This window comes from Ahaetulla prasina, chromosome 2 (assembly GCF_028640845.1).
Source record: "Ahaetulla prasina isolate Xishuangbanna chromosome 2, ASM2864084v1, whole genome shotgun sequence".
NCBI lineage: Eukaryota > Metazoa > Chordata > Lepidosauria > Squamata > Colubridae > Ahaetulla > Ahaetulla prasina.
This window is the reverse complement of record NC_080540.1, coordinates 128,143,848-128,288,026: the sequence shown is the minus strand read 5'-3', so window position 1 is coordinate 128,288,026 and position 144,179 is coordinate 128,143,848. Positions and strand designations below refer to the sequence as shown.

General features: G+C 39.4%; 1 protein-coding gene and 2 long non-coding RNA genes across 4 annotated transcripts in view; 1 reads left to right on the top strand and 2 right to left on the bottom strand.

Annotated features, from left to right (window-relative positions):
• CYGB (cytoglobin) overlaps positions 1-54,915 on the bottom strand; it is an 85,508-nt gene extending 30,593 nt beyond the window's left edge. The window contains exons 1-4 of the mRNA XM_058168932.1: positions 54,900-54,915; positions 39,807-39,968; positions 8,974-9,205; positions 3,825-3,956 (exon numbers count right to left, since the gene is read on the bottom strand). Coding sequence (XP_058024915.1) covers positions 3,825-3,956; positions 8,974-9,205; positions 39,807-39,949 — 507 coding nt within the window. The 5' untranslated portion in view covers positions 39,950-39,968; positions 54,900-54,915. The remainder of the gene's footprint in view (positions 1-3,824; positions 3,957-8,973; positions 9,206-39,806; positions 39,969-54,899) is intronic.
• An 8,839-nt stretch (positions 54,916-63,754) lies between these two features.
• LOC131191125 (uncharacterized) lies at positions 63,755-93,329 on the bottom strand. Its single transcript, XR_009153431.1, has 4 exons — positions 93,239-93,329; positions 86,905-87,049; positions 82,411-82,469; positions 63,755-63,906 (listed from the first exon to the last, which is right to left on the bottom strand). It is a non-coding gene; the product is annotated as an uncharacterized LOC131191125 (long non-coding RNA).
• Positions 93,330-98,483: 5,154 nt separating this feature from the next.
• Positions 98,484-107,899, top strand: LOC131191124 (uncharacterized). 2 transcript variants are annotated; one of them, XR_009153430.1, is made up of 4 exons: positions 98,484-98,762; positions 100,788-100,835; positions 101,195-101,311; positions 107,658-107,899. It is a non-coding gene; the product is annotated as an uncharacterized LOC131191124 (long non-coding RNA). The 2 variants fall into 2 exon arrangements; XR_009153429.1 differs by having other exon boundaries at positions 107,655-107,899.
• Positions 107,900-144,179: the final 36,280 nt, after the last annotated feature.

Sequence of the window (144,179 nt, the reverse complement as noted above, 5' to 3'; positions counted from 1 at the left end):
ATATCCTTATTTAAACCTTACCCCCATGCAAAGTTGCACAGCTATCAGTTGCATTTCAGAATAGACACAACGGTGTGCCAAGCATTGTAATTCTAGATTTGGGGGCAGAAAAATACAAAGGTATTCTCTCCCCCCCCCCCCGGACAGTTTCTCTGTAGGTGGGCTGAAGGAAGACATCTGGTTTTAAAAAGCTAAGAACTCCCCAGTTGAACACAGTCAAGGAGAATCAGGACATTCACCTTGACGGCCGTCATCTTGTCAGAAGTATTTTTCACTGGAGAATCCTTGTGACAAAAAGAAAAGTGTGTGTGTTTTTGTGTGTGATCTGTTGGAGGAAGGTTTGCATTATTTTCCCTCCTAATCCGTAAGAGCTCCCATCTGAATTCTGAGTCAGGATTTTTGTTTTTTTGCTCATGCTCTGTTCCTGAACATAATCCTCAGCTTCTTCTGATATTTTAAAGCATACGGCCATTCAATTTCCACGGCTTTCTTCATGACACAGTCATTTTAATTTAAAAATAATCAGAGAAATGTAATTTTCTTTTTAAAAATTGGTCCGATGGCACACACAAATGAGTTGAAGGCAACCTTCTGTCTATCTATCCTTGCTTGAACTGGGAGAGGCAAAATATAAACTGAAAAAAATTACTGTTTGAAATCAGACATTGTGTGTTTGTGTGTGTGTGTGTTTAGTGGTGTTAAGAATTTCTGGCTGTCTGATTCAAAGAGTAGTATGTAATTCCATTTATCTTAGACATACATTTCGTTCTGCCCTGAAGTAAACACCCAATTTTAATTGAACATTCTTCAGCTGGCTAAAATATTTTATGAATTTAGCCTGGACTTTTAATGTGTTTATCACACTAAGAATACAAAGTTCTTCTCCCTGCCAATCTTCATCTCTCGAACTGACCAATACTGTGTTAAGCTACCCTAGGTTAAATAAATTGCTTCTTTCATTTTCTCATAGTAAAAGCTGCAGCTTGTCCCAACCATCCCAATGTTACCTGGAATGTTAAGCTTCATTATTAGCATTTTAAAAGAGTCTAGGCCTCTTTTTTTAACTTTAGGGAAACATATTTTTTTCTCCTTAGCTAAGGCCATTTTTTTCGGTATGGGAGAACTTGTCTTTTCAGCACTAAAGAATAGAGAGCATATTCTTGAATCCACTTGCAAGTCTAAAGAAAGATGCAAACCCAGTTGGGAAAGAATAAAGTAATTTATAAATTTGTCAGTTGTAGAATGTTATCTAGAATCAATGTTTTCTATTGTTGAAGTCTCACATGTCTTTATTGCTTGATCACTTACTTTCTGATGTATCGCATATACCAAATAATATGTATCATTTGTTTCTGTATCTTATAAAAAGAATGCTTTTTGCTTTCTGAATTACTTGATAATTCATATTTTTGGGTGGACAGAGAAGCCCCTTTGCAAGGGTAAAAAGTATGTCTCTCCAATTCCACAAAATTTGGGGTGCCTGAGTTTTGAGGCAAAGTTGTTGCGAAGTGAAACATCTGTTAAGTGAGCTTTGCCCCATTTTATGACCTTTCTTACCACAGTTGCTAAGCGAGTCACTGCAGTTGTTAAATTACTAACACGGTTATTAAGTGAATCCAGCTTCCCCATTGACTTTGCCTGTCAGAAAGTTACAAAAGTTGATTGCGTGACCCCAGGACACTGCAATGGTCTTAAATATGAGTCAGCTCCCAGGTGTATGAATTTTGTTCATGTGACCATGAGAATGCTACACTGGTCATAAGTGTGAAAAATGGCCATAAATTCATTTTTTTCAGTGCTGTTGTAATTTTGAACCGTCACTAAATGAACTGTTGTAAGTTGAAGACTACCTGTATCATTCTCAGTAGGGTAAAACTATTACATCCCTTCATTTTTATGTCAGGCTGGAGATGACTAAAACAGAATCCAAATGGGCAAACTATCAATAGTATTGAGTGAAAGAATCTTTCCTTCTAATTCTTAGTACTTGTTTCTCCGAAAATACCATAAGACTGGGTCTTATATTAATTTTTGCTCCAAAAATGTTTCCAGTTAGATCTTATTTTTGGAGAAATACGGTACTAAATGCATCTGTCTGGCTGATTATCTTAACTGGGGCTTATTTTGGGGGTAGGGCTCATTAGCATCCTGAAAAATCATGCTGGGGCTTATTTTCCAGTTGGGTGTTTTTTTGGGGGGAAGCATGGTAATATGGAAAAGATGCAGCTGAGCTGAAATCTTGCAGCCAGGTGCTACCTCTTGAAATCCGATCTGAAGCACTAGCCACCCTAGTTAGCAGTGATCCTTCCAAGCAGGGGACAGTGTACCTGTACGTATATATAGCAAGCTTATTTTATCCAGTTAAACTAGATTTTTCAGGAAGAGTCAAACAATATCACACCCTCATTATATCTCCCTTGTTTCCCTTCCAGTTACTGCTTTCCGTATGTGCCACTTTAAAGACTGAACTGCCTACATGTGCTGATTCATTGTGGAGGCAGCATTGCCTGTGGGAGACCATCCAGAGCCTTGGCAGTTTCCTTTCTATATCAGCCTAGCTGACTAATTCTTTGCTCTGTCTAACCCAGTATGAATCAATAACGGAAGGGGAATCCCAGTGCACTCATCTAATATCTCTGAAAATAGGCCAAAACTGACATGCTTTGCCACCTAAGTAGATCACTGAGGTGAATCACAGCTTTCAAAAACTGTAAACGAACCAGCATCGGTGAAGGAATAAAAATATAACTGAGTTTGGAGAGAGATGAAGCGGGATGATTCAGTGGGCAGAGATCACCTGATTTCTTATTATTTATAATCTGGGGGGATTTAATTTTGAGCTAGGGATTGCTCTAAGAAAGATTAAGCTATTTTATAATCCCACTAAGTATGAATTGAATGTCCTGGGCTGTAGAAAGACTGCAGACGAGTCATGTGTGTGGTAGCGAACATTACCAGCCTGATAAGACATCATGCCCATCCATCAGTGGAAGATTTGCAGAATTACACTTTTTTCTTGATGGATTGTGAATTAAATACCTCTATTAACATCAAGCTGAAATAAGTAAATCTGAAATAAATACATTCTGAAAGCTATTACCATAAACTAATAGCTTTTAGAATGGTAACTGGCTTCTGCTGAAGCAAATAAAGACTCTTGCAATACTTTAAAAGAAAAGATTTATTGCATCATTTGTAGATCATTGTCCACTTTACCTGATGAAAAGGACTCAGATCCACAAAGGTTTATACAATTACCAACTACTGTTAAAAGGTGCTACAAGATTCTTAACAAGATCCATATAGCATGGTTTCATACATCCTAGCACCGTATTATTAACAAATCTGGTAATTCTAAAAGTCACAACTGAACGCCTTCCATCTTCTTTATGCTGGCTTTCCATTCTAACACGATTACTAATGCTAATACAGTACAGCAGGAGGTCCCCAATGCCTGGGCCATGGAAGCAGCGGGCCTGTGCACGCACGAGGCTCCAGTTGTGTGAGTGGGGGGCGCACGTGCCTCCTGCTGGCACAAATGGAGCCACATGTGTCCACCCACTGCTCATGCAGAACCATCCCCTCTTCCCCCTGCCAGTCTGCAAAGCCAAAAAGATTGGGGATCACTGCAGTACAGTACAGACAATTGCCTATCTCTCTAAAAGGCCAAGCACTGGACTTCTTAAATACCCACAGAGTTATGCCTATGAGCCTATTACAGAGTGAAGGGTCATGAGAATCAGGGTGAAACTGTGCAGGAATCCCACGCCTGCCCTGCCACATTACACTCCCATTATTGAGTTTGGAAAGTGCATCCAGCCCACCTCCTTGTATGCAGCCGTCACATGAGTGTAGATGAGGCTCCTCATCTTGGCCCAGGCTCTCTGAACCTCTGGAACACTGAACTCATTGGTGTATTGTTCTGCAAGCACTTCCAGTATGACGCCAGTCAGAATCTGGGAGAAGAACGAAGATGAAAAGTTAGGAGAACAGAATTTCTGTGTCCTCCATAGTTTCAAAACAAGGCATGACCATTAGCCCCCCTTTTTAAAACTGCTATCGCTTTGGCTGTGTGTTGCCAGAATGGAAGTTTATTCTTAATTGCTGTACAATACTCAGTAGATGAAGGCGATAAATAATAACGTAAAAGCAGCCTTCCTTAATATTGGGCTTCCCTGGGATTATAGACTATAGCTCTTTCATTCCTTAACAGGCTGTTTTGGTCTAAGGAGTGTACCTCAATAATTTTAGGCCTTGGGATATAAAGGTCTTAATTTCCTGATCTTTCCTAATCATCTTAGATGACTAGGTTATTTCAATTCAGAGGCGTGAAACTAGACGTTCTCCTTTACTTCATAGATATTTTATGCTTCACAATTGCTTGTCCTTGATGCTCTGAGCATGTGTAGTAAGACTATGCACCCTTTGAAAATGACACAGAAGAAACACTTCAGACATAAGGCAGACTGATTTTTTTTAAAAAAAATCAGGTTAATATGATAAAAAGTTGTGAATGTTTTGCGAGTTACTCATTTTAATGATTCAACGCTTACAACGTGAAAAATAAGCATTTAGTTATATTAAAATTGGGCTTATTTACTGTTTTCCTCATCATCTGACAGGTCCTACGTGGCCATTTCAGCAGCCTGTGGGACACTGAATTTCAGCTTGTGCTGAGGGAACTGTAAAGCAGACTATTTGGATGGTAACACAATGTAATTCCAAAATCAAATCAATAGAACAAAATCTGTGATAAAATTAGATGACCAAATACTTAATAAAAGAAAAGGAGTTAGAATTTTTTTACCTTGATGTTAGAAAAACACCAATCTATGTGCCAAGAGAATTCTGCAAGCAGGAGCCCCAAAAGCTATCCCCAACAGATAATGTTATTAAGAAAACAGCCCCTTTAGTCATAAAGAGTTATGGGACAGCTCATCTAGAAGCAGATTTCCCCCCTCAGTAGCTACCTTAAGATTAAGTATTTGCATTGAGACTGGACGGAGACTATTTTCTGCACAATTGAGATTCATTTCAATTACTAGTTCTAATTAGTACTTTAGCAGCTGCATTTTGTGCTAACCCCTTGAACTGAAAAATGATTCGGCAAGTGCTTCAGACTTCAAGTGAGTGGAGTATTTTATTTTATTTTGCTATCTATGAAAAAAGCTTTTTTCCAGGCTTCTTCACAAGCTTAAGAAAATACATTTTTCTTTAACGAATCAAAAGAAATCTGATTCTTAAGCAATGAGCTCGTACAGAAGCCTGAAAAAAAAAGACGGGTGTGTTTGAATAAACGGCAGAGAAGTGCTGCATACACACCATGTCTAAAGCACTTCTGAATTACTGCCAAATATGCACAACCTCCCACCTGCTACTCTTGGTCTGTCTTCAGAGATAGTTCACTTGTGGTTCACTACAGCAATCCTGGCTGAAGATTCCTATTGCGTGAATAACTCTTAACCAAAATATTTCTATCCAGGAGAGGCTGCGAGCGGTTCCCCAGTTTGCTATAGATTAAAAGTAATAGAACCTCAGCATAAAAGAGATGAAAAATAAAATATTTGAAAGCATCCATAATATAACTTACAGCTGGTGCCGCCAGCTTCATGTTTGTGTCTGAAAGTCTAATTAGAAGTTTCAAACATCACAGTCACAAAAGGCATCAATCTTGTCAGAACAGTGGGCAGATCTGATATTTTAAAACTATGTGGCAAATATTCATTATTCATTGCAAAAGGTTAAGAACTGTTTCATCTTTTTTCAGTTTACCTTTTAACTTTTTTCTGGATTGGGACACACTTTAGAAAAACAAACAAGCCAAAATCTGGCATTTAGCCACCACCTCATTGCTAAAAAATAACCAGTGACAGTTTTTAAAAGAAAAGAAAATGCTTTGTGCCATGCCAGCTAAGCTTTTTGGTTTGGTTTTTTTTTTTAATCACTAGAGGTAATTCCTGGGTTATGAGCATTCCTGTAGTGAACATTGGAAGTTATACGATCAACTCCCCCTATCATTTCCAAATGAGGCCCGAAACTACAAATTTTGCAGCACCATGGCAATTGTTTGCCCTTGCTGTCCAAAATGGAGCTGGGGGTTGGATGGGCCGGGGGAGGCCTGCAGAGGGCCAAACGGAGCCTCGGAGAGCTGACTATGGCTCCCGGAAGGTCCATTTCGATGTGCAATGGGCTGGGGGAAGCCCACGGAGGGACGAACAGAACTGTGGTGGGGTGTAGGGGCTGGAGAGGAGACTGCTTGCTAATCTTCACAAGGTATTTCAGTGGGTCAAGGGTTTGTTCCCAACATTTAATGTTTTTGGTCATTAGGTACATATTATGCATTTCTCTACGATAAATCAATATCAAACCTTTTCGATACTGAACTTCCTTAAAAAAAGCATGTGACTCGTAATGACTGTGGAAACCATTAACAAAGTATTATCTGTCCTGCAATATCGTTACAATTTTTAGAATTCTTAGTGGAACTTCAGTCAAGTCAGTTTCTTGGTATGGTTATGTCAGATTCAAGGGGAGCTGCTTTGTGCAGGGACTTTTAATGTCTCTTGAGAGATTGTAGGAGAACATTTTTATTTGAATCCTCTTTTTTATCACCAGATCCTACTGCAATGTAACATATTACCCATTGTGATTCTCCATCAAGTGTACAGGTAAATTCAAAACACTGAAATAATACTTGCGATACTAATCAGTCTATTTCAGTTCTTCATAATTATTGAAGGGCATAGGGTTTAAGGAGGAAGCTGTATAATCTATCAACTATCAAAATTATGATGTGTCCAAATGTGTTGGTAACTCACACATGGTGCTCTTTGCTCTGTAGTGCACGTTCCCTCTATTTTGGGCACACTTTTAACTAAATTTATATGTATTTATAAAAACTAGTGGGTGACATAAAATTTTTGTCTATACTGAAGGACAAACATGGTATCATCCATCAGTCATCAACTAGAACCAATGAGAGATCTAGAGTTCAAAATCAATAGAAACAGAACTGCAGTAAGGTGAAGTTATTCCAAGTGCTCTATTTACGACAAAGTCAATAGCTTAGATCAGTGATCACTAACCTTTTGGACCTCGGGGACCACTAAATTCATAATTTTAAATCCTGCGGGCCACTAATATGATTTGCCTAATGACCGGCTGGATGGGCGTGGCTAGGCAGTCATGTGACTGGGTGGGCATGGCCAACTCAATGTCACTCACATTGAAGGGCGCCTCACCGGCCTCTACTTGCCCATCCCTCCCAGCCACTCCTCGCCTGCCCTCCCGGGCTCCTTAGGGCCCCAACAGGAAGCAGTTGTTGGAGCTAAGCAGCCAGCACGAGAAAGAGTTGGCAAAACAGCTCAGTTCAAACTGGATCTGACTGAGAAGGAGGCACACCAGAAGTATCTCACTGAGGACTAGGAGCATAGGCTTTCCAAGCAGAGGGAAGACCTGCAGGAGTGCAAGACCAGGTACAGGTGCCTGGAGGCTCAGCGGGCTGAGATGGTCAGCCAGTTCCAGACCATGAGGCAGTCCCACTAGAACAAGGCCCTCGGGCTCTTCACCACCAGCAGCACTTCCCTCCAGCCTTTGCCCAAAGCCCTGCAGTAGAAGGCCAAAGCAGATCCCAAGTCAGAATTTCTGTCCCCCTTTGACACAAAAAGACCCCAAAGTGGGAGGCTCTCTGCAGCAACACAAATGTTCATTGCATGTACAGTATTTAGCCCGGGGGCACAGTTTGAGGACCCCTGATTTAGTGTAATATAAAAAGTGCAAATAACTTTTCTGCGGACCACTAAAATTTTCTCGCGGACCACCAGTGGTCCACGGACCACCAGTTGGTGACCGCTGGCTTAGATTGCGGATGGCAAACTTGCTGTGTCACGTTGCAGTCACATGACGTTTTGCGATGTTTTTCCCATTTGTGGAGCTGGGGTGGGTGTGGCCTGTGCATGATGCATCTGGCCCATCAGCTGCCAGTTTGACCCCCTTGTCTTAGATCAAAGAGCACGAGCAAATAAGGGCTTGTTGGCTTGAGATTCTTTAGCAGAAAGACTATAGTTCCCTAGAACTGACAGAGGAAATCTATCCTGGAAAAAGACACAAAATAATAATCTCTAGAGAGCAGCATATATAACTGTATTATTTTCCATTATTAGTAAAAGGCCTCTGAAGGACAGAAAGACACTCTAGTCTTCTCAATCTAAAAATGACAATCTGAGTAACTTTTCAAATAGCTCTTAACCCACTATTTTTAAAAAAATGTTTTGGGAAAACAGCGATTAATTCAAGTCTGAATTTGATGCCTCCCTGTAGAGCAGGGGTCTCCAACCTTGGCAACTTTAAGAGTTGTGGACCAACTCCCAGAATTCAAAGCTGGCTGAGGAATTCTGGGAGTTGAAGTCCACAAGTCTTAAAGTTGCCAAGGTTGGAGACCTCTGTTATAGAGTGAATAATGGAAAAAATGTATATGTATTTGTTGGTCTCTGCCCTTCCCTTATAAGTACTCTTAGGATATTGCAACTCAATCCTCAAACTCAGCTCAATCCTCATGCTAAAACAAATGGGAATGATTGTGAACAAAAGACTTTAATATTCACATTTAATTGTTCATGGATCTCACAAGTAAACTAAATATTGATGACCGCACAACAAAATGATGTATAGATTCTGTTATTAGAATTAGATCAGGGGTGTCAAACTGGTGGCCCACGGGCTGGATGTATCATGCACAGGCTACGCCCACCCCAACTCCATGAATGGGAAAAACATCGCAAAACAACACGTGATGGCAAAGTGACGCCGCAGGTTTGACACCCATGAACTACATCACTTAAATATTTTGATATAATAAAGCACCAAATTGAAAATTGCAAGGACCTACTAGCCAGTCAATATTACTCTTTTATGTCTACTTTATTTGGTTTGGGGTTTTCTTATCAATGTTCAAGGACATGATTTTGCCCTTACCTTAAAGTAGACAGGGTCGACTTTGTGCTTGACAGCATGTGCCTTGCCCACCAGAGCTAGCACAGAGGAGACCTTTTCCGAATCGTATATGTTTTCCACCACACTATTAATAGCCCCCATGACCCTCCCGGCATGTTTACGCAGCTGCAGGCTCCTTTCCATCTCTAGTGGATCTTCCATGTGCTTGAATTGGCTGAAGTACTGCTTGGCAGATGGGAAGTTGACAAAAAACCTGCAAAATACCAAAAAGAGAAGAGGGCCGAGTTAGTTTGGAAAACAATATATCACAATGTGTTTTGGGGTGGGTGGGAAAGAGAGAGTAGTGGAAGTGAAGTGAAATCCTTAAAGTAAGGATTTCAAGAGGGGGAGCCGGACGCCATTTTTCCTCACATCATTAGGGCAGCTTCTACCACAATGTTGGCTTTCAGATGAATTGTAAACATACCAACAGAAAAGTCAATCGTTTTAAAGGAATTTTGGGGAGCCAATGAGGCAATATTTCATATCAGAGCATTTTAAAACTGGAAGAAGCCTGAACTTCACGTGATTTTACTGTGGAAGTAAAAAGTAAAAGTAAATCTAATTTTATCTGGACGAGTTGTTAGGGTGAATGCATATCTCCCATATTTATCATTTCCTTTCACTGAGTATCATCAAGAAAAATCTCCCTCTCTATTGCAGCAAGTTTAAACCAAGCCTACTGCTTTTATTTCAGCCAATATATTCCCCAGGATGATACTTTAAGTTTCTGTAGAGATGATTATCCCTTTAGCTCATTTTTAAGTCAATGCATAAAACTCTACCAAGCATTCATTTGTTCACTTATTTTATTGGATGTGTTGTTAAATTTTCATATTAGCCTCGCGGTAACTTACAATAAAAACAGTGTAAGCGATAAAAATGGTATAAACAATATAAATGATTAAGTCATCCAGTCTGAGGACAAGGGCAGTGGGCCAATATATCACAATTTAATGATGAAAACATTTGGTTCATGCAAAACTGTGGTTTGTGGGGGGAAAAAAACCCAACCCTTTGTTCTGTTTGTTTCCAATTTTTTTCAGCGATGTGTGTATAGGAGCTGTAGTACCATTGAACTGGTTGAAGCACTAGTCTAGTTCACTTTCTTAATGAACTATTGGGGGTTTAGATGTTTTTTTTCCTTTCCCAATGGGACCAGTCTATCAGGATAACTTGGTCTACCCAATTATGGGACGGAGCATATTGCTTCCATTTTCGCCTTTCAGCCCCAATCTAGGAGCCTTTGCAGGCTGTTGCTTTCGCAACAAACTATTTTTGTGTTAAATTTATGTTTTCCCGACAAAGAAATAAAGGGAGACTAGTATAGATCTATTTCAAGCAATTTACCTCTCATCAAGCTATTTAGCTATTTAACCCTGGTTCGAATCCCAGAATGGTATGACTAGCTGATGAGAACTAAATTGCTTGAAATAGATCTATACTCGTCTCCCTTTATTTCTTTGTTGGGAAAACATAAACTTAACACAAATATTGGGGGTTTATGTACTAATTGCACTCATATTCTGCCTCCCCCCCCAGAAACTCAAACTGGGGTGGGGGCTAAACAGGACATTTCTATCCTTCCCAACAATTCTGCAGAGATAGGATAACGACTACAGTTACCTAGAGACTTAATTGCTGAAAATTTGGGAAAAGATTAGCATGTGAATGAATGAGAATTTCAGTCAAGCTCTTCTCCCAAATGGATCTTGTCCTCAGAAAGGTTTAAAAGCCTTGAACCATGTGGCATAGAATGGCAGCCTGAGGTATATTTGCCATGGCTTTGAGAGTTGCTTCCTGATGCTTGCACAGTTTGCTCTTCAAGCTAATTCCTAGTAGGCCAATTTCACTCCAGAGACAGGTGGAGTGGGGAGGGGGAAACAAAACCACCTGGCTGTTTTTGATCCTGACTGTTTCCTTAACCCACACACCATGACAGTGCAGCCGACTCTTTTGGTTCCACTTGATTAGGTCGTTCCCACTTGGACGGTCTCACACAAGAGGTTGTCAGGGAAGCCGTGTGAAGCCGCAAATGGAATAAGTGTATCTCCTGCTGCCTTCCATTAGACATCTGGGATTCATCAGCCTGCCTAAAATAAGTTCTGAAGTGTGAAGAGTGCGTGGAAAGCAAGAGGTTGGGAAAGATGAGAGACAGAGGGCGAGAGGGGGCAGGGAAGGGGAGGATTAAGTGCTTTATTTTGTCTTTTAAATATTCTTTCAATTTCTTTCTGATCCAGTCCAAATGCCTTGTCTTTCCAGTTGATTTTGATGGAAGTATTGCTTTTGATAGAAGGAGAAGCAGCAACTTGGAATTAAGGAGAAACTTCCCAATAGTGAGGACACTTAACCAGTGGAACCGTTTGTCTTCAGAAGTTGTGGGTGCTTCATCACGAGAGGGCTTTCAAGAGACCGGACAGTCACTTGTCTGAAATGGTGTAGGGTGTCCTGCTTGAGCAGGTGGGTGGACTAGAAGACCTCCAAGGTCCCTTCCAGCTCTATTCTGATTGAAATGTGTGTCAAGGCTGCTGTTAACTTAGTCTCACTCTCAGGTTTCTCTGCAAAATACTCAGGTACAGGCCTGTCCAATGCTTATTTCTGTCAGCAACAATAGATTCCGCCCATATATTTTTTTCAGGGTCAAAAAGCAGCTGTCTGATAGATGGTCTCAAAGCAGCCTGCCCATTTCTGGAAAAAGCGGTAGCCAAGCAAGTGAGACAAAGTGGATACCAGATTGATATCTTAGTACAGGGGTCTGCAAACTTGGCTCTTTTAAGACTTGTGGACTTCAACTCCCAGAGTTCCTCAGCCAGCTTTGCTGGTTGAGGAACTCTGAGAGTTGAAGTCCACAAGTCTTAAAAGAGCCAAGCCTGCAGACCCGTCTTAGTAGAATAACTGTTACGTTGCAAAAGAGGAAAGAAGGCAGATCAGGAATCAAAGCCAAAGGATTGTGGCTAATATCTTAATTAGGATGAGCCAAAATGGCAGGAAAAATATGAAATCTTTGGAAAAGCTTTGCAAGCAAGATGTTGCAAAAAGCAAGCTGCTTAGATTAATTTACTCCTCACTAGAGATACAGAATTCAGCTGGGTTATTAAATTGCAAAAGTAACTTTGCAACCTATCCTTGCATTTCTGACCCTTGCAGATATGTAAAGCAGAGGAAAGCTGTACAGGGCTGTCTTAACAGCATTATGGGCCCCAGGCAAAGCAGTGTACTGGGACCCCTACGACAACTACTCACAGGAACAAAAATGGTCGATAAAATTAAACATATATTTATTTTATTGGCACTTCCAACAAAATTGGTGTTGAAACATTAAAAACATACTGTGCAGCAACAAGTAATCAACATGATAAACGTTTGAACAACACACAAGGCTTGAAAAACACAATAATACTCAGTAAGCTATACAGTTGCTGTACTTATATGATACAAGGTGCTTTGAAGGGTTAATCTACACAGATTAGTATGGGGCCCTATGGTCGTGGGGCCCAGGGGCAAGTGCCCATCAGGCCCATGCGTTAAGACAGGCCTGAGTAGCTGCAGTAAGATCATTAGCACAATTAAGTCAGCAACTATTTTGCTTAATAACCAACTTGCCAGTCCCAAATGTAGTTGCTAAGTGAGGATTATAATATATTATATTATATATATATAATTATCATATATATTATAATATATATAATACACATACGCACATATATAAAATATATTTGTCCCTGTTGTAACTTCTTTGCTATCAGATTTCTTGTCTCAGGACAGCAAATCTAACATATATTTTCACTTCTGTCTATACCAGGGGTCTTCAACCTTGGCAACTTTAAGACTTGTGGACTTCAACTCCCAGAATTCCTCAGCCAGCACTGGCTGAGGAACTCTGGGAGTTGAAGTCTACAAATATTAAAGTTGCCAAGGTTGGAGACCCCTGGTCTATACATTGCAGAAATGATGTGTTGAATTTCGCTAAATGCATCCTCTCTTTGAAGGTGTTTTCTGTCTGAATGAGTGTGCAATGTAAGTCTATTTAAAAGGCCTTGAAAAAAAAAAGGGGAGAATGAGGAGCTCTGCAACTGACACTCAACAATTATGATCTGGACAAATCAGGCACACACAGGTCACCTAGCCATTTGATAAGAGCTGTGCTTTTTCTTCTGTAAATTATGGCTATTATTTAATACCCGCTTCTGTACATGTATTAGAAGAAATAAATTTTATATAAATCCTTATTGATTATGGTTTCCTAACTGGTCGTGCTGATTTATATGAATGCATCCATATAAATCAGAGCTTCATTTGTTCCTTGTCTGATGCCATATTGGAGTGTTGGTGTTAAAGAGTTTTAAAAAGAAGGCAGAGGACACAGTGAAAGAAGCTGAAAGCCGAGTTAAATGACCCTGAATGTGATTTAGTATTGTTTTATAGAACGTTGCCCCGCCTCCCAAAAGCATGTAATATAAAACTAAATAAGTTACGTTGAGTTATTGCTATCTGCTCTTTAAATAATACGTTCTTTACGAAACCAGCCCAGCACATACCGATTGTGAGGAATGCATACAGATATATAAAAGTACATAAAAGTAGGAGCTGCAACAACATTTTGCAGTTCTGTATTGAGCATTTTAGATTCTAATGCTCTGTTATGTTTTTCTCCGTTATATATTTCTGCAAAGAAAAAGGTGTGCTTTCTGACATTCCCTCCTAAGTATGAAGTATGGTATTTTGACTATACAAGCAAGTACACTCAAAGCCTGGTTTGTCAGAGTTAAGGTCTGACACAGCCCTTCAAAATACATTCTGCAGGTGTGCTTTATTAATCTGCTCCATGTTTTGTTTCCCATGGATTTCAGCTGTTTGCTACAAACCTCCAAGAATCATTAGAGATGAGTGGTAAAGGAATACATGCTTTTTAATTAATTTTTTAATTAACCCTCAGCCTTTTGAATAATAGCTGGGAATGAGGATCAAATTGCAACTATCTTTCAGCTTGGCTTACGCATGGATTTCCCCATGGGAAAAAAAATCACAACAAGATGGGAGAAAACAACTGTGTGAATCCAAAGCTTGGTGATAACAACAAATATTATTGTATGTTACCGGAAAGCTTTGCAGATCTAACACTTGCTATTGCACAACATGGACAAATAAATCTGATAAAAGGCAGCTGTCAAAGTATGAATTCTGTGGAATATTTTATGAATTTCTTTTAAGCATCTTCTGTTGTCTTTTGAGACAGACGGCTGATAAGATGTGTGTCAGCATTCCAGAAAACCCCTCTTCAAGTAAAGATGTAAAGTACAAGATGTCTTTTGAAAAAGATCTCTTTTTCCTTGGCCTTTTGAAGACATAGGTTTTGTTTCTGAGATTATAATCTCAAGAGTGCAATTCTATGGCTAATGGAAGGATCTATGACAATTTGCTATGGCCAACTTGTCACGGCCAACTTACCATAGGACAATTCGCTGTAGGATAAGAGTTACACTAATATCGAAGAAATGGTGGAAAAGGATCATTTAAAAAAGGATGCAAAAGGAGGGACAGAATGAGTTGTGAATGACAAAAATTAAAATAATTTTTAAAATTTATTTTAAATAATTAAATTGAATTGTTAAATTGTCCCATGGTAAATTGATTCAAGCCTTCCTGAATCAAAAATATGAGTGTGCTCAAAATTGGAAAGCACTTCTAAATCAGATCGGCTTCTTAAGAACTGTGAGTGGGGCAAACAAAATATTATTCTGTTCATGAATTTGGTTAATTTGTTTCAGGACCCAAATTATTATTATTTGGGTGTATCTATTGGGAAATCCAGACCAAAAGAAATAGGACCCAAGATAAGAACTGTGCTGTTGGAAAAGGAGGTATTTCTGAGGAAAGATATCTTAAATTTATGGATTGTTATGTCCTTGCTTAACAGTATAATTTGAGAAATGGTTGTATTCAGAGGAAAGATTTCTAGTAGGGCTGAAAATATGTTTTCAGTTTGTATGTCTTTCAAATATGAAATCTCTTCAGGATGCTGGAAAAGTGATCTCAATATTAAACAATGTGATATATATTTATTATCCTTGTAATCTTTTCAATATTACTTATGAAATATATTTGCCATGTGAGATTCTTGGTTCTCTCTGAGCTTGGTGGTCTTCTTGCAGACATTTCATTATCAAACTAGGTAACATAATCAGCGCTAGGAGGGAGTGGGGTTTGCTCTTATTTTTGCATATCAGTGGTTTGCCCTGTCAGTGTTGGTGGGCATGTTCTTGGTGGTTCATTAATACATTTGAGGAAAGAGTTGTCTTTCATTTGTTTGCTTATTTGTTAATAAAACAGGGTCTCTGTTTCCAAAGTTACGTCAATTAAGAGACAGCGGGAGAATTTTTCTATGAGGTCAAAATATTATCCACAACTAGGTTGTTCTGGTTGAACCTTATGCAATTGTTGGCTTTTATAATTAAAAGAAAATAATTTTCCTCATAAATGACTAATGGTCTGAGAACAACACACGGCTCCAACTATTCAGTAACTGTGATGCTTAGTATTTTATTTAAATGTGGGCAGTGGATACCGTCCAGCATAATAACAAATAAATTTCTCAGAAAATATACACGCCACTTAGTTTGTATTAATGGAATGTTGCCGGATTGTGCCTGTTCTTTAAATAAATACTGTAAAACTCCACAATTACAGAATTGTAGAACAGCCGCTATTTTTATTACCAGCTACATTTCTGATCAGGAAAATAAGTAAAGGAAGCTTTAGGGACGATATAACTTGACAAGAGTTAGTAAGCCCTATTTGAAATTTAATCATTCCTTAAGATAGCAATATTAAAAAAAAAATCACACCCAGTAGAGGCTCCCAGTGTTCTTAAACCATAGGTATGCTTGGGATTTTGAGAACCTTTGATCAGTTATTTCACAAAATGGCTATTAGTCAGGAGGACTGTTCTCCAAAATGTAATATGTATTTTGCCAAAGAACAAAATGGTGCAGTTTTCCTCACTATTCCTGCCCCCTCAGCTTACTTTTATATTTTGGGATGGAGAAAATGGGAAGGATGAGCATATTTCTGGGAAAAGGACTTGGCTATCAGAAGCCAATTTTTTTTAAAAAATTATTCAGAAATGTCTATGCCAAGACAAAGGCATTTTTGGGATGGGTGGGGGTGGAGATTGCTACCCAGTAGCTTTATATTTATCTATTTTTTTAAGGAAAATATTTAAAAATAAAATCAGGCAGACATAAAACAAGCCTAGGGTAAATTAAGGAAAAGTATTGCTGATCAGATTAATCTAGTGATAGAGTGAATTGTTTTCAGTGATTGTATAAACTATTTTTCAGGTATTTTAAGCCTTGGACTTGGGTATTAATCTTCCCTGTCAGGGTACAAAGGAGGAATGTGAAGATTTTTACTTCCATAAGTTCCATGAATTTCAAGATGAGATCTAACCTGATTAACTGTTTTTAATCCAGTGTTCTAATTTATAGGAGTTTCTTATATAGAAATTAACAGGAAAAAATAATATTCAAGCCACCAAGGCCCTCCAAGATGCCATAACAAAGGCATCCACAGGATTCTCCTCTTACAAAGTATTGTAAGATCTGCCCTTTTATACATGTATGTGACATCATGATACATTATAAAAATGTGGAACCTGCATTGCACTGATGTGAAGCTTTATCATCTGCCTCCCCACCACCTGTCCCATAGATGTCAGTATAATCCAATGAAGCAGAAGTGATGGATGATAATATAACACATGTGGCTTTTCATTCTGGAGTCCTTTCCCATTTTCCACTGCCTCATTGATTAGTTGGCTGATTTCTAATTCTATATGTGACAGAAAAGTTTGATCAGAAGACAAGTAAAAATTCTCAGTCTCTAGAATTGTATAAAGGAGGAAAACAGTTAATATGTTTAGATCTGATGCTCATTTTCTAAGCCATATTTTATTTGATAATCTGGACTGGATCATACTCCCTAACACGATGCAATGTGCATACCCAAAATGCGGAAATGTTGGTTTTCCAATGTTTGATTATCAGAACTGTAATGATATGGTTTCCAGTAATGAGTAACTGATAAATAAATCACAGTGAAACTTCTTAGTTAGGTGTCTGAACAAACCAAAGATTAACATTGCATTATAAGTGGCAGTGGAAATCCAACTTACTAGGCCTTAGCCGATTGTAAATACCATGGTTAATATTATTGCCCCAGAAAAAGACATCTCAGGTCCTTTGGGTTCAATCTCTAGTGAACAAACTAGCCAATTTTGGGGAGCACTGGACTAATATTGAGAAAACCTATTGATTTTGGAAAACTGGTGAAAGCTAAACACATAGCGTCTCTTGTTTTTCCATGTAATCTGTTGACAAGATCTATAGCGCTATTATCTTGTTGACAAATTAAAATATGTATTACTCTTATTTGATCTACTAGCCTCTCTAGACATACAAGAAAAAATGATATAGATTCTCTCTTTCCTTCCATTGCTCCTCTTCCTTCTCCTCCTCCCCCCTACATTCTTATGCCAGCCTCCAAATGGTAGAGAAAACATGGACAATCTAGCTACAGATGGACTGCTGTTTCTATTTTTGTCTGAGTACTAAGCCCTTGCTCTTGACCTTATGTAGGCAACTGCTTGTCCTTTCCGTAACTCTGTTATCTTGATTTTAGCAGCCCTGGTTTGATTGATCAAAAGCTTTCAGAGATATTCACCTCAAAGAGCTCTGAAGTAATTACCAATCTTACAGAATCTTGTGCTCAATAGTCCTCTAACTATCATAGGCAATCTATTCCATGAAACCCAGGCAATGGCCATCAGATTCATTCTGTCTTCATTATTCCTGTGGCTATGGCCAGAAATTGAAATATCCATTGTTTCATAAATCTGACTTTTCATTCTGTTATTTCAGAAGCCACTCTTTAGCTTCAATAGATATGTATAGTGTGAGATACATCATACCATTTATTCTAGACCAGGAAACAATAAGGAAATAGTATAATTTGTTTGATTATTACATCTTTCTTCCAACATCCCTCATTTTATCTTTATCTCAACCATCATGTGATTTTTCTTCTTCTGTGCCTTCCAGTAATTGTTGATTCCTGGCAACTGCCTAGATAAGTCCCTGCAGTTTTCTTGGCAAGGTTTTTCAGAAGTGGTTTGCCATTGCCTTCTTCCTAAGGCTGAGAGAAAGTGATTGGCCAAGGTCACCCAGCGGCTGTGTGCTTAAGGCAAGATATGTACTCACGGTCTCCCAGTTTCTAGCCTAGTGTCTTAACCACTACATCGAAGTGGTTCTTTATGTGAATTTGTTTGAACGAAAAGTGACTGCCCCCAAATTACTCAGTGAGAATTACTGCCAAGTGAGATCTTTCTATTGGCATATTAATAGCATAACCATTATACAGTACTGCATTAATTTATAGGACTTCCCAGATATTGTAAAGACATTAAAGTGAATAAGATAAGAAAAAGTGGATAAGATACACCCAAGGATACAAATTAATTATTCAAAAAGAATTTCAGTTTTCCTTCTGCTCTTTGCCCCCTTGCACAAATTCCTTTATTTATTTTTATTTATTTATTTTATTTGCTGAGTACGTACTAGATAATATATATAAGTATAAGCATGAATTGAATACATAAAATGAATAGAATTAAAGAGAACATTACGACAGGGACAGGAGGCACACTGGTGCTCTTATGCACGCCCCTTTATGTAAGCATTTGGCTTCTGAAGCCTGGAGTCACATGTCTCTCATATTTACTGAATATAAATCAGCTTTGATCTGTGAAAAACTGATCTAAAGCCAGTCTGGGTTTTGGGAATGTTAGACTGGTTGAGAGGCCATTCTGATGGTTAGATATTTACATCTTTAAAATATTAGTTCATTCCTTTCCTTTCATTTACCAGTGACTTGTTTTCTAAAAGGTTACAGTTACGGCAAAGAAAACCTCATAATAAATATGAAATTAAGCCAAAAAGAGAGAGAGAAAATTAGAAGCTTATCATATTCCAACATTACTGCAACTGCCTGGTATTTAAACACACAGGGTTTACATAATCTAAAACTACTGGGTCCAAAATATTTAACCTTCTATGAAACAATTATTCTATATGATGTTTCTTAGTTATCAATGCATACAATTATCTGCCGTGCTGACTGGAAAAATAATTCTTCCATCATTATTCATTGAAGAGTTACATGGGGCATTTTAGGCTGTGGTTTATGATAATCAGAATTTATGCCACATCAATTGTTTCTTACAACTAAAGGTTTGTAGAGATTCTCAGTCATCCAGGTCATAGTTGTCCCAAAGGTGTTTTTTCAGGAGGCAACTGGACTTTCTTGATTTCTCTTTGAAGATGTTTCACTTCTCATCCAAGAAGCTTCTTCAGTTCTGACAGCTCTGACATTCCCCACTATCCTGTGAGAGCTGAAGAATCTTCTTGAATGAGAAGCGAAATATCTTCAAAGAAAAAACAAGAAAGTCCAGTTGCTTCCTGAAAAAGCATCTTTGGGATTTTCTTACAAAAATTTTAAGAAACTAAAATCAATCCAGAATAACAGAAATACTAACCCTTATAATCTGCTGAGTAACAGCATTATGAGCTGGAAGAGAAATTTCTACTAGCAGAGAAAATCTGTTGCACTAGGCTAATGTCCTCACTGAAAGCACCAGTTGTATTTGTGAAAAGCTCCACCAGCATTAATTTTGCTACTAGTTGCATTCCTACCAGTGGGCTCAAAACTGAGGGGGACTAGCTTTGGATCCACTGGTTTCAAAGCTTGTCCATTCCCCCAAGAGGTCAGAAGATGTGATAATTGGTGAGTCACTCTAAATGGAATAGGATGACTTGCCATGGCCAACTTGCCATGGGCAGGCATGTTGAATTCTTCTGGTTTTCAATGGGAGAATTTTGTTTATTGGTTTGTTTGTTTTAATCATTACAAAAATAAGACAAAATGTGCCTTGTATGCTACCTCATTTGATAAATTGGCAGGATTTTGGAAGTAGCAGACGATCTACTGCTTAATTTCCACATAGTGAGGAATATTCTTAACACTACAGGAAATTACAGTAGGTTCCATTTATATCAGGGGGAGAACCTAACCATGAGTAATAGCCCGATGATTTTAATTAGACTAAAGTGTGACTTAGTCTGCCTCCAAGTCAGCTGCATATGCTTGCCTTAAAAATATTTACACTAAGACAACAACAAAGACAAGAACTGTCTATTTCTTATTAGGTAAACGAGCACTCCCTAATACTAAATTTCCTGTAATAGTTAAAATCAAACAGCTTTGTTGCTATTTTTAATGACAAATTCTAATCAAACATCAATTATGGAAGTTAGCAATCCCTTGCTTTCCTTGTCAGTGACATCAACCTTTGAACAGATTGCCAAATATGAGGCTGGCCCGTTTTGTCACTGTTTTAGTGAAAGAAAACAATGTAAATCAAGCATTTCCCCACAGGAGGAGATATTCTGTTTCTCATGAAGATTTCTCCTACAAAAGAAAGTTATCACTTATTCAGATCTTGCTCATTTTGCCAGAAATGTTATTTATTCTTTGCCAGTATATCTTTCCACATATCTATTAAATGTGTCTCTTGCTATTCTACTGAGCTCAGACTAATTAATAACTTCTTTGAAGGCGTTATCAGAAAAATACCTCCTCCCCCCCCCCCCGCCAATCAGCTGTATGGCTGAATAGATCCAGCCGAAATCTCAGTTTCAGTATCAGGAATAGAGGGATGTGGATTGGAAAACGTCTGGATGCAGCTGCCAACCATTCTGTCTTGAATCCAATGAAATCTCTTAACCATCTTGGAGAGCTTGAAAGAGATGAGTAATAGGAAGCTTGCCTCATGCAGCTCCTGTCCCTTGGATGATCAGGGATAGCATAATTTCCACAACAGGTCAATGCCATTGTTCCAGAAGGGAATCGCTGGGCTTCATTCTTGATGAAAGATAGAAAAAAAAGAGTGTGGAAAGTGAGCACTTACTGGGTCTATCTAATGCTGCCATTTTCATTTTGGCTCCAGTATAGCAGAAGTACACCCACACCCAGTTGGATTGTGCAGGATTTGGGTGGCATCTCATATTTGAAATATGAACCTCAGAAGTATTAGGGTATGTTTTGGGTTTCATCCCCCCACCCAGAAAAAAATAGGGGAAAATTGTCTTTTGTAGTCCAATTTACTTTGGAAAGGTTCTGTGGGCTATAAAGGGAATGCTGTTTGGTTGCTTTTGGCTTCCAGCCTGTAGTTTTCAGAAGTCAAATAAAATTTGAGTGTCTTTCTGGATATCTACTCAAATCCCAAACTCGCACTGCACAAGGATCTTGCTTTCAGATTATCTATATTTTCCATATTATTTCAGGATTATTGTTCAGGAGTCAGGCTGTGTAATCAGTAGAGACTTATTAGGGGGAAATAGGCAAATTTTACTTAGTCACAAAGCTGAGAAAATCTACAGTTCTATTTAATCTGCGTACAGGTTGCTTATCAACTCATTGATGGAAGTCCTCCATGCAAGACAATAATGATTCTGGTTAAGGCCTGGACTAGCAGTTTCCACTTAGAGCCTTTGAGTTTAATCTACCCTTTTCTCCAGAGTGAAGTGTTCTTAATGAAGGAGTAGACTCAATGGCAAAACATGTCTCTCTTTCCTAGAACAGTTAAACCCGAGCCTCTCGGATGTCGCCATATTTGAAACATCTCTTACTGCAACAGACAAAAATGAGGACTATCTAGTTGAAACTTGGTGGAAGAAAATGCATGAAGAGGTAAATCAAGTTGGACATTTATCTCTTTCACATACTTATAATTATCTCTTTTCCCCACTGGTCATTTGGGACATTTAAAAGAATTCTGATAAAAACAACAACAAAACATTAGATTATTAAAGGCTTAATTATACATTGTGATAAGAATGCAGAACATTTGCCACAGGCATCCTTTGAGGCAGTGGGGGAGTATAAAGGAATGCTGTTTGGTTGCTTTTGGCTTCCAGCCTGTAGTTTTCAGAAGTCAAATAAAATTTGAGTGTCTTTCTGGATATCTACTCAAATCCCAAACTCGCACTGCACAAGGATCTTGCTTTCAGATTATCTATATTTTCCATATTATTTCAGGATTATTGTTCAGGAGTCAGGCTGTGTAATCAGTAGAGACTTATTAGGGGGAAATAGGCAAATTTTACTTAGTCACAAAGCTGAGAAAATCTACAGTTCTATTTAATCTGCGTACAGGTTGCTTATCAACTCATTGATGGAAGTCCTCCATGCAAGACAATAATGATTCTGGTTAAGGCCTGGACTAGCAGTTTCCACTTAGAGCCTTTGAGTTTAATCTACCCTTTTCTCCAGAGTGAAGTGTTCTTAATGAAGGAGTAGACTCAATGGCAAAACATGTCTCTCTTTCCTAGAACAGTTAAACCCGAGCCTCTCGGATGTCGCCATATTTGAAACATCTCTTACTGCAACAGACAAAAATGAGGACTATCTAGTTGAAACTTGGTGGAAGAAAATGCATGAAGAGGTAAATCAAGTTGGACATTTATCTCTTTCACATACTTATAATTATCTCTTTTCCCCACTGGTCATTTGGGACATTTAAAAGAATTCTGATAAAAACAACAACAAAACATTAGATTATTAAAGGCTTAATTATACATTGTGATAAGAATGCAGAACATTTGCCACAGGCATCCTTTGAGGCAGTGGGGGAGTATAAAGGAATGTAGAGCTGATCTCAAGGAAGGAAGAAACAAGCTTAAAATCTCAATGGAACGGTATAGTCTTTGCAGCCTGAGCATAATAATTGAGGGTTATTAAGACCGTCCTTCCTAGAAAGAGAGCTCCTTACTTAAGATGCTGTTATTAAAAAAAACCAACGCATTTCAAACTATGTTTCTAGATCAGGGGTCAGCAATCTGTGGCTCTGGAGCCACATGTGGCTCTTTCACCCCTCTGCTGCGGCTCCCTGTCACTCAAAATATGTGTCACAACCACCAATGTGCAACACCCGCCGGCATGCAATTTATTGAGCTTTTCAACCCCTGGTAAGCCAACCATGGATAAATCCAAGAAAATAAAAGTTTCAGAAGAAAACAGAAAGTTTAATTCAACTACATATGTTAGTTTTGTGGCCGCTCAAGAAATAGTCAGGCACGGCATCTAGATCCTAAAAAATTATCGTGTATGTATCCAGAAATGCAAGCAAAATGTTGGAGATGTAATTGTGATGACGCTACATATTTTCACATTTGGTGGACTTGTAAGGACATAAAGGCCTTTTGGATAAAAATTTGGTGGATTTTACAAAATGTTCTGAAAAAGAAGATAAAGTTCCTGCCGCAATTTTTCTTGTTGGGAATTATTACGGATTGTACAGTAATTGAGACTAAATTGATTTTAAATCTAATAACTGCAGCAAGATTACTAATAGGACAATATTGGAAGAAAAAAGAAGTACCAACAATACAAGAATGGATATTGAAAGTTGCCAATTTGGCTGAGATGGCGAAGATATCAGCCTTTTTGAAAGACAATACGCAAGAAAGATACTTAAAGGAATGGAAAAAATGGATTGACTATATTCAACGTAGATATCAGACTAAGAGTTATCAGACTGTTTTTGAATGATTATGATGTATTATTTTTGATTGCTTTTGGGAGAAGTTAGGAATTGATGATTGTAGGGGTATAATTAAGTTGGGACGAAAACTTTTTAGCATATGTTTGTTTTACTTTTAACTATACCTTGTGCTCGTTCCGGGAAGTCGGGGGGGGGGAGGGGGGTTGCGAAGGGAGGGGGGAGGAGGGGGGGAAAGGGGAAAAAAAAATTTTGTAAAACTTTTTGAATAAAAAAAAAAAAAAGAAAAAAAAAAGAAATAGTCAGGCACGGGAAGGGTTTTGTGGCTCCCGGTGTTTTCTTTTCTGTGGGAAACGGGTTCAAATGGCTCTTTGAGTGTTGAAGGTTGCAGACCCCTGTTCTAGATCATGGGAGATGTAACTAGGGATGTCATTTGCAAACTACAAGTCTTTGAGCATGGTAAGAGGCATTTTTCAGATGTCCTAGTCTAGGAGTGTCAAACTCACATCGTCACAATGGCACGACATGACGTATTGGGACTTCCTCCCCTTTGCTAAACCAGCTAGCGCGTGACGCATCTGGCCCATGGGCCGCATGTTTGACAGCCCTGTTCTGGTCTATGGGCATCTGCACAGAAGAAAAGAGGAGGCAAATGACATCATGCACATATGATATGGATTATGTAATGGAGGCAAACCTTATAACTTACATTGTGTGATGGCATCACAATGATGTGATGTCATTTTGTTTCGGACCTGGACACAAACCATTTAGGGCTCTACACAGAAGACCCATGATGAATTAGAAAGCTGACTGGAAACTGATCCAATATCAGTACTACCGGTATGTGGCCTTAAAGGATATTGTCAAATAAATGTTCTTTTCTCTATCCAATTTTCCATATAAATCTTTCACCAAATTGACCTCAGCTATTCTGATTACAAAACCAAGGTCTGAAAGCAGATTGGAAAGGATCCAAATAATCAGCTTCATTCAAGAAATCTCATAGATGCCACTGCCCACTGGAGCACTTTATTTAGAAAAAGAAGCTTGAAAATTGAATAATAATTATCAAGGGTCTTACAGCTGTTTCCTTTAGAAGAGATAAAATAAGTATTCGCCAAGGAAACGTTCATGGTTTCTAATACCCATTTAGTCAATTCCCCTCTGGCAGTTTTCCAAAACCAGAATGGAAATGGGTTTAAAGATCATGTTATTGGCCTCCACCCTTCAAACGATTTGTTCCTGTATTTGGATGGAGCAAATTGAAACACCTCCATCAAAGCTGCCTTGATAGCTTGATTTTCCTAGTGAAGGCAAAGTCCAAAAGGGCACAAATATTTTGCAAGCTTGTTTCAATAAATTGTAGGAAATTCTTCCTCGCTATATTGCAGGATGAAACCGTACTTGTATAACAAAGGCAGGGATGGCCCCTATGACAGTGTTTCTTAACCATGGCGACTTGAAGTGGTGTGGACTTCAACCCTCAGAATTTCAGCCAGCCATGCTGGTTGGGGAATTCTGAGAGTTAAAGTCCACACCTCTTCAAGTCACCAAGGTTAAGAAACACTGCCCTACGGAATAGGTCTTATTAAATTTGCTTAGATTCAGCTTTCTGTTTTTCCTAACATTTTGTAGCCAATATGCCTGAGCTGTGTACCAAGCAGAGGATTTAAGGAGAGGCTGTGAGCTGCCTGGGTCACTTCCCCCACAATCCATCAACAAGACTGAGGTCTGTAAGGGGTGTGCATAAGAGCACAAAGGTGCCTACCGTTCCTGTCCTATTATTCCCTTTCATTATATCTAATTAATATAGTTATTACATACTTATGCTCATATATATGCTTATATATTATATAGTTGTTACATGTCAATGCTTATATATACTGTTGTGACAAAATAATTAAATAAATAAATCTTGTGTGTACAGAATCCCTTGCAAATTACTCCCTGAAGTTACTCCGCTTATAAATTCCCCACTATTGTAAAAACATAAAAGCACAAAAATTCTAAACGTTATTAGATAATATTCTCTCCATGACTGCGGGATATTTGGATCTTTATCCTTTATCCAGAATAGCAAAAACCTCTTTATCCATATGCCCTGCTATACATATAAGTCCCAAAATGAACTGAGAGAAGCCTATGGTTGCCATGGAAGCCATACATTGCTGAGCTGCGTCTGTTAAGGAATGCTGAAATTCCCTGACATGATCAAAATCCTTTGATACTCTAAAACAGGGTCTCCAACCCTGACAACTTTAAGACTTGTGGACTTCAACTCCCAGAATCCCTCAACCAGCAAAGCTGGCTGAGGAATTCTGGGAGTTGAAGTCCACAAGTCTTAAAGTTGCCAAGGTTGGAGACCCCTGTTCTAAAAAGTTTCTTAAACATGACATAATGTATAGATAACCAGAATGAGCTGTCTTTTTTGTATTTGAGCATCGACAAATAAATGACAGCTTTAAGTTTTAGCAGTACAGTTCACATAGCCTTACGGTTGGGTTTTTAGTGAATGGGTGGCACGTATTCAAACTTTTCCATTCTCATTCTAAGTTTCAAATCTTCTCAAGGAGCTCTTTTCAGCACTGAATTGCTATTACAGTAATAGTACATAAACCAGATTTGGAATTAGGGTACCAATGATTTTCCTGCTGCATAAATATAAATCTATCTCCTTTTAAATTTAAACTAGTTGCTTGAAATGCCTGGTCCAACAAAGGACAAACAGTTGTTTCCTCTCTGATTTCAAATAGTAAATGTTTTCCTGGGGATGACAAAATGCAAATTGCACTGAACTAGCCCCAGGACTGTCAGCCCCAGATGGAAGAATTCGTTCCATCCTCCTGGGGCTGATGATCCCTTAAATGGATTATTTTCATTAATTCTCCCACATACTTTGAAGACAGTCTTCTGTTCTCTCTTAATTACTCAAGAGCTCTGTAGTAACATGGGGAAAATAATGCAAGGGTCTGCAAAGAGAAAAGGAGAGGTGGGGAGAGGGAGGGAGGGAGGGAGAGAAGGAGGATCTAATTCATTACCACTTTGTTCGACATAGTTGTATTTTCCCTGCGGCATGATAACTTCTAATAATCATTCCTGAGAGCTGCATCCTTACTGGGTTAATGTATTTGCAACCAGATATAGAGCAGCAAATAGAAAATTGGTGTGAGAAGGGGGAATACTGGACCAGGGATGAAATGCTACTGGTTCAGACCGGTTTGGCTGAACCAATAGCGGTGGCAGCACGTGGTTCAGAGAACCGGTAGCGGCGGCAGCATGAAGCTCCACCCTTCCATGAAGCGCAAAGCTCTGTTCACCCTCCCGGACATCGTTACTTATAGTAGTACGTAGTAATCTGTTTTTGACCTTCTGAGCATGTGCAGAGGGTCCAAGCACGCACATCCAAGTGTGCACTTCCGAACCGGTAGGGAAGGTAAGTAGTTGGGGTCCAGACCCCTCAACCATAAAGCATGTGGGAGTATAGCAGCTGATCAAATATCTTAGCTAGTCTAGTCTATTTGCCAGAGGGATAGTTTCTATTTTTGAATACTTGTTCCTATTCTGCCCTTATATTTTGATAGGTTGAGACATTGTTATTGTGATTTGCCAGCATTGCCATTTTTCCTATTTCCATTCCTGCCCCAGATGCATCCCCAGAAATAAAATCTCTTAGCAGATGCATATGTAGATAAAACTATGTGCTTGAAGACCAAGTTGTTGTGCAGTAGACAGCCTGCCTTTCTACAAACCTACACCTACTGAGAATATTTTGAACTAGAAGTAACAACTATTTTTAGTATATCTTTCCCAAAGAAATTGTGATGGGGTTTTTTAAATAATAAGAGGACAGAGTGCTGTGCAATAATTGCTTATAATATCTGACTGGGAAGAACTTTCAAAGATATCTGAAAAATAGGAGTGCTGAAATCCAGGTTGGACTTCAAGCTGGGTAGAAGTCTATGGCTTCTTTCAGCAGAATGAACAAGAGGACCTCTAAGTGTTCAAGGCTGCCTTTTCATCTGCAAAAACTAATACACATGCTTCTCTGAATAAAAAGGTTCATGGAACAGAAGTCAATTGAAACAGATCCTAAACAACTACTGAATCGTACTATTAAAAAGTGAAGCATTTGGCTGAGAGAAGGCTCCTTATAAATCGGTATTTTTGTCTATAAATATTAAAAGAGTATGACAAGTTTGTCATCAAATTAAATGGGGAAAGAAAGACTGCATCTTAAAATCCTTAAAGGATAGGAAAATAAAAAAGTAATAAAATTTGGGATGCCAAGAGAGAATATGGACCTTTAAAACATGCTTTTTTAAAAGAAAAGTTTATAACTCTAGGATATGACCAGAACATTTCAATATGCAAACACTTCCACAAGGTAGTTAGATGAATCTCATAAACTCTACTGCTCTCAACTTTTACAGATTTTGAACTGATCGTTTTGATTTTGGCAGATTGTTGACAGAAACAGATTCCTGAGAGTTTCCTCTACTAAAGGCAATCATATACTAAGAAGTGTGTTAGAAGCATGATAATTTTTCAAGTATTTATTATCAAAATAACCAAATTATCACATTTTCCTACTATCTTATCTGTAGCTTAACATGTGTCAATTCTGCAGCGGAGAGTGAACAACAATATATAACATGTACCCTTTTCATTAGTTCCCAGTTCACTTTGTTGATGATAGAGGGCTTCTGTAATGGCCAACCGCGGCACGTGCACTTCCGAACTGGTAGGGAACATAAGTAGATTTCACCACTGGGCTTTGCTTGTTTGTATGACCCAATTTCTGGGTCACAAGGCTCGGTGCCTGTCCATGGATGAGGGGTTGGGGACCCCTGATTTTGAACATTTGTGCTAATTATATCACGGCATATCACTTGCTTGTATTTGTAATAATGATAACATTATCTATATAAAGATATTCAAGTCCCATTGGTCTGTTTCATGGTAACTTTGCAATATATGAAGAATGTGGCTAATAATATTTTGGGATTTCCAAACACCGACTGATAAAGTCTTGGCTCATAACCACACCAGATGGGGTTGAAAAGAAAAAAGTATGGATAATTGATGTGGCAAAACCAGGAGATAACAGAAGATAAGGAATTGGAAAAGATCATAAAATATCATGATTTGAAAATCAGATTGAAAGGTTATGGCATAAATCAGCCATCATGATCCCAGGGGCTATCAAAATGCTGGGTGCATACCAAAAAATCTTGAATGGCACTTAGAAAATCTGTCCATTGAAAAACTTTTCATTTATTATTTACAAAAGATCACATTGCTTCCACACATATACTATGTTGATAAATCACAACATCTGAGCTTGGGAAGAACTTATGTATATGAAGGCCAGCACTAGCTAAAGAACTGACAGCTGTGATTTCACACAACACATACACACACACACACGTATACATATATAAAATAGCAATAGCACGACAAAGTAGCAACAAGATCTGAAAATAGGGTTAGAATGACTGGGGCAAAAGAAAGCAAATGTAATCGCAATAGTAATAGGTGCCTGGTATGCAATCCCTAAAAATCTGGAGCACCACCTGAACACATAAGCATTGATAAAATCACCATCTATCAATTGCAAAATGCAGTTTTACTTGGAACTGCTTACACCCTGCAACAATGCCTTTAGTATTACTACTGCAACATCTGTTTATCCTAGACCTTCAGGAAGGACTCACTAGGTGAGCAAAAATGCCAAATCCAGTCCAAACATTTGGCTGATTTTACAGCCAACCATGATAATAATATGCTCCATAAAGTTCCAATTCACAATCTCCATGGATTTTTTTATTCATATTTTATTATTACCATGCTATTTTACCCATTCTCATCAAAGCTGCCCCATCTCTCTTTTAAACTAGTGGGTGTCTAAATGGGAAATAGTATAGCTGTCGATGTGATTTTGTGAGTGTGGCATAGAAGCTAAGTCCAAAATCTTGATTTCAGAAATGCCTGCTACTGAATCATAATTTTTCAACAATAAGATTGGAATTCTGTTTTAGATTCTTCTAAAAGGCACCCAACATTCCTTTTGACATTCATCCAGAGGTGGCCTTTCTTTCCCTAGTTTCTGTTACAAGAGCTGGACTGTTATGTTCAGGCTCCATTTTCTGGAAAAGGAAGTGGGCCTGACAAACAGGATTTTGATAGGTTGCACCCAATATAAGATTTGGGCAGTGGGGTTCACACGGCTTCTTGGCAGGTCATTTTTGGCTCTCAGAAATATGAAATGATTTAGTAATAGAGACAAAAATATTCCCAAAAATTGTAGGAATGGGGTTTCTCGATCATTTAGAGACGCAAGTTCTGCAAAGGCAGGCTAGATGCAATTTGGAGTGCTTTTCCTCTCAATAGGCCTCCCAATAGTTTCTTCAAATGACCTAGTTCTCCAGGATGGAGTGATGATCTATTATCCAGCTGTGAAATACAGGGAGGGGGCCAGCTGCGTAAGAGCTGTGATCACAGGTACTGTTCGTTTTAAACCACAACTGCTGTAATATGAGGGTGTGGAGACATTTGCTAGAGTAGATTCAAAGTGCTACTCAGCAAAGGGAGTGATAAAAGGGTCTTTCTAATTAAAATGCCTTTGTGTGCTTTTCCCTTTCCTCCTAATGTTTCTCTATCATCATCCCATCAGCCTGTTCTTATCAGATTGTAATACTGTTATATTATTTCATATTAATGTGCAAAGTAGCCATTTATGCCAATCTCAGCTCTCTGTAAAGAGGGTAAGAGATAGATAAGTACATGGTGCATGTAGTTAATGGTGGGTTATGAGCATGACGGTAGATTATGAGAGTACCAATGAACAGCCAAGAAAACCAACACATTATTGAATAAATCAACCCAGAGTTCTCACTTGAAGCACAAATGACCAAGCTCAATTTATCCTACTTCAAACACATTATGTAAGGACCTAGCTCTCTGGAGAAGGCTATAATGCACAGGTATCAAACTCGTGGGATCATGTTGCCATCAAGTGACGTATCGTGACGTTTTTTCCCTTTACGGAGCTGGAGTGGGCATGGCCTGTGTGTGACGCATCCAGCCCGCAGGATGGGTTGGGGTGAGTTGGGTTGGCCGCCAGGGTGACACCCCTGCTACAATGCTATGAAAGGTAGAAGGAGTGAGAAGACGACAATCTGCAGCAAGGTGGATGAAGTCACAGTTGCAATGAGCACACCACTGGAAGAGCTGAAAGACCAGGTGAGGGACAAATTGCCATGGAGAGAATCTGTCTATGTAGTTGCTTTGACACTGATACACACAAAATTGACACTGGCTTGATGGCACATAATTAATCAAATGAGCAAAAAAGAGCCTAAACTGTTCAGACCCAAAGGCCAATCCGCTCTGCCATTTTTTCCCCAATAGGGAACAACTGCTTGTAGAAAGCAAAAAGGAGAAGGAAAAGGAGAAGTAATAAAGATCAGGTTATGAGGTTCACAGCCATCTCCCAATACCTGATGTTTAAAAATATCCTACACAGGAATGCAGACCTTCCATTTAACTCTATGCTTCGTTAATTTACTTTATGATTCATATAATACATTAAGACATACTGAGTTTGGTTTCGATGTGTGAATTGAAATTATTCTGGTTCAATTAAATAATGGGTTAATAAACTATGAGTTAGTGTGCTATATGAACCCTTTTATAGGTAATGTAAGTCTTGAAGTGAATGTAAAATTAAGGTAGGGTTAGACTGAAATCCAAAATTAAAGGAAAAGAAAGTTAGAGAAGCTACACTCAAGATTTTAAAGGTCATTTAGAGAAACTATATTTTTTCTTCTGCAAAGTGTGTTCTTTCATACATTTAATATTTCCATATGTTTAATCATGCTTTCTACCAATCTAGTTGGGAACAGTGATTTGTTTGATAGATCTGTAATGTCCTGGATATAGTCCTGATTTACTTCTTATTGTAATTATTAATGTAATATTGGTTTGTCCTTCCTTCTTTAACATATGGTTATACTTTAACATATGGAAACCATCCAGTTTAATTTTCAGTAGATAATATGGAGCTAGAACTCTTTATTTGGCCAGATCTCTCTCCCTCACATATGCACGTGCGCAAGCATACGCGCACACACACATACACACACACACACACACACACTGTGTGCTAATGTTTTACTTCTGTTAATAAAATCCTATTCAGCAAGGTCTCTGAATCCAACCGTTGTTCAAAGTCTGCTACTATTCATGTAGTTGACAGCAAAAGTCCATTTGTACAACAACAGCAGCAGGAATGAAACTTCTGGCAAGATTTGCAGAATCAATACAACTCAAGGCTTCTTTCTGTGATGTCAACACTGTGGCTGATCCTATAATCTACATCATGGGTCTCAAACTCGATTGCATCACGTGACATTTTGTGATGTATCGTGATGTTTTGTGCCTTTGTGGAGCCGGTGTGAGCATGGCCTGCATGTGACGCGTCTGGCCCGCAGGCCGCCAGTTTGACAGGCCTTATCCACAGAGTAAAATGTGAAGAATCACCTGCATGTTTGTTGATCATACTTGGCATTATTTGGGGAAGTTGCGCTCTGATCTGGGTCGAACTGGGATTTTCTAGTAACTATTCCTTCCAAGTTCGATTTACTTTACTGTTGAAAAAGGTCCTAGTTATGGAAATATGTCTGGGAGCAGATATGAAGAAACGGGTTAAAAGAGAAGAAGCTTTTGGTTTTGATGTTTTAATACAATGGCAACTTTGAATAAAGAAATAAAAAATCAAGCACTACAAAACTGTCCTAAGTTTAGCCACTTTAGTAACCAAAAGAAAATGTCTATGGATATTATGTGCTTTCAAACATTTCGTATTTCACACTGTTACTAATGGCTGTGGGGTCAAAAGGCTTCTGTTTGATATGAAGAGATATGACATGAGAGCAGTGTTCCAATATCTCAGGGGCTGCCATGAAGAAGAGGGAGTCAAGCTATTCTCCAAAGCACCTGAAGGCAGGACATGAAGCAATGGATGGAAACTAATCAAGGAGAGAAGCAACCTAGAATTAAGGAAAAATTTCCTGACAGTTAGAACAATTAATCAGTGGAATGGCTTGCTTTCAGAGTTGTGGGTGCTCCATCATTGGAGGCTTTAAAGAAGAGATAGGACAACCATTTGTCTGAAATGTATAGGGTCTCCTGCTGTCTAGCAAAAGGTTGGACTAGAAGGCCTCCAAGGTTCCTCCCAACTCTGTTAATAATGTGGAAAGCTTTACAAGCTTTGCCTTTCTTGTAGAAAATTCACTAGCACCCTGTTGACATGTTTAAGTTTCTATCTGTATCTCAGTGCTTATTGCAATACACCCAATTAAAACACTAACACTAACACCCCATTACTACCATCTTTTATATATCACGAAGCAGTCTTCCACAGCCAGCTATCTGTATTAGACTTCAATAACAAGAATTCTTATGAATGATAGAAGTCCAACTTCAGCATATCTAGAAGGCACCGGCTTAGGAGAAGCTCATAGATAAATTACTGGTTCAAGCACTGCAGATATAAGCAGTATTCCTTTGAAAACAATTTGAATACAAAGGTAAGGTGATTTATACATGGATTACACTGATCAACAGCTCAATACATTTTTGGAAGCTATTATAATCTCTCTGTTGAGTTGGCTCCTATCCTTGGTGTTCTTCCTGCTTCAATGTAATTTGCTTCTATACTCAGTGTAGCCCAAAGACATTATTAAAATATTTGTAACAGGAGGTAATTACTAAATTTTCAGTTTGTGAAATATCATTCTATTTTTTTAAAAAAAAATATTGTAAACTTTATATGTGAGAATGAGGATGCATAACATTCTCTTCAGGATTCATCAGGAAAAGTTCAACAAAAACCCGTCTCTGATTTTCTAAAGAAAGGTTGGCAGGCAAATTCTTGTTACTGAATTTATTCCAAAGTATTTATGCTGCTGAAGAAAATCAAGAGCCAAAATCCATTCTTTGAAATTAGTGTTCATCCCCCATCTCTCCTGACTGCTAGAACACAAGGATTTGTTCTAGCAGTCAAAGCACAAACTGCATTGGATTTAATTAAACAAGTAATTCCTAAACTAGTTTAGCCATCTAAAGCCCATTAGAAAGGCAGTTAGACATAGCTAAAGTCAAGAGCTCTCATGAATACAATGCAAGTAGAAAAATTACAGTTAAAACTTTTCAGTTTTTTAAATTCATTACATCTTCTCTCAAGCTATTAGCAATATGTTCTAGAGATGATTGTTTAAAGACAGATATTTTTCTTTAACTATCCAACAATTATTTAAAAGTTACTTGATGAGACAACAATTTTTCACATATTTTCATTATCTGACTGCAGAGTTTAAACAAATAATTGCAAACTATGTGGTCACTGAAGAGTAGAATAAAGTTTGGAATTTACCTCAGAGCAATTAACCTTATGTCTTCTTCCAAAACATTACTTTGTTAAGATTATCTGGTCTGAAATATACTTAATATTCTTGTGAAAGAGACATGAAGAAAGGAAAACATGAAAATTGCTACACAGCTAAATACAGTAATACCTCGGTATTCGTAGTTAATTGGTTCATGGAGATGTGACGAGTACCAAAAACCAAACAAAATTTTTCCATACGGAATAATGTAGTCAGTCACAAGGCAGTTGACACCAACAAGTTATAGCTTGTGTGTTGAGTACCAGACAAACAAACGATGAATACTGGGATGAAATTTTCATGTCAAAATGCATTGAGTACCAAATTCGATCAGTTTCAAAGTAGTGGAATACCAAGGTACCACTGTAGTTGTTTTGCCCAGTACCACATCAACATATTGGATCAACACCTTCTCTGCTAAAGGCAATCTTTTTTAAAACAAAACAAAACTCTTATCCAGAAACAATTTCTGCCTTCCTCTGTTTGCCCTCCTTCCCTCAAGGTTTCTTCTCTGTTCAGCACAGCAACACTATCTATTTGCCCAGATGATGTTTTGGAGATGGAATTCCTGCCTTTTAGGTATTACAGATTTAATAGCAAACTTTCATTGATAATTGGTTTCAGACTTGTCTCTCTTTCTCTCCCCCCACCCCTATTCATTACATAGTTGAACTTGGATTGTTAATCATCCACTATATATTGCTTTTTTCATATTTATCTTCAGATATCATATGTACATATCCACATAATATACAGCCAGTGTGGAACAGCATATTATTCTGAAATGGCTAACTGCAAAAACCTACTCTTATGATTGATAAAATGGTTGTGAGAAGCATACATATTTTAATTCCTTGGGATTTTATCCTTCAGCTATTGTTGACTCTTATTTTGAACAACTGTATTTGGAATTGGGATTAGCTAAACTTCTCTGTTTGAACAAAGATAAGGTTTATTATTCACAGTAGCATTTCAGCCTTCAGACCACTGCAAAATCTTATCCTGTTTTCTTCTCACAACAAGCCTGTGAGATAAACCTAATGATAAAACAAATTGTGGTTCAAATTGTGGCTGAGCAAGAAGTTGAATGAAAGGCCAAAATATTGATCTTATTTTGTCATATTGCTCCTACACCCCCCTCCCACCTCCGAACCAGAATATTCTTTTGAATACTTTATACTTTCTTCAGGACTGAAATCTGGTTAGCAACTGTTTTTTTGTTGGCACCAAGAACCAGAGATAGCATGGCTAACTTTCAAAATTATTTTTAGTGTGTTTGCATGCATGTGTTTGTGTGTGAGGTAAAAGGTAAAGATACCATTGAGCTGCTTGACTCCTATGGATGTGTTTGTGTGTGAGGGAAGATTTATTTTTTAAAATGTCTAATTTATATTTCAGAAATCTAAACGAAGGGCAGCTTATTCAGATTCAGTTTTTCGTCTTTCCCTCCCACCTTTCCCTGCTTATCCGTCATGCTTAGATCTGGTGAGCAAAATCCAAACAGCATTTATCTTTCCAGGCTACTCTGGAGCCCTGCTTGAAAATTAATTTCAGCATGGCTTGCAGGCTGTAAGAAACAGGGTAATCTCTGGTGTTTTTCTATGTACTGGCTTCTTTGCTTCTCCTGGAGTGATTCTATCATTTCCCCTCCTGCCTGCCCTTGACATCCTTCACTGAGTAATGACTTTGCAGTCACTGTGTACATGCACAGAATGAATTCAGGGCCAGTTCTTCATAACTGTGCACTGTAATCTATCCATATATTCTATTGTGTTGGCTTGGCTTGGCAGACAAATCATGTCACTGATGCCACAGACGTTTGCCAGGTTATTTTTTTTTAATCAAGATATTTTTTAGCTGCTGGAATGGATACATATTCCAATCCAAATATTCTTTATATCAGTTTTCAGGTGAGAGTGGATGGGGTGGGGAGATAAGTAGAAGCCAGATTAAGGTACAAAGTGTTGTTCAAGAGAAGTCAAAAGAGAAGGAATAAAAACCAAAGCCAATTAGGGGTTTGAATACAGATATTCATCTCTGCATTAGTCCCAGTGAGGTTTTGTTTTACTGATGCACAAATAGCTCAGTTTGTCCAATGTATCTACACGTGATCAGAATTGAATTGGGCCATATATGGGCAAAGCCTAATACACATCACAAACAAATAAATAAATTTCTTCTGAGCTATAATTGGCACTTTCCAGAACAAACTAGGTGCATGTACTTGGTGAAATAACTTTGCTCTTCTTCCCCTTCTCCAAATGAGCTTATATTTCACACCAAGGCAGCAAAATTGAATGGCAATAGTGGTACAGGCAGAATATTGGCATGAATATTTGCATATGTAAAGGGTTGACACACACGTGTTACCCCAGTCATTTGCAGAAAAAATGTTTGTGTATGTATATGTGTTTGTGTGTGTGTGTTTGTGTTAATGCAAGAGACTTCTGTGAGGGCAAAAATAATTCAGAAAAGCAAAGAGATTTCTGATCCCCTGCGGACATTTTTCTTGACATCTGCTTTCCCATACCAAGGGAAAACAGAAAAGTCTGAAAACAGAAAGACAGGTTTCCTACTTTTGTTGTGTTCTTCCCACTATTCATTTAGAATATAAATGTCTGTCTGTCTGAGGAATTATGGGAGTTTTAAGTCTACAAGTTTTAAAGTTGCTCAGGTTGGACAGCCCTGATTTAGAACCATCAGGCCATGTTAACAGAACAGCAAACTTCATCCTCTCTTATTGTTCAAGATACATAGCAAAGAAGTAATCTGAATAAATGCTTTGCTTATACCCATCTCCAGAGAGCATTTTGTTTAGTTTAGTTTTATTCATTTTCCTCTCTCTTTAACTTCAGCCTGTCATTCCATAAAGTGAAGCTGACCTGCCAGATCCATTTTGTATAATCAGTGTTGATCTTTGGTTCAGTGGAAACCAAATGTTTGACAGAAATATAGAAATCAGAAATCTGGTACTTTATGGATCAAAAGATCATCATGGGACAAAGTCATGTTCTATGAAATAAAAAAAAATAGATAACTGTACAAGTTATCTTTGTAATTTTTCTGTAATTATGAGGTATAACTCTGTAAGAAGGTTAATTTTGTTCCAGCTTCCTAAAATTGATATTTTATAAAGAAAGGTATCACATAACATCCTGGATCTTTATACTTTTGTTTTTTTGACTACTTCTACCTGGTAAATACATTGTCAGCTTCTCTCTCTCTCTCTCTCTCTCTCTCTCTCTCTCTCTCTCTCACACACACACACACACACACACACACACACACACACACACACACACACACACACACACACACACACACACACACACACACACACACACGTTTATGCAGTATACTAGCTAAGTACATCACCAAATAAAAATAAAACGATTATTATAAAAAGAATCATTTAGAAAATCAGAGGTTATTGAGGAACATAGAAGATAAATGGAAAAATGTACAGTTTTGTACATTCAAGTCAAGAATGGAACCATGATCTGAAATTTAGGGCCATACTGAGGGAAAAGTTATGCCCTTGCATGATCTTCATCATTCAGCATGGGGGAATTAAAATTAAAATCACTACAAAATTATCCTGATAGATGATTTACCCCAATTTTTTACTCAAGAATAAAATAAGGAAAGTTCCATTCAAATGGGGGGAAAAAGTCATTTGGTGTGAATTCAAGAGGTTCATTTGTAGGTCTATGGGCTGTTGCTTCCTTTTCTGAGTATTCTGATCAGCTGCTTAAAGTTTGAGGGATACCCTGGAATACATATGCCTTACCTTGCCTTGGTTAAGATTGCAAATCTTAGCACTATCACAAGGGATGTTCAATATGTTTTGTGGAATGAATACAAGAAGCGTTTTAAAAAAGGAATAGGTCTCCCCCTCCCCAAAGAACATGTTTTAAAATAATTACAAATGAAACGTCTTAGATTTAGGTTAACTTCCTCAGAAAGCAGAAGATCTGTAAGAAAATGTATTCTTCCAATCCCACCCACCCAGAAAGGATCTGAAAGCATATCTAAAGATGCGACTGACAATCCTGCTGTTGTCCCAATGGGACAATGCGATTTGCATTAAACAGCTTTCAAACAATTAGTTCTTGAAAATTTCTGAAAAACAAAACCAGTATAATTTTCCACAGAAAAACTGATGGGAAACTTGAAGAAAAACTGGGAAGATACCACCATAGTACATTTGTGGATGTCCTCATTGCTGCAAAATCTAAAACCTTCTCTACTCTCTAGTCAAATTGGATGTTCTTGGATTGCAAGGTATTTTTCCTCCTTCAGAACTCTGAGAAGTTGCTATAAACTGACCTAACAGTTTGTTGGAGAATATGCTTGTTAAAAATGAAAGAATCTTACTTCTTTTTCAATGCCAGTTTACATAGTCTCTAAGTCAAACTTTGTATAATAGCTGAAAGCTACGACTGGAGTTCCTAAGGTTTATTTAAACTTAAAAATGGGAATTGGGGGGTTGGATTAAATTGGAGCAATAACATTGGAAATGTGTTTTTCCTGTCCAAATCCCACTCCACCAAACCAAACCTAATTTATAGTTGGGAATAGTTTCAAGTCCAGATCAGTTCAGTGACTATTTCTTTCAAGCCTGGTTTTTATCTCTTTGCATAAGTCTTTTTACCCTGATAAGGAGGGAAAAAAAGGAGGGAAAACCCCCCTCCTTTTTCCAATGCAAAAAGAGCCCCTTCCACACATCTCCAGAAGAGTCTGCAGGAGTTAACATGAAACAAGGTCAGATTTTGAAATGATTCTCAAGGTAATTTTGACAGGGGCATGGCCATTGTACACAAGATTCTTCAAAGGGCTATTTGTAGTGTGTGGAGCCCAGTAAAATACCTAGGATCAGTAGGCTATAGAAAAATAAATTAGCCTGGAAAATTATCCTACTCATAGGCCATCTCAGTTTAAACTAGCTTTCTATTTCACTTATCTGGTGACATATAAATACACAGGTTACATTCACATATCACAATAATCCATGGTTTGAATCATGATTTTTTAAAGCAAGCCTTGCAACATGCGAAGTCAGAAATCATGGGTTTCAAGCCACAAAGACTGGGTTTATACTCCGAACTATGCCAAAGCGAAACAAGCCACATTATTGCTCAGTGCCATGTGTAAACTTAGTCACCTGGCTTCTTTCTTAAGATTCCTATTACCTTCCCCACCCACTGCCCTCTGGCAATTTTGCCAAGAGCTTTCCAGCAGAGTGAAGCATCCAATTATCTTTTATCTGTCACCGTTTGCCTCCCTTACACCAACCCCCTGGCTATTAACCTTCACGGCAGACTCAAGAGACAACTTCAGCTTCATATTTTACATTGATACAGCCACCCAGCTGAGGAGCAGATGGTGCCGACAAGCTTCAGCAGCCCTGTTTGGATTTATCTTGGCTCATAAGTTGCAGTGTTTCCAACCCAGGAGTATGATGTATATCTTTTTCTATCAGCAAAGAGCTAAGCCAAAACCATCCCTTCCTGCTAAATCCCCCAGTTGTACACAAAGAATGAGATGACCTTTCTGGCTGAAATATCAATTGCCACCAACTAAGCTAAAATACAGAGCGTATTTTCTCCTCTCTTTGCTACTCAAACTGTTGAAAATTGAAATGCAATGCAATAATTCCCAATCACAGCTAATCCGCTGAAGGAAACAGTTATAGCTTCCCACCCTGTCCCTTGAACCAAAATTTGGCTTCTTGTGGCCATTGTAAATACCTGATCAGAACGGAGACCCCAACATCCTCGCAGTTCACATAGACTCTGCTCCACGTCTCTTGAATCACCTTCCTTTCGGCATCTGACAGCTCTTCGCTTCTTTCCCATCTCTCAATCTCCATTTCTCCTTGGACTTTCTCCATGAAAAACAGCCAGCAAAATCTTCCAAGGAAGCCAAGAGAATAAAAAGATGTGTGAATCTGTTGCTCTGGTGGGTTTTGTCTCTCTCTCTCTCTCTCTCTCTCTCTCTGTGTGTGTGTGTGTGTGTGTGTGTGTGTCCAGCAAGAAGAGATAAGGTGCTCTGTTGGGTTGTGATGGGGTGGCTGATATAGCCCTTGCCTTCTTCCCTGGGTCTGGGTGGATTCCTATATAGACAGACCGAGATATGTAATAGAGGTAATTAGGGAGGGAGATGGTGTGTGATCAGATTTCAGATCTTCTAGAGCAGTCCATTGCTGTGGTTTCCTTCAGCTCAGCATGTATGTGTCTGCATGACTCGGAAGAGAAACTGGCAAAAAGTAGAATATTCAAAGGCACTGCAAGACCAGCCTCTTTACCAATGTGAGAATGTGAGCTCACTTTTCGCTCTCCTCCCCTCCCTCCTCCTCCTCCTCCTCCTGTGTGTGTGTGTGTGTGTATTTGTGGGTGAGTGAGTGAGAGGGAGAGAGGGGAAAAATGAGTGTCAAAAGCTCCTGCTTTGACTATTTTATGCCTTGTGTGTTTTCTCTGTTTTCTGCATCTGCAAATGGCTTGGAGAAAATGCAGCATCTGAAGTGAGCAGTTAAACTTATCCCAACAGCTGGCTTAGCTGAGATGATCTTTTTTTATGGCTTCCCACCCCCCAACATCTGCTTAGATCGTTTTTATCAACAGCAGCAAAAAAAAAATCCTTATCTCTCAGGTCCCCCCCCTTTTATTTTTGAGGGAGGGAGAACTGGGTGGAAAAAGACACTCTTGAATCAATGTTTATCTTTTGCACCATCTGAATTATATCTTTCCACTGAAGGAATGTTTCTAATTATACAAGGCTTGGTTGTGTTTCTTTTTTTTTTACTTCCTCCTTATCTGTGAATCAGATATTAGAGGAATAATCTGGTTGAAAGCACTTGTGAAAGAATCCTATTAGTTATAAACTCTCCTTTGGGTTTTTAGATTGGAGATAAGATACCTTTTTTCAGTCAAGAATGAAGGAATAGATTAGAAGCAAATATTGCTGCTTTGTGGGAATACTAGTAGATTTTTGGCTGGCTCAATGTGTTTGTTTGTTATTTTAACTTGGATTAAAAATACTGCCATTTAATTCATTTCTCTCTCTCTCTCTCTCTCTCTCTCCCTCCCTCCCTCCCTCCCTCCCTCCCTCTCTTTCTCTCCTTTTGTGTAAGCACATGAAGACTTAGTTTTCCAAGAATTGATGCCTTCTAGGTTTTGGAATTATAACTCTCAGAACTCCATGCCAGCATTACCAAAACTTGCGTCTGGCTAGGACCAACAAATATGTTCTGTATTTATAAATGCTAGGCTATAGTAGTTTGTTACTGTCCTGGCCAAATCATCTGGGAATGGTGGCGGACCCCAAAACTAGATCAAAAGGAGTTGGAAAATGTTAATCCTGCCCAAGAATTCTACCACTTCAGCAGATGCTACCTTTGAAACTTACTTTCAAAGGAAATAATGTTCTGGATCAGAGCCATTGTGTCAAGCTGGGAAGGAACAACACTTGCTTAGTTGGAATCAAGCCCTTATAGTTGGAATCAAGCCCTTATAAAATTAATTTCCCCAATCAGCTTCCTGCTGGACAGCTCCCCTTCTAACCTGAAAGTAATTATTTTTGACTTCTAGGGCTGCTCCTGGTTAAGTGTCTAGGCAGCAAGAGTGACAGTAATGACATATATTGTTCTTCAAAGAGGACAGGCATGGGTGAACTATCTCTTTCTAAACTGCAGACATGATTATTCCAAAGAAGCACCAATATTTCTCATCAATACTCTGGCAAGTTCCATCCTCCTTGGAAGTCATTGAAATGTCTACCCATGCCGAAACACAAATCCTACGTATTACTGTGAAAACTACAAGAAAGTTTACCTCAGTGAATATTATGTGCTGCTGTATTTAAATGAAGTATGCAACTTTTTCAATATATATTATGGTTATATTGTGGATTACATGTAAAAATTCTGGTTAAGATTTTGTTATAGTTTCTTTTCTCAAAACATTGAAAGCATTTTCCACCCACCAACCCTCTTAAAGAAGGATGAGCTTGTGGCTTAGGGTGGATTTTGGCTCCTAAGAAAATTCTTACCCATTTACCAATCTTCTGGGAGAAACAGGCTAGTGGACTAGGAGGGCCACTTAATGTGGTCTTAATAAAGAATTGCATCACTATGCTCCAATATGCTCCAACACTGGAAGTTCTAAAGAAGATGTTGGATAACTATTTGTCTGAAGTGGTGTAGGGTTTCCTGCCTAAGCAGGGGGTTGGACTAGAAGACCTCCAAGATCCCTTCCAACTCTATTATTCTATTCTATTCACTAAAATTCAGCTACCCCAAAGGGTTTAAATAGTGAACCATTTTTTTAAAAAAAATTCAGCCCAAACTAGCAGAAAAGATGATACAGATCTGTATCATATATCTAATTCAGGTGTTTCAATCTTCTTTAACAACACAACATGTTTTACAGGAAATTGGGCAAACAAGAGTGATTGAAGGGGCAAGTTGAAAAGAAATAACTATTTACTCAATGAGTTTGAACCTCCAGGGCTAGATGAATAGCATCCAAGGGTATTGGAACAACAAAGTGATAGGATGGCTATGAAAATAACAATGATGATCATCACAAATAACCACAAATTTAAAGGGGGAAAAGAAAGACCTGAGGAAATATTGCCAGTTAATCTGATACCAATATTTGGAAAGATTCTAGATGTAACAGTAGAGATTTGTCTGGGGACTTGAAAATACAGTAACTATTAGGTCAGCATAGATTTGTTACCAGACTAATTTCGCCTCATATTTTGACTGGGTAATGCTTTAATAAAAAAAAAATCAAATGAATTTCCCCCCCAAATCAGCTGACTTTAATGAATAACTGTAATGGGGGAAGGAATAACCTTGATGAACCGAAGGAAGAGCCACTACAACAGTCAGGTGAAAGAAAATGGAGTCATGGTTAGAACTTTAATCTGCATAAACATCTCAGGCAAGACTCTCCCTATTTCTCAGGAAAATAAAGGGAGGGAAGGGGAAGTACATAATTTCAGACTGTTGCTATAACAGAGGTAATAAAAGTAGTATTAGCATTCGTACCATCTTGAAAAGCTGCCAATAACATAGACCTGAAAAGCTGCCAATAATTGAACTCATGTGAATATTTTGCTCTTAGCATTAGCAGGGAATATTGGATGTGGTGCAGATGCAGGTGAGGCTGATAATGTAGTCTATATCCCCTCCACATTACTGAAAAACATTACCTGAAAGTTTGATTGACCAAAGCTATGGTGGAAGGTGAGAGGTCTCCAAAATCTATAGAGCTGTCTCTGGAGATAACCATGGAATGTGGGAGAGTGTGACTTAGAATGTACAAAGGAGTAAAGAAGAAGTGAGGAAAAAATCAGAGTGTTGTATGAAAAGGTATTAATAGTAATAGCACTTAGACTTATAAACTGCTTTACAGTGCTTTACAGCCCTCTCTAAGTGGTTTTACAGAGTCAGCATATTGCCCCCAACAATTTGGGTCCTTATTTTACCCACCTTGGAAGGATGGAAGGCTGAGTCAACCTTGAGCCTGGTAGGATTTGAACTGCAGGCAGCCGGCAATCAGTAGAAGTAGCCTGCAGTACTGCACTCTAACCACTGCACCACGGAGGCTCTCAAGTTAATCTCTCAATGGAATGAATAGAAAATAGAGGTAGGGAAAGAAAATGTGGGAGCTGCAAGGAACACTTATGGGACACAATGTCACTAAGTAATATGAAAATATGAGAAAGAAATATTTGGTAGAATAGTAAACCAATATATAGAAACTTAATCCATTATTTGGATGACAAAAATAACAGAATTGCAAGGGATGTTGGAGGTCTTCTAGTCCAACCCCATGCTCAGGTAGGAAACCTTATACCATTTCAAATCGTTGTCCAATCACTTATTAAAAACCTCCAATGCTGGAGCACCAACAATTTCTGGAGGCAAGTTGTTCCATTGATTAATTGTTCTAACTATAAGGCATTTTCTCCTTATTTCTAGGTTGCTTCTCCCCTTGGTTAGTTTCCATTAGGTGCTTCTTGACTTCCCTTTAGGGAAGAATAGGTTTGGAGAATAGGTTGACCCCCTTCTTCTTTGTGGCAGCCCCTTAAATATTGGAATACTGCTATTATGTTACCCCTAGTCCCTTATTTCACTTCACTAGATATACCCAATTCCAGCAACTGTTATATGTTTCAGCCTCCAGCCCCTAATCATCTTTGTTGCTCTTCTTTGCACTCTTTCTAAAGTCTCAACATCTTTTTATATTGTGGCAACCATATAAAAAAGATACATATAAAATGCATATTAAAGAGACACTGTTATGAAATATTGGATGAGAGAAAGAGATTGTATAATTATCCATAAAGGAAAGGATAGATGCAAAGAATGTAGTTAACACAGAACTGTTAAAAGAGGAGAAAATTTGATTTTAATTAATATTTTTTTTAAATGTTTTTGAAATAGATGAAGTGGGCTCAGTAGAATGACTAGAATTAAGAACAAAGGCATGGAAATGATTTGGGATGAAAAGTGAGAGAATGCTAGAGGAGTTTTGAGATATTTGCATGGGAATATAGTGGTATCTCAAAGAATGGAGCTGGAAGTATCCATGAAAAAGTGATCTAAAGGAAGTGAAACATGTTTTCAGAATGTTGAAAAATTGTTAGATGTAAATTGTGTAATTAGCAAAAGGTTAAAATATTAGTGTTGTTTTCTTATGACATGCCTATGTGATTTATTTAATGCATAGAGCAGGGGCGTCAAACTCGCATCATCATGGCGGCATCATGTGATATATTGCGACTTTCCCCCCCTTTGCTAAATTGGCCATTGGCGTGGCCAGTGCGTGATACATCTGGCCTGCGGGTCGTGAGTTTGGCAGCCCTGACATAGAGAGACTGATTTTGTCCCTGACAACTAGAAGATGCAGTTTTTCCAAAGAGACAAGTGCTTGTAGTAAGAATAAATGCAAAAACTACAGGTAGATTAGTTAGCACAGGGAAGGCATTTGGCAGAATAGTGACTGAAAGGCTATGAAATGGGACAGGAAAATTTAGGAAGCACTGTACACATTTATGCCAGCAGAGGACTCAAATCAGACTTTATTTCATTAGCAAATCACTGAGAAATGTATGAATGTGATAAAGAAATTTCATCTTTAGCGTTAGAATCACCCAACTAGCAGCTCATTCCAGAATGTTCTGGACCCCCTGAAGGATCAGCTCCAGGTTTGAAGCCTTAAAGACAAAATAAACTCAATCCAGAAAGCAGAGCAGGTATAGGCCCAACTTCTTAAGACATATTGCACAATTAACAAACAAGAGTCTCTGTGAGCAAATCAAAGGTGGGTTTCAGCAAGTTCTTATCAGTTCTAGAGAACCAGTAGCGGAAATTGTGAGTAGTTCGGAGAACCGGTAAATACCACCTCTGACTGGCCCCGCCCCATCTATTCCCGAGTCCCAGCTGATCAGGAGGAAATGGGGATCTTGCAGTATCCTTCCCCTGGAGTGGGGAAGACTGGAGATTTTACAGTATCCTTCCCCTGCCACGCCCACCAAGCCATGCCACGCCCACCAAGCCACGCCCACAGAACCGGTAGTAAAAAAATTTAATCCCACCACTGGAGCAAATCCTTACACAAAATGAGGGTGTTACCAGTAAAAAGGAACTGTGGATAGATGATCTGGTGCCCAATAATGAAGGCTCAAAAATGGCTTCAACAGTTTTCAACTTTTAGCAGCTACTGGTAGAATATTACTTGTCCATTGGGTTCAGTCCTTGCTCCTTGACTAGTCTGATCTCTCTTGTATCTGGTGTTTTTTTTAAGAAATTGCCTTGAATTCCACTTTTGTTTTTTGTTTTGCCTTTGTTGTTAAATCCAAATCACAGGCTGCTTTCTGACCTGGCTTATAATTGACTTTGGATGCTTGGCTTATCTGAGACCCCTCCCCATCCTGCTTTGTTTCTGATTGAGAGCTCTTTTGTTCTGCAGCATAGACAGTCCTGAAGAAGGGTAATGAGGCTTCTCATTACCCTTCTAAGAAACTTTCTTAGAGTATCTCCTTTGCATAGCAAGATGGTTTGATGAAGACATAAGCAGCCTCTTTCAGACTGAGTAGGGCTGCTCTTAGCTTTTGAGTGATGTGCTAAGACTGCATTCCAAAGTCAACAAGTAAATAAGATAAGGCCATGATAAAAAACTGCAGGATAAAAGCTGGGTCTGATTAAATATAATTAAAATTAAATATGGTTGATATGGTTACTTCCTATGTATTTAATCATCTAACCCTTCAAGATTAGTATTTGCTTTTTGGCCTCTCGGCTCAAGACTTGTTGGCGGGGGCAGCTGTGCACTCTTAAGTCAAGCTTATGTACAATTTCCAAGTGGGATGTAATCCAGGACTCTCATACTTGTATGATTTTAACAACTCTATGAGTGTCCAGAAAAAAATCCAAATGGTCTGGATGATTTCCAATCTGGAACTGATCCAGTCCAAGCATTTCTAGGAAAAATAGTTTTATGTTAAGTATTATTTTTAATCCTTAAATAATACTGAAATCAAAATAAAGGTTTACAGGGTGGTTTAAGGACCAGCATTGCATTTCTCTCTGACGTTCAGATCTGAGAGTCTATACAGAAGGAAGGGCTGCATTTCCAGATACCAAATAAGTTATCAAGAGGTGTGTTGCTTGAGTTTTTTTTTTATTTAATTTTGTCATAACAGTATACATAAACATTGTCATAAGTAAAAAACATATCATGAATATATATATATATATATATATATATATATATATATATATATATATATATATATATATATATATATATATATATATATATATATGTCTTTGGTTGTTCAGGTTTTCTCCCGTGTAAAATTGTAAGTGTCTTGGCGACGTTTCGACGAAGTCTCATTCGTCATCTTCAGGCTTCAACCGTGCTTCTGGGAGCAATGTGTGATCGCAGCTGTTTCTTCCTTTTAACTGCTAGTGGGGGTTTGAACTGATTGGGTGGGAGCTTGGCTGTGCTCTGATTGGATGGGGTTTTTCTGTGCTCTGATTGGCTGGGGGTGTGTCCTGTGTTGGTGGGGGCTTGGTTGTGCTCAGTCTAGTCTGTGCTGCAGGGGGATTTGAGCTGGTGAGCTGCATAGCTGTTGTTTGGCTTTGTGGTCGTGCTACATCTTCATAGTGGGTGTCAGTCTGCTGCATGAATGGATTGGAGGGGTTTGAAATGGCTAATGTTGCAGCTGCGGTCTGGCTTCTGGTCCTTGGTCGTGCTTCATGATCAGTGTGGGTTTGGGTCTGCTTTCTGGGTGGATGTGCGGTGGTGACATCCTGTGTGGACCTTGTGAGTGTGGGTCTGGTGTCATTCCTCGTGTTAGGGACTCGTTTGTCAATAAGGGCGGGTTTCAAATGGCTGGTAGGCGGAGGTGTCATCTCGTTTGTTCATGCTGTGTGGGCGTTTTCTATCTCAATGGCTTCTCTGATTATTCTGTTGTTAAAGTGTTCAGTTTTGGCGATAGTTCTGGTCTTTTTAAAGTCAATATCATGTCCTGTGACTTTAAAGTGTTGGACCAGGGAAGAAGTTGGTTCCTCTTTTTTGAATGAGTTCTTGTGTTCTTCAATGAGTGCACTTATTCTTCTGTTGGTTTGTCCAATGTATGTGGTGGGGCAGGCGGTGCATGGGATTTCATATACTCCTTGATTTTCTAACTCAATTTTGTCTTTGGGGTTTCTTAGGATGGTGGATATTTTTCTGTTTGTGCAGAATGCTGTCTTGATGTTGTGTTTGTGGAGGATCTTGCTGATTCTGTCTGTGGTGCCTTTTATATATGGGAGGAGGGCTGTGCCATTTTCTTGTTCTCTGTCTTGGATTTTAGTGGGGGGTTCTTTTTGGATTAGTTTGGTAATCTTATTTCTTTGGAATCCATTGGATGTTAGTACGTTAGTGAGAGTGTCTAGTTCGGTTTTTAGGTGTTGTTCATCAGCTAAGCATTTTGTTCTGGAGATGAGTGTCTTGGCTACGGAGTTGATCTGTGCTGGGTGGTGGTGTGAGAGTGCGTGCAGATAGCGGTTTGTGTGTGTTTTCTTCTGGTAGATGGTGTGTCCTAGGGAGCCATTGGGTTTCCTGTAGATTAAGACATCTAGGAAGGGAAGTTGGTTGTTAGCCTCTGTTTCCATGGTGAACTGTATTTTGGGGTGTAGGCTATTGAGGTGTGTGAGGAAGTTGTCAAGTTTTTCTTTCCCGTGTGGCCAGATTATGAAGGTGTCGTCTACATATCTGAGCCAGAGTTTGGGTTTGTGATCAGATTTTTCTAGAGCTTGGGTTTCAAAGTGTTCCATGTAGAGATTGGCAATGACAGGTGAGAGGGGTGATCCCATGGGTGCTCCTTCTACTTGTTTGTATTTTTGTCCATTATAGATGAAGTATGTGTTGGATAGGCAGTGGTTGGTCAGATCTAGGATGTGCTTGGGGGGGTTATATTTGTTTTGGATAGCTGTCAAGGCTTCTTTGATTGGCACTTGGGTGAAGAGGGATATGACATCAAAGCTCACGGTAGGTCGCTGGGCTGTAAGTTTTGTTTCTTTATGATCTCTATGAACTGGAATGAGTTTTTACGTGAGGTGATGGATTCTGCATAGGGCTGTAGTTGTTTGGCGAGAAATTTGGCTAGGTTTTGTAGAGGTGAGCCTATGGAGCTGACTATGGGTCTGAGTGGGGTTCCTTCTTTGTGTATCTTGGGGAGGCCATAGAGCTTAGGGCATCTGGATGATTTCTCTCTGGGAATGATTCTTTGTTGGATTTCTTCGCTGATGGGGAGGCTTTTATTTTGGATCTAGTGGTTTTTCGAGGTAGGTGGTGGGGTCTGTGTTTAGGGGCTTGTATGCAGGGTCTTGGAGTAGGTTGGTTAATTTGGTTTGGTAGTCAGATGTGTTCATAACCACCGTGGCGTTGCCCTTGTCTGCTGGTAGGATTATTATGCTGGTATCTTTTTTCAGGTTAAGTAGTGCTGTCTGTTCCTCTTTGGGTAAGTTGCTTTTGGGTGGCTTGCTGGTGCAGAGGATGTTGGAGATCTCGAGTCTGATTTTGTTAGCGTCATCGGGGTTGATTTTGGTCAGGCTGGTTTCAACTCCGCATATAATGGTCTCAGTGGGGATGTATTTGGGAGTGACTGCAAAGTTGAATCCTTTGGAAAGGACATCGGTTTCAGCTTTGGTGAGGATCCTATCTGAGATGTTATGCACTGTTTGTTTCATGTGTTGCTGTGAGGGTGGAGGGGTTTGTTTCTGGCGTTCTTGTAGTCTTCGGAGTTTGTTGGTGTGCGTGTCTGTCTTGAGGGTGGTCTGTGTTTCGGCCCTCCAGACGGCAAGTTGTTTGGATTTGTCCCAAAGTGCAGGGTGCATCTTGTTGCTGAGTTTGAGGTGAAGTGTGAGGAGATCTTTGTTGATTTGATCTAGGAGGAATCTTTTTGTGTGAAGTTCATTTCTGATTAAGGCCAATTCTGTTCTTTTTAGGATGCTTGGTGGCTGCAGAGTTGGAGTGGAATTTCAATTGGAAGCATTTGGGGATTAAATTTTGATCGCGGCAGTTTCATAGGAATGCGAGGTCACATAAAATGGAAGCTCTTTGGACTTCTAGTTTTCATAGGTCCTGGTCAGATGGTGGATTTCTCCCGTAGAGGTGCAATATTTGTTTTCTGAGGTTTTCACGGTGTTTGTATATAGGTCTTTGGTTGTTGGGTTTTCTCCGTGTAAAATTGGAAGTGTCTTGGCGACGTTTCGACGAAGTCTCATTCGTCATCTTCAGGCTTCAACCGTGCTTCTGGGAGCAATGTGTGATCGCAGCTGTTTCTTCCTTTTAACTGCTAGTGGGGTTTGAACTGATTGGGTGGGAGCTTGGCTGTGCTCTGATTGGATGGGGTTTTTCTGTGCTCTGATTGGCTGGGGTGTGTCCTGTGTTGATGGGGGCTTGGTTGTGCTCAGTCTAGTCTGTGCTGCAGGGGATTTGAGCTGGTGAGCTGCATAGCTGTTGTTTGGCTTTGTGGTCGTGCTACATCTTCATAGTGGGTGTCAGTCTGCTGCATGAATGGATTGGAGGGGTTTGTTTCATGTGTTGCTGTGAGGATGGAGGGGTTTGTTTCTGGCGTTTTTGTAGTCTTCGGAGTTTGTTGGTGTGCGTGTCTGTCTTGAGGGTGGTCTGTGTTTCGGCTCTCCAGACGGCAAGTTGTTTGGATTTGTCCCAAAGTGCAGGGTGCATCTTGTTGCTGAGTTTGAGGTGAAGTGTGAGGAGATCTTTGTTGATTTGATCTAGGAGGAATCTTTTGTGTGAAGTTCATTTCTGATTAAGGCCAATTCTGTTCTTTTTAGGATGCTTGGTGGCTGCAGAGTTGGAGTGGAATTTCAATTGGAAGCATTTGGGGATTAAATTTTGATCGCGGCAGTTTCATAGGAATGCGAGGTCACATAAAATGGAAGCTCTTTGGACTTCTAGTTTTCATAGGTCCTGGTCAGATGGTGGATTTCTCCCGTAGAGGTGCAATATTTGTTTTCTGAGGTTTTCACGGTGTTTGTATATAGGTCTTTGGTTGTTCGGGTTTTCTCCCGTAGAGGTGCAATATTTGTTTTCTGAGGTTTTCACGGTGTTTGTATATAGGTCTTTGGTTGTTCGGGTTTTTCTGTGCTCTGATTGGCTGGGGTGTGTCCTGTGTTGATGGGGGCTTGGTTGTGCTCAGTCTAGTCTGTGCTGCAGGGGATTTGAGCTGGTGAGCTGCATAGCTGTTGTTTGGCTTTGTGGTCGTGCTACATCTTCATAGTGGGTGTCAGTCTGCTGCATGTATGGATTGGAGGGTTTGAAATGGCTAATGTTGCAGCTGCGGTCTGGCTTCTGGTCCTTGGTCGTGCTTCCTGATCAGTGTGGGTTTGGGTCTGCTTTCTGGGTGGATGTATGGTGGGACATCTTGTGTGGACCTTGTGAGTGTGGGTCTGGTGTCATTCCTCGTGTTAGGGACTCGTTTGTCAATAAGGGCAGGTTTCCAAATGGCTGGTAGGCGGGAGGTGTCATCTCGTTTGTTCATGCTGTGTGGGCGTTTTTCTATCTCAATGGCTTCTCTGATTATTCTGTTGTTAAAGTGTTCAGTTTTGGCGATAGTTCTGGTCTTTTTAAAGTCAATATCAATTTCAAACCCCTCCAATCCATTCATGCAGCAGACTGACACCCACTATGAAGATGTAGCACGACCACAAAGCCAAACAACAGCTATGCAGCTCACCAGCTCAAATCCCCCTGCAGCACAGACTAGACTGAGCACAACCAAGCCCCCACCAACACAGGACACACCCCCATCCAATCAGAGCACAGAAAAACCCCCATCCAATCAGAGCACAGCCAAGCTCCCACCCAATCAGTTCAAACCCCCACTAGCAGTTAAAAGGAAGAAACAGCTGCGATCACACATTGCTCCAGAACAAGCTGAAGCCTGAAGATGACGTAATGAGACTTAAACGTCCGCCAAGACACTTCCAATTTTACACGGAGAAAACCGAACAACCAAAGACATATATATATATATATATATATATATATATATATATATATATATATATATATATATATATATATATATATATATATATATATATATATATATATATATATATATATATATATATATATATATATGTAAAGAATATGCATTAGCTATATTAGTTAGATATAATAAAGGGAACAATAGGACAGGAACGGTAGGCACTTATCCATTTTAAAAGAGTAAATAGGAGGCTGGGTGAAACCAATGGAATAGAAAACAGATAGGAATGTATTCAGTAAAATCTGAAAACTTGCTCATGTTTAGAACAATTGCTACCAATAAATATTCAATGCACCAAAATTGCTGGGTGAATAAAGTAGCTTCATATTACTGTTGAGTCTAAAGCCCGTTTCAGTTTCATTGTACATCCCACTTTTCAGAGTCATTCTGTGGATAAAGTGCCGTAATCACACTTAAATCAAGCTGTATTTAAAGTCAAATCTTTTACATATCCAACTTTCATTGTGAGTCAGAATTATCTTATCACAGCCTTGATACTTCAAGAGAATCAATCAAATGGGTTTCCCCACCAGGACTTAGAAGCCCATGGAAAAGCAGGAATGTGAATGTGAATGTGAATTATAGTTTCAGAATGAATTGAACGTGATGGCGTGCATTAGCTCAATAGTTCTCATTGTTATGAGCAAAAAACGGACTCAGATGTTTGTGGAATAAGTTGCCTCACTCGTCAAATATCAAGTGGCAACCCAGCTCGTTTTAATTCAAGCATAATATTTGCATATTGTGTTCCTTCCGATGCTCATTTATGAACAGAGCTTATATCTATGTGACAGGTTATAAAAGTTACTTCTTAATGAACATTTTCAAAATAAAAACAAATGGGATGGGATGGGAAAAAATGACAATGAATGTATGTTTAATTCAGGCTTTGGGTGCTGACCTGTTTTCATACTTTTTCTTTGCTCCGGAATGTATTTGTTAATACATTGGGCTGTCAGTTTCTAGTTTCAATCACATTTGTAGAAAACAAGAGAGGAAGCTTTTTTTTTTCTTCCAAAGGAGAAATCTGATTCTGAAATGACACTCAAGATACAAGAGATTGGAACACTGAGAGGGCAAGAAAAAAAAATCTGGCTTTGACCATAGAACAAGCATTCAGTTGTAGAAGCCAAATTCCACGTTCCTCAGGTTTCTTTTGCAAGGCAGCAGAAGCAGTAGCAGCAGCAGCAAAAAACAATCAGATTGGCACTGCCTCTTTGGAACTATAATTACAGGTAATCCTCGACTTATGACCACGACTGAGTCCAAAATGTCTGTTGCTAAGTGAGACATTTGTTAAGGGAGTTTTGCCCCATTTTGACTTTTCTGCATCCTAATATCGTTATAAACATATTGTGTTTCCTCCCTTATGTCTGGTATCAGTTCCCCAATATTTAGTTCTTGGAATTATAACCATATATGGAATATAACATGCTAAACAATGTATACGCAGCTCATACGTGGCAGAAACGTATATAAAGCCACACTGGAAATCCCCTGACTTTGTTCAGACCCTCAGCTTTGTTCTGTACCCTGAACCTGCGCATTAATAAACCCTTCCTTCCCAGGAGCTGGCTTGTGTCTTGTCTTTTTACAACAGCTAAGTAAATCACTGCGGTTGTTAAGTTAGTGACATCGTTGTAAAGTGAATCTGGCTTCCCCATTGACTTTGCTTGTCAGAAAGTCGCAAAAGCGGATCACATGACCCCGGGACAATGCAATCTTTGTAAATATGAGTCAGTTGCTGAGTGTCTGGATTTTTATCACATGACTCAGAGGTGGAATTCGAATTTTTTTACTACCGGTTCTGTGAGTGTGGCTTGGCTGTGGTGTGGCTTGGTGGGCGTGGCAGGGGAAGGATATTGCAAAATCACCATTCCCTCCCCACTCCTGGGGGAAGGATATTGCAAAATCTCCATTCCCACCCTACTGTGAGGCCAGCCAGAGGTAGTATTTGCCAGTTCTCTGAACTACTCAAAATTGCCACTACCGGTTCTCCAGAACCTGTCAGAACCTGCTGGATTTCACTCCTGACGTGACTGCGGAGATGCTGCAACAGTTGTACGTGGGGTAACGTCATAAGTCACTTTTTTTAGTAATGTTGTAACTTTGAATAGTCACTAAACGAACTGTTTGTTGTAAGTTGAGAACTACCTGTACTGAACAATTATAATAGAGGATACATTTAAAAAAAAAAAGTAAAAAGACACATGCTGTAGGTGACATGTTTTTATCTATTGTGAGATAAAAAGATTCTCCCAACCCTGGTTCAATATTTAAGGAAGCTAATAGGATTCTTTTGATTTTTGTAGGGCTTTCCCCCTCAAATTAGCAAAGTTTGTACTTTTCCTTCAAAGGAATGCCAAGACAGGATATAATAGCCAGGTTGCCAAACTCTGGATCACAATTAGACAGCCATCAAATGCCATCAACTTCTTTGCTGTTGCTTCATGATTATCCTGGATTTGGTTGCCCAGATTTGGTAACTCTAGAACTCAGCTGAAGGCATCTTTGAAGAAATATTTTCATTGTCCTTCCTCTCTACCTCTTTATGGCCCCTGTACTGGTTCAAGAAAATGAAGAAAGGAGGGCCTTCCCCCATAGTTACTTAGTTGCTTCTGGATGCATCGAAAGAAAACTCCCATTATTTCCATTCTGAGTGATGGAATAATAGTTCCAAACGTCTGTACAATGTGAAGAAATTGTTGCTCATTTATTAGATTCTTGTCTTGTTTTCTATGGTACAAATGCTCTCAAAGCTATTTCCGAGCAAGCTTCCTAGGTACGTGTCTTCACCAGCAAACTTTCAGACATGAGTGCAAAGGAAACTGAATGTTGCCAGCAATGACAAGGTCACCCACTTCGTACTATGTTTATTTTAAAGGGAAACTGATTTATTTCCCACATACAACCACACCTATATATGGCGCAACAGCATTAGCTTGATTCTCATACACTCAGGATTACATGACATGGAGAAGCAACAACTCAGGAAACAGAGGGGGAGTGGTGGAAAAGGTTCTTTAGTAGGCCCATAGATAGCACATGAATAGGCATGCTAATTATAAATAACCCAAGAAAGAAAGGTTGGAGAGAATGACAGATACCAAATTTGGATGAGAAGGTGGCCCTAAAAAACCCAAGAGTTTGATACTTTGTTCAATTCCAAGGAAAACACACTGCAAGTGCAAAACAAAAGAATATAAATGGGTAAAACTAAATATTTTCAAAGAGAGAGAACAAGAATAAAATATACTTACCTGTCCTAGAGAAGATGGATGGCAAAAGAACTTAAATTTCCCAGCTGTTGGGCAAGATTATTGTGTGCAAGTAGAATCTTGAATTTAGACTCAAATTTTATGCAAGGCAAAAACACTTAATTAAAAATAGAGCTGCAATTATCCAGTGGTTACATTCACTCTTAACTCTTAGGTAGTAATATTTCCTTCCCCTTTAGACCTTAGACCTTCATTAAATCTGGCTTTGAGACTAAATAATCCTTCTTCAGGGAAAAGCAATGGAAAACATTTTATATCTTGCAGTAGCAAAGCAACCAAAAGTGCTAAAGAGACAAGAACTCTGGATCTTAAAACATAAGGGAAGTTCTAAAAAGAAAAAGAGAGAGAGAGAGATAGTGCTAAGTAGGAATCTCAAGAATCAAAATGAATTCCAGATCAGTTGTACAGTTCTTAGGAAACAGCATGCTAGTCTAGAAATGGACAATGATCATGCAGGCTGAAGAGTTACCTGTAGTTATAATAACCTCCTGGACAAAGTAGAACCAAGGTGAAAGCCTGCTACAGCACATGATTAGATTAACTTTTGTAAACAGCAGAAGTACTCAAATGGTAAACATTTGATCAACAAGACCAGGTGATTAACCAAAGGATCACTGACTCCTACAATTTGAATGAAAATAGTCCTCTCTCCCTGCCATCCCCACCCCCATTTCCAAAGATGATTTATAGTCATCACTCTACCTAGGTAACCTTTTGGGTGTTGCTAGGTTGCAGAGGATCTGTGCTTATCTTTTCAGAAGGCGTGTGCCTTTGAGCACAAATCTCCTTCTGAATTCCCTGGGGAGGGGATTTTAACATCAATATAATTGGTGGCTATGTTGGTGTGGGAGTAGCAGAACAGAGATGGGTTTATACATTCCTGATCTCTTTAAACTTCCGCATAATGACCTTTCAATGAAAAATAGATCCTCTGAAAAAGCTTGCCCAGATGAAACATACCTTATATGCAGTACATCAGAGCCCCTAGGTGAACCTGTCTAAATGCAGGCTGTCCTGTAGGAATTTAGCACCCACCCCCCTCCTAGAAGAATGAAATATTTTTGAAAATATTTAAAAGGCAGAATATATTTCCCTGGATGAGAAATGGAGAAACATGTTTTAAAGACAAAGCAGCTCCCTGCAACTTCCTGCCACCCCCCACCTTTGTCAATGGGCCATTAAAGCCTCAACCAAGCTCACTCATTCCCCCCCCCACCTTTGTCAATGGGTCAGAGGTAGAAACTCATTCTCCCCACCTTTGTCAATGGGCAATTAAGGCTTCAGCCAAGCTCACTCAATCCCCCCACCTTTGTCAATGACCATCATTTGCAACACAATAGAACAGAAACTCACCACATGGCAAGGCTCAGGCAAGCTTGAGAGACAACCTACAATGTTAGCTAAGACCCCCACCCCCTGGGAGTCTGACAACCAATCAAGGTACTCTTCTTGTGCCCCAGGAAATTCAAAGCTCAGAGAAAGCATAAAGCCAGGGAGTGCACAGGATCTCAGCCCTTTTCTGTTCATGAACTCAAGCCATGTGATCCTGACCACTATTAAACCATCTTTCCAAGCAGCCTCCATGTTTCCAGTGTCTTTGTCCCCACTTGGAACTGAACCCAGATGGATATTTCTTCCAGCAGTCCATTAACCAAAATAAATATACTTTCTTCTGTAATCTGGGGATCTCATTCTGGAAGGCCTGAAAAGACAGAATCCAGATTTTATTCCTCCCCCCCCCCAAAAAAAACACCTCTGGTAAAAAACTTAGGAGGGATTCACTGCTGGATAATTTCTGATTTGCTAGCTAGATTCTGGAATCAGGAATGGAGCACTTTGCTTGGCAGGAGAAAGCAACAGCTGGTCTCCCCAAAGAGGCTGCTTTCTAGTTATCCTCCACTTTCTCTAAAAACTGAGGTTAGTGCAAAGAAAATAAAAGATGCAACACATTCTGAGTATGTCCTGAAAGCAGCTAGTAAATTACCTATTAGCTAATTAGTAATTTGGCAACTTGGATGTCTGTGCTATTGTTGAGTTCTCTCCTTACTGAATCTGCACTACTATTAATTGTTTCATAGTTCCCATCACCAATCTCTTTCCACTTATGACTGTATGACTATAACTTGTTGCTGGCAATCCTTATAATTTATATTGATATATTGATCATCAATTGTGTTGTAAATGTTGTACCTTGATGAACGTATCTTTTCTTTTATGTACACTGAGAGCATATGCACCAAGACAAATTCCTTGTGTGTCCAATCACACTTGGCCAATAAAAAGTTCTATTCTATTCTATTTATTTAAATTTTTCAAATAATTTTTACTTCTGAGATTTGACTTCAGTAAGGGACTTTCCCAAGAGAGCATGATTGCACTGGTCCGTTGTAGGAAGTTAGCACCCACCTCCCCTCCTAGAAAAATGAAATATTCTAGGAAATATTAGAAAGACAAAATATTTCCCCTAAAAGAGAAATAGAAATCTTAAGACAGAAATTCAGCCCCAGCTCCCTGCCCCCAGCGGATACTTTGGTTATTTACAAGACAAAAGGCTGGGCCAGCTCATCTACAACAGAAAAGACATGGTCCTCAGGACATGGTAGGATTAGCCTTCACACAAGATCCAAACCAGGACAAAGCCATTAAGCCATAATAGGAATTGCCCAAAGTTTTTTCATTACATCATCACCCAGCAAGATTTAACCAGGCCTGGGACACAGATAGCCTACAAAGTTAACTAAGACCCCCGCCCCCTGGGAGTCTGACAGCCAATGGGATACATTTCTTGTACAGGAACAGGTGGGGCCCAAGAAAGTGTATAAATGTATCCGTCTCTCCACTCCATGTTCTCTTCTTTGCCCAGGACCTCAAACCATGTGGTCAGTGGTGGGATTCAGCCAGTTCGCACCATTTCGGGAGAACCGGTTGTTAACTTTCTGAGCAGTCTGGCAAACTGGTTGTTGGAAGAAATCATTAGGGCAGAGAACTGGTTGTTAAATTACTTGAATCCCACCACTGCATGTGGTCCTGTCCACCATTAAACCATCTTTCCAAACAGCTTCCATGTTTCTAGTGTCTTTCTCCCCACTTGGAACTGAACCCAGGTGGACATTTCTTCCAACACCTTCTTTTTCAGGACCTGGGCAAGATTTCTTAAGTTCTGTATTTCTGAGCTCTGAGAAGAAAATAAATAAATAAGCATTTCCCTTTTACTTTTCCCAGGGATGAAAGAAGGCAGCTGGGATGGAAGTGCCCATAACTTGCCAGCTGAAAATGCAACTTAACTTAGGGTGGTCTATTGCACATAAGTATATCATACCTGGACTGCAAAATCAGGAGGGTCACTAAATGGCAAAAAAGAGATACAGAAAAATTAAATTCTTCCTTGTCATCCAGTTATGGCATGCCTAATTATAATGATCTTATATTCAACAGATTTAGATCTGGAAGGGGACAGAGGTTCACTCATTAACACAACACATCATCTTTCATAGCAAAAGTTATTCTTCCATATCTATCTGGAGTGCACAAATGCACACAACCAGTAGAGGGCCACAAAAATGTAGCACCTTCTGCAAAACTTTCTGCATTTCATGAATGTCCACATTTTTAGCCCAGGTGTGGTAGCCCTGAGTAAGCAATCTTGCCTCAAACCAGAAACAACCATTGCCATGAGATATCACGGGACATGGATCAAGCAAAAGGGGGAAAAAAACTCCAGAGATAACAAGAGTTGAATTGATGAACCAAATTGATGAATTAAACCTCAATATTTGATTTCTTTCCCACAATACCTAAATGATATTGTGGAAAGGAAATCAAATCCTCCCCCCTCCCCCCAGGTCTTCCTAGTCTCCCCCAAAACCAGGACATCAAAATTGACAATTAGAATGGGCTTAACACAAAGAAACAAAAGTATTGGGAACATTCCTTCCAGTAAGCTGATGAAAATAGCAAAGCCCTGATTAAATAGCAAAAGATCCTTTCCCCATTCCCACTTCCATCTACAATGCAAAATAAGTGGAAACCACAACTCAGCAAATTGCCTGATTCCAGAGGGCTCTCCTTAGGCAGCTCCCAAAGGATTTCCAAACACTTAAATATAAAATGCTGATTTCAAAAGAAAGAACAACTGTTTTTAGATCTGCATCTGATCCAAAACCTGAAAAATCATCCTAACTCTGCATTTTGAAGAGGGATTAAAGAGAGAAATAAAATGATAAGTCATCTAGCTTAGTGTGTCTACATGTGCACAGGTGTACATGTGCATGCACACACAGAAACACACACACACACACACACACACACACACACACACACACACAGGCATACATACTCATAGATACAATAGGATGTCAAGAGTTCGAAAGATATTGAATATTTGGACTTTCTCTTTGGCAGAAAGGGATTTAAATGGCAAATGCAATTTAATGTAAATAAACACAAGGTAATGCAAAACGATTTTAGAGTGACTGCTCCATGAAATTTTATAGGGGAAAAAAAGTGAGGCTGCTGCAAGAAAGTAAATTCCACGCTTGAAATGGTTGAGGAGGGCACTAAAATAAAACTGCTATTATAATACTGCTCTTATTTTATATATGCTGAGATTATAACTGGAGTGGAACACTTCTGGTTATCACATATAAATGATAAATGGAAAAAGAGCAGAAAGGATCACATGACATTGTTTTTTAAAATATATTTTTAATAAAAATTACAAATACTAATATAATAATACAAGGTTAAAAAAATAAAAGAATAAAAAATTGAAGATGCAGAAAAGAAAAAATAGAAATAAAAACAGAAAAGAAAAATTAGAATATAGTAAAGAAAAAATTATTATTACTTATTTGTTAAAGAAAATGCATACGGCTGCACCGACTCACTCTCAATGACTCTGGCAGCTTACAAAGATTAAAAAATGAAATGTATAAAGAGATGATTTCCCCTTTCATCACAAGAAGTTTAAGTAAGTTTAGTAACTTATCATCTTATCAATTAAACTTTAGTTAAGAGAAGATGATAAAACTTTAGTTAAACTAAACTAAACTAAACTAAACTAAACTAAACTAAATCAGCTAGTTGTACCTGACCACACTTGTAAATGGATCATAAGCCTCCCCACAGACAGGAAGCAGCAGGTGAAGCTAGGCAAAATCATATCAGATACCTGTACAATTAGCACAGGAGCCCTCCAGGGCTGTGTGCTGTCTCCACTTCTCTTCTCTCTATTTACCAACGACTGCATCTCAAAAGATCCCTCTGTTAAAGTTTGCAGATGATACAACAGTTTATTTTTATTTATTTGTCACAACAATATATATAAGCATCACACAAAAAGATTATATAGTATATAAACATATATATGAGGAAATATTAGGAGGTATAAGCATATATATATATATAAGAAGAAGAAAAAGAAAAAAAATAGGGCAGGAACGGTAAGCACGTTTGTGCTCTTATGCACACCCCTTATGGTCCTCTTAGGAATGGGGTGAGGTCAATAGTAGAAAGTTTTTTGGTTAAAGCTTTTGGGATTATGGGAAGAGACCACAGAGTCAGGAAAAGTGTTCCAAGCACTGATGATTCTGTTACAGAAGTCATATTTCCTGCAATCTAGATTAAAGCGGTTAACATTAAGTTTAAATCTATTGATTGCTCTTGTATTATTGCAATTAAAGCTGAAGTAGTCTTTAACAGGAAGGACATTACAATAGATGATTCTATGAGTTAAACTTAGGTCTTGTCAAAGGCGACGGAGTTCTAAGTTTTCTAAGCCTAGGATTTCAAGTCTGGTGGGATAAGGTATTTTGTTGTTTTCAGATAACAATTTCCAGATAACAATGAATCTGCATACAGATGGGAGGTTGAACAACTAGCTTTGTGGTGCAACCGGAACAATCTTTTAGGAGAAACCCTCCTATACTACCACCTCTTACAATACTAGACAACACAGTATCAACAGTAGCGATGTTCAAGTTTCTAGGTTCTATCATATCTCAAGACTTAAAATGGACACCTAACATCAAAAACGTCATCAAAAAAGCACAACAAAGAATGTTCTTTCTGCACCAACCCAGAAAGTTCACACTGCCCAAGGAGCTGCTGATTCAGTTCTCCATGTGGTAAGCTGCTTAGAACCATCCTTATGTTTCTGCTTCACCATTAAACTATATTTCCAATCAGCCTCCATGTTTCCAGTGTCTTTCTCCTGGATTGGAACTGAACTAGATGGCTATTTCTTCCAATGCTAAGTTTCTTCTTTTGACTGCTAAGCTATTGGATGCCTCTGCCTCTTTTGTCTGATTGTTTCTTCTGGTAAACATAAATATTTCTTTACAAAATGTGTAGCTAAACTATAGAACTGGCTACTGTCAGATCTGGTGATTTCCACCAGATAAGATGATTTTTCAAAAGGTACTAGACAAGTTAATGGAACAGCAGTTGGGGAGAAAGATGTTGACAGAGCGTTCTCACCCTCCTTTCCAGGTTTGGCTAGGATCTGGACTAAATCGGCAGGCCTGGTTAGAGGCTTGATCCAGACCCTTTATTTTTTTCATTTGTTTTTACTGAGCTAGATGGATCAGTGGTTTAACTCAATATAAGGTAGCTTTCTATATTTCTAATTTTTGTTTTTTTTATATTATTTTTATTTTTAAATATGATATCCAAGGATGTCCCTAAGGTGCTTTTCCAAAGCAACTGGGCTTTCTTGGTTTTTTTCCTTGAAAATGTTTACTTCTCATCCAAGAAGCTTCTTCAGTTTTGAAGTTCTTGGATGAGAAGTGAAACATTTTCAAGGAAAAATCAAGGAAGTCCAGTTACTTTTTGGAAAAGCACCTTTGGGACAACCGTGACCTGGGTGATTGAGAATCTTCATAGACGTGTCCAGGGATGATATCTTAATGCACAATAACAGTCTAAAGCTGTTTAAATCACTGGGTGCAGCTGAAAACCAGCTAACTCTCCTCATTTGATAGAGTGGATGATTCCAGGGACCACCACTTAATTAACAACACCCTGCAAGATAATGAAGTCTCCCTTTCATTCAGTCCTTCTGTCCATCCTTTAGAGGTTCACTAGTCTCAGCAGAGATCAAAACAAACTTTTTAAAAAAATAAAATATAATATAAAATAATGAAATGTAAAATATTTAAGAGGCAAGAATTCAGTGTAGAAAAAGATAAATTTTAAAAGCTGTCCAGAACATGGGGAAACAGTGGCTTAAAAGAAATTAACAATTTTTTTTGCAATGCTCCAGGTGAACCACAAGATGGTTCTGGTCTGCTACAAATATCTTGGATTCTCTGGCATGAAATTAGAAAGAATCTCAAATATTGTCCAGTCCACATTACACTAAATTTAAAAGAAAAAAAAATCTTCATGTGCAACCTGAGGTTTGAATGTTTGAATGAGAACTGATAGGAAACGCAATTTACTATCTTGTATAAAGTAATAAGAACATTAAAATTAAACAGAACATAAAAAACACAAAAGCTCCTGCTTAGACTTTTGCCTCGTTCTTTGCAATAAGAGCACATCAGTTTCAATTTCTCTGAACTTACCACTTCTTGAGCTACTGAGAGGTCTTGGGGACATGGTAAATCCCACTTTATTCTAGCTTTCAACCACAGTTTCTCTGAAGTTTTCTCTCCTAATTTTTAAAGGATCATTCATTTTCCTTTTTTAGCAGATGAATTGACTTAGTATACAACCCAAAGCATCCACCTCTCCCTTGTGGAAATATGGATCCATAGTCTGGCATCAAGTGTCAACAGATATGCTACTTTCACAATAATTGGAATAGACTTTACAGGTCAAATCACCTATTCTAGTTGACTTAATCTGTTAGAACAAATTTCAGTACAATTGGAGTTATTTTAGGCTGAATATACTATAGAATTGGCTTAGCAACACAGACAGATGTCAGAGACTAATAGCATGGCTCAGAATTGATCCACAAGGTGCAGTAAATAGATCAACAAACAGTTATGAGCAGATGCAATGATATGTCGAATTATCTTGAAAAACCAAGTGATTGTATCATTGTAACAGTTGTTATAGTAATAAAATAGTATTGACAAAAATGAAAAAACACAAAAAGCTACTTTGGAAGGATTTTTTTCTCATGCTGAAGAAGCTTTTGTTACTTCTGGACCCAGCTAAAGAAGATTTTGTTCTTAGAAGACTTGGCATGGTGAGAAATTCAACCAGGAAGCTTATCTAGTTACCATTGAACAGATTAACTCAGTGTTTCTCAACCTTGGCAACTTTAAGATATCTGGACTTCAGTTCTCAGCAAGGATGACTGGGGAATTCTCAGAGTTCAAGCCCACACATCTTAAAGTTGCCAAAATTGAGAAACATTGGTTTAACTTATATCATAGGGTTGCTATGAAGATGAAAAGGAAGGAAGAGGCAATGATTTTGCCTTACACTCTTTGGAAATAAAATTGGATGTAAATATAATGAAATAAATAAGAAAGGGATAAACGGGGGAAGCCCCTCAGAAAATTTTCTGAATTCCTTTCCAGATATGCCATATATATTTATGAATGTAAATAACTATTAAAGGTAGATGAACTGTGAATGAAATCGATAAATATATGAAAGATTGCTCCCCCACACACACAAACAAAAATCTCTCTCTCTCAATTATAGACTTGAAGAAATAAATGACTTCTTAGAAACAGAGTTTAACAAATGAGTCTGATTATTCGCAGCCAACAAACTTTATTCAACAGAGGAGGAAATATTATCTCAGAGGCTGGGATTCTTTATAATAATATACATTGGGCTGTCTGCAAACATCTCAGAAAGCTCAGAGTAATTGGAAATAATAGAGGAAATCCTTGCTATCAATCACCATAGCAATATAGCATATTTTACAAGCTCTGAGGTCTGTGGCAAAATAATTATTTTTTCAAAGTATGTTGGATATCTTGCCTGAAGAAGGAAGAAGTGTACTGCAATCAAACCAGGGCAATGTCTGAAAAAGAGGAAGAATAATATGAAAAACTCAGTATTATCCTGATCAGTAATGGATCAAGTGTAACAATAAGACATATGAGAAGCTTAATTTTAATTGGTTTTGATTAAACTTCTCCCCCATCCAATCCAGTCAGCTAATTCATACCAACAGAAAAGACTGTCTTCTCTTGAAGGAAATAGGAATTGATCTCTGTGACAAAAATTACCAGCTATATTTTGTTTCACAAATGAAGGCGAATCTATGTGTCCCAGGATAATATTGTAAGATCCAATCTAAGTCAGTCATGGGGACCAGAGATTTTGTCTTCCGAGCTTTTGTTTTTATATTTTGTTTTTTTAAATGTGCCATTAACCATTGTCAAGCTTGCCCGTTGTACATAGAATGGGAGAGGACGTGAATCTTTGAGATTCATGTTCCTGAGTTCCAGGCATGTGATTTTGAAGAAAGAATGATTCTTCCTTTTTGGTTTTAACTTATTTGCCCTCTTCCCTTGCTCCTATTCTCAGTTATCTCCATTATGAAAATAACCATGTCTTGGAGACAGAATCCAGCTTTTGCATAAATAATATCCATGATTTGGAATTCAGACTGTGGAAACTTATAAATCAAAGAGGGAGAACTCTTATAGATTGCTATCCTGTCTATCCAGATTGACCCCCCCCAATCCAGATTGACCCCCCAACTTTTATCGCTTAAAGGCTTGACCTCTAGTCAACCAAGTTATGTTACTGAGATCATGTTTCAGTGATTGGAGGCTATACATATCTGTACAAAGAGGAATAGGCTCAACCTTGACAAGAATGAACAGATAGGGATCAATCTGATCCTAGTGATTTTCCATCTTTAGTTCTCAATAAGTGGTACATTCCCATACAGAAATGGTGTATCATTTGGGGATCACAGCTACCAGAAAGGCTTTGCACAGATGCATCTGGTTTGACAATAGCACCCTTTTCCGATATCACGAGTTTTTTCTCATGGTCATTCATGCTCTGATCAACTTAAATGTGAATTGTTGCTATGTGGTCTATATGGGGATGCCTTGAAGGCCACTTGAAACTTCTCTCAGTCCAGAATGCAGCCATGCAAGCAGTTTTATGTGCATCTTGGCATGCTCATGCAAGATCTCAGCTATGTCAACTGTCCTGGTCAACAGTGAGCTTCTGTGTGCAATTTAAGGTGCAGGTTATCCTATAAAGCTTTTCATGGCATAAGACCCGTAAATCTGAGGAGCCAAATCTCTTTCATCCTTACTGCCTGTCCCTTTAAATCCAACAGAGAAGATGTGTTTGGGGCCCCATTCACTAATATCATCTGATAGGAAGAGCTGTGGTTCCTGCCCTATGGAATCTTCTTTCCCTAGAGGCTCAGATTGCCTTGACTCTATAGGCTTAGATTTGATCTTTCAAAACCTGTCTTTTCCCCTCAGGCTGTGGTATAAGTTCGTGATGTGCCCATGTATTAGGCATTGTTCAGGAAAGCAGCCTTAGTTTTATTAGAATAGAATAGAATAGAATAGAATAGAATAGAATAGAATAGAATAGAATAGAATAGAATAGAATTTTTATTGGCCAAGTGTGATTGGACACACAAGAAATTTGTTTTGATGCATATGCTCTCAGTGTACATAAAAGAAAAAGAAAAAAGAAAAGAAAAAAGAAAAAAATACATCAAAGGTACAACATTTACAACACAAATGATGGTCATAGGTTGCAATTTAACCCTTAATGATAGCAACAAAAAGTTACAGTCATACAGTCATAAGTGGAAAGAGATTGGTGATGAAAACAATGAGAAGATTAATAGTAGTGTAGATTTAGTAAATAGTTTGACATTGTTGAGGGAATTATTTGTTTAGCAGAGTGATGACCTTCGGGAAAAAACTGTTCTTATGTCGAGTTGTTCTGGTGTGCAGTGCTCTGTAGCATCGTTTTGAAGGTAGGAGTTGAAACATTTTATGTCCAGGATGTGAGGGATCTGTAAATATTTTCACAGCCCTCTTCTTGATTTGTGCAGTATACAGGTCCTCAATGGAAGGCAGGTTGGTAGCAATTGTTCTTTCTGCAGTTCTAATTATCCTCTGAAGTCTGTGTCTGTGTTGGGTTGCAGAACCAAACCAGACAGTACAGTGTTTCCCAGCATGTTGGCTGGAGAATTCTGGGAGCTGAAGTCCACATTTCTTAAATTTGCCAAATCTGAGAAATATTGGTCTAGGGTATGTTGTTTCTCTCCCTTTTGGATAAAGTAAATTGACATATTTAGTGTAATTCATTTTTAGGCATAGTACTTGTTCTGAAAGAGCAATATGGTGGATCAGTGGCTAAGACATTGAGCTTGTTGGTTGGCAGCTCAGCAGTTCGAATCCCTAGCGCTGCGTAATGGGATGAGTTCCCATGACTTGTCCCAGCTTCTGCCAACCTAGCAGTTCGAAAGCACATAAAAAATGCAAGTAGAAAAATAGGGACCACCTTTGGTGGGAAGGTAATAGCGTTCCATGCACCTTTGGCATTTAGTTATGCCGGCCACATGACCACGGAGACGTCTTTGGACAGCGCTGGCTCTTCGGCTTTGAAAAGAGTTGGGAACGACTAGCACATATGTGCGAGGAAACCTTTACCTTTACTTGTTCTGAATTTGTATGCCGCTTAGAGTCAGTGTTGATAAACAGAAAGATATACTGGCACTTAACACAGGCTTTGGTGCCAGAGGTTTTTAATACCCTTTTCTCTCTCTCTCTCTCCCCCATGGTATTTGGTTCTCAATGAGCAGAAACTGTCATAGAGCAAGAGGAGTGTTTTGATGCTTAGAAGGCTTCCTTTCAGGATTGCAAGCTGAGAATACCTTGTGGAATTGGTAGCTGTCTTGGAAATAGCATATTATTTGCACAGAGCCAAAGAAATATCTGGAGTCTGTAAACAGCTGCACAGTGAGAGTCCTTCTTTTCTATCTTGCCTTGCTTCTTGAGAAATTGCTGTGTTAATCATATGTTTTGAAAGCCATAGTGGGGAAGAGACATTAAAAAGAGGGGGATAATATCAACCGATTGGGCTATAGAACTACAGTACATGGGCTTTCCCTTGTTTTCTTTTGACTGGGATTATTTTGAGGGTGTTTCCCCCCCCCAGACCCCACAGTTGGCACAATTGTTTTATTTTGTTTTTTTCTAAAATGTCTGGAAACATAGCTGCTGATTTATGGCAACTAAATCAGTGAAGGTTAGTGGTGACATAAGAGAAGGTTTTAGGGATTGCAAAGAGGGCGTTTCTTCCAACTTCAGAAATAGATGCATTTTTGGAAGGGATAAAAAAAAAAAATCAAGGTGGCATCTACCATAACACACCTGAATCTCTGTCCCTTTTTTGTATCTATTGCATCTACGTTGCATATAAAAAGGGAGCAGGGTTTCAGTTGCACGGCTGTAGCCACCTTCTTCTTGGCTACCTCTTCACAATGGAGGTTTTTTTGGTCAGACCCCCTCAGATTATCCAGCTGAAATCCTGGACCAGCTTGTTGATCCTCAGTACTGCAAATATAAACCTGTATGTTAAGAAGTCCTGATGACTCCTGATGACCGAGGACTGGGATCCTTGTGTTGATTGCAATGAGGCTGATTTACAGGAAGCTTCCAGCTGCTCTGAAGTCCTAACATCCACAGTCTGCTGGCCTATGGTAAGGACTATGGGAGTTGTCAGTCTGACTGTGTTTGAAAGGATACAGATCCTCCCAGTCCTACTTAAACAACTGCATCCCAATTCATTTCCAGGGCCTTTTGGGTCCCTTTCCACTCACTGTTAAGCCTCAGCTCAAAGTTATGCACAGATTCTCAAGAGCGACAGCTTACTAAATCAGGATTCTTACAGGCTCAGGAAGGCCTCCTTCAATTTATGGGCATCTAGACCAGTGGTGGGTTTCAATTTTTTTTACTGCTGGTTCTGTGGGTGTGGCTTGCTGGGCGAGGCATGGCTTGGTGGGCGTGGCAGGGGAAGGATACTGCAAAATCCCCATTTTGTCCCGATCAGCTGGGACTCCGGAGGCAGAGAATAGATGAGGGTGGGGCCATTCAGAGGTGGTATTTACTGGTTCTCTGAACTACTCAAAATTTTCGCTACCAGTTCTCCAGAACTGGTCAAAACCTGCTGAAACCCACCTCTGATCTAGACTAAAGCCAATAGTTGCTAATCTTATCCTCTACCTCTTTTTCTCCCAAGCGTTTTCCCTTCCCCTTGCCACACTGCCTGTTTCCCCTTAGTTTTGTTCCATTCCCCTTCCTGCATAATTTATTTTCCTTCTCTGTTTGACTGACTTGCTCCCTGCTGTAGATTTTTAATTAAGGACCTTGTCCGTATCTGTCACCCTCCATTCCTCTCGCCTCTCATCTCTGTTCCTGTGTATTCCCCCGCTCTGCCTGCCTACCAGCCTGTTTTCTGTCTGTGGCTTCCTCGTTTTAATTTTTTTTATTTTTTATCCCCTTTAGAAGCAGCGTGAGTGTGTGCCCTGTGCAGCGGCTGCCCCTGGAGAAGACGGAAAATGACAGGAGCCTGACCTTCTGCTTGTCAGAGAGCAAAGGGATCAGAGTGTTGTCAGTTTCAGACAGCTTGGGAGGCAGAAGGAGCTCCTTCTACTTTCCTACAGCTTTTGTAAAGATCAAGTGCACGGAGGGGCAACCTCCATTTTTATTCGCAATGCTCAGGAAGTGCTGAAATGATCTGTGGGCAGAAGTGACCGAGCTTCTTCTAATTAGGAGAATCTCTTGGTCCCTGATTTCTGAAGTGTCGTTCTGATTCATTCCTTTTCCACAGGAGTGAAAGCTTTAGTTTCTCCTATTCCTCCCTCCTCCTCCGCTGCTTTTCCCCCCGTCTTTCTCTTGGGATGTTTTGAAAGCTGCCAGTTGTTTTGGGCCTGTCACAGTGGTGCAACAAATTCAAGAAATACCACAGATATGGAAAAGCTGTACTGGCTGATCCCTTCAGAAATCTCTTTTAGTGGCAAAGATGGATGACATTAAGAGCTGGGAGTGGCAATTTAAAATCTGATTGGCAGACTTTCTTTTCCAAATTCTCGGGGGTGGGGGGGAAGATTATTCCATTCAATTCTCTAACTCTCCCCATCGCCTGGCTGAGTTTGTACAGCTGGACAAATTTAGCCCTTTGGCCAGTGGTGGGATTCAAATAATTTAACAACCAGTTCTCTGCCCTAATGATTTCTTCCAACAACCAGTTCACCAAACTGCTCAGAAAGTTAACAACCGGTTCTCCCGAAGTAGTGCGAACTGGCTGAATCCCACCACTGCCTTTGGCTCACCTTGAGATAGCTTTGCCTCTATCTGTCACAAACAGAAGTGAGCAAGCTTGTGCCAATCCAGAATCCCGAAGCGTGGCTGCATAATTTCACTTGTGGAGAAAGTTTTAATTAGATATTTCCTGATGAAAACAAGAATGCTAAACCTTTAAATATTAAAAGGTGTTTATTGGGAAACACCAGTACTCCCATCAATAGGGGTATACTAATTTAGGTCTGATTGTGTTACTTTATTCTTATTTTCCAAATTGGCCAGAAATGCAGTGCACTTTTAAAGTTTGTTTTCAACCGTTTCTCTCTTTCCACTAGATAACAAGCACACCTCCCCATTTTTCCGCTTTAGTTCCAGTTTCACAGAATGCCTCCTCGATTATGATAAAGAACAAACCTAACTAGATGAAAGGGAGAAAAGAGAGAAGAGGAAGGCAGGAGGGCAACTACGGGGACTTAGCTATTTTCTTATCTCCTCCACCACAATGTATCAGATCACTTGATAGCTGGATCCTGTCCTTGTTCCAGCCTGGCTGCTTGAAATTGATAAAAAAAAAACTTTTAAACTTTGAGGATAAAGGAGAGGCAACAAGCTGACATTTTTTACAGAGCTGTGTATGCGTGTTTCCCTCCCACTGAAAATTGAATGTAATCTCAAGGTGGCAGGTGGCTAATAACCATATTCATATCATTCTGCATTTCATCATGGCACTTGATATGCTTGCTGTCAAAGATCCTAGCTGAGGTTCAAAGCAGACCCCCATTTTAGATGCAGATCGTGCACCTGATGTGCCCATAAAGATTCATTGATTCATATCTTAAAAGCAAACAAATCTTTAGAAGAATTTTAAGCTTGGCTTTTCAGATACTTTTTGGTTTTCCGAAGTTTAGGACAGGCACCTCAGCAAGACTCATATTGCATGCCTTTGAACCTGGGGTGTCGCTGTGTCAATCAAGCTTGCTTTTAATTGATCTCTTCTGTCCAAGCTCCAAATGTCAAAAAGTGAAGGTTATTAACAATCAGTGAGACAGAATTTCAGCCATTCATCTCCTTATCCCTTTCCCTCTTTCTCGCAAATGTTTCCAGTCAGGCATACTGAATCTATTCTAATGATGTGAACTCTCATGAGCTTGCGCCCTAGTAAATTTGCTGAATCTGGAAGATGTTATCAAGACTCCTGTCTACTACAATGCAACCATGTTGATATATTGACCCAGGAATGAGGATGTGGGAGAGAATAGAATTAAAAAGATGGAACTGAAATTCAGAAGATAGTGATAGTTACCTATTGATAATGATTATGCTTAAAACAGTTGGAAATGATCTAGGCCAGGGCTAAGGGTGGGATTCAGCTGGTTCAGACCGGTTTGGGAAAACTGGTAGTTCTCACAATCATCTGGCCCGCCCACCCACCCTGCCCTATCCTGTCCTTTATTTCCTTGTTTCTAGCTTATCTGAATCACGCCTTATATCTGATTTCTGTGCCTCAGCTGTTCTACTTACCAGGGCTGACTTAGAAGGTAAGCAGCTGAGCTTTAAAAACCTCCAATTTTAACACTGCGTGCAAGCACCCTAGGTGCACTTACCAAACCAGTTGTTAAACTGGTTGCAGGCCACCACTGGCCAAGGCCTAGGGCCTAGACATTTTAGCATTGGTATTGTGGGCAGGAAATCAAGCCCTGTCCCAGTCTTCCATTATAATCTTCTCCAAAATCAGGACATTAAACATTACAATTAGAATGGGCTCGACACAAAGAAAGTTTTGGGACTATACCTTCGAGGCTGATAATAGCCTTGATTAAAAGCAAAGATCCTTTCTCCAAAGCGATTACCACTTCCAACTACAATGCTAAATAAGTAGAAACCACAACTCAACAAGATGCATGACTCAGTGTGCTCTCTGTAGGTTAACCTGGCTAAGTGCACTTTTTAGAATCAAATTTCTAAGAATTAGAATTATGTTTAATCTGTGTAATAATACAAGCAAGTTGCTGGATGAACTAGAGATCAGGCTTTTTATGATTAAAGTGGTCTTGCACTTTTCTTTTACCTAAAACAAGGAATTGAAAGTTCAAATTCCCACCCCATCCTCGAGGTTTTGGATATTGCAACCACTGGAATCAGATTTGTATCTTTTGAATTTTTGCATTCAAATTGACAGGTTTATTCTATACTGACTGCAGCTAAATGTTTCTAACAAATGATGTGATATTAGAAGGCTTCCTTTCAGGATTGCAAGCTGAGAATACCTTGTGGAATTGGTAGCTGTCTTGGAAATAGCATATTATTTGCACAGAGCCAAAGAAATATCTGGTGTCTGTAAACAGCTGCACAGTGAGAGTCCTTCTTTTCTATCTTGCCTTGCTTCTTGAGAAATTGCTGTGTTAATCATATGTTTTGAAAGCCATAGTGGGGAAGAGACATTAAAAAGAGGGGGATAATATCAACCGATTGGGCTATAGAACTACAGTACATGGGCTTTCTCTTGTTTTCTTTTGACTGGGATTATTTTGAGGTGTTTCCCAGACCCCACAGTTGGCACAATTGTTTTATTTTGTTTTTTTCTAAAATGTCTGGAAACATAGCTGCTGATTTATGGCAACTAAATCAGTGAAGGTTAGTGGTGACATAAGAGAAGGTTTTAGGGATTGCAAAGAGGGCGTTTCTTCCAACTTCAGAAATAGATGCATTTTTGGAAGGGATAAAAAAAAAAAATCAAGGTGGCATCTACCATAACACACCTGAATCTCTGTCCCTTTTTTGTATCTATTGCATCTACGTTGCATATAAAAAGGGAGCAGGGTTTCAGTTGCACGGCTGTAGCCACCTTCTTCTTGGCTACCTCTTCACAATGGAGGTTTTTTTGGTCAGACCCCCTCAGATTATCCAGCTGAAATCCTGGACCAGCTTGTTGATCCTCAGTACTGCAAATATAAACCTGTATGTTAAGAAGTCCTGATGACTCCTGATGACCGAGGACTGGGATCCTTGTGTTGATTGCAATGAGGCTGATTTACAGGAAGCTTCCAGCTGCTCTGAAGTCTGTGTCTGTGTTGGGTTGCAGAACCAAACCAGACAGTACAGTGTTTCCCAGCATGCTGGCTGGAGAATTCTGGGAGCTGAAGTCCACATTTCTTAAATTTGCCAAATCTGAGAAATATTGGTCTAGGGTATGTTGTTTCTCTCCCTTTTGGATAAAGTAAATTGACATATTTAGTGTAATTCATTTTTAGGCATAGTACTTGTTCTGAATTTGTATGCTGCTTAGAGTCAGTGTTGATAAACAGAAAGATATAGTGGCACTTAACACAGGCTTTGGTGCCAGAGGTTTTTAATACCCTTTTCTCTCTCTCTCCCCCCCATGGTATTTGGTTCTCAATGAGCAGAAACTGTCATAGAGCAAGAGGAGTGTTTTGATGCTTAGAAGGCTTCCTTTCAGGATTGCAAGCTGAGAATACCTTGTGGAATTGGTAGCTGTCTTGGAAATAGCATATTATTTGCACAGAGCCAAAGAAATATCTGGAGTCTGTAAACAGCTGCACAGTGAGAGTCCTTCTTTTCTATCTTGCCTTGCTTCTTGAGAAATTGCTGTGTTAATCATATGTTTTGAAAGCCATAGTGGGGAAGAGACATTAAAAAGAGGGGGATAATATCAACCGATTGGGCTATAGAACTACAGTACATGGGCTTTCCCTTGTTTTCTTTTGACTGGGATTATTTTGAGGGTGTTTCCCAGACCCCACAGTTGGCACAATTGTTTTATTTTGTTTTTATCTAAAATGTCTGGAAACATAGCTGCTGATTTATGGCAACTAAATCAGTGAAGGTTAGTGGTGACATAAGAGAAGGTTTTAGGGATTGCAAAGAGGGCGTTTCTTCCAACTTCAGAAACAGATGCATTTTTGGAAGGGATAAAAAAAAAATCAAGGTGGCATCTACCATAACACACCTGAATCTCTGTCCCTTTTTTGTATCTATTGCATCTACGTTGCATATAAAAAGGGAGCAGGGTTTCAGTTGCACGGCTGTAGCCACCTTCTTCTTGGCTACCTCTTCACAATGGAGGTTTTTTTGGTCAGACCCCCTCAGATTATCCAGCTGAAATCCTGGACCAGCTTGTTGATCCTCAGTACTGCAAATATAAACCTGTATGTTAAGAAGTCCTGATGACTCCTGATGACCGAGGACTGGGATCCTTGTGTTGATTGCAATGAGGCTGATTTACAGGAAGCTTCCAGCTGCTGCTGAAGTTCTAACATCCACAGTCTGCTGGCCTATGGTAAGGACTATGGGAGTTGTCAGTCTGACTGTGTTTGAAAGGATACAGATCCTCCCAGTCCTACTTAAACAACTGCATCCCAATTCATTTCCAGGGCCTTTTGGGTCCCTTTCCACTCACTGTTAAGCCTCAGCTCAAAGTTATGCACAGATTCTCAAGAGCGACAGCTTACTAAATCAGGATTCTTACAGGCTCAGGAAGGCCTCCTTCAATTTATGGGCATCTAGACCAGTGGTGGGTTTCAAATTTTTTTACTGCTGGTTCTGTGGGTGTGGCTTGCTGGGCGAGGCATGGCTTGGTGGGCGTGGCAGGGGAAGGATACTGCAAAATCCCCATTTTGTCCCGATCAGCTGGGACTCCGGAGGCAGAGAATAGATGAGGGTGGGGCCATTCAGAGGTGGTATTTACTGGTTCTCTGAACTACTCAAAATTTTCGCTACCAGTTCTCCAGAACTGGTCAAAACCTGCTGAAACCACCTCTGATCTAGACTAAAGCCAATAGTTGCTAATCTTATCCTCTACCTCTTTTTCTCCCAAGCGTTTTCCCTTCCCCTTGCCACACTGCCTGTTTCCCCTTAGTTTTGTTCCATTCCCCTTCCTGCATAATTTATTTTCCTTCTCTGTTTGACTGACTTGCTCCCTGCTGTAGATTTTTAATTAAGGACCTTGTCCGTATCTGTCACCCTCCATTCCTCTCGCCTCTCATCTCTGTTCCTGTGTATTCCCCCGCTCTGCCTGCCTACCAGCCTGTTTTCTGTCTGTGGCTTCCTCGTTTTTATTGTTTTTATTTTTTATCCCCTTTAGAAGCAGCGTGAGTGTGTGCCCTGTGCAGCGGCTGCCCCTGGAGAAGATGGAAAATGACAGGAGCCTGACCTTCTGCTTGTCAGAGAGCAAAGGGATCAGAGTGTTGTCAGTTTCAGACAGCTTGGGAGGCAGAAGGAGCTCCTTCTACTTTCCTACAGCTTTTGTAAAGATCAAGTGCATGGAGGGGCAACCTCCATTTTTATTCGCAATGCTCAGGAAGGGCTGAAATGATCTGTGGGCAGAAGTGACCGAGCTTCTTCTAATTAGGAGAATCTCTTGGTCCCTGATTTCTGAAGTGTCGTTTTGATTCATTCCTTTTCCACAGGAGTGAAAGCTTTAGTTTCTCCTATTCCTCCCTCCTCCTCCGCTGCTTTTCCCCCCCGTCTTTCTCTTGGGATGTTTTGAAAGCTGCCAGTTGTTTTGGGCCTGTCACAGTGGTGCAACAAATTCAAGAAATACCACAGATAAGGAAAAGCTGTACTGGCTGATCCCTTCAGAAATCTCTTTTAGTGGCAAAGATGGATGACATTAATAGCTGGGAGTGGCAATTTAAAATCTGATTGGCAGACTTTCTTTTCCAAATTCTCGGGGGTGGGGGGGAAGATTATTCCATTCAATTCTCTAACTCTCCCCATCGTCTGGCTGAGTTTGTACAGCTGGACAAACTTAGCCCTTTGGCCAGTGGTGGGATTCAAATAATTTAACAACCAGTTCTCTGCCCTAATGATTTCTTCCAACAACCAGTTCACCAAACTGCTCAGAAAGTTAACAACCGGTTCTCCCGAAGTAGTGCGAACTGGCTGAATCCCACCACTGCCTTTGGCTCACCTTGAGATAGCTTTGCCTCTATCTGTCACAAACAGAAGTGAGCAAGCTTGTGCCAATCCAGAATCCCGAAGCGTGGCTGCATAGTTTCACTTGTGGAGAAAGTTTTAATTAGATATTTCCTGATGAAAACAAGAATGCTAAACCTTTAAATATTAAAAGGTGTTTATTGGGAAACACCAGTACTCCCATCAATAGGGGTATACTAATTTAGGTCTGATTGTGTTACTTTATTCTTATTTTCCAAATTGGCCAGAAATCCAGTGCACTTTTAAAGTTTGTTTTCAACCGTTTCTCTCTTTCCACTAGATAACAAGCACACCTCCCCATTTTTCCGCTTTAGTTCCAGTTTCACAGAATGCCTCCTCGATTATGATAAAGAACAAACCTAACTAGATGAAAGGGAGAAAAGAGAGAAGAGGAAGGCAGGAGGGCAACTACGGGGACTTAGCTATTTTCTTATCTCCTCCACCACAATGTATCAGATCACTTGATAGCTGGATCCTGTCCTTGTTCCAGCCTGGCTGCTTGAAATTGATAAAAAAAAACTTTTAAACTTTGAGGATAAAGGAGAGGCAACAAGCTGACATTTTTTACAGAGCTGTGTATGCGTGTTTCCCTCCCACTGAAAATTGAATGTAATCTCAAGGTGGCAGGTGGCTAATAACCATATTCATATCATTCTGCATTTCATCATGGCACTTGATATGCTTGCTGTCAAAGATCCTAGCTGAGGTTCAAAGCAGACCCCCATTTTAGATGCAGATCGTGCACCTGATGTGCCCATAAAGATTCATTGATTCATATCTTAAAAGCAAACAAATCTTTAGAAGAATTTTAAGCTTGGCTTTTCAGATACTTTTTGGTTTTCCGAAGTTTAGGACAGGCACCTCAGCAAGACTCATATTGCATGCCTTTGAACCTGGGGTGTCGCTGTGTCAATCAAGCTTGCTTTTAATTGATCTCTTCTGTCCAAGCTCCAAATGTCGAAAAGTGAAGGTTATTAACAATCAGTGAGACAGAATTTCAGCCATTCATCTCCTTATCCCTTTCCCTCTTTCTCGCAAATGTTTCCAGTCAGGCATACTGAATCTATTCTAATGATGTGAACTCTCATGAGCTTGCGCCCTAGTAAATTTGCTGAATCTGGAAGATGTTATCAGACTCCTGTCTACTACAATGCAACCATGTTGATATATTGACCCAGGAATGAGGATGTGGGAGAGAATAGAATTAAAAAGATGGAACTGAAATTCAGAAGATAGTGATAGTTACCTATTGATAATGATTATGCTTAAAACAGTTGGAAATGATCTAGGCCAGGGCTAAGGGTGGGATTCAGCTGGTTCAGACCGGTTTGGGAAAACTGGTAGTTCTCACAATCATCTGGCCCGCCCACCCACCCTGCCCTATCCTGTCCTTTATTTCCTTGTTTCTAGCTTATCTGAATCACGCCTTATATCTGATTTCTGTGCCTCAGCTGTTCTACTTACCAGGGCTGACTTAGAAGGTAAGCAGCTGAGCTTTAAAAACCTCCAATTTTAACACTGCGTGCAAGCACCCTAGGTGCACTTACCAAACCAGTTGTTAAACTGGTTGCAGGCCACCACTGGCCAAGGCCTAGGGCCTAGACATTTTAGCATTGGTATTGTGGGCAGGAAATCAAGCCCTGTCCCAGTCTTCCATTATAATCTTCTCCAAAATCAGGACATTAAACATTACAATTAGAATGGGCTCGACACAAAGAAAGTTTTGGGACTATACCTTCGAGGCTGATAATAGCCTTGATTAAAAAGCAAAAGATCCTTTCTCCAAAGCGATTACCACTTCCAACTACAATGCTAAATAAGTAGAAACCACAACTCAACAAGATGCATGACTCCAGTGTGCTCTCTGTAGGTTAACCTGGCTAAGTGCACTTTTTTAGAATCAGAATTTTTAAGAATTAGAATTATGTTTAATCTGTGTAATAATACAAGCAAGTTGCTGGATGAACTAGAGATCAGGCTTTTTATGATTAAAGTGGTCTTGCACTTTTTCTTTTACCTAAAAACAAGGAATTGAAAGTTCAAATTCCCACCCCATCCTCGAGGTTTTGGATATTGCAACCACTGGAATCAGATTTGTATCTTTTGAATTTTTTTGCATTCAGATTGACAGGTTTATTCTATACTGACTGCAGCTAAATGTTTCTAACAAATGATGTGATATTAGAAGAAAAGTTGCCTATGAAGTCAATCAGAATAGAGCTGGAAGGGACCTTTGAGGTCTTCTAGTCCAGCTTCCTGCTCAATCAGGAGACCCCATACCAGGTGACTGTCCAGTCTCTTCTTAAAAACCTCCAGTGATGAAGCAAGCACAATTTCTATACTTAGGTTTGTTAACAGTCAGAGAAGATTCTGGAACAATGCTGATAAGTTGCATTCAAGAAGGCCTTGAAAATAATTTTTATTTAAGCAAGACTTTATATATATATATATATATATATATATATATATATATATATATATATGGATGGATGTATATGTGTGTGTGTATAAATATATATATAGGTCTTTGGTTGTTGGGTTTTCTCCGTGTAAAATTGGAAGTGTCTTGGCGACGTTTGACGAAGTCTCATTCGTCATCTTCAGGCTTCAACCGTGCTTCTGGGAGCAATGTGTGAGAAACAGCTGCGATCACACATTGCCCCCAGAAGCACGAAGCTGAAGCCTGAAGATGACGAATGAGACTTCGTCGAAACGTCGCCAAGACACTTCCAATTTTACACGGGAGAAAACCCGAACAACCAAAGACCTATATACTAACACCCGTGAAAACCTCAGAAAACATATATATATATATATATATATATATATATATATATGGATGGATGTATGGATGGATGTATATGTGTGTGTGTGTGTGTGTGTGTGTGTGTATAAATATATAATATATAAATATATAAATATATAAATATATATATATGTCTGTCTATCTTGGCATATTTGGGTCTTTTCTCATGTAAGGTTGAGGGTATCTTGGCGACGTTTTGACGAGGTCTCACTCATCATCTTCAGGCTGGTGCTTTTGGCTTCATGCCTGTGTGAGCAAAGCATGGTCTGAGCTGCCGTCTCTCTATAAATACTGGTGGGGAGGTAAGGAGTGTTGCTGTGAGTGGGTTGGTTGGCTGTGTGGTTGCATCCTGATTGGTAGATGGAGTGGGTGCCTGCAGATTGGTCAGCTGTTTCGCAGCCTCCTATGTGGGTGTGGTCCTAGTCTTTTGTTCCTGAGCTTTGATGTTGTGGCCTCTGGAGTTCTGTGATGTGAAACGAGTCCCAGCCACGAAAATTGACACCAGACCCAGGATAACACACAACACCACCACCAATCATCCTCACCAGATTCAAACCCAAACCCACCCCACAGACGAAACACAACCACCATCCAGAAGCCAGACCATGTGGCACTACTGGCTGCTGCGCCCCCCTCCGATCCCCACACAAAGCAAGCTGACACACGCCGGGAACACATTACAAGACCTCAGACTCAGAGCCAAACCAAAACCTGTGATGCTACATCACAGCCATCTGCTCAAGACATCACATCACAGAACTCCAGAGGCCACAACACCAAAGATCAGGAACAAAAGACTAGGACTACACCTACATAGGAGGCTGTGAAACAGCCAACCAATCTGCAGTCACCCACTCCATCTACCAATCAAGATGCAACCGCACAGTCAACCAACCTGCTCACAGCAACACTCCCCATCTCGACCAATCTGCAAACACCCACTCCATCTACCAATCAAGATACACAGCCAACTGGCCCGCTCACAGCAACACTCCCCACCTCCCCACCAGTATTTATAGAGAGATGGCAGCTCAGACCACGCTTTGCTCACACCGGCACGAAGCCGAAAGCACCAGCCTGAAGATGATGAGTAAGACCTCGTTGAAACGTCGCCAAGATACCCTCAACCTTACATGGGAAAAGACCCGAATATACCAAGACCTACATACCTATACCCATGAAAACCTACACACACACACACACACATATTTCAGACACACAAACATAGAATACATATTTTCTGAATACAGTATTGACCAAGTCAAAAATTCATACACCTTAATTTCTCAATATTTGCTATATATAAATTCCAATTTCTGCCAAGATTCTACTTTCCCCCTTTTTATTTTTATTTTTTATAGAATATATAGTCAAAATTACCATCCGCCCTCAGCTCCTTATCTTCACTTATTACAGATTGTTCACTTCATTGTCATATAAGTTCTTAACATTTTTAAAAATAAATCTATTGAAACCCTTTACTTTGAACACAGTCATTCAATCATTTCCTTTTTAACAGTTATTTCTTAGTTTCAATTTTTCCCATAGATGGACCCTAAAACATATATTTTTTAATATTTGTTTAACATCATCTTTGTCTAAAAATTAATCATTTTACCATTTAAACATCAAAAACAATTAATCACCAAAAACAATACCACTTTAACAACACCATTTAACCACCAAAAACAATACAATTTTTCATATTCTGATTTCAAATAATATAATCACCAACATTACTTCTAACACAATTATTTTATATCAATCAATTATGTTGTCATTCAATTTTAATAATTTCAGTTTTTTTCTTTATCACCACAAAAAACAATACAATTCTTCACATTTCTTTTTATACTTCATTTTATATAATTCAGTTTTTATCAATTCAGTTATGATCATTTACCTTTAATTTTAAAAATCCCACTATTTATCAATTACCTCTTGTTCAACTAATATAATCACCAATATTAATCCTAATATCATTATTAATACAATTGTTTTTACAGTTATTTTATATCCAATCTATCTATTTTATATCCTATCTATCTATCAAATCAAAGTTATGTTATCATTATTACATCTTCTAAGTAAATAATTTATCAAGTCAATTAATATAATCACCAATATTAATCCTAATACTGTTGTTAATACAATTATTACTTTACATCTATATCATATTACCCTTCCTCCTATCCATTAATTACTCCTTTTAACCATTTTCTCTTGGTCCAACTAATATTTCACCCCTTTTCTTTTTTTCCTTTTTCTTCTTTTTGTAATTATCCTCTCTTTTATTATGTTTTAATCTATTCCCCTTTTCTCCTCTTACCTTCCTTATTTTCCCATTGTTAATCCCAATGTAATCATTCATCATTTTTCCTCTAAGTTTTCTATTTTTAACATTGTTAACCCCAATGTAATCATTAAAAACAACATTTCTCGCTTAGCTTGCCCTCTATTCTCACTTGATCTATTTCCCTTTCTACCTCTCCTCTTACTCATTTCCCCATTAGTAGTCTGTCTCCTTTGCTTCATTATAACCACTCTATTTTTTGCACTATTAACTGCAATGAAATCATTAACTCTCTTTTTTTCATTGCTATTCCCAATGTTATCATTTAATTTTTCATCAGTATCTTTATCATCAGTGTTGTTTTCTTGCTTCTCATTGGTCGTTTGTTCATCCAGGTTGAATAGGCTCCGATTAAATTTTTGGCTTTTTTCTATCCACATCAAATGATAAACGTACAGTTTTTACCAACTCTATTAGTTCTTGCCACATTTTAACATTCTAGTTACTTTTTAACTCCAATTTAAAGTTTGTTATTTTCCAGCTCTTGTATTATCAATGTTCAGTTGTTGAGAAGACAAACAAATCCTCCATAAAAAGTCTCACAGCTCGTTCCTCAAGGACACAGAAAATTTCCCATTTTTAAAGTGTTCAATGTAGTACTTATTTTTCCTGCCAGTAGATGGCTCTCTAAAATCCACAAGTTCCAAATCAACAATTTAACAAAGTATCCAGTTTTATATTAGTCCGATTAACTTTCTTTCTTTCTCTTCTAAGTTTTTCCAATTTTTGGCTCCAGTTCAGGTTCAATTTAAAAGCTTTGTCTATTGTAAGTTTTTCTTTATTCTTTATTCTTTAATCTTCTTTTAAGGTTCAAAATTTTTCTTTCAGTTTATATCCAATCTTATTCCAAAAGTATTTTCTTTTGAGTTTCTTTTTCTTATAGTAAATTTAGTCTCTCCAAATTCAACATCCACATTTAAGGTTTAAATATCAAACTCTGTTTTGGGCTTTAGTGTTTTTTACTTCCGCTTTCTCTCTTTTGTCAATTAACTTCCCCTGACGCTAATTAGCTGCTATTCCCACGCTAGGGTAGCTTAAAAAATTTCCAATTTTTTTTCTTTATTATCTGTGAGTTGGCCATTCACTCACCCGGAGCAATACTCCGTCCAAATCTCCGCTCCTGCACAATTCTTAATCTGAATGCCCCGGCTTCATGGCGGTTGCAATGGCCGCTGTCCCCCCACTGTTGGATTGAAAAGTTTTCACTGGCTTTTTGAGGAACTTGTCTGTTCCTCTTTAGCCATCCAAGATGCCTCTCCTTCTTCACCAACCCTACAGGACAGTTCTGGTCCGAAGACACCCCTCCCGACAGCGGTTTGTTTGACTGGGTTTTGCCAGACTCATTAGAGCCTGGTATTTTCCCAGCCAGTCTCACCGCAACGCTTCTAGTTTTTTATTTAAGCAAGATGTTTGACCATAGTGTGGTTCTGGCACATTGTTTTTTTACCTTTAATTGTTTTCTCTTATCATTATACTGAGTGTGGAATATTTTAATGTAAAGAGAAATTGACTTTTAAAGAAACATAGTTTTGTCACCATGTATTGAAGGGTGGAAAAAAAATAACACAAACTTTCCAAATGGAGACAACTAATTACAACTAAATGTATTGTTGCAGTGCTTTTAGATAGGCAGTTTGTGCTTATAATTTGTGGCTTAACAAATAACACACATATGATTCTATTCAGATAATTTCAAATAGAGGTCTCCCCCAAGAGGATCTTACCTGATTTACTTCCTTACATCAACCTATTTCTGGTTCAGCTATGGAACATTTCAGTCTTTTTATTTTTAATGGGTTTTTGTTTTTAAGATAAAGTCTATATATGGACACATAGTTACAATTGTACAACTGATGCCAAAATAACATTAACAAAGATACCAAGCAAAATACATTGCTTTCCTAATATTAAAAAGGGGGAAAGAAATATGATTTTTTTGAGCTTAGTAACAATGTCTCCACTGTGTTATTGTTTACAAATAGTAAAAAGAAAAGGAAAAAAAAGAAAAGAATAACATCCCTAAACAATGTTTGATTTCTGACTCTTCCATTCTTTGTTCTCCAAACAATTTGCAGTATATTTTGATATAAACTTTGGCAAGCACGCCTTACATACCTTTATTTTAGCCTTGCTGCATAATGTGTAATATGTATGGAAGCCACTCTTGCTTGAAGCTGTAATATATATATAATTTTTTATTAAACAAAATTAAAACAATTTTTTTTTACAATTTTCTTCTTTACAACATTTCCACATCAGTATTCATCTCTTATATATCCATTTTCCCCCATTACTTCAATTTACCTTTATCTATACATATGGTTCTATTGTTTATTTATACATATTGGTATATCAATCTACTAAATTATAAGCATACATTATGTGTCATTTCCATTTCTACAAGTTTGTTGTTAGTTCTAATTCCTGTATCTTCCTCGTTTAATCTTTCCTTACCCTCTGCATCTCTCCTCTAATCATTCATACCATTTATTCCATACCATAGAGTACTCTGTTTCTCCCTCATCTTGTACTTCTTTTGTGAGTCTATCAATCTCTCCGCACTCTAAAACTTTCCTTATCACGTTTTCCTCTGATGCAGGAGTGAAATACTCCCGGTTCAGACCGGATCACCTGATACGGTAGTGATGGTGGCGGATGGTTCGGAGAACTGGTAGCAAAAATCCCTGCCTCCCCCCATGCCCAGCTGAGCAGCGCGATCATCAGAGGTTTTTTTTTTTACTTTTAAAAGCATTTTTATTGGCTGAAGAAAAAATGCTTGTAAAAGTAAAAAAAAAAGCCTTTGATGATCACGCAGCTCAGCTGGGTGCTAGCCAAAAAAGGGAGGGGGTCCATTTTTCCTCCCAGCAGGCTTCCCTGAAGTTTCCCTGAAGCCTGTTGGGAGGAAAAATGGACTTCCCAGCCCCACTTTTTTGGTTTGCCTAGCGGAACCTGCTGGGAGGAAAAACGGGGTGTGGGGGAGGGGTTCATTTTTGAGAGAGAGAGAGAGAGAAAGAAAGGAGGCAAGGAAGGAAGGAAGGAAGGAAGGAAGGAAGGAAGGAAGGAAGGAAGGAAGGAAGGAAGGAAGGAAGGAGGAGAGGAAGGAGGGAGTACAAACCTGGCACTAGACGCAGCTTCAGAGGATAATCCAGGGCTGGAAGGGACCTGGAGGTCATCTAGTCCAACCCTGCTCCAGCAGGACACTGCTAGTGAGTTTCTGTCTTTTGATCCCCCAGTCACATAGTCATGCCCACCCAGTCACATCCACCACATGTGGTAATATGTTCCCTGATTTTGTTTACATTTCCAACAGGTTGATGAAGTATTTGGGAACATTTTAGCTAGTCTCGCTGGTGGAAGATGCCACCTATAAACATTTTATACATGTTTTCCTTATAAGCTACTGACATAGTCAATTTATAGTTTTTGTTCCAACGTTTCTCCCATTTCTTCAATTCAATATTATAGCTGAAGTTTTTGGCCCAGGTCATCATAGTTTCTTTAATTACTCCTCCTCCATTTTATATCTCAATAAATAATTGTAAATTTTCTTAATCAATTTGTCCTCTGTGCTTTGTAAAATCTTATGAAGCTGTAACATATTTTAAATTGCTGAGAAGTTGTCTTTTCTTTAAAGCTCTGAAGCTTATGAGCAGTTCCTGTTCCTTTGCAGAACTGTTCCCCATCTCCCAAATCTTGGCTGGCCTTTCAAGGGAAAAGGTGACTTGAGAGCTTCCCTGCTCCCTATTATAAAGCCCACTTAAGTTTATTTGCTTTGCATTTGTCCAGGCAGAAGCATTATAGCAGGATGATGGACAGGAGGCAATCTAAGGCATTTCCCTGTATCTGTCTGTGTCTGGCAATGTGTGTCTGTTACTGCCGGATGTCTGGCAGTCTGGAATGGAGCAATAACTAAATGGCTTTCTTTTCTCCTCATTCTCCTTAGTCTTGTTATTGGCAGATAAAAATCCTACTGCAAACCACTGTATCTTCAAAGTTGATTTAAGAAATTGAGAAATAGGAGAGACTTCCTTGTTGATTTTTTTTTTTTTGCCATTTCATTAGGTGGGTGTTTGGTTTGACAAACATCTGATTTAAATGTTGAGCTGTGAGCTTTTGTTTGACGTCTAAAGATATAAAATTTCATGGTAAGGGGTGAGCTGTGGACAATTGATTTTATGATTTGTTTGGGTAGAATATGGTAATATGTAAGGATAAGCAGTTGCCAATCAATTTCTATTATATACATCCATTATATTATTTCGCAGTTATGTCCAGCTTGTGAAAACAAGCTGATGTTAGTTTAGAGACTATTTGTATTCTGAAGAACTTAACCAATGTTTCTCTTTTTTGATCCTAGATAGACAACACCAGTGCTTCTCAGAGAAAAAAGATGCAATTGGGAAGCATTTTGAGAGATAAATAACATCTAAACCTGCTCTAAGAGATGTTTACTTCAGCTTAGTCAAGAAAGCTAAGCTTGTGCTCACACTGGCTTTTTTGTCATCTGCAAAGAAGTAGGCAGCACTCCACTACAGCAGATTGACTTAGTGCATAGTGTTACTAACATTAGTTGGCATTAACATTTCCATTAGAGGATTCTCTATTTACAGTGCTCAAAACCAGCTAATTATCTAGCATTTTCTCTTTCATGTGATAACAAATTGAAGGGCTTCTTTCAAGAGGGATTGTTGAAGAAATACTTATGGTACAAAATAACAGAGGTGGAAAGACGTGAGAGAAATTGTGAAAGAGGGTATCAGCAAGAAGGTAAAACATGGAAAGTAATACAATAGTCTCTAAAAGAACAGGTGGCTGGTCAGAACCTAAAGGATTTGCAGATTATCAGGGAGGGGGGAGGGGGCAGATGGTAGTATTAGAGGAAAGAAGGGAATGCATTGAGTGGAGAGGAAAATAACTCTGAAGATCATGTGCCAACAACAACAATAACAAAAAGCGAAAAAATGCTGCAGCCCAGAGGAGTGGTAGATGCTGTGGAGTTGGGTGACAGCATGAAAACAGAAGTACTAGAAAAGTCTGTCATTTGTTGAGCAAAATAGTGTTCCAGAGGAAAATATTGATGGAGAAATGATTTCCAGGTGATTTTATGCAATATTTTCTTCCTACACCCCATTATTTTACACAATTCCTTACACCAGCAAATCACACAAGCGAGGAAAGATTAAGACTTTCCAAGACTTCAGAATATGACACATGCGTAACGGCTGATGTTGTGCAAAAACAGTGTTTCTTTCAGTGGGGGGTCTTAGAATAGAACCTGAATCCTGTGCAAATGAGAAGAGGGGAGATTTTCTCCAGAAGAAAAAAGCCTTTAGCTTTCTCAGCTCGTGACTCAGAGCCATTGCATGACTTGGTCCATCTTGAGCCCTACTCTCTGAAAGACTAGAGGCCCGTGCCCTCATTTCCCTCCCCATTAATTCCATCTTATCCTCCTCTAATCTTCTCTGAAAGAGTCAGGAGAGCCCACAGGTGACCAGGAGCAAAACATCCCCCCCCTTTCTTCTGCCTAGCCTCCTTCCCACACTATCAGGGAGTTTGTTCAAGGGCAGCAATGCCACTCTGCCTGTTGCTTTCTGAGTAGTCCAATAATGCCCCTGGTTTGGTAATGGAGGAAGAACCATGTGCACCACCTTCTTGGCCATCACAACTCTAATACTGCTGCTCCGTCGACACTTCTTCAACAAAGTTGAACCGTAGGTCTCGTCCTCCTCCTCTTACTATAGAGAAGCAGTTTTATCAGCTTTTCTGGGAATGAGCCTATGGGTGGGTGGTGTCTGCTTCTTAGTCATAAAGAGCTGAAGTCTATATGTGTGTATTGTTGTTGTTTTGTTGTTGACTTTTGGAAAGTGGATCTTGAGATATCAAAACAGCTGTTTTTGCTCATGTTTTTAATCTAATTTCTGAGATAGGGTTGTTGCGGGTTTTTCTTTATCTCTGGTGCCAGTGCATATTCTACCCAAATAATTTTATTTCAGTCTTGGGGATTACATAGAAATGATTCTCCACAAGAGACTTTCAGTGCGGCTGTCTAGTAAAGCTGTATGAAAAAGAGTTCTGGTATATTTGGGGTGGAACTGCTCAGTGTAGGGCACGACAAGGCTTCCAAGGCAGGTTTTTTGTTTTGAATTTGTATAATGTTCTTACATTTTCTGACTAGTCTTTGAAGTGATATTTAGCCTTTTGATCCGGGGTTGAATTATCAGTCACCATGAATCCTCTCTCTCTCACACACACACACAAAATTCAGGTTTTTATTAGGAACATCCACCATCCCAAGAAGAGTTAGGATATTGTTTAAGATGAGTTATGGAACAATAAGATGCATTAAAATGCTTGTACGATACTTAATCAAGCCATGCTTTGCCTTCCTTTGCTTAGTAATTCTCTAAAGTGAGACTGAGCAGGGAAGATGGGATTGACTGCCAGAGTCTGTATATGGAATTTTGAGATGAAATGCAGTGCAGGGTTTTCCTTCTGTGCCAGAACATCGAACAAAACTTTTTAGATCCCAGTAAAAGACACTGAGATTTAGAGTTCCTTGTCATACCATAGGAACACATCCTAAAATGGGCTTCTACATTCAGCTGTTACCTTTTAAAATGCCTTGGTTGTTGGTAGTGGTTAGCTTTGCTGTAGGAAATGTGGTTTATATATTTCCTTAATTTTCACTTCGTTCGTTTAGTTATAACGGTGCTATACAATATTTCAGTCCTGTTGAAACCCAAATCTTCAATCTCTAATAGTTGGGAGAAAAGATAATATCAGTTAGCAATTGGGAAAACGGAAAATGAGATAAGGAAATATAGGAACAGTAGTAACTTTAAGATAAACTAATCCCTCCTTTTTAAATTTATTTTATATTAGTCTGATATATGGTTTCAAATACCAAGATTTTTACATTTAATTATCTCTTACTTATATGGCATTAATTGTAGGAACTGAAAATAACTTCCCAATCAACTACTGTTTTATAATATGCAAATATTTGAACACGCCTACATGATCTATAATTACTAAAATCTTTTTTAAAAAAAATAAAAAGTAGGAGAAGATAGCATACAGTGGTAAGGTTATGATAGGAGAGAACTAGATTTTTGGGAAAGAAGTTTTTTTTTTAACTGCAAGCTCTTTTACTGCCAAATTAATACAGATAATGGACAATCCAAATAGCATTTGCAGTAGGCTGTATGCAAATGAAAACCAATCCTGCTTTCCAAGTAGGTTGTATGGCATGTGATTTTACAGGGACAGATTCCGATTACGTTTTAAGTACGGTATCTCTTTGAAACAACTTAGATGTGTATGGAGTATGCTTATCAGTTGTGCCAAATCTCTATAGAGAATAAGGAAGATGCCCTTGACAGAGATATGCAGGATCTATAGCCCGGGTAAAAGAACTCAAACACATTTTAAGTACAGAATGTCCGGCTAATATTTGAAAGCAACTCATGCAAACATCTTGCTGATTCACTGTCCTATTAAGAAGACGGAGAGATTGCAGGAAAATCAGGATTGTAAGATTCTGTTATTAAAGTCAACCTAAATAAAATTAGTTTTAGCTTTCTTGGAGTTGAATTTTTGGTCTGGTTCACCTAGTGGAGCTAATAATGAATATTTAAAAGAACAAATGAATCCATTGGATATTTCTGGTTAGGAAACTATGAGGAAATGCCAAGCTACCTACTCCTAGGTGTTATAAAAACACCCCAGGTATACAATCTGTTTGCCAAGACATATAAACTTTATTTGATCTATCTGTATAAATCTCAAGGAATCAAACTTAAGACAAGGAAAAAAATTTTTAGTCATACAACACTAAGCCAATCCCATATTTTTCTAGAGTAATGTTTAGATCCAACTTGGGTAGTTAATTTATGATTTAGTGTTTGATGCAAAGCTACCCAGTTGAATTAATTTAATAAACAATGATTATTTTAATTATCCATGAGCAATGATTGTCCAACCTCTTCTTACGATCTTATAAAGATGGCAGTTTGGTCCATTGTTTTAAAACTCTTTGCATCAGGAAGTTTTTCCTTATATTTAAATGAGACATATTAGTAAATATGTGTTGTATTAACAAAAGGTTGCTACTAGAATACAATCCAAATCTACTCTTCAACCTTAAAATACTAAATAGTCTGAGCCCTAGTGACCTTCTGCAGCAACCCTGTAGGAAACACAATATGTGATCAGTACAAGAGATGTTTAACTATGACTTCTTCCTTCCTTTCTCCTACTAGTTTTCATTTTGCTATTTGGGAAATATTTGTCAAAACATTAAATTATTTAATCCCCTCTTCCTATCCTTCTCTTTCACTCTATTTTTCAAATACACAAGGGGGTGGGGAGAGGAAGAGATGTGTGCTATCTAGAAAACACCATGTTGGTTAACAGTTCTGATTAAGCAGTACAGTAAAACAATAGGCAATCAACAGAAATTATGTGACTGAATCCATCTTTCCTATGTTATGTTGTCCGTCTCATTTCCTTTCGCTATTTTAAGAACTTTTCTCTCTCTTTGATCTTGTAATTATGGAGTTGAACAATCCCTCTCTCTGAGTGGAAATATGAATTAAAGCACCGCAACAGACGGCTCTCGTAATATCTCTTTGAGCTTAGCTATTTTCTAAAGCACCTGTAGGCCAAACAAGGTATAACGGATGGAAACTGAACAAGGAGAGATTTAACTTGGAAATAAGGAGAAATTTTCTGACAGTGAGAACAATGAACCAATGGAACAGCTTGCCTTTGGAAGTTGTGGGAGCTTCATCACTTGAGACTTTCAAGAAGAGATTGGACTGCCATTTGTCAAAAATGGTGTAGGGTCTCCTGCTTGGGCAGGGGGGTTGGACTAGATGACCTACAAGGTCCCTCCCAACACTTAATCTATAAAGTAAAGTACATTCAGGGAAGCCTGCCACTTCTCTGGCTAATTTGGAATTTCAATCTAGACGTTGATATATTTTTACAGAACAGGTCAAGAATATGTCTTATAATTATAACTGTAAATATGTGTGTCATGCAGTCAGTTATTTACACTAAGATGTCTGAAATTTTCTATATCTATGCATTATTCACAAATGATTTACAGATTGTACACATTGACTGAATTTTATATATTTAATGCAGTTATTTCCCAGGTGCAAAAGGAGAATATTATGAAGGTCTGTGTATATGATGGAAATTTGTCCTTAATCATCAAGAGTATAGCTTCTTAAAAGAAAAGACCTGAGGGAATCTTTCTATTTTTGACAAATTTGGAAATGCCCACCATTACACAAGTTGTTAGTAAAATTGCCATCTTTTAAATTTCAGGATTATGTATACTGTTTGCTCTGCTCTGAACGGATTTTCTTTCTAGATGAACAGCTAAGAACATAACAGGAAAGAAAACAGCTGCTAGCATTAATGATAATGCTTAAAATAAAGGAAGCTGATGGACCAACCCACCAAATAGTGCTACCTATTATCATACATAATGATTCAATACCTGCTTTTCTTCCTTCTCTGTGGGGATAAAATGCCTATTTTTAGAATATAATTATCATCTTTTATTTGAAACCAGATATTAGCTGTCTCCAGTAGTAAATCATGTATTGACTGCTTATCTGTCACTTTCCTTCCTCAGGTTGATAAATATGTCCTAAATCCATCTCTAGCTTCTGACAAGAAATGCTCTTTATTTCATTCATTTTCACTTCCTAGTGTGGTTTTTAATGTGCCATCTGCTTGCCTCATTCACAGAATTTGATAGGGAATTCAGACATTGCCACCTTCCACTGGTAACTCTCCAATGTATTCTCACCTGTTTTCTATCCATAGAACAATGTATCAGAAATTGAACATTTGAACATGTTCTTTTGTTCCTGCCGGAACATCTGTATATTTTGTTCAACATAAAGAAAACAGTTAGTACATTTTATGTTTATGGGCAAACAGTCAAGCCCATGTTAGAATGGTTTGAAAATTCATTCTTGTTCAACTGGCTATGGAGATGGGACTGAGGGACACACTGAATGGGTTCTTCTCCTTCCTAAATGGGCAGTTTCAGTCAGTGGGAAAAAGGAGAAGTTGAGCTGTCTGGCATTTTGATTTGGGGTGCCAGCAAGTTTGACTCTTTCTCCCTTATTGTTTAATATAGATGACTGGATAGTCACTGAGGCAGGTGGTCAAAAAGAGAGGTATTATTAATATGTGGGTGATATTTAGTTATACAGCTGTTACCTTGGGTCAATCAGCAACTGCAGGCATCTTTTCTGAAGCCTAGAAAATATTAGGGTCTGGATGTGGAGAAACAGATTGATACTTAATCCCAGCAAGGGAATGGTAGGGGATAGGGAAGGTGATTACTCCAATGGAAGCCCATCTGGTGAAGCAAGTTAACAATCAAGGGATGTCCTTAGACTCAGCAACATCTGCTGGAAGAGCAGTAGGAGGTCATAGCCCAGAGAGACTTTGCACTAGTTCATCTATCTAGTGCCACTTGCAGCCATTCCTGGAATGGGAGCTTTGCTGATAGTGGGTATCACTTCCAATCTGCATTGGACTGGTTGCAGTTCACTCACTATGGAGCTATCCTTACAGTTGGTCCTAACTATAGCAGCCCAGATAGCTACCAGCTTGATTAGACTTATCCAGGAGCCATATTGGCTGATATAAATTCAAGATCCTGGTTATTACCATTAAAGATCTCTACTATTTTGGTGTCCAGTGAGAACTGGCCACGGAACCACTGATTGGTTCAAAATTGGGAAAGGAGTCCGGCAAGGCTGTATACTATCACCCTGTCTATTTAACTTATATGCAGAGCACATCATGAGAAAGGCCGGGCTAGATGAATCAAAAATTGGAATTAAGATTGCCGGGAGAAATATCAATAACCTCAGATATGCAGATGATACCACTCTAATAGCAGAAAGCTAAGAGGAACTAAAGAGCCTCTTGATGCGGGTGAAGGAGGAGAGTGCAAAAGTTGGCTTGAAACTCAACATTAAGAAAACTAAAATCATGGCATCCGGCCTTCTCAATTCCTGGCAGATAGATGGGGAAGAAATGGAGGTAGTGACAGATTTTATTTTCCTGAGCTCCAAGATCACCACAGATGGGGACTGCAGCCAAGAAAATAAAATATGCTTGTCCCTGGGGAGGAAAGCTATGGCAAATCTAGACAGCATACTAAAAAAAAGACACATCACCCTGCCAACAAAAGTGCATATAGTCAAGGCTATGGTTTTCCCAGTTGCAATGTATGGCTGTGAAGGTTGGACCATAAGAAAGGCTGAGCGCCAAAGAATCGAGGCCTTTGAACTCTGGTGCTGGAGAAGACTCCTGCGAGTCCCTTGGACTGCAAGGCAATCAAATCGGTCAGTCCTAGAGGACTGCTCTTTAGAAGGCCAGATCCTGAAGATGAAACTGAAATACTTTGGCCACTTAATGAGAAGGAAGGACTCCCTGGAGAAGAGTCTAATGCTGGGAAAGATTGAGGGCAAAAGAAGATGGAGACGACAGAGAACGAGGTGGCTGGATGGAGTCACTGAAGCAAGAGGCATGAATTTAAATGGACTCCAGAGGATGGTAGAGGACAGGAAAGTCTGGAGGAACGTTGATGGGTTGGACACGACTTCGCAACTAACAACAACAAACTATTTTGGTCCTGGGTAGCTCTAAGACCACCTGCTCTAGGTGGAAACTACCCATCCTGTGAGATCTATGAGGGAAAAAGCATCTTTCAGAACCTATCTCTGAAGAAATGTTGTCATCAGGGATCTCAAGATAAGGCTTCTTGTCCTCCTCCCACCTTCCTATGGAATAATATTCCTCTAAGATAAGAGTAGTGCCTCCTTACATTTCTGAAAATTTCTGTTGATCTGGCTCTTCTGTAGGATTTGGAGATGGAAAGGAATTGTGAAGAGTGTGATGCCAATTATTGGTCAGGGGTAGTTTAATATTTTAGAATTATTTTGATATTTAGTAAATTGCTCAGAGCCTTGTTTGATTGGAGCAAATTTTCCAATTCTAACAAATAGATGATTAAAGTTGAATTAGCAAAGAAACATTTTAAAAGAATAAAATTATTTCAAAACAACTTATTACAATAATTTAAGCCCATATTTGTTTTTTCTGTTTTAAATCTGATATACATACACATACACCCAGTGGTGGGATTCAAGTAATTTAACAACCGGTTCTCTGCCCTAATGATTTCTTCCCACAATCAGTTTGCCAAACTGCTCAGAAAGTTAACAACCGGTTCTCCCGAAGTGGTGCGAACTGGCTGAATCCCACCACTGCATACACCCATATCACACAATTCCTGTTGAGGATAAGCAACATTATCAAAGCACAGAAAAGAAATAAGAGTCATCCAAATGAATTAAAGTTGTAAGATAAGAAAAATAAATAGATGCAATTCATTTACACCAACCCCACTCACTCTATCTCTCCATAATTTATAACTTTGCTTCCACAAATCCACTCATCATCATCATCATCATCATCATCATCATCATCATCATATTTTAATTTGTATACCGCCCTTCTCCCGAAGGACTCAGGGCGGTGAACAGCCAAAATAAAATACAAAAAGAACAACACGTACAATATTAAGAACAACCCTTAAAAAACTGATTCAATTGGCCAAATTTAAAATACAATAACCCCCTATAAAAGTTACAAAAATTTAAAACCCATTAAATCAAATTAAAATTTTAAATGCTTTGTACTCTATCTTTGTCCTTTAAATCTAAATCCTAATTCATTTTCTCTGTATGACTAAGCCACAGCATACTACTACTTTTTTTCAAGTGTCATGCTTGGGCATATGCAAATTTACTTTCCTTTACTAAAAATAAAATTTTAATAAACAAATTCAAGCATTTTCTGCCCAAACTTAAAACTTCCCAAGAAGAACTAAACAATTCACCTTCTTCTTGCCCTAACCATCCATTTCTTTTGTCTCAATACCAGCAGCCTTTGTGGCTCTTAAAAGAGGTGCTGCTTTGCCAGATGCAATCCCAACCAAAGACCTTGTTTCTTTTATGTGATAGCCTATGGGGAAATTAAATGCCATATCTCTGAAAGCAGACAGGAGGGGGGGAAAAAAGAAAGAGAGAATATACTGAGGGAAAACAGATTCAGAAAACAGATAGGACAGCATGGCATAAGAATCGAGGATGAAATAAGTATCATGTTGGGATAAAATGCCAGTGAAGAACTGCTTACATTAGTCTGAGGTGCAGTCTGTACAAACAATTCTTTACTGTCTGTACTATCATTTTTTGGGGAGTTCCAAATAACTTTTGAAACATTTTTATTCAACACAGAATAACGTAAACAGTTCTAAGAAAGATCTTGACATCTTTGGTCAGGCAATACTTTTCTTCAGCCCAGCTAATATTGTGAGCATTTTTTTAAAGTCCTGTGGGTCTCTTAATCAAGCACAATGTTACATTAGACCATTTCTGGATATTACAGAATAAATATAATAAATATAATAAGCAACATTTTATCTGTTAATTTTTTTGTAATCCACTGTGTTTTTACGATGGAGGATTTTAACGTTTTTCAATGTTTTTATTTTGTAAGCCGTCCAGAGTCATTGGATACAAAATGGGTGGCAAATAAATTTAATAAATAAACAAACAACAGAATTCTTTTACTATTCTGGTGGATTATGCCAAGTCCAAAACTTTTTGGTTATCAACTAACAGGACAGAAGTGCAGGGAGAAAGAATATTAACTGCTCTCTATCTCTAGATTTAAGATTGGCCTAAAAATGTTTCAAATGAGGCATGGTAGAATGTTGGGGATTCTTTAAATCATCAGTCCACTCCATCTTGCTATGTCTAATAATATTCCCTCAGGGGATTTTTAATTCATATGGGGAAGAGTCCTTCTAAAGACTGAGATGGAGGAGAGGAGAGATGAATAGTAGATTTCCTCTCCACCATTTGGAGATGATCCTCAAACTTCAGTTAGAGGAATACTACATATCCCAAGGTTACTAGCCCCTTTTCCAGGGCTATCAAAATGTGCCTTAAACAGATAAATTACTCAGACATAAGAGGTAGAGTTATAAAATTATACCACAATGATATGAAGAAATTCCATTGACAATGTTCTAGTTTATTAGAAAAATCTCTTTGGAATATGTATTTGGGGTGTTGTGGTCGATAATGCTGCAGCAAGCAACCCCCATTGAAAAAGCCTTAAAAGGTCTGTTAACTGAATCCATTCATTAAATCAAACTGGATTTGTTCCGAAGAGACTCATGTTGGAGAAGCTAAATTATGAATATATTGATAATATAAGTAAATTGATAATATAAATTAATGATTCAAATTTTAATAATAAAAAATATTTTTAATAATAAAAAAGCAAGAAAGTAGCCATGATTTCCCTTAATATAGAGAAAGCATTTGATAATTTAGAGTGATTCCGGAGAAGATGAACTGTGGTTTGAATATAAAGCATAAAGAATAAGAAACCAAGATTCTGGAAAATAAGAGTTTTGTCAGAAAAATATAGTATAACAAAGAGAGAAAAACATGCCTGTCTGTTCTGTCCCCACCTCACATAGGAAGACACACGAGCAAACAACGTCTACCAGTAATTTATTTTTACAGATAAAAGTGCTGGCAGCTACTTTCCGAATGCCTTCTTATCACCTCTAGAAACAGGAGTCTGTAGTCCGTTGCTGGGGCAACCAAGAGTTCAAAGAGTAGTCAAAAATCATTCACAAAGTCCAAACGTTAATTCTGAAAAATATCCCATCCAAAGCTCACGATATGCAGTTTTTGTCCGTCACAGAGTCTGCATAGCAACCCCACCCACTTTTATCCCCTGTGGGGCGTGGCTCAGTGACTCAGCAATCTCTCGCCCTTCCACACCTCTTCCTTTGCTGCGTACACCTCTCCCTCCGATGCTGCCTGGGATCAATCCAAGATTGATCTTCATCACTCCCTATTAGTGGGTGCTCCGACATGCCTTCCTCCTCAGCTGGAACCTGAGGCATTGCCAGAAAGGAGGGTCCTGGAGAGGGAGGCCTTGTCAGCTCCTCCAACATGCCTTCCCCCTGGCCTTCAGTTGGAACCTGAGGCGTTGCCAGAAAGGAGGGTCCTGGAGAGGGAGGCCTTGTCAGCTCCTCCCCATCACTTTCAGAGTCCTCTTCCTCCGTGAGGACAGGCTCGGGAGCCGGAGTCAAAACACCTGCCCCTCTTCTTTTTTATTTCTACTGGTATTGGAACCATTTTCAAGGAAGGCATACCAAGAAAATAAAATTTAATAATTAAATTGGCAAATGAAGAACACAAACTAAAATCACAGGCAAATAATATTACAGTTACTCATCCAAAGAATTGCCTAGAATTAATAATGGAAAATATAAAGGAGTACAATTCAGTGTCAGGATATTAGATTAATAAGATTCAAATCATATGGAATCTAACTGAAGAAAAAATGTAATATCTTCAGTAAATCACAGGTTTTAATATCATTGCTAAAAAGACAAGTACAGAGAAATTTGAGGGAGGGGGCAGTCCAGAAGTGTGAACTAATAAAGCAAACAAATATTTGCTTTACAAAAACAATAATTATTTTTTTCCAAATAATTATTCACAAACTTGGAAAAGCATGATGGTGGCTATTTTAAGATGGAGAAATCCAGTATAGTTATTTGTAGGAAGATCTGCAATGGTAAAAATTAATATTTTACCAAGAATTGAAGACAAGGTATTAAATGAATTAAATGGCAGAAAAAATTAATTTTATATAGTCCAATAAAAGGCTGACAATCAAGCAGAACTGTATATACTATAGAGACAGCAAATATTAAGGCATTTTGTGAAGCAGATATTTCATCAAATATCACAAGAATGTAAACAGACAAGGAAGAGAAAAGCAAAACTTAACAGATTTGGCCAGTATTACTTTTTCAAAATGCAATTACTATTTTACAAGAGAGTTTGTCAAGGAAAAACAAGTAAAAGACTTGTTGTCTTTTACTTGTTACATCACATGTTAAATTATAATTCTTATCTTTATTCAAACCTGGGTGAGAAAAAGCGGGTTAACAGATGTGAATTGTAGCTTATCTTAAATATTCCCCATGGATTTTAGGAAATCAATAATTTTTTTTAAGTGGGATGATATTTTGGATTGAGATAACATCAAGATTGGAGAGGCTAAAAGGCAAGAGAATATTTTTAGTCACAAAGGACAAAGCAATGCCAACCAAAATATCAGCAGGAATTTATTCTGGTTAGAGAACTAGGTTTTTTTCTTCCATTCAGTTGTGTCCAATTCTCAAAGACTGCCTGGACTCATATCTGCATTTTTTTGGCAAGGTTTTTCAAAAGTGGTTTGCCATTGCCTCCTTCCTAGGGCTGAGAGAAAGTGACTGGCCAAGGTCACCTAGCTGGCTTTGTACCTAGGGTGGAACTAGAAGTCACGGTCTCCCACTTTCTAGACATACCTTAACCACTACACTAAACTGGCTCTCTAGAGAACAGTACAGTTAGACATCAAAATTACCTTTTCAACAAATGTTGTCAGATTTGTCCCTATGAGGTGTGACTTCTACCTAAAGAATTACAATAATTGCCGAAGTTGCAGTGGCTATGGAGTGAGCTAAGCAATTTTAATAATATGCATTTGTGATGGACTCAGAGTGGATAATTAGTGATTCTCTACTACCGGTATATTGCAATTGAATTGATTTGGCGAAAAGAAGAAGTTATGAGAAAAATTTGCATGAAGGAAAGTCTTGTTCCAATGAATTTAGTAAGAGCTTGTACAATTAGTTTTTATATTGAATTTTATTCTCAGCACACTCTGTCACTTCCCTGCAGCCCCCACAGATTGTGATTATACCATGCGAACAGCAGGATTTATTCCCTATCATCTTCAGAGGTGGGCTTCACATAATTTAACAACTGGTTTGCCTAGTGCAGAACCGAAAATGTGAGCACGCGCGGCTTCAAACACACTGCAATTTCATGCGCGCAGCTTCCAGCACACCTTCTTGGTGAGTAGAGCAGGCAAGGCGCGGCAATCAACTGGGATGCATGGGTGAGGCGAGTGAGCCAGAGAGTGAGATATATATAGGACGGGATAGCGCCAGGGTGGGGGGGCTGACCCAGCCGGTATTCGGAACTACCGGTTCACCCAAACTGGCAGCAGCCCACCTCTGATCGTCTTCAGTATGAACATTCCCAACACAACTTCATCCAGTTCTCCAAAACATAGTTGCATTTATAGCCTATGCTGCTAGTTCCTGCTCTACCTGTTGAACTTGACGCTCAGCAAATTTTCTATTAAGTTTCCCAGTGACATTTATTATTTGGAATATGGGTGTTTGCAATCGTCTGTCAAACATTTGCTCCAAGTTCTTTTTATAACTCAGTCAATGTTATCAAACCAATGAGAGCTTGAGCATGAAAAATGGATTGGGGCCACAGTACAACTTTTTAAGCACTCCTCCATTGTGCCTCTGATCCTGTTTCCTATGTAATTCCATTCTAATTGGTCAGAACTAAAAAAAAAATCTTACCCACCATACTATTTGATCACGCCTTGAGCCTTATCACAACCCCTTCAGATTGCAAATTATAGGCAGTCCTCAACTTACAACGGTTTGTTTAGTGACTATTCAAAGTTACAATGGCACTGATCATTTTTCACACGACCATTGCAGCATCCCCATGGTCACGTGATCAAAATTCAGACACTTGGCAACTGATTCGTATTTATGACGATTGCAGTGTCCTGGGATCATGTGATCATGTTTTGCAACCTCTGATAAGTAAAGTCAATGGGAAGCTAGATTTACTTAACAACCTTGGCACTAACTTATCAACTCCAGTGATTCACTTAACAACTGTGGCAAAAGAGGTTGTAAAATGGGGCAAAGTTCACTTAACAAACATCTCATTTAGCAACAGAAATTTGGGGCTCAATTGTGGTTGTAAGTCAAGGACTATCTGTATGCCCAACTATGATGACTCTCCTGCACTATTCCATGAATACTTCTCTAGATGTCAGCTCAGGGGAAGATGAACCGGTTCTTGGCATGTCAGGGAGCTGAGTTAATTGATGGCTCTGAGCAGCTGTCTGTAAGGGATTTGGCTGAGGCTCCTGCTGAGAAAAGCACGCAGTTGCAGCTGGTCAGTAAGAAGGAGGAGGAAGTGCCTTCTGCACCTGATCCAAGAACATGTAGGGCAGAGAAAAGGCAGAAGCAGACTACTCGAGAGGAAAAAGCCTCGCTCTTCTTGATGGGCTGCACCAGAAGCTGCCTATTTAGCACAGCAGACAGAGGGAGGCCTTGCTGGGAGCAATGTAGTTTGTTTCATAGCTGTGTTTTTTCTGGATGTGATGATTCCTGCCTCGCTTTGGATTGACACCGTGCCTTGACTTGAAGCGTGCCTTGGAAAGTGGACTTTTCTTGACTTGTGAGCTCACTTGTGTTGTGGATTTAAGTTTGCCTGGTGGATTTATTTTGTTTGAGAAACTTCCAAGTGCTTTGTGGACTAACATTAGTCTGCTTGTGACTGGACTTAATTGGGATAGTTCTGGGGGTGGTTTTTTTTGGTGAAAGGAATTGCTGGGAAAGATGAGTAAACTCACTAAACCACAGTTACGTGTGTGTGAGTGAGTGAGTGGGGCAGCACACCAACCCCAATGCACGCATTTCCCCATTGTATCCCTGCCTTCTCCAAATCCAACATTCACACTCTGCCCTATGGCCATCCCTGAATTTCTTGCCAGTCCTTGGAGCTCCAAATCCATTGTGTGCCCACAAAGCAGCTCCCCTACCTCCCTTTACAAATGGATGTTTTGTGGCACACTTCCCCCACCTCTTTTTTTTTTGTTTTTTTTAGTGTGTGTGCACTTGTGTAGCCTAGTGATTTCCTATTGGTGAGGTGATCTGGATTGTTTTCAAAAGAAGACTGATTTTTGAAAGAGTGAATTCACTGAGAAATCTGTACTGCGTCTTCTCTACCTGGTGTCAGATCGGCTTCATTGAAATGGCATTAATTATTTTGCACCGATCCATATAAAATAATATTCTGTACTCAGTCCCTAGAACAATTTTCATTTGTTCAATAGATTCAGAATTACCACTTCTTCCTTTGAACTGCAGTGAATGGTAAGGAAAATTCATTTTCCATAATAGTGCCGTTCTTGAGAACAATGATGCAGGTAGTCCTTGGCTTACAACAGTAAATTTAGTGACTCTTCGAGGTTACAATGGCACTGAAAAAAGTGACGTAGGACCGCTTTTCACACTTATGACCATTGTAGCCTCTCCATGGTCACACAATCAAAATTCAGACATTTGGCAACTAACTCGTATTTATGACGGTTGCAATGTCCCGGGGTCATATGATCACCTTTTGTGACCTTCTGACAAGCAAAGTCAATGGGGAAACCAGATGCACTTAACAATTGTGTTACTAACTTAACAACTACTACAGTGAATCACGTAACAACTGTGGCAAGGAAGGATGTAAAATGGGGCAAAACTCACTTAACAATTGTCTCGCTTAGCAACAGAAATTTTAGGCTCAATTGTGGTTGTTTGTTGAGGTCTACCTGTATAGTTAAAGGTGATTTAAAAGATTCAGTCAGCTCCTTCTCTGTTGCTCCTGAAACTGGAAGTCTAGGGCCATTCACAGACTCCTTGAAAGTAAGTCCTTCCATCTGTGTTCTCAATATTAGTGGGACTTAACAAGATTAGCTATTGTTAGTTTGCTCTTTTGTTACATTGTTTTCCTCTTTTAATCTTCTTACTGAAAGAATGCACAGTAAGCTGCTCAGCGTCCTCCTGGATCGGAGCACGAAATAATAAACAGTGATGCTTGCTGTCTCTCCAGTCTGTACCAGTGAGAAGTCAAGGAGTGTTCTCCTTCATATATTGATAATATAATGAGGCCCCCTTGACGCAGGAAGGCAAATGTTGCTTCCAGAGATTTTGAACTTCAGTTCCTATCATTTCTGTATAAGCATCATTACTGGTAAAGGACTGTGAAAGCTGCTAGTCCCAAAATCTAGAAGGCAGTAAGTCTTTCCCTGACCTACAAAAATCTGAAAGTAACCAAGGTTCTCAGATGCAAAGTATATTGTAAATCCAACTTTACCTTTCAGTCTTATTTAGCAAAAGCTGCTTTGCACTCCCATCTTGCATGCAATGATATACAGAAATTGTATCAGCCAATGAGCTAGGATCCTGATGATAAACACAAATATTTTGGCACAAGATATGGTAGACAGAATTGTAGGCACTGCCAGCAATGTAGAGTGATGGTAGCATCTGATGTCATTGGAAGCTGCCCAGTTGTTTGAAAGATGGGTAGCTATTCAAATGTTATAAATGAATACATACCGGTAAAATAAATAGATGCCAAACACGAGGAAAAGCTGTTTCTTATTGCTGCCCAAAATAAATAGACTCTCTTTTCTCCCCCAAACTTCAGAGAAACAACAGAAGAACCCAAGAAAACTGAATCAGATTCTTCTAAAAGGTAACACAGTCCATTTATATAAATGTCATTCATTTCGATAAAGTTTTCATAGCAGAAACTTCTGACCGGCAAATATATTACTGTGACCATTCCTATTTAAACCCATTAATAGAATGAAACACAAAGCTTCCTGCAATTTTCCAACCTCAAAGCAAACACTATTTAGTTTAATAGGACGTATTTCTGAGAAGATTCTAACAGAATTAAGCAATTAATTATACAGAATTAGAATGATTTACTAGCATTAAGCTGACAGTAGTCTAGTTTCAAACACCCTGAAAGTCAGAAATGGCCTATTTTAAATATTCTGTTGCAGTGAATGTACAGTAAACTGTATTGGGTTTTGTATTTCTCTACAGAGAAGCAGGAAATTGACTCTGGCCTGCACTAAGTATAGAAATGGAGGAGGAATATGCTTCTCTGAATTATAGTATCACCTGGTGGAAAATTCACAACCCGTTATTGACTACATCATGGTAAGAGCACGGACAGAGAATAGGTGGCACTTATGGAATAATAGTTTTTAGGCATATCACTCAAAAGACAATGACCTCATTCACATATGTGCTAAATCATAATGTGATTTGTTTGGCTTTGGATTAAGATGTTGAGTGACTCCTACCATTGAAGTGTGGCTTGCCATGTTGTATGAACCCAACCAACTCTGGTTTAACAATAAACTATCATTAAGAAATTTGTGTAAGGTGTGAACTCAGTGTGTAGTAATTGCATCTTTTCTCACACAGCGCAGATAAAAGGAAAATGTACAAAAATTACCAAAGACAGGTAATATAGTTTGGTCTTCCTGAAAAATTCTGTGAATGAAGCAAGGCAATAAATCAATGAAAGCCTCCAAGAGTCTCCATCCTTATCCATGAAGGATATGCTGTAATGGGATGTGCAAATGACACAATGTACACAATGTACAATTATATTACATATTTGCATAGTGACATCATGTTATCAGGATGTGCAAGATGGAATCAAAGCTAAAGGAATCCAGTTAATTAGAACATTTTCTGTTCCCTGTTCGTTAAATTTATATATTGTCCATCTAATAAAGTGACTCTATTAGTTTCTTTAGCCCACATTTCCCCACCAAATGAGGCTAAATAGTGTACACTGATCTTATTTCTTTATTTGCCAAATTATATGCACCCATCTCACAAACAAGTAGTGATTACTAATCAGTAGCAATGCCCTCTTTTATCAATAAGCATCACAATTCCACGATGAGACACAGCAGATTCTTAACCAACTTTGGAAGAGAAAGGACAATTTTCTTCCCATGGTTTTTCAAAGGCAGAGATCACAGTCCAATGGCAAAACTAAGTGTGGAAGGCCAGCAGGACCAAAACCCAGATGGGACTACTGAGGAACGTGAACCCAAAGTCTGCATTGGTGCAATATTTTTTTTACAACCAAGAGCAGCACATATGCTTAGAAGCATGGGGATTCTAACAAATACGTATATACATTCTGAACAATTTAGTGCTGTTTATAGAGTTAAAGCATTAAAAAACACATATACAGAGACAGGAATCAGCTTTAAATAAAGTGTTTTTTGACATTTTTCCAGCTCTCATTTTCAGTTATTTGCTCTTGCTACAGCTTTGTTGATACTCGAATAATCTGTGTTGATCCAGGTTGTATCATCTACAAAAGGTTCTGTCTTTAAAAACAGACAGAATTTTTAAACAACTTATGGCCATAGTTGAAGCCCAACGTTTCTGTTGTTAAGCGAAACATTTGTTAAATGGTTTTTGCCCCATTTTATGAACTTTTTTTTGCCACAGTTGTTAAGTGAATCACTGCAGTTGTTCAGTTAGTAACACGGTTGTTAAGTGAATCGGGCCTCCCCATTGACTTTGCTTGCCGGAAGGTCGCAAAAGGGGATCACATGAGTCCAAGACACCGCAACTGTTATAAATATGAACCAATTGCCAAGCATCCGAACTTTGATCCTTTGGCCATGAGGATGCTGTAATGATTATAAGTGTGAAAAACAGTCATAAGTCACTTTTTTCAGTGCTGTTCTAACTTCAAATAGTCACTAAATGAACTGTTGTAAGTCGAGGACTACCTGTACTATTTCTATTTCTTTGAGCCATCCATTTAACAAACAGCTCACCAGTGGATGGTTCACTCATTCATGATGTCCCTTCAGGTAGAATAGTTTCACTCCAGCTTTGAAATAACTCAGATGAGTAAGGACTACCATTTACCTGGGTCAGTGGTGGAATTCAAACTTTTTTACTACCGGTTCTGTGGGCGTGGCTTGGTGGGCGTGGTATGGCTTGGTGAGTGTGGCTTGATGGGCATGGAAGGGGAAGGATATCGCAAAATCTCCATTCCCACCCCACTCTGAGCCCAGCCAGAGGTGGTATTTGTCGGTTCTCCGAACTACTCAAAATTTCCACTACTGGTTCTCCAGAACCTGTCAGAATCTGTTGAATACTATCCCTGACCTGGGTCCAATTGGGGGGGGAAAGGGCAAAGAAAGGCCCAACATTTCAACACAGGATTTCAACAGTTGACCAGCAGATTGAAAAACATGCTCCAAAAGAAAAAAAATCCCAGTGGGAAAGGGAGTTTATTTTTAAAAAAATGTTTTGGCCAGTTTCAAACTAGGAACTGTTTATATATGAGGCAAGTGTGATATTCACCACACTTTTGAAGCACAATTGGAGTAACAGATTCATCAAAAATTAGGGAGCTATTTTTGACCAAAGGCAATGCAGGGACTTTTATTTTAAAGCTGATTGCTCTGCCTGCATACATGTGCCTTCTGAACACTTCAACTCTGTAAATACAATAGCATTATTTCCAGATATTATAAGTGATAAACCAAGGCAGATAACTTTTTTGACAATGCTTAACTACCAGCAAGAATAAGAGGCTGGCTGCACAAATAACCAGATCAATTAAAATCCGAGTAAGTTATATGATCTTGCTTCCTTACGTTCAGCTTATTATCCTTTGAAAGTGGCCTCTGAATGGGATGGAATTCAGCAGCCCAAGAAAAATGGCACAAAAATTTAATAACAGCCGCAAGACTTTTGATTGCACAATATTGGAAGAAAGATTTGCCAACAATTGAAGAATGGACACTTAAAGTATCAAATTTGACAGAGATGGCTAAAATCTCTGCGTACTTGAAAAACTATACACAAGAGAAATATGTATCGGAATGGAGAATGTGGATTGATTATATTCAAAATAAGTATCAGACTAAAAGGTACCAAATATTTTATAATTTTGTTAACAATAAACTTAAAGACTCAAGATCCATCCCACCACTAAAAGATTCTAACAACAAAGAATGCAATGACGAAACAGTTAAAGCAAACATCTTCAACATTTTCTTTGGCTCAGTTTTTGTTAACTCCGATAACACACATCTAACATTCCACAAACGTACCAGCAATGATTATGATGACTTAACTCATATAGATTTCACAGAAGATAACATTGGAAAAGCTCTTCATAACTTAAAACCATCGCTATCTATTGGACCCGATGGACTATGTGCATACTTCTTAAAAAAACTTTCCATTAATATAGCAGAACCCCTAAGCATAATCTTTGATAAAGCCTTCACTACCAGTTCCCTTCCCAAACTTTGGTCACTAGCCACAGTCATCCCCATCTTCAAAAAAGGAGACCCCAGCTTAGTCGGAAATTACAGACTTATATCTTTGTGCTGTGTCACCTGCAAAGTCATGGAATCAATCATCAACCAATCCATTACCTCACACTTAGAAACTAACAACCTACTCTCCAATAAACAATTTGGTTTCCGGAAAAAATTATCATGTAACTTACAACTACTCCACTGTAAAAACATATGGACTACAAATCTTGATCAAGGCAAAACAATAGATGCAATCTACATAGACTTCTGCAAAGCTTTTGACTCAGTAGTACACGATAAACTTCTCCTAAAACTAAAATCCTATGGCATCTCAGGACCCCTTCACAAATGGATATCTGCTGTTCTGTTTAACAGACAATAAGTGGTCAAAATTGGCAATGCTTTATCAAATCTTGTTCCTGTCAAAAGTGGCGTCCCTCAAGGCAGCGTCCTTGGACCAACACTCTTCATACTATACATTAATGATCTTTGTGACCATATCTCAAGTAATTGTGTTCTCTTTGCTGACGATGTCAAACTATTTAACACCACAGACAATACATCTATCATTCAAAAAGACCTTGATCATCTAACCGCTTGGTCTAAAACTTGGCAACTCCAAATCTCAACCAGCAAATGCTCAGTCTTACATATAGGAAAAAAGAACCCAAACACTAAGTACATACTAGATGGACATTACCTTACAGATGACCCCATTCCCGTTAAAGTTTTCATGTCAAATGATCTAAGTGCCAAAGCCCACTGCAACTACATAGCAAAAAAAGCTCTAAGAGTTGTAAACTTAATCTTTGTTGTGTCTTGCCCGCCCTCAGAGCAGCCGGGGCCTTCTTATCTGCTCCCGAACACGGAGGAATGTATGCCTCCCGGCCCCAGTCCTGGCTCCATGCCCAGACAAACTGCAGAAGAAGGAGCACCTCCCGGCCCCAGCCCTGACTCCATGCCCAGGCAAACGGAGCAGCTAGACCCCTCCCCCTCCTCCACAGCATGTGAGCCTGAGGAGGGTTTATTACCAACAGCTGATTGGAGTGACCTCGCATCAGAAGATTGGATAGGCGGAGGCAACAGAAGGAAGGAGGGCAGGCCTTAATGAGTGCTGAGTCATGGAGCCACACCCATGGCCTATATAAAGGATCTGCTTTCTGGCAGTCTCTGAGTCAGGCAAAAGTCGAACTTATCTTGCTGAAGTCACTTACTGGTCTCCTGCCTGCTCTGAGGACTTTGCTAGGACTTTGGGCAGAGCTGCAGAGGCAAGCCTGATTCGGATTTCCCTGACCCGGCCGTCAGCGGAGGAGTGGGACACGACAATCTTGCATAGCTTCTTTTCCAAAAACACCACACTACTAACCAGAGCATATAAAACATTTGCTAGACCAATTCTAGAATACAGCTCGCCTGTTTGGAACCCTCACCACATCTCTGACATCAATACAATTGAACGTGTCTCTGACATCAATACAAGAAGAGTTCTCCATTCCTCTGAAAACAACAAAATACCTTATCCCACCAGACTTGAAATCCTAGGCTTAGAAAACTTGGAACTCCATCGCCTACGACAAGACCTAAGTTTAACTCACAGAATCATCTATTGTAATGTCCTTCCTGTTAAAGACTACTTCAGCTTCAATTGCAATAATACTTGAGCAACCAATAGATTTAAACTTAATGTCAACCGCTTTAATCTAGATTGCAGAAAATATGACTTCTGTAACAGAATCATCAGTGCTTGGAATACTTTACCTGACTCTGTGGTCTCTTCCCATAATCCTAAAATCTTCAACCAAAAACTGTCTACTATTGACCTCACCCCATTCCTAAGGGGACCATAAGGGGCGTGCATAAGCACACAAAACGTGCCTACCGTTCCTGTCCTATTGTTTTTCTTTTCTTCGTCCTATATACATATATGCTTATACCTCCTTATATTTACCCATATATGTGTTTATATATTATTTAATCTTTTTGTATGATACCTACATATATTGTTATGACAAAATAAATAAAGAAATAAAAATAAATAAAGAAATAGCTTACGAGTGAATTTAGGAATTGTATTATACTAGTTTATATGTTTAATTGGGAGAGGAGTTGAGGATACAAAGGGTGAGGAGTGACTATGGATTATGATTTATGTTGCATTTTAATTTATGATTGTTAACTTTATACCCTGTACTTTGTTCTGGGAAGTCTCGGAGGGAGGGAGGGAGGGAGGGAGGGGAAGGGAGGTGGAGGAGGTGGAAGATGAAGGATTATTAATGTACAGGAATGATTGAAGATAATGTAATTAAAAAATAGAAATAATTTGAACAATTTGAAATGAAATTGGGGCTGCTCAGTTGCCATTTCAGAAGGGAATGGAAAGGGAGAGAGGAGTAGAGAGAGTGAAGGAAGAAAGTAGGTAGGAAAAGAGAGAGGTAGAAGAGGGGGAAAGGAGAGGAAGAAGAAAGGGGAAAGAGAGAGGGTTAGAAAGGGGGGAAGAGAGGAGTGGGAAGGAGGAGAGGAAGTAGAAAAGTGAAAGAGAGGAAGGATGGAGAAAGTAGAAGAAGGTAGAGAAGGGAAGAGGAAAGGTTGTATTAAGGAAGGAAGTGGTAGCTGAGCAGGACCGAATAAGTAACAAATGAAAGTTAATGATTAATGTTGAATAAGAGACTGTACATTGAATATGTTGTTGGAAAATGGAAATAAAACTTTTTTTATTAAAAAAAAGAAAAAAAAAGAAAAATGGCACAAATAAGGCGGGGCCCAGAAGAGAAGCAGCATTTTTGCTGCACTGCACACTAGCCAATCACAGCCAAGGCAGTGGCAGACAATCCATCGAGGCACAACTAGACAAAGGAGTTGGTTATCTCACCTTTGTTGGAAAGTGGAAAACCCTGGTTTTGAGGCAGTGAAGGAAAACAGGATGGAGGTTGCATTTGCTGCAGCCTGGGGTGGGATGAGGTTGAGAACTACAGCATATATTCTGGTCTCCGAAAACAGCAGGTGGGAATTGAGCTCATGTCGGGGCATGCAGCAAGTGTCACATCTTTTGGATCAAAACCTGAGCTTGTCTCAATGAGCATTATGATTTATACCAGGCAGAGGATCTAGCCAGGGTGGGGGTGGCAGGTGGAAATCTCAAGAACGTATTTTAAAAACTGTTTGTAACCATGGCCGTTGTTTTCCAGTAGAGTTCGGGAAAGAAGAAATGAAGTCACTGCGCCTTTAAGTTGCAAGACAGTAAGAAAGAAGCTATAAGTGGCAAGAAAAGGCAGCATTAAGATCTCCTGCAGGAACATGCTGTTGCAAAGCAATGGGAAGAGATACCCTGGAGGAAACATTTTCCATGGCCTAAATTGAGAAAATTACATATGTTGTGGTTTTAATTTTTTCCCAAGATGTAAATCCCTAAAGAAATAAAGAAATAAATAGTCCCATGAGCCCAGCAAAAGTCAAAACACTTGAATTATTCTTGGATCAACAAAGAGTACAAGCTACCAGATGAAATGGAGGGTTTACTGGTGAGACTGGAGTTTTCAATCACTCAACCATTTGATGGCATGCTTTTGGCACTATGAGGTGTTTCAGCATTCATGTGAAAGCATGTTGGGTACTATACATATGAATTTGGAAGGGTTCACATATGAACTTGAAAGAGGTCCAATTCCTTTGCCTTGCCCTCTTCCTGCACATGACAGTTTCTTCCTTCTTTTCATAGTATAAAGATACGTAGCTTGCAGATTTGGCAGAAACAGCAAACTGTATTTTACATAAAGATAGGAATGGTGGCTAAGTACATTTATTGGTGACTGGGTACATCTTATAGACTTTTTGAAATGGGGAAAAATCAACTTGAGGTTTATGGTTTTGATGATTGGACAGGATAGATTATAGAAAGAAGAAAGTCATAATATGAAGAAGAGATATAATTTTAGAGAGAGGGGTTAGAATATAATTGTACTTATAACAGCTGTGAAGAATATTGGAAGCTACTTCTTTATACCTTTCTTTTTTCCCCACTTTCTTCAATTATTGCACTTTTAGTGTTTTTTCTGTTATTTTTAACCCCCACCCCATTCTATCTAGTGTATGTAAGTTCTTCTAATTATTATTCTTAAAACTTTTAATAAAAATTATGTATAAAAAAAACAGAGTGGTGGTTGGGGAAAATAGTGTGATAAAAATGCAGGCTGGGCAGGCAAGAAGTCAAAAGGCTCAGGTACTTAAGGCTTAAATTAAACCAGGATGTTATATGCAAACATCTACTTTGCTAGCTGGAGAAGTGCCTAATGCTGGGAAAGATTGAGGGCAAAAGAAGAAAGGGACACCAGAGAATAAGGTCTCTGAAGCAGTAGGTTTGAGCTTAAATCAGGGGTATCCAAACTTGGCCCCTTGAAGAGTGATGGACTTCAACTCCCAGAATTCCCCAGCCATCCTGAGCTATAAATATGAGCAAGTTGCTGGCTGGGGAATTCTGGGAGTTGAAGTCCACCACTCTTCAAGGCGCCAAGTTTGGACATCCCTGGCTTAAATGGACTCCATAGAATGGTAGAGGAAAGCCTGGAGGAACACTGTCCATGGGGTTGCGATGGGTCGGACACGACTTCGCAACTAACAACAACAACAACACTTTGCTAGCTCTGAATCTGTTTCCTTATATGTAAGAAATATGTCAGGGACAAGGAACCAGAATGACACTATGAGATGATCAAAGTTACTTCTTTATTTGTTGCATGCCTATTTGCAGAAATCTGACTGCATTTTCTTGAGAACTGCCAGATAAGGCTTCAGGCTTTGGGGAGGGGGAGAAGTAATATCTCCACAATTTCCTGCTGTGCAAGAATTCTAAGCTTAGCCCCTCTTCACAACTCTAATTGGAGATTCCACCACTTTATTATTTAATAAATACTGCTCCAACTTTCCCCAACCTAGGCCAGAACACCTCTATATGGTTGAAAAAGACCACCAGGTTGATCAGATCCCAAGCCTTAACCCCACTTTCTTAAACTTGCTGCATCCTAGAACTGATGTACCTACAATCCCAAGACAAGTTGGTCATGCTACTGGAAGTAATGGGAGTTGTAGTTGCAACATAACTAGAACTATCACATGGCAGAAAGGCCATTAGCAATATGGCACATTCCAGAACTGGTGTTTTGAATGATGAGAAGACAATTTTCTTACGAAAATGAAAACGAGGGAAGAAAGGCTACCAAGACATCCAAAATGGGGATTTAAATATTTAAATAAATGGAGGTGCACACTCAGCTAATATATGTCCACACTCAATTAGGAAACATTTTACCCAGATATTTTGCCCTGAATTCACCTGCTCACAGCCACTGAAATGTAAAATCTAAGCAGCAGCTAGAAGAGCAATACTACTCAGCAGTGGGGGTACTATTCATGTTAGTTCACCATTTGCTTAAGAGAATGGAAGAACTAAAGTGTCTTTAGGGAAGGCTTGAATTGTTTCCACTCAGGATTTATACAGTGGTGCTAAAGTTTCACAGATCCAGAAGACAGGTTAACTTTTGGAAGGAGTAAGCACATTCTAAATGCAGTTGAGGGCATGTCATGAATACCTTAACAAAATGGTATCAAGGGGCTGATCTCTTCCTAAAAGAGTTGCCATGGTGACAGTACCCAACTGCAAAGCACCCATCTGCCAAAAAGTAGGCAAATGAGGTTCCCCATCATCTTTCCTGCCCCCCCCACTAATGGTATAACATAATCCTGTATACTTTCTGTGTTTTCTCTATGTGTATAGACTGCATTATGTACAATCATATTCCTGTACTGCTAGAGTCTATGGCATTTGCTCTCAGCATGCCAATTTATTTTGAGTTATTATTTATTTTGAATTTTTTAAAAAAATTAAAGATCAAAGGGAGCAATAATTCTGGCAGGAAAATGACTCCGGGTATGACATTTCCTGCCTCTGCTATATAGTTTGTAATGGGTGAAATTCAGCAGGTTCTGACAGGTTCTGGAGAACTGGTAGCGGAAATTTTGAACAGTTCGGAGAACCGGCAAATACCATCTCTGGCTGGTTCCAGAGTGGGGTGGGAATGGGGATTTTGCAATGTCCTTCCCCTGGAGTGGGGAAGGAATGAAGATCCTTCCCCTGCCCCACCCACCGAACCGGTAGTAAAAAAATGGATTTCACAACTGGTTTGTAAAGGTTGGAGGAAGTGTTTGATCGTGGGGTTTGATAGAATAGAATAGAATAGAATAGAATAGAATAGAATAGAATTTTTATTGGCCAAGTGTGATTGGACACACAAGGAATTTGTCTTGGTGCATATGCTCTCAGTGTACATAAAAGAAAAGATACGTTCATCAAGGTACAACATTTACAACACAATTGATGATCAATATATCAATATAAATCATAAGGATTGCCAGCAACAAGTTATAGTCATACAGTCATAAGTGGAAAGAGATTGGTGATGGGAACTATGAAACGATTAATAGTAGTGCAGATTCAGTAAATAGTCTGACAGTGTTGAGGGAATTATTTGTTTAGCAGAGTGATGGCCTTCGGGAAAAAACTGTTCTTGTGTCTAGTTGTTCTGGTGTGCAGTGCTCTATAGCGTTGTTTTGAGGGTAGGAGTTGAAACAGTTTATGTCCAGGATGCGAGGGATCTGCAAATATTTTCACAGCCCTCTTCTTGATTCGTGCAGTATACAGGTCCTCAATGGAAGGCAAGTTGGTAGCAATTATTTTTCTGCAGTTCTAATTATCCTCTGAAGTCTGTGTTTTTCTTGTTGGGTTGCAGAACCGAACCAGACAGTTATAGAGGTGCAAATGACAGACTCAATAATTCCTCTGTAGAATTGGATCAGCAGCTCCTTGGGCAGTTTGAGCTTACTGGGTTGGCGCAGAAAGAACATTCTTTGTTGTCCTTTTTTAATGATGTTTTTGATGTTAGCTGTCCATTTGAGATCTTGCGATATGATAGAACCCAGAAATTTGAAGGTTTCTACTGTTGATACTGTGTTGTCAAGTATTGTGAGAGGTGGAAGTATGGAAGGGTTTTTCCTAAAGTCTACCACCATTTCTACGGTTTTGAGTGTGTTCAGTTCCAGATTGTTTTGGTTGCACCACAAGGCTAGTCGTTCGACCTCTCGTCTATATGCGGATTCGTCATTGTCTCGAATGAGACCAATCACTGTTGTGTCATCTGCGAACTTCAGTAGCTTAACAAATGGATCATTGGAGATGCAGTCATTGGTATACAGAGAGAAGAGAAGTGGGAGAGCACACAGCCTTGGGGGCCTGTGCTAATTGTACAGGTATTTGATGTGATCTTGCTTAGCTTCACCTGCTGCTTCCTGTTTGTTAGGAAGCTTGTGATCCACTTACAAGTCTGTTCCGTACCTGTAGCTGGTTTAGCTTAGTTAGAAGAATGTCTGGAATGATGGTATTGAATGCTGAACTAAAGTCTACAAAAAGGACCCTTGCATAGGTCTTTGGAGACTCAAGATGTTGTAGGATGTAGTGCAGAGCCATATTAACAGCATCATCTGTTGATCTATTTGCTCGGTATGCAAATTGCAAGGGGTCTAAGAGCGGATTCGTGATGGTTTTCAGGTAGGAAAGCACTAGCCTTTCAAAGGTTTTCATGACTACAGATGTTAGAGCAACTGGTCTGTAGTCATTCAGTTCCTTGATGGTGGGCTTCTTCGGCACTGGGATGATGGTAGAGTGTTTGAAGCAAGAAGGAACATAGCACATCTCTAGTGATTTATTGAAAATATGGGTGAAGATGGGGGCCAATTGGTCAGCACAGACTTTTAAGCAAGAAGGAGTTATCTTGTCTGGGCCTGGAGCTTTTCCTGGCTTTTGTCTGTGAAATGGGATTTTGCAATGTCCTTCCCCTGGAGTGGGGAAGGAATGAAGATCCTTCCCCTGCCCCACCTACCGAACCGGTAGTAAAAAAATGGATTTCACAACTGGTTTGTAAAGGTTGGAGGAAGTGTTTGATCGTGGGGTTTGATAGAATAGAATAGAATAGAATAGAATAGAATAGAATAGAATTTTTATTGGCCAAGTGTGATTGGACACACAAGGAATTTGTCTTGGTGCATATGCTCTCAGTGTACATAAAAGAAAAGATACGTTCATCAAGGTACAACATTTACAACACAATTGATGATCAATATATCAATATAAATCATAAGGATTGCCAGCAACAAGTTATAGTCATACAGTCATAAGTGGAAAGAGATTGGTGATGGGAACTATGAAACGATTAATAGTAGTGCAGATTCAGTAAATAGTCTGACAGTGTTGAGGGAATTATTTGTTTAGCAGAGTGATGGCCTTCGGGAAAAAACTGTTCTTGTGTCTAGTTGTTCTGGTGTGCAGTGCTCAGCAGGTTCTGACAGGTTCTGGAGAACTGGTTGAAACAGTTTATGTCCAGGATGCGAGGATCTGCAAATATTTTCACAGCCCTCTTCTTGATTCGTGCAGTATACAGGTCCTCAATGGAAGGCAAGTTGGTAGCAATTATTTTTCTGCAGTTCTAATTATCCTCTGAAGTCTGTGTTTTTCTTGTTGGGTTGCAGAACCGAACCAGACAGTTATAGAGGTGCAAATGACAGACTCAATAATTCCTCTGTAGAATTGGATCAGCAGCTCCTTGGGCAGTTTGAGCTACTGAGTTGGCGCAGAAAGAACATTCTTTGTTGTCCTTTTTTAATGATGTTTTTGATGTTAGCTGTCCATTTGAGATCTTGCGATATGATAGAACCCAGAAATTTGAAGGTTTCTACTGTTGATACTATGTTGTCAAGTATTGTGAGAGGTGGAAGTATGGAAGGGTTTTTCCTAAAGTCTACCACCATTTCTACGGTTTTGAGTGTGTTCAGTTCCAGATTGTTTTGGTTGCACCACAAGGCTAGTCGTTCGACCTCTCGTCTATATGCGGATTCGTCATTGTCTCGGATGAGACCAATCACTGTTGTGTCATCTGCGAACTTCAGTAGCTTAACAAATGGATCATTGGAGATGCAGTCATTGGTATACAGAGAGAAGAGAAGTGGGGAGAGCACACAGCCTTGGGGGGCCCTGTGCTAATTGTACAGGTATTTGATGTGATCTTGCTTAGCTTCACCTGCTGCTTCCTGTTTGTTAGGAAGCTTGTGATCCACTTACAAGTCTGTTCGAGTACCTGTAGCTGGTTTAGCTTAGTTAGAAGAATGTCTGGAATGATGGTATTGAATGCTGAACTAAAGTCTACAAAAAGGACCCTTGCATAGGTCTTTGGAGACTCAAGATGTTGTAGGATGTAGTGCAGAGCCATATTAACAGCATCATCTGTTGATCTATTTGCTCGGTATGCAAATTGCAAGGGGTCTAAGAGCGGATTCGTGATGGTTTTCAGGTAGGAAAGCACTAGCCTTTCAAAGGTTTTCATGACTACAGATGTTAGAGCAACTGGTCTGTAGTCATTCAGTTCCTTGATGGTGGGCTTCTTCGGCACTGGGATGATGGTAGAGTGTTTGAAGCAAGAAGGAACATAGCACATCTCTAGTGATTTATTGAAAATATGGGTGAAGATGGGGGCCAATTGGTCAGCACAGACTTTTAAGCAAGAAGGAGTTATCTTGTCTGGGCCTGGAGCTTTTCCTGGCTTTTGTCTGTGAAATAGGTCTGCACTTCCTTTTCTGTGATCACTAGGGGTTGTGAACCCAATGAAATGGGGTCAGTTGTAGGAGGCTTGGCTGTTGTTGGTGTGTCTGAGATGGGGGTTGTGGAGATAGGTGGCTGTAGTTTCCTTTCAAACCTGCAGTAAAACTCATTCAGGTCATCTGCCAGTTGTTGATTACCTTCAGCCTGGGAAGGAGGTTTGCCATAGCCGGTGATATTTTTAAGAGTTTTCCACATGTTTGCTGGTTCATTTGCTGAAAATTGATTCTTTAGCTTTTCAGAGTAGCTTCTTTTTGCTGCTCTTATCTCCCTTGTTAGTGCATTTCTGGCCTGATTGTACAGCATTTTATCACCTTTTCTGTAGGCTTCCTCTTTGGAATGTCGTAGCTGCTTAAGTTTAGGTATAAACCAAGGTTTGTTATTACTGTGTATTCGCAAGTTCCTTGTAGGTACACATAGGTCTTCACAGAAGCTGACATATGATGTTACAGTATCTGTGAGTTCATCCAGGTCTGCAGAGGTATCTTTAAAATATTCCAATCAGTGCAGTCAAAACATGCCTTTAGCTTTAATTCTGATTCCTCCGTCCAGGTTTTCACTGATTTAATTATTGGTTTTATGGCTTTAAGTCTTTGCCTGTAAGCAGGTACAAGGTGAATCATGCAATGATCAGAGTGTCCTACAGCTGCACGTGGTAAAGACCGATAGGCATCTTTTAGTGTTGTGTAGCAGTGGTCTAGAGTATTCTTGCCTCTGGTGGGACAATTGACATGCTGAAAGTATTTTGGTAGTTCTTTCCTTAAGTTTGCCTTGTTTAGATCTCCCAAAACAATGGCCAGTGAATCAGGGTGTTTGGCTTCAGCCTCCATGATTTGGTCAGCTAGAGTTCGTAATGCCTCATTTACACAGGCTTGTGGTGGGACATAAACAGCAATTAGAAGAAATGAGGAAAATTCACGAGGCGAATAGTAAGGTTTGCAGTTGATAATTAGAGTCTCTAAATTGTTGTCACAGAATTTGTAAATTATGTTAAAATCTTGACACCAGGTTGAATTAATATATAGGCATAAGCCTCCTCCTTTCTTTTTACCAGATGTTTCTGGAATCCTGTCTGATCGTTCAATTTGAAATCCTGGAATGTTCAGGCTGCTATTTTCAATTGATTCATTTAACCAGGTTTCAGAGAAGCATAGGACTGCTGAATTGTGAAAATCAGAATAGTATTTGTTTAAGAGGAGTATTTCATCCATCTTATTTGCAAGTGAGCGTATATTTGTTAGGAAAATTGAAGGCAGAGGAGTTTTAGTGCGAGTTCTTAGCTTGATTAAGATCCCAGATCGTTTACCTCGTTTCCTTCGTTTCCGTCGTTTGGTTTTTTTAGTAATCCATGGCTCCGTGGGAATTGCCTCCTCCTGTGTTAGAATCTCCTCCGTGTTTGTAAAGACAGGCGGGGGTGAGATTAAAGAAAGCTGCTCCTTAAAGAAATGTTCCTTAATTTTTAGCAGATGGAGATTTAATTTTTAATTTTTAAAATTTAAAAATTTAAAATTTTAATTTTTAGCAGATGGAGATAGAAATTATACATAGGAAATAATATAAACTCCAAGAGGTAGTTAATAAAAGCTTACATTTCAGTTCTTACATTTTTCTAACTTTTCCTTTAACTCAGGATTTTTTTAAAAAAACTTAATGACTAGCAAGTTCTTGTAATAAGATTTTCTTGCTCCTCTAGGAACATTTCATTAAGTCTTTACAACTCCCATTCCATATCCTTAATGAGGTTTTTTGGTCCGGAAATAATGTCTGTCATCAAAATCACTATTCTGTTGGGGCCTTCTTCGTTTTTGTAGCTGATTACTAGCAAACAGAGAGAGAGGGAAGAAGCACCTAATTAAAGAGAGACTGGGAATAGGGAACAGAAGCTGAAAAGGCTGAAGGAAGAGAAATTCTATGAAGTAGAAATATGACTGGTCAGCTCTGGACCATGAATGCTTATAAATAGACTTTGGAAAAGGTTGGTGAAACCTAGGAGAAGTACTTTGCATCATCTTTTGTAACATATTTCCCACTTTCCTGTATGTTGCAGCTTTATCATACTTTAAGACACAGCATTCATATCCCATTACATCGGAACAAATTTGATTATCAGTAAAATGTATGTTATTATCAGTATGACTCCATGCTAGTTAATTTAAATGTTGTGTGTGTGTTGTTTATATGTATGTATGTATGTATGTATGTATGTATGTATGTATGTATGTATACCACAGGTATCAAACTCAAGGGTGCTTAAACCTGGCCTGTAGGGCCGGCCTAGAAATATGAAAGGACTGGCTCGCGGTCCCTCTGGTGGCTAAAACAGGCTGCTTGCACCCCCTCCATGCCTCTATGGCCTCCTGCAGCACTCTGCTGGCCAAAAACTGGCCGAAAAACAGCCAGAAAATGGCCGAAAAACGAGCCGAAAAACTGCCCCAAAATGGCCCAAAAATGGTTCAAAAACGGCCGGGTGAGTGCTGCAGGAGGCCATGGATGGTGAAAACGAGGCGCAGGGGGGCCGTGTGAGGATCCCCCATGCCCCATTTTGGCTGGCAAGGTGCTGAGACAATCTATGTAGGCATTCTGTGTCACTTTGCAGAATTGTCTTTCAAAGGTCAATGAACTGCTGAGCTCCAATGGCTGGTTAAAGGACCATTCTCTCCCATCTGGTGATTGAGCTCCTGGTCTCTGTCGATAGCCATTTCTACTGTATTGTGGCTCTCCAGAGCAGTCTCCTTCATTTCCTTTTTGTGGTATAGTCAGAGGAATATTTACCACATGGAAAATCAAAATTTGGTTCCCTCCATGAAGGAGATATTATTCCCACCAGTAAGGAGATAGCAGGACCTAACTAGCAACTTTTACTTATCTTGCAGTTCGGCTTGTTTATTCTCAAAACCTAGCAAAAACTAAAAACCAAAAACCAAAAACTGTCTACCATTGACCTCACCCAAGGGGCGTGCATAAGAGCACAAACGTGCCTACCGTTCCTGTCCTTTTATTCACTTTCATTATATCTAATTAATATAGTTATTACATACTTATGCTCATATATATGCTTATATATTATATAGTTGTTACATGTCAATGCTTATATATACTGTTGTGACAAAATAAAAATAAATAAATAAATAAATAATATGGTAAGATTTCATTTCTCATTTCTCTCTCTTTCTCATACATGAATACTAATTACAAAAGTTATAAAAACACAGCTGAAAGAAAATTCCAGAATCTACATTGGGGCAATACCAGGGGTGGGTTGCTGGGGGTTTGCAGGGGAACCTCTAGCTAAGATTATTATTATTATTATTATTATTATTATTATTATTATTATTATTATTATTATTATTATTATTATTATTATTATTATTATTTATTAGATTTTTATACCGCCCTTCTCCCAAAGGACTCAGGGCGGTGTACAGCCGGAATAAAAACAATAACAGAATACAATTAAAATAAACAATTTAAAAAACTTATTATAAAATTGGCCGAAATTTAAAACATATTAAAATCTAAAACCCCATTAAAATACATCCAAAAAATTTAAAATTTAAAAAATTTAAAATTTAAGCCAACCCCGCGCGAGTAAATAAATACGTCTTCAGCTCGCGGCGAAAGGTCCGAAGGTCAGGCAATTGGCGCAAGCCAGGGGGAAGTTCGTTCCAGAGACTAGGAGCCGCCACAGAGAAGGCTCTTCCCTTGGGGGCCGCCAGCCGGCATTGTCTGGCGGACGGCACCCTGAGAAGTCCCTCTCTGTGTGAGCGTATGGGTCGGTGGGAGGCATGAGGTAACAGCAGGCGGTCCCGTAAGTACCCAGGCCCTAAGCCACAGAGCGCTTTAAAGGTAGTAACCAACACCTTTGCACAAGATTCTGTGCAGAATCTGTGCAGTTCGGAGAACCTCCAAATCCAACTCCTGGCTGGCCACACCCACCCCACCCACCCCTCCCAGGAGTCTCCACGTGGCCCATTTTGGATGCAGGTAGGTGCAGGGCATGCGCGGAGGCTTGGTGAGGGTGAAAAATGAGCCTACTGGAAGTTCGGGAAGGGCCTCCGGAGTTTGGGGAGGGCAAAAACACCCCCCCACCATGGTGCAGGAAGCCGACTAGGGCACACCCACCATGGCCACACCCACCCAGCAACCGGGCAGAGAACCCCTTGCTAAAATTTTTGAAGCCCAATACCCTTACTTAGCAAACTCAATTTCTCCAAACAGCTTGATAGTAAGCGAGTGGTCCAACACCAAAAGTTTTTCCAGAATCAGCTGGAAGGAATTGAAAAGTGGGTGCAGAAAAACTAGTGGTATCTCCTTTTCTTTCAATTTGAAATGGATAGAAAATGAAAAGGAGTAGTGGGAAAACTGTGGGAAAACTGAGCAGAGGGGCAGAGTAAAGTGGCAGGGGTGGAATTCTTTTCTCTCCTGTCCTTCTCATGGCAGTTCTGCTGTTTTCTTTCTTCCTGATCCCATCCTGGCAGCTTTCTGGAGAACATCACTGACCTCTGGAAGAGAGCACAGCAACTTTATGAACCTTGTTTCTATGGTTCCCCTGTGGGGGGGATGCAGTTGGCATTTTTCCTTCTACCTTGAGGATGAAAGGAAATCACTGCAGTGGAGCTATCTCAATGACAGCTTTCTAAGTAGGACATGGAATATAATTGGATGGACTTGACTTCAAGCATGGATGGCATTATTTGGGAATGGGGGTTCATACATAATTGAAAAATGGACAAAACAAGTATATTCTACTTAAAACATTCGAGTACGTAAAGCTCTACCAGTTTATCTTCAGTCCAATTCTACCTCCAGATACCATTGTCCAAGAATTAATAATGCTATACTGAGTAATCCATTTTTAGACAGGAAACATCCCATTATTTGAAAAGAGGCAACATTCTGCTCATAGTATTCCATGGAAGAAGATCCGCTGGGAAAGCTGCCCTGGCTGACCTAATAGTGGGTGGATTTGCTTTTTTTGAGCAAGGATTTCTGGCCCACCCCAAGCCTTTACTGTCTGGAGTTAGATTTGTGTTAGTCCCAGAAGGTTCCTGATGAGTGGGAATGGGCAACTCTCCATTCTGCTATTTTCCCATCACCCAAAAACCACAGCTAGTTTTTATGAGAAAAAAACAAAACAACATTGATGTTGATTGTATTGGGCCAATAGGACTCAGAGAAGGAACTGCTGGCTTCTTTCCAAGTTCTTGTTTTGACAACCATTGGGTCTGCTTGGATTTTGGGAGACTCTATCACTAAGTAATTCTATGTAGTTGAACCTTTAGCTGGAAAGCCTTCACTGGAAATAAGGGTGATCTTGACTCTAGGCCATATTTCTCTTTATCTGTTCTATAGAGCCAAACATGACATAGATTTGTATCCTCTGACATTTCAAGGCAATGGTGTAAGAGCGAGAGTTGAAGAGATCTTGGATAAGAGGCCTTGGGATAAGGGGCTTTTATTTCCCAGTTTTTCTGCCCACTCCCCCTTTTTGCCTCTTCTCATAGTCACCCTTCCCACCACTGGTCTTCTTATTATAATGTGGATGGGATGTCTGAATGAACAAGAGCAGGGTTTTCATTCTCTTTTTCCATTAACTTTTTAAAAGGTTTTGGTGCATTGCAAGGCAAATCTGTACTTATGCCCAGCATCTTTGTGGGGTGCTATTCAGCAAGTTCTGGAGAACCAGTAGTGGAAATTTTGAGTTGTTTGGAGAACCGGCAAATACCACCTCTGGCTGGCTCCCGAGTGGGGTGGGAATGGAGATTTTGCAATATTCTTCCCCCAGGAGTGGGGAGGGAATGGGGATTTTGCAGTATCCTTTCCCTGCCATGCCCACCAAGCCACGCCCACAGAACCAATAGTAAAAAAAACATTGAATTCCACCACTGCTTTGTATCCCCAGAAAATCTCTTGGAAAAGAGAGGCAACTCATAGTTGTACATCTGCTTGAACATTCGTGTAGTTGCAGTTTTATTTGAACTAAAAAGAGCCTTGATTCTGAATTTGTGAGCTCTTTGAAGTGAGGTGTTAGCAATATGACTGACTCAAAACTTGCCTTGCAGTCAGTTGGAAGAAGTCTCTTTGTATACTTTATATTCTGTTTTTTTTTATGCTGGACAGATTTATTGATGTGATGACTATCCAATATGAAATAAATCTTGGAAGTCTCCATATAGGACGTGCTAAGATTTGTTGTTCCTTTCTTATCTTTGAATTCTGCCACATCATTGCTGATTCCACTTGCAAGCCATACCCAAACTATCTCTCTCGGTGTTTTTTTTCTCTGTAACTTGGCCTAAGAAAATAACACATATCCTACTCCCCAGATTGAAGGGACTTGAGCATAACATTTCTACAGAGAAAACGGAGCAGTGAGAAGAAACGGTAAATTGTAGTGGACCCTTTTCCAGAAATTCTCTTCATCCACCAGCAAGATTTCTAGGCCACCAGCAAAAAGAGGACTTCTCTTTTCTGTCCTCATTTCCTCCCATCTGGCAAGCAGTCTTAACATCAAATCTTGTCTGGATTTTGCGTATCTACAAACGAACCTCTTCCTGAGCAGCTGTTCTCCACTGCTCAGGGCTTCCCTAATAAGGACTAACTGCTAATTAACAAGCTCTACTGGGTGACCTTGATTAGTACCCTGTCTGAAATTGACACAATCTTAATTAGTTACACTCTGAAGGCTTTTGCCTTCTAACTGCTGTAGCACATTCCTGTGATTGAAAAACCAATCTTTCTGATGCTGGAAAAAACAATTTCATATACATGTAGGCCTATGTACTTTTATTGCAGTTTTTCATGGTAATTTATTACTTGCTGTTTATATGTACAGTATGAGCTTATGCACTGGAGACAAATTCCTTGTGTGTCTGATCACACATGGCTAATAAAGAATTCTATTCTGTTTTGTTCTATTCCATTCATTTTTATCGTGGATGCCAAGAAAGTTAAACAATTAGAGTGGCCTCCTTATTACCACTACCACCCCAATTTGTACTCCTTTCCAATTGCCCATGTCCTCCTTTGCCTGTTCAACTACCTGGTAATCCTATCCACAAGCTTTTTTAGCCAGCCAACTTCAAGATACCAAGGATTGAAGTGCTTCTCGCTGAAAAGCAGAGACTTAGAGCCCAGACTAAGGCCTTGAGTCCAGGACTGGAATCCTGGAGCATCAATTCATCAATTCAGCCAGACCATATTTGCTTTCTCTTCTATGAATAGAAGAATGTATGTTCGAGAAAAATACTGAGACAACATTTTCTGTTTGCAATTATATTGCATTTTTTATATCTTCTTACTTATCTTTGTTATCTTCTTTTAGCTACCATTTTGGTTTAATACAATATATTACATCAGAAAAGATGAAATTACAAAGCTTTTGCCTAGAAATACATAATGTAATTTGCCAGTTGAACTAGCAATCACTGAAATCAAAAGATGTCCTTTAATAATTAAGCTGTGAGGGTATTTTTCAATGTCCAAAATCACTTAGTATTTAAAAACAACTCTGATAATGGAACAAACTTATCCTGGAACTATTTATGGGTTTTAACTTTGCATATTCAGTGAAATTACAGCTGAAATGAGCTTCTCTTAATATAAGGCTTTTAAATGTTAAATCTTGCCGGATTGTTTATAATAAAGATAGACTTTCTTAAATTAGGTAAAAATTTAAATGAATGAATTTGTTTATTCTGATTTGTGATGTTTGCTATATTTGTCGCTATTCTTAATGGTAGACTTTAATAAAAAATTGAACTAGGAGTATCTTTATATGTAGAATTAATCTAATATTACTTTGAAAATATGTGTTCAGTTTATCTTCTGAATATCTTCAAATTTATTTTTAGTTTATTCCTCTTTTTTCTTAGTTGCACTTTTAAAAAATTCTGTAAAGTTGAAAAAAAAAGTCTATTCCATACGGCTACATGCTAATAGCTTTCTATACAGGGGTGAAATCCAGCAGGTTCTGACAGGTTTTGGAGAACTGGTAGCAGAAATTTTGAGTAGTTCGGAGAACCAGCAAATACCATCTCTGGCCCCAGAGTGCGGTGGGAATGGAAGTTTTGCAATATCCTTCCCCCAGGAGTGGGGAGAGAATAGGGATTTTGCAGTATCCTTCCCCTGGAGCGGAGTGGGAATGGAGATTTTGCAGTATCCTTCCCCTGCCAGGCCTACCATGCCACACCATGACCACCAAGCCACGTCCACAGAATCGGTAGTAAAAAAAATTGGATTTCACCACTGTTTCTATATGATTAGTAGGATCATATGTTAAGATAGCCACATTTGGTATTTGATGAAACTCAACCAGTGTGGTTTTTATTTGTCAGATTTAGATCCTACTTTTCCTCCATGAGTGTCTTGTATAACACTACATTCTCCTGCTTTTCTGACAACAACAACAAAACACCCTTTGGACTGAGGCCCTGACCTGGCCCCACATTATCCAACCGAGCCTGCAGAGCTGAAGTTGCATTTGAGCCTTGGTTTGCTCAGACCCTACTTCAACCCTTTCACCATAGTACCACACCCAGAAGGAACTTGCAGACAGAAAAAGTGAGCTAGATTAATCTACCAAGAGATTTCCCTATCAAAAAAATGAACTTTCACCAAACAACACGATAACGGACATCATTTATATTAACTACGTAAGACTTTGGCTTCAATTTTTTTAGCGAACATTTTTTTCTTATTTTCAACGTGCAGTTCTAAAGAGAGAGGCTGCAAATTCAAGGCCATAATCTCACTTATCATGCTGGTGATTACACCTTGATCAGATGCTCAGTAAAGCACATTAATCCTCCCAGTGAGCTGTATGCAAAGGGCAAAGGTGAACTCTCTTGCCTTCCCACTTGACTTGGGGTGGGAGGGGAGGGGAGAGAACTGCCACAAAGCTTGAAGATTCAGCTTCATTTTTTAAGTTCACTGACACTCAGGGACAAATAAAAAGCCTCCTCTGACTGAAGGTCACAGATATTGTCAGGTCTGATTCATCAGCCATTCCTTGAACGGGAAATTATGCAGAATTATGAGAAGACAATTGATCCAGCATTTGGAGTAAATGTTGTGATGCGAGTAATATTCGATTTGTTGCTTGCTTTTTCTCCAAGAGTTCAGTACTGCTTCCATGGAAAGCATTGTTTGTTAATCCTTGCAACAACAACCCCAGGGTGAAATGCTCGCAGTCCAGACGTGATCCGGTAGCGATTGTGGCAGGTGGTTCGGAGAACCGGTAGTGATGGCGGTGCGAGGCTCCGCCCACCCGCCCGAGTGTCGTTACTTCCTGCTTTTAAAAGGTAAAATAAAGGCTCTGATGATCGCGCGCCACAGCTGTGATCATCAGACCCTTTTTAAAAACTTTTTATTGCCAGAATAGGTTGTAAAAAAATGCTTTTAAAAGGTAAAAAAAGGCTCCGACGATCACAGCTGTGGCACATGATCGTCAGAGCCTTTTTTTATGGGGGTAGGGGTGTGGGATTCCATTTTTGCTCCCAGGCAAAAAACGGGGGGGGTCATTTTTGAGAGAGAGAGAGAGAGAGAGAGAGAGAGAGAGAGAGGAGGGAGGGAGGGAGGGAGGGAAGGAAGGAAGGAAGGAAGGAAGGGCTACAAACCTGGCACTAGACGCAGCTTCAGAGGATAATCCAGGGCTGGAAGGGACCTGGAGGTCATCTAGTCCAACCCTTTTCCAGCAGGATATTGTTAATTAGTTTCTGTCTTTTGATCCCCCAATCAGGTTACACATAGCCACGCCCACCCAGTCACATAACCCACCCATCAAGCCACACCCACCAAACCACACCCACAGAACTGGTAGGAAAGAAATTTAGATTTCACCACTGAACAACACTAATGGATAAATTGGCCAAGAGAGAGATGGTGCAAATTCATCCTGGACTAAGCCTTTCTCTTCCAGTTTCCTGGGTGGAGAGGAGGATGGGGAAGGTCATTAATTGCAAGCATTCCCTTTTAGTTGCTCAGAAAAAAAACCCACAGGCAGAACCAAAAAGGATGAAATGCAACTGTGGGCGAAAGAAAACCAGCCATTGTAGACTAACACCAGGCCGCCAAACGTTTTAACTTTCCCATTTAATGCTATTCGTGCTTTACAGGAGATGAACATGTTTATAGTAAATGAGAAACTCTAAATGTTTAAGGATCATAGGAGAACGTAAGGTTTATACGAGCTCTCATTTATGAGGATAGTTGGAGAAGCACAGCCATGGACTCCAACAGCCATTAATGTCTTTTTCCCCCCCTTCGTTTGCTCCAATTCCCATAAAAGTGTGAGTGGTCAGTGTTGATACAAAATCCCTAATGGATAGAATTACTGACAAGCCCTGGCAAGACAGGAAAGGAAATTGTTTCTGGGGAGGGATTATCTGAGGCTAGAACTAAGACCAGAAAAACAAGACAGAATACGGATGTAGTTTAAGGGCTAAAGGGCAGGAATGAAACAGAACAGATGGGAAAATTACGTTTGAATGAAAAGCATGCCCAGTCTATTGGAAATTGAGAGCCAGGAAGAATAAAGCTGTAGTCTAGTCTGTGGCACGGGTCTAAATTGGCTATAATGAACAAGGTTTATTAAAACTAAGGACCTGCAGTGTGTTAGGGGAAAGAACATATAAATTCTGCCAAGGCTGAACATTATTGATGCAAATGCAAATAGAATAGAATAGAATAGAATAGAATAGAATAGAATAGAATAGAATAGAATAGAATAGAATAGAATAGAATAGAATTCTTTATTGGCCAAGTGTGATTGGACACACAAGGAATTTGTCTTGGTGCATATGCTCTCAGTGTACATAAAAGAAAAGATACCTTCATCAAGAATCCTAAGGTACAACGCTTAATGATAGTCAAATAAGCAATCAGGAAACAATATCAATATAAATTGTTAAGGATACAAGCAACAAAGTTACAGTTCTTTGGAGAGAACTTTTAATGAGAAATCAGGGTAACAGTTACCTGTTCTCCTGCTCACTCAGCAATCCAGTGTAATGTTATAGACTAGAGCCGTGATGGAGAACCTATGGCACGTGTGCCAAACATGGCACGCAGAGCTGTCTCTGTGGGCACGCACACTATCGCCAGCTGCTCTTCTGGTTTCTGGTGCATGCGTGCCGGCCAGTTGGTCTTTGCAGGCGCCAGAGTTCCTGAAACTGCCCGAAAACCAGGGTGCTTTTCGGGCCATTTTCAGGCCGCTTTTGGCCCGAAAGATGGTTGGGAAATGGCCTGAAAAACAACCTGAAAAACAAGCATGTACACGCTGGCCAGCTGGTCTTCACATTTCCAGTACTTCGGCAGACACTCATGCATGTGCCTTCCGGTTTGGGCACTCCGTGCCAAAAAGGTTCACCATCACTGGACTAGAGAATAACCTTGGAAGACAGAGGGAAGAGATGCACACTGGACAACTAGCAGATACAAGAGGTCTCAGTTCACAGAATGAGTTAGGGCACGGGAAATGTTTCAGAAGGGACCCTCCCTAGTTTTACCAGAGAATAAAAGAAGAGAGGGATACATACAGTCTTGCAAGATTCGATTAATGTAATCTTATAAAGATAGAGCAGAGTACACCTGGTTATGCTTCTTGCCTGGACTACCTTGTGGGGATAACATTCATTTAGAGCAGGGGTGTCAAACTCACATCATCATGGCGGCATCACGTGACATATCAGGACTTTTTCCCCCTTCGCTAAACCAGGCGTGGGTGTGGCCAGCACGTGACGCATCCTGCCTGCGGGTCACGAGTTTGACAGCCCTGATCTAGAGATACTTGTGCACTCCAACCGGCCACTGATGGTATTGCTTATTATCCAGGGACTGAAGAAAGAGTTCTTTGGCCAGTTTGCTCCATTCACACAAAGTTTGTAAATGGAATAAGAAGATAGGGGATTCCTTGCAAGATTGTATTGAGCACTGATTCCTACAAACAGAGGATCTAACACAAACATCCATTTCACGCAAAACATTACCCTGCAAATGAACTCTCATAAAATTAATCTGTACTAATAAGCCACCCAGGGCAGAATGTTAACCAGTGATGTCAGGAAGGATACAAAACTTGGGGAATTAGAGAGATTAGAGATATTGATGGAAGCTTCTATCAATTAAAATGAATGTAACTGGATGTACTTTCCTGAAATGGAGGCTTATAAGAGCCAAGGGAGTAGCTCAAACTGCAGGCTGTTGGATTTAGAGATCATTTAATAAAAATACTGATTTTGGCTGATACTTACTTGGATATATTAATCAAACCAAAAGAACAATTTATGGGAAATGATTTTATATAAGTTCCAATGAAATGAAAAAGAGGAACCCCTAACACAGTATTTAGCTTCCTCTTTGAGAGACCCCTTAGTTTGAAGGGTTATCCAGATCTGACTGGATACAGAACACACAGTAAAGATAAAGAGAGCCAATTTGGTTGTTGTAAAGGCATCAGGCTAGAAACCAGGAGATGGTGAATTCAAATCCTGCCTTATGTACAAATTAGCTGGATGACCATGGGTCAGTTACTGTCTTTCAGCCCCAGGAAGAAGATAATGGCAAAGCACGTCTGAAAAGCATTGCCAAGGAAACTGCAGGGACTTATCCAGACAGTCTTCAGGAGTCAACACTGATTCAAAGGCATACATACACAAAGTAACCCTCAGGTCAGTTTTGACTCTTGAGAGCCATCTGAATACGTGTGTATTTTTTTAAAGTAACAATGTAGAGGTAATTTGCCGTTGCTTTTTTCCAAGATGTTTGCTTAACTTCATCTTGTCTAAGCCCTGAATTTCCCAGAGATCTTCCATGCAGACTATCCAGGTCCAACCTTGTTTAGCATTTTTAGGTCAACCAAGATTAGGTAGATAACAAAGTATTTAAAACCGAGTGCAAGGGCACAGCAGTCCTTAGGCTGCCTGGTCACAAATTTCCCTGCTATGTGTTGCATAGTTAATTGTAAACTTGCAACTATTGCATTCTTTGACAAAGTGACAAAATTTGTAGACCAGAGGAATGCTGTCGATATAATTTACTTGGACTTCAGTAAAGCATTTGATAAAGTAGACCATAACCTACTACTAGATAAAGTAGAAAAATGTGGGTTAGACAGCACCACCACCAGATGGATTCGTAACTGGCTGACCAACCGCACTCAACGTGTAGTCCTCAATGGAACTACATCCACATGGAGGGAAGTATGCAGTGGAGTACCCCAAGGCTCTGTTTTAGGCCCAGTACTCTTCAACATCTTCATCAATGACTTGGACAAGGGGATAGATGGGGAACTCATCAAATTTGCAGATGACACCAAGCTGGCAGGAATAGCCAACACTCCAGATGTTCTCTGAACATCACTCCAGATAGGCTCAAGTTACAGAAGGATCTTGACAGACTTGAACATTGGGTGCTATCTAACAAAATGAAATTCAACAGTGAAAAAAGTAAGGTTCTACATTTAGGCAAAAAAAACCCAAAATGCACAGGTACCGTATATGTGGTACCTTGCTCAATAGTAGTACCTGTGAGAGGGATCTTGGAGTCCTAGTGGACAACCATTTAGATATGAGCCAGCTGTGTGCAGCAGCTGCTACAAAAGCCAACACAGTTCTGGGCTGCATAAACAGAGGGATAGAATCAAGATCACGTGAAGTGTTAGTGCCACTTTATAATGCCTTGGTAAGGCCACGCTTGGAATACTGCATTCAGTTTTGGTCACCGCGATGTAAAAAAGATGCTGAGACTCTAGAAAGAGTGCAGAGAAGAGCAACAAAGATGATTAGGGGACTGGAGGCTAAAACATATGAAGAACGGTTGCAGGAACTGGGTATGCCTAGTTAATGAAAAGAAGGACGAAGGGAGACATGATAGCAGTGTTCCAATATCTCAGGGGTTGCCACAAAGAAGAGGGAGTTGGGCTGTTCTCCAAAGCACCTGAGGGTAGAACAAGAAGCAATGGGTGGAAACTGATCAATGAAAGAAGCAACTTAGAACTAAGGAGAAATTTCCTGACAGTTAGAACAATTAATAAGTGGAATGACTTGCCTGCAGAAGTTGTAAATGCTCCAACATTGGAAATTTTTAAGAAATGTTGGATAACCATCTGTCTGAGATGGTGCAGGGTTTCCTGCCTGGGCAGGGGGTTGGACTAGAAGGCCTCCAAGGTCCCTTCCAACTCTGTTGTTATTATATTATTATTATTAACTATTCCTATAAAATATGGGCAGTTCAAATCTTCCCTGCCTTAAGTGAATTGGAGAGGAAGGATGGGCATCCACGCATGAGTCTCACTGTCTAAGTAGGGATTAACTTGTCTCCATTAATTCAGGAAGATCAACAGGAAGAGCCTGGAGTCACTGAGATTGAGAAATCTGGGATCAGTGCCCTAAGAAGAAACACTGTCTTTAACTTCTCCCATTAGGAGTCTGGGCTAAACCACAGCATGGGTGTTCCGTCTGGTCAGCCATCCCAGCTGTTATCCAGAGGTTATTTCATTCACTAAAGAATCTCCCAATCATTCCAATTCACCACCCAAACACAATTCTAGGAACATCTCCAGCTTGGTTGTTATCAAAAGTCATAACTTCCAATCTAAGCACATCTCCCTGAGCTGTGAGCATTGCACAACCAGGTTCCTTAGCATAATTTCCATTCTTCTGACGTTAATAGCTGCTGCAAATCACCCTTGCCAGCACTTCATCTCAAGAAGACGCCTCATCGCCTCCTGGTGTTCTAAAAGCAACACTGATGATTACAGTTAACAAAAGCTTCAGCAAGTCCCAGAAGTTGTAACAAGTTCTTGTTACAGAACCTGATATGTTTTGGATTACATGCCCTGCAGGCCCTTGCCTTTGCTGTGTTGCCTGAAGCAGATGCCCAAAATGTCTATGGATTTGTTTTTCAAATGTTAAAAAACAAAACAAAAAAGAACAGGTTGAAAGTAGAGCCTTTCTCCACCGCTGAGTTGAAGTTCCATCCACCCATCTCCTATTCAGAAGAAAACTCTATTGGATGAAACTTCCCATTGTTGATTCCTTCTATCCCACATTTATTGCCTCTGATCCCAGTTGCTAATAGTCACCTGACTTCCCTCTAGGTAGCGCAAGGAAAGGCAGGACAGTCCTCCTTTTTTGTTGTTAGTTGCAAAGTTGTGTCCGACCCATCGTGACCCCATGGACAATGTTCCTCCAGGCCTTCCTGTTCTCTACTATCCCCTGGAGTCCATTTAAACTCACACCTATTGTTTTAGTAACTCCATCCAGCCACCTCATTCTCTGTCGTCCCCTTTTTCTTTTGCCCTCAATCGTTCCCAGCATTAGGCTCTTCTCCAGGGAATCTAAGTAAAGTCTTCCTTTAGATGGTACCAAAATAAGAGGCGGGGTGGGCAGGGCAGAAACAGCACTTTAATCCTGCTTAAGGAGGAGAACCAGGGGTGAAATGCTCCCGGTTCGCACCAGCTCCCCTGATTAGGTAGCGATGGCAGCTGCTGGTTCGGAGGACCAGTAGCAAAAATCCCTGGCCCCGCCCCCTGCCTCTGCTGAGCCGCACCATCAGCAGAGGTTTTTTTTTTACTTTTAAAAGTTTTTCTTCAGCTGAAACATGCCTTGAAAAGTAAAAAAAAAAAACCTCTGATGATCGCGGAGCTGAGCAGAGATCACCAGAACACTTTAAAAGTTTTTTTTTTAAAAAAAACCCTTCAACCGAAGGGGGGGAAAAAAAAGAAAAAAACCCGAGGTTTTAAAAGCCTCCTCTGGCGATCCCAGAGGAGTTTCCTGATCCCCACAGATTTTTAAACTCACTTTTTAACATCCCCCACTTACAAGAGCCCCCACCCAAGCCCAGCCAATTCTCCCTCCTCACTTACCTATAATTACTGCTCTTTTGGGCTGGCAATGGCATGTTTTCTTCAGCTACTGAAGAAGAAAAAAAAGCTTGCTTTGACTTCCTGCTTTGCTGGCTGAGGAACTCTGGGATTTGAAGTCCACAATAAAATAAAATAAAATAATAAAATATTTGTGCAGCTTTCTGAGATTTGGGGTGTTTCTGTAGTGTTTCACTCTAACTACACAAACACACAAAATCTCAGAAAGCTGTATATGGCATTTTGTGAGTGTGTGTGTGTGTGAGTTGTGTGTGTGTAAAGTGTGAAAGTTGGTTTTTGAGCTTTTTGTGGCTGTGTGAAGTGTGAAGTGCAGCTGCTTTTACATTGTGTGTGAGTCAGTTGTGTTGTGTTGTGTTGTGTGTGTGTAAAGTGTGAAAGTTGGTTTTTGATACCTCTTATTGTTTTTTATACTTTGTTTATTATTTTTATTATTTATTGTTATTGGCCATGCCCACTCAGTCGCCTGACCACCAAGCCACGCCCACCAATTAAGCCACACCCACAGAACTGGTAGGGAAAATTTTTAGATTTCACCCGAGGAGAACTTGTTTCTCTTGAGCTAAAACAGGTTGAAAGGATAAAACAACAAACAAAAGATATCAGGCTAAGTTTCCATCATGGCTGGGGGCAAGTGGGGAAAGGCCCATTACTTTTACAGAGAACAACTCTCAACATGCCATTCTCAGTCAATTCAGCGATCTGCCTTTTGATCACTTAGTAAATATTTCCTTTGATTCACACCAGCCTGGTTTTGCATGGAGTGTGTTCATTCATCCAAAACTGAATGAAATAGGCTGGGAGGATGAATCAGTTTGCAACAAATGTCTCTTCCCTCCTCTTGTTTATGAGTGTGTCAGACTCCCGAGTCAATAAAGAAACATCTATTTCATACATATAAATTTTCAGCCATCAAAACTATAATGCCTTACTATGCTCTTTGCTAGCTATTAGAAACCAATTACTTATACAAGTTACCTATTGCCCACAAGGGTAGCAAGTGCATTATGCCATCATAAACTTTAGTGTAACATACCATCTTGTTAGCCTCTGCCTTGGAAAAGTAATCATTTCATCCATAGATTTTGGATCATAGAATAAATCCCTCCGACTACCGGTATATATCTAGATATGGCTGGCCTACAATTTCCAGCATCCCCTTAGAAAATGTTATCTTAAAAGTATAGGTCGTCCGCGACTTACAACAGTTCGTTTAGTGATCGTTTGAAGTTACAACGGCACTGAAAAAAGAGATTTATGATCATTTTTCACACTTACGACCATTGTAGTATCCTCATAGTCATGTGATCAAAATTCAGATGCTTGGCAACTGACTCATATTTATGATGGTTGCAATGTCCTGGGGTTATGTGATCACTTTTTGCAACCTTCTGACTAACAAAATCTATGGGGAATCCAGATTCACTTAACAACCCTATTACTAACTTGAAAACTGCAGTGATTCACTTAATCACTTTGCAAAAAAGGTCGTAACATGGGGCAAAATTCACTTAATAAATGTCTCACTTAGCAATAGAAACTTTGGCCTCAACTATGGTGGTAAGTCAAGGACTAACTGTACCAGATTGGGGAAAGTGACACAGAAGGGCCTATTGGATGTATCTGCACAACAGATTAAATAGCAAAATTATTTGTTTTGGCTTGGCACGTGAACCTAGCCATCCTGTTATTGTGACCTAATATGTACATCCTGGCTTGTTTAGCAAACCATAAATTTAAAAACCATTAATGTGCAAATGAAGCCACAAAGTGAGTCATAGCAGTATTCCAATATCTCAGGGGTTGCCACAAAGAAGAGGGAGTCAAACTATTCTCCAAAGCACCTGAGGGTAGAACAAGAAGCAATGGGTGGATATTGATCAAGGAAAGAAGCAACTTAGGAGAAATTTCCTGACAGTCAGAACAATTAATGAGTGGAACAACTTATCTGCAGAAGTTGTGAATGCTCCAACACTGGAAATTTTTAAGAAGATGTTGGATAAGTGGTGTAAGGTTTCCTGCCTGGGCAGGGAGTTGGACTAGAAGACCTCCAAGGTCCCTTCCAACTCGTCGTTGTTGTTGTTCTTGTTGTTATATTAGTCAGCAAAGAGGGGCAAACTGTGTGATGATGTCATAATGACTTTTGTTCTTGCATTAGACATTGTGACGCAAATATTGTTGTGAATATAGCCACATGCCAGGCTTCAAGTTCAGACACATACAAAACATAACCCCACATGGGAGACATAGCTTCTAGTCACAGGTAAAATGAGACTGCCAGGCCTTCCCTTTTGCTAGATACAGAAAAGTAATTCTTTTTTTTTCAGCAAAGGTAGAATTCAGGAGAAGTCTTTAGATGGAGGGCGAGCAAAACTGGATTTTTTTTCATCTTTACAACAGTCTCTGAATTATAGCTGGAAAATTCCAGGAAACTGTAGAAGTCCAAAATGATTGAAGCCCAGGCAGGTTTGCCTCTGAAAAGAACTGCTCTTTTTGTAGAAAAAAGTATAAAGCTCGACTCAGGAGTCTGCACTACATTACTTATTCTTGTTTTCTATGCTAAATTCTCACAATCTCTCTCTCTTTGCATGTGCTTGTGCATCATGCTGGTATTAAATGTTTGGTATTAAATATTTGGTATCCCTCTTGTATCTCGAGTTATGTGCATGAGACCATATATTTTTTAGAGTTTGTGATCAATAATGAAAATAATTTGAAAGCTTTCCAGTATTTTTATGAATATTTTGGCAGAAAAAACACCTTCCTTTGTAGCAGACCAACCTTGTCCTGCGTTCTGTTTGGAGCATGGTGCTTTCTTCTGAATTTTTAAAAACAATGTTTGCCAACTGTGGTTGGGACAGTTCTGCAATGTAACTGTTAACTCTGAATGTTTGCCTAATAATATTTAAAGTTTTAAAAAGTGTTCTACCTTGTAACTTTTGAAAAACTAAATTATATTTTATGTCCTATGAGATACAATAGGTTTATCTTCTAAGCAGGATAAGAAGGGCAAAATTCTCCAGCTGTTATGCCTGTAAGTTATATAAGCAAGAAGTGATATTACTGAAATATTTCAAAGTATATTGACTTCCCCCTGTAAAATAGATAGTGGCAGCAGAGAAACAATGAGGCCACTAACCCAAACCCAGGGGTGAAATGCTACCAGTTCGCTCCGGTTTGGGCGAACCAATAGTGATAAAAACTACCAGTTTGGGCGAACCGGTAGTAGAAAAAACCTACTGGTTCCTGAAAACTGGTATTTCTGACAATCAGCTGTAACATGGGGTTTAGCTTTGCTAGAAAGCAGGAAATCCTGCTTTCTAGCAAAGCTAAATCGCGCACCACAGCTGATCCTGCTCCTCACTTCTATTTACCTTCCCAAGCCTCCTTTTGGTGCATACCGCGCATGCGTAGCACACATTTGGTGCGCATTGCGCATGCCGTACACACTTGGTGCGTAGCACACATGCGCAGCCAGTGAACCGGAAGTAAACCGGTTTGGATTTCACCATTGCCCAAACTTGACTAGGGTTCAAAAGATGCCCTAGGGTTTTTGGGACAGGAGATTTGGGACTTATCAGCTTTCAATCCTATGGCCTTAAGACATATATTAAATATATAAAAGCATGGCATTTGCTAAAAGCATCTTTTGCAAGTATGTCATTAAGTTGGTACTATAGCAGTTTATTATGCATGCCACTTCAGCAAAAGGAAAAATGAAACTGGGTTGGATATGGGTGGGAATTATCTTCTCAGAAGAACAACCTCTAAATCTAGATGCTATTAACAAATCCTGATAGGAGACTTACTGCTGCTGTAACTATATTACGGTCCATAAAGGCACGATGCATGATAAAATTCAGATTTGCTATGGAGGTAGATGCGGAACAGTGCCCTCAGTATACACACTACAAAAAAATGAAAGAATACTGATTACCAGATTGCTTCCATTATATTCCTTTTCTCATAAATTCTTGTGCTTATTTAATTACTTTTTACAGACAACCCAGATATTGCCAAACCGGTGAGGCTGGATGTTTCCTATGTTACGGTCCTGTTCTTTTTCAAACACGACTGTGGCACTTTTTATGGCAGAAGATAAATAAAACTTTCAGTAACTGAAGACAGGGCCATCATGATCCCGATGGCCCAAATATGCTATTGAGAGGTTTAAAGGATGATTTCTCTGAATTAAAAAGAAGAAGAAGAAGAAGTTCATGATAAAAGAAACTCTCCCTTTCCAGTTTGATGAAGATGGGCTTTTCAATGGTAGTCGGGGGTGTGAGAAGGTCCTGGGCATGGGCAGTGGTGGGATTGCAGTAATTTAACAACTGGTTCTCTGCCCTAATGATTTCTTCCAACAACCAGTTCACCAAACTGCTCAGAAAGTTAACAACCGGTTCTCCCGAAGTGGTGCGAACCGGCTGAATCCCACCCCTGGCCATGGGGTGGGGAGTCTTTGCAGGGTCTCTGGATGACAAGTTAGAACAAGTTAGTCTTTGTGTCGATGGTGCAAATCATCAGTGAAGAAGGGCTTTTTTGAATAACTGACTTCGTGTTTCAGGCTGGGACATAATACTGAGATGGCACGGTTCACATTTAGAAGTTACTTTGGTTGACTAAGTATGAATGCAAGTTCTCCTTGCTCTCCTGCCAATGGAGATGCACTCTACATGGGACTGCCCTTGAAAGCCACATGGAAGCTTCAATTGGTCCAGAATGTAGCAGTGCAAGGAGTCGTAGGCATACTGCAGTATGTCCGTGTAACACTACTACTTTATGTGGTGCACTAGCTCCCTGTAAGCTTCTGGATACAATTCAAGTTGCTTGTTATAAAGCTTTTCGTGGCACAGGTTGTGATTAATTGCAGGACCATCTATCTCTCATTGTCTCTGCTCATTCCAAGAGATCTGGCAGAGGGGACATGGTGAGGTTCCCTTCTAGAAAACAATGTTACCTGGCAGAATGCAGAAGACATGATTTGTCGGCCCTCCGAAAAGCCCTGAAAACCAGGCATTGGGCCATGATATGGGATAAGCCCATCCAGAATGAAAGGTCTTGAATGAGAAACGTGTTCGATGGCCTCAGTTACTTTATTATTAAATTATTCTGGAATTCTTTTTTCTGTTCCAGCTGTTCATGATATTGTTTACTTCCTTGGGTTTTTTTATTGTTATGCTTCTGCAAACTGTAAGTTGCTCAGAACTGTTTTGCAAATTAGGTGGCTTTATGAATCAGTTGGATGGATAGATAGACAGACAGACAGACCCAAGCAATACTCCCTATAGTTTTATTTACCCTGTGAGCTTAATAAACTGCAGCAGAATTATATAAGCAGATTCTCATTGGGAATGAGGAGCACTGAAAGGGAGATTGGGTGATATAATACTGATATTTCTTGTATATTATGTCACCCCCTTGGTTCTTATAACAAGTTGTCCCCAAGACTCCCTCCAGTTGTAATGAGAAACTGCTGTCAAATTCCATCAGTTGTATCTGTGCTTTCACTCCCAAGCGGAAATTCTGGAAGGATGTATGACATCTACAGTTCTTTTAACTGTAGCAAATGCTGATCTGTGCTTTCAGAGGTAATGCCTCCTTGTTTAATGGTGAATAAGACATTGTCATTTGTTCTGGTTATGATGAGCCCCTTAGAGGATTTTCCTGCCCATTTCCCTTCTTTTTAATTCCCAGGTACTTCAATGCAATGCTCCTTGTAGGAACTGCCTTTAACTTCCTTCAGACTTTCTATCACTCATTCTTTCCTTATCATTAATTCAGTCACTTCTGATTTGCTCATCCTGGCAAGGCAGAGGAAATAATGGGCTAAAGTCTAGTAGCCAAGGTTCTCCTATGTGGGTCATGTTGTCAGATGTATTTTATGTATTTAGAAATGGGCCTGTCATACTTGAGTTGATAGTAGTTCAAGAGGTAAGAGAGATGCTTCCCTCCCTCATCAGCTATCATGAAGCGATGCTGTGGATGATGGGCAATGTAACCATAATATTTGGAGAGGAACAAGTTTCCTTTCCCTGGATTAGAGTCCTGGATGAGGATTGCTTGCTTTAAAAACTGATACCGGTAGATGGGAGCAATGGCGCCAATTACAATTCCTGATGTAACTAAAACCATCGTTAAATGTTAGTTTTTAGGCAGGAGACACGGGTCTTCCTTCTGGAGTCATACCCAATGCTGCTTCCAAATAAGCCTACACACTATGTCCACGGAATATAACATGGGAACTATAAGGGGAAAGATAAGATGAGAAACCCTGGTAGAAAAGAGGAATGGTTGTTGGAAACATGGGAGAAAATTTGGGTTAGAAATGTTAAGTTTACACAAGCACAGAATTTAAGGGAAAATTTTTATAAGATGTTTTATATTTAGATCCCAAAAAATTATCATGTATGTATCCTAATATCCAAGCGAAATGTTGGAGGTGTGATTGTGATGACGCTACATATTTTCATATTTGGTGGACTTGCAAGAAAATTAAGGCCTTTTGGATAAGAATTTGGTGGATTATTCAAAATGTACTGAAGAAGAAGATAAAGTTCCTGCCACAATTTTTCCTTTTGGGAATTATAACGGATTGTACAGGGATTGAGACTAAACTGATTCTGAATTTAATAACAGCAGCAAGACTGTTGATTGGACAATACTGGAAGAAAGAAGAGGTACCTACAATAGAAGAATGGATACTGAAAGTCATTAATTTGGCTGAGATGGCTAAAATCTCAGCTTTTTTAAAAGACAATACGCAGGAAAGATATTTAATTGAATGGAAAAAATGGATTGATTATCTACAAAACAGATATCAGATTAAGAAATATCAGATTGCCTTTGAATAATTAGAAAGTTATTTTATGTAATGGGAGGGGTTGGGAGATGAAAAGCTTTGGATGAGGTTAATTGGATTGGAAGGAAAATTTTATTCTATGTTTGGTTTATGTATAACAATACCTTGTGATTGACCGGGAAGCCGGGGGAAGGAGGGGAAGGGGTTTTCTGGGAGGGAGGGGGGAAAATGTTTTTGTTTTTTTAAAACTTTTTCAATTAAAAAAAAAAAAGAAAAGAGGAATGGTGAATACTGGGCAGAAGTTTTCAGATTTATCCTAACGTTTTTGCTGCATGAATCTCCTTATATACAGAACAAAACAAAATAACAGAGTTAGAAGGGACTTAGGAAGTCTTCTAGTCCCAACCGCCTGCTCTAGCAGCAGAACCTATACCATTGCAGACATGTGGCTGTCCAGTCTCTTCTTAAAAGCTTCCAATGATGGAACATCCACAACTTCTGAAGGCAAGCTGCTCCACTCATTAATTGTTCTCACTGTTAGGAAAGTTCTCCTAAAAAAAGGTAATTTTATATAATAGATGGGAGAGTCAAATCACTGGGAACTTCCAATACTGCCACCATTATGCCGCTGTATACTTCTGGAGTCTCACCCAACCACCCTGTGAATAGTAAGTGTGGTCTGAACTAGAAAAGGCTGTTGAGAAAACTTTGCGTGTGACTTGCCTAACCCTGCCTCCGTGTCCTTTTTTTTTAGCGCTGAAATAGAAGGGGCTCAATCTGGCATTTGTTTATGTTAGGCTAGCCAGGATGCTTCTGTTGATGACTCTGTTGTGGTGAATAAGGGATTAGGAAAACAGACAGGTGTATGGACTTTGCCAGATAAAAACTGGGGGGCTGTTAGCATGAGAAGAAGGGTGGATGATCAGCCTCAGAAAGAGTAAGAACTGGATTTATATGATTTAATGATAAACTTAGGAATAGCCACATACTGTACTGTGTATGTGGAAAGTGAGATAGCAAATATTCAGGGGTGAAATGCTCCCGGTTCTGACCAGATCTGGCGATCCGGTAGTGACCGTGGCTGGTGGTTCGGTGATCCGGTAGTGATGGCGGAGCAAAGCTCCGCCTACCCGCCTAGATGTCATTATTTCCTGCCATTATTTTAACCAGGAAGTAATGTGTTTTTTACTTTCTGCGCATGCGCAGAAGGTCTGTGCATGCATATGATGCTCGCGGGGGGCGTGTACACTTCCAAACCGGTAAGGAAGGTAAGTAGATTTCACCCCTGCAAATATCTAATGTTCTTACAGAAAGGTAGCTGTGTTTCCTCTCTCCAGCTTATTTGAACAGCATTGCATCGATATGAGGCTGAGACGAAAAAAACACCCAATGTCTCCTCCAATTGCTAGCAGCAACAGGTCAAGACCTCGCTGGAAGCAACTGTCTGGGATCCATTTATCACCTCCACAATCCCTCACATGCATGGGAAGGCCTTGGTCCCACTCTCCTCCCTTTGCTCGGACTTGTCCTGTGGCCTCTTCCCCTCTTAACCCGCTATGCAGGACTTTGGAATCCTCTGCCTTTCTTTTCCCAGCCTTGCTTTTCAAATAAATAGAAATTGAGAAGCCTCTCAGCATGGTAGCCTATAAATCACAGCTGCCACTTTTGATTTGGGGAGAGATGCAGGGAGAGATGATGCTAGGAACTGAGGTTACTGAGGAGAAGAGGCCGAGTTAGAAGTGAAGAGAAAATGTAGCCTTATGCAGGCTCTCCAAATGTATAAAACTAGGGAGGGTGAGAAGGAAAATCTCAGGGGAATGTGGGTAAAGCCAGACAGATTGTCAAGTCCTATGGATTTATAGAGTAGAATAGAATTCTTTATTTATTGGCCAAATGTGATTGGACACACAAGAAATTTCTCTCCGGTTCATAAGCTGTCAGGGTAGTACATACAAGCAACAAGTGATAAATCATGATCATAATCATCATAAAATATATTCATAATCATCAGTGATGGTAATAGGATATCAAATAAACAATCAACATAAATCATGCTAGAATACTAAATAAAACAATATAAATCATAAGATACAAGCAACAAAGTTATAGTCATAAGAAGATAAGTAAATAGATAAGAGAAAGGAGGAGGAGGAGAATACAATGTCCTACCAGCCAATGAATACTTCAGCTTCAACCAAAACAATACAAGAGCACACAATAGATACAAACTAGACTGCAGAAAATACGACTTCAGTAACAGAGTTGTCAATGCCTGGAATGCACTACCTGACTCTGTGGTTTCTTCCCCAAATCCCCAAAACTTTAACCTTAGACTGTCTACTGTAGACCTCACCCCATTCCTAGGAGATCTGTAAGGGGCCTGCATAAGAGCACCAGCGTGCCTACCGTCCCTGTCCTAATGTTTTCTTTTATTCATACCCTTTACATGTGTTTATAATTAAGTTTACAGTTGTATCTGTCATAAAATACATGTTTGATGAAAATAAATAAATAAAATAAAATAAAATAAAATAAAATAAATAATAGTAATACAGCTCTACTAGATAGTTTGATAGTGTTGTGAGAATTAGTTTTTTTAACAGAGTGTTGGCATGGGGGGGGGACTGTCCTTATTTATGGTTGTTTTGGTGTGCAATGCCCTATAGCGTCGTCTTGAGGGGAGAAGACACAGTTTATGTCCAGAATGTGAGGGGACTGTAGATATTTTCACAGCCTTCTTTCTGGCTCATGCAGGATACAGGCCCTCATTGGAAGACAGGCTGGTTGCAATTGTTTTTCCTGAAGTTCTAACTATCTGTTGAAATCTGTTGTTATCTAGTAAGTTTGCCCAATGGGGAAAGATGTGCATCAGATGAACCACAGTAGGCATTGCTCACATCTTGTCAAAGGATGCAAAGGGCAGTTTCGGCAGATTTATCCACACTCCTCTTCTCTAGAGATACTGTAACTTCTAGGCAGTGTTTGTTAACTTTGACAACCTTAAGATTGTGGACTTCAGTTCCCAGGATCCCACAGCCAGCTTTGAAGACCACACATCTTCAGGTTGAGGAACACTGTTCTAAGGAGAAATACAGGTTACAGTGAAGTGGACCAAATCCTACCAGCACAGACCAAATGAACTTGTGCTGATCAGCAATGGTGGGCACTATTCCCACAGGCTGGATATCCCAGATGGAGAGGTTGACTTAGGCATCCAATCCTGACATTTCTTAATTGTGAATGTAATCACAGAATAGCAAAAACTGACATGAGAGGGAACTAAGAAGTAACAATATTATATAAAGATAGAAGGAGGAGGACAAGATTTTGATTATGACTCTGTGAAGCGATTAATTGTAAGTTTTAAGTTTTGTTAAGTTGTAAATTTTAACTGACAGGTCTCCTGGTTGTTCTACTACATTCCTCTTTAGCATCTGGCTCTGGCAATGCCAGTTATAGCTGGATTTAGGAGAATATTTGTAGCTCAGGGTAGTAATGAAGGGTCCTTGGCAGTGGTGGGTTCTAACCAGTTTTACTACCGGTTCGCATCGCGTACGCGCTTTGAAACACCAAAGAATTAGAATTAGAATTAGAATTTTTTATTGGCCAAGTGTGATTGGACACACAAGGAATTTGTCTTGGTGCATATGCTCTCAGTGTACATAAAAGAAAAGATACGTTCATCAAGGTACAACATTTACAACACAATTGATGGTCAATATATCAATATAAATCATAAGGATTGCCAGCAACAAGTTATAGTCATACAGTCATAAGTGGAAAGAGATTGGTGATGGGAACTATGAAACGATTAATAATAGTGCAGATTCAGTAAATAGTCTGACAGTGTTGAGGGAATTATTTGTTTAGCAGAGTGATGGCCTTCGGGAAAAAACTGTTCTTGTGTCTAGTTGTTCTGGTGTGCAGTGCTCTATAGCGTCGTTTTGAGGGTAGGAGTTGAAACAGTTTATGTCCAGGATGCGAGGGATCTGCAAATATTTTCACGGCCCTCTTCTTGATTCGTGCAGTATACAGGTCCTCAATGGAAGGCAGGTTGGTAGCAATTATTTTTTCTGCAGTTCTAATTATCCTCTGAAGTCTGTGTTTTTCTTGTTGGGTTGCAGAACCGAACCAGACAGTTATAGAGGTGCAAATGACAGACTCAATAATTCCTCTGTAGAATTGGATCAGCAGCTCCTTGGGCAGTTTGAGCTTACTGAGTTGGCGCAGAAAGAACATTCTTTGTTGTCCTTTTTTGATGATGTTTTTGATGTTAGCTGTCCATTTGAGATCTTGCGATATGATAGAACCCAGAAATTTGAAGGTTTCTACTGTTGATACTGTGTTGTCAAGAATTGTGAGAGGTGGAAGTATGGAAGGGTTTCTCCTAAAGTCTACCACCATTTCTACGGTTTTGAGTGTGTTCAGTTCCAGATTGTTTTGTGCACCAAAAACACAAAGCTGTGTTTCGCACAAGAGCATTGAGTAAAAAAACAGTTGAGGCATGGCAATCCACTATGCCGCACCTTACAACTGAGCTAAAAACAAAGGAATAAAGGTAGGTATAGCGTGGGGGCAGGCGGGAGGGCCCAACTGACGTTAGGAGCGAACCAGTTTGTTCCATATCAAGATTTCCACTACCAGCTCTCCCAAACCAGGGAGAACTGATAGCAACCCACCACTGGTCTTTGGTGCTCTGTGAACTTGGTTGTTTTATTGTAGACATTTCATTACCAAATGAGATAACATCACCAGCACTAGTAAGGAGTAGGGTTTGCTAACAGTAAATAGCCCAACCAAAGACCACTCCCACCAACACTGATAGGGCAAGCCACTAGGATATAAACTGAGAGTAAACCCCACTCTTTACTAGCACTGATGATGAGAGAGTACCAAGGATCCTTCAGAGTTGAAATTAAAGGAAAACAACTTTAATAGCAATAGCACTTAGACTTCACAGTGCTTTCACAGCCCTCTCTAAGTGGCTTACAGAGTTAGCATATTGCCCCCAACAATCTGGGCCTTCATTTTACCGACCTCAGAAGGATGGAAGGCTGAGTCAACCCTGAGCCAGTGAGAATCAAACTGCTGAACTGCTGGCAGCTGGTAGTCAGCAGAAGTAGCCTGCAGTACTGCTTTCTAACCAATGCACCATGGCGGTTCTTAATTGTGAAGGACTTGGTTAGTTCCTGGCACCTCTAGGTAAGGCTGCAAAAAATCTGAAATGGTAACTGCCAATCTCTGTTAACAATATTTTGCAGACAGACAATTACAATTGGTACTTATTTGTTTGTTTGTTTATATTTCATATTTCTTAACCATTCATCTCCCTGGCAGGAAGACCTTCCCATGTTCTTAATTAGTTCAAAGCAGTTTGGCTGTAAAGGGCTTTTGTCTTGTCCTGAGGATTGCACATCAATTTTGAAGGATGCAGGAGTAATCAACAGCTGTTGTTTGGCTACATGCTTCCTCTAATTCTTCTGGCTCTGTGCTTGTGGTACCCTTTAGCTAAACTACAGTATATAAGAAGAGAGGTTGTGAGAGCTGGGCTGGACAATGTAGCTAGATGGTTCTAGCCAATTCCTTTCCAGCAGATGCAACAGCAGAACTGCTTGAAATATAACTCCTGAATCAAGTCCCTTAAAGCTTAATTGGTATATTCTTAAAAGCAATGATGGGCAGTCAGCAAAATTGCTGTTTCTGGGAAACAACCATGTGTCTGTGTTGGGGATGGGAAATGAAGCTATCCACTCTTTGGAGCAAGCAGCTGAAACATCAGAAAGTTGCTTTGCTAGCGGATTTCATTCAGCCAAGGCAGTTTTACTTAGGAGGGTGAATTTGCAATTACAGAAGACAATGCTGAGCTGATGTATGGGAAAGTAGAATATTGGCTTAGACTGTGGCCTTCATCATTCATTTTTGCCCTTCATTGTGTGTGTTTAAGAGAAGGGGTTATGGAACTCCCTCAAGTGTTTTCAGTTCTGTTTTTGGGATGTGAGCAAAGTTGGAGCTCCACAAAACAATCATCAATTGAATAGTTGTGTGGAAAAGGGAAAAGCCTTCTGCTCCATCAGCTTCTCAGAAAACAGCTATGTATGATGTAAAACAAAATGTTTTTATAGAAGAGAAAGGAAAGCTCAATGCCAAGAATGCACAAATCCTACATTCAGAACAGATTGCTGTTTTCAGAGCTCTGAGAAATGGAACTTACATAATTCTAGTTGCAAGTTTTAATCATTTGCAGTTGATTTGGGGGGGGGGAGAAGGATAGTGGTAGAAACTGAACATAAGATGTGGCTACCAAATGAATTCACCGAATACTCACACAAAGGACAAAAATAACTTAATTTATCTCTCCTTTTACATCAAGGAATGGGGAAGTATGGTCTACTCGATATTGCTGATCATCAGTTCCATGTTAACAGAATAACAGAGTTGGAAGTCTTCTAGTCCAACCCTCTGCTCAAGCAGGAAACCCTAGACAAAGAATTCTCTTCTTAAAAACTTCCAGTGTTGGAGCATTTATAATTTCTGGAGACAAGTTGTTCCACTCATTAATTGTTCTGTCAGGAAATTTCTCCTTAGTTCTAGCTTGCTTCTCTCCTTGATTAGTTTCCATCCATTGCTTCCTGTTCTGACTTCAGGTGCTTTGGGGAATAGGTTGATCTTTTCTTCTTTGTGGCAGCCCCTTAGATATTAGAACATTGGTGTCATGTCACCCCTAGTCCTTCTTTTCATTAAAGTAAGCATACCCAATTCCTGCAATCTTTCCTGATTATATGCATGCTATGTGGTTGTTGGAAGGTATAGTCTTCTATAGCAATATTCGCATTATAGATGGAAGTAGAAGGCTTTTTGAGAGGAATGGATAGGGCTCATCATGAAGCTAGAACTGGGATTCCCTCCCCCACCCCCATCTCAGCTATCTTACAGGTTATGCATTTGACCAATTAATTCTTCCCTTTAACCCAGTTTCCTCAACCTGCAGCCCTTCAGATGTGTTGAATGTCAGCTTCCACAATACCCCAATCAGGAAAGCCAAAAGTTGAGAAAGTTTCCTTTAATACTCTCCCAGAAACATTTAAATACAAAGAGCTGAAAGCCCAGAAGCACCTGCCACCACAATGCTGTCTTTCATGTTTCCTGACACCATCAAGATGTTCCCTTCACTTTTGTTTTCCAAAACTGTCACTGCTTGTCACATTCTCCTGCTCCCACCCTTGATCTGAAAACCTTTCTGAACCTGAAGAAAGGCTATGCTGCCTCATTCTTCTGTTAGTTGTCAGCCTATCTCTTCAGTTATTAAATTATTGTTATTGTATTCTTACTGCCACAGA